At 41.4% G+C, this 144,179-nt stretch overlaps 2 protein-coding genes, 1 non-coding gene and 1 pseudogene across 7 annotated transcripts; 2 read left to right on the forward strand and 2 right to left on the reverse strand.

Annotated features, from left to right (window-relative positions):
• Window positions 1–16,650: 16,650 nt before the first annotated feature.
• Window positions 16,651–64,605, forward strand: Txlng (taxilin gamma). Of its 5 annotated transcripts, XM_034484881.2 has the most exons (11): window positions 16,684–16,846; window positions 35,916–35,975; window positions 36,120–36,216; window positions 41,290–41,381; window positions 47,517–47,687; window positions 50,810–51,004; window positions 53,974–54,093; window positions 55,139–55,213; window positions 58,050–58,142; window positions 60,539–60,634; window positions 61,889–64,605. In XM_034484881.2, exons 1-11 carry the CDS (start codon window positions 16,745–16,747, stop codon window positions 62,222–62,224), a joined length of 1,437 nt encoding a protein of 478 aa, XP_034340772.1. In that variant the 5' UTR covers window positions 16,684–16,744; the 3' UTR covers window positions 62,225–64,605. The 5 variants fall into 5 exon arrangements, with proteins under 5 accessions (XP_034340771.1, XP_034340773.1, XP_034340772.1 ...); XM_034484880.2 differs by having other exon boundaries at window positions 16,651–16,846; window positions 35,916–36,216; XM_076919147.1 differs by lacking the exon at window positions 16,684–16,846 and adding an exon at window positions 18,577–18,596 and having other exon boundaries at window positions 35,916–36,216; window positions 61,889–62,417.
• Window positions 43,775–44,489, forward strand: LOC117694203 (trafficking protein particle complex subunit 1 pseudogene; annotated as a pseudogene).
• A 131-nt stretch (window positions 64,606–64,736) lies between the features above and the next one.
• On the reverse strand, window positions 64,737–82,781 carry Rbbp7 (RB binding protein 7, chromatin remodeling factor). Its single transcript, XM_034484883.2, has 12 exons — window positions 82,479–82,781; window positions 81,441–81,585; window positions 74,125–74,270; window positions 73,415–73,588; window positions 72,185–72,300; window positions 71,177–71,337; window positions 70,351–70,477; window positions 70,155–70,232; window positions 69,194–69,270; window positions 67,675–67,732; window positions 65,757–65,867; window positions 64,737–65,181 (listed from the first exon to the last, which is right to left on the reverse strand). Exons 1-12 carry the CDS (start codon window positions 82,492–82,494, stop codon window positions 65,113–65,115), a joined length of 1,278 nt encoding a protein of 425 aa, XP_034340774.1. The 5' UTR covers window positions 82,495–82,781; the 3' UTR covers window positions 64,737–65,112.
• A 12,113-nt stretch (window positions 82,782–94,894) lies between these two features.
• On the reverse strand, window positions 94,895–95,011 carry LOC117695660 (small nucleolar RNA SNORA76). Its single transcript, XR_004604694.1, has one exon. It is a non-coding gene; the product is annotated as a small nucleolar RNA SNORA76 (small nucleolar RNA).
• Between the last annotated feature and the right edge of the window lie 49,168 nt (window positions 95,012–144,179).

A 144,179-nucleotide genomic window follows, 5' to 3' on the forward strand; every position in this document is an offset into this window, starting at 1 on the left:
CTTCACAGTGCCCAGCCTCAGCTGCTCTCCTCAGCCTTCACACCTTCTAAGCCATCACCACCTAGGTGACTCTTACACTACCAAGTTCAGCTGACAGCACAAGTCACAACCTTGGCCATGTCTGGAACACAGCCTCTGCGCGCTGACTCTCAGGAAACCCTTTCTAGAAGATTTCATCTCAATGACACTGGTCTCTTCTCAATCACCATTAATACCTCAGCTCCAGCAAAGCAAAAGTTTCACTTTAGAAGTTCCGAGATCTTGTCAGCCACAGCTGGGTCTTCAGCCCCAGTTAACCAGAACCACAGATTCTTCAAACAAAAAGCCCAGTGGAGTCTTTGCATCCCTCTGAAACGTCACAAACCAGGCCACCACAGTCTGCACTTCTCTCAATATTCTCATCTTCTAAGCTCCCACAGAACAGCTTCCGAGCTTTTAACACTCAATGACTTTTCTAGCCCAAAGTTCCAAAGTCCTTCCACAATCCTCTCAAAAACACAGTCCTGTTTATCACAGCAGTACCCCACTCTCCTGGTACCACTTGACATAAAGCTATTACAGTACTTGCTAGCTTGCTCAGCTGCATTTCTTATACAGCCCTGGCCTATCTGATCAGGGATGACACCATCCACAAGGCGCTAGGTCCTCCTACATCAATTACCAATTAAGAAAATGCCTTACCAACATGCCCAGAGGCCAGTCTAAAGGAGGCAGTTCTTGAATTGAGGGTTCCTCCTATTAGGTATGTCAAGTTAACAACTAAAACTAAATACAATAGTGCTTTTAAAAAAATAAAAGGAGGGGCTGGGAAGATGATTGGGTGGTTAAGAGCATTGACAGTGTACTCACATGCATAAAATAAACAAATAACTCTTTAAAAAACTAAAATCTCTGCAGAGCCCTGGCTGTACCAGAACCCAGTGACTACAGAGTCCCCACTCTGTCCTTGCTGCATTAAAGCATGTAAATAAAATTTAAAAAATAAAATAAAAGACACAAACACCATGTCTACATCCTACTCCACCCCAAACTTCAGATCCTGGATGTCCTCTTTTCACACAGCAGGGAGGTCCACAGCAGCTCCAGACAGGTTCACCCCCTTCTTGCTGCCAAAGGAGCCACCATTCTCCATCTCTGTCACCAGGTAGTCAGCACCATTCCCCTTCACCTGCAGCGAAATGAGCCCGTCGTCCATGTAGATCTTGCTGCCCACCTCCAACACCATGCAGATGTTCTTATTGTCCAGCCAAAGGATGCTCTCCTCACACTTTTCCACGTGGGCATTGTTGTCCAGGGTGATCTTCAGAGTGGCTCCCTTCATCAGCTCCACCTCTGCAGTGTCGCTGTCCTTGATGAGTCCAGTCTGGCTCTCGGGTCCCTTTGTGTCCAGAGCCACTGCAACCGGACAGTAAAGAATAGGATTGGATGCAAAGCTTTCTGTGGCTGCATGGATAGTCTTGATGGTCTCTGCATTGTGCTCATGGGTTCCATGAAAGAAAATCAGCTGAACCACATTCATTCCAGACTTAATCATCTCCTTCAGCAATTCCACAGACCAGAAAGTAGGGCCAATGGCACAAATGATGCCAGTATTGCTGGCCATGTTCCAAGAAGGTGTCAGCCATGGCTGCATGCTCTGAATTTGGCCATGAATGTTGGCAAGGCCCGAGGCTTCTACAAGAAGAAAGACGTGGTCATTGCGTTGACCAGGTGGCACCCTGGCTCTGGCTTCACAAACACCATGCATATAGTGTCTGTGCCTTACCAGCCCTCTGGTCTTCTAGCCCTAGTTCCATCCCCTGCCCTATCCTATCCATTAGGCCAGCAACGCTTGTATTGCTCACTCTGGGTTATAGTGTGGTGCTGATGGGCTGGGACACCAGGGAAAATTGATGTCTCTGAAACATGCAATAGAGCCCAGCTATTTTTCATGGCCCTACCTGAGCCAGGGGTGAAGGAGGACTGTAGGATTGGAAACCCTCTGACTTTATCACAGAAGGGCAACAGCATCTCTGTGTACTTTGCTCCTATAGGAAGTTGCACAAAGAATTCCCAGCCCTGGCCAGGAGTCAGGAGACAGCAAGAGTAGGGGCTGAGGGCGTAGGGCCCAGGGTTCCAGTGTAGATGACTTTTGGCCCCGGCTCTGACTTGCTTTCCCAACAGCTTTGGCCTCCCCACTCCTCTTTGTGCACTCCACTGCTGTCACTACACTGCAAACACTCCACTCTCCACATTGTCTTCTGCAGAGTCTCCAGGCCTGTTACTATAGTGCCCACCTGAACGTCAATAAATAGCAGCTGAAACATACATACATACATACATACATACATACATACATACATGGAAAGAGGGTTAGGGAAATGGTTCAGTGGGTAAGAAGAGCCTTTGCTGTTTGCTGTTAGAGCAAGTGGACCTGAGTTCAAATCCCCAACCAGGTATAGCCACACACACACACACACACACACACACACACACACACACACAAGTAATTTTTTCAAAATCTACTTTTAATCATCATTAAACACTAAATTCTTAAACACTTTAACCTCCTGTATAGCCCACCGCCCACCAGAGGTAGTGGGAAAGCAAGGATACCGGGTGGGCATGGGGGACCTGTTTAGAAAGGTTCTTTAGAGCAACTCCCATCTGTGTTGTCTGGAAATCAGCAGTTCACAGGTCAGCAGCAGCAGCTCAATCTACTCACTTCACGGATACACCAGCAGTCCACAAATCAACAGCAGTGGCATGACCTAGCAGAGACAGCCAGGCCTCAGCCTCAGCCTCTGCACAAGTCAGCAGGAGGGATCAGGAGGGATGCCAGGAGAAGTTCTCTGTTGTGTCTCTCTCAGGGAAGTGAACATCAGCGAAGACCAACAAGTGTTGTACAAGCCAGCCATATAAGCAAGCCAAGCTCAGTCTCCATCACTGTCCTTCAAGTCCTTTTTATAGTCCCCCTAAACATCACGTGTCCTCCATGGGCCTTGTCTCAGCAGGTATCTTGCCTTAGCAAGTGAGTCTGTCTCAGCTGACATCACTCTGCCCATCAGGCCAAGTCCATGAAAGCAGCAAGAAACTGCAGCACATCACCGGAAAAATTTTGGCGTGTTTCTCTCTATGGAGTCCTGGCAAATGGAGCTCAACTATGCAGTGTAAGATGGACCAATACATGTGTGTCCTTATCGAAGAATCCTTCATCACATGTCCTTTCATGTGCTTGCTTTAGCAGAACATCCTTTCTTCTGTGTCTGCTTCACTTAAACGTTCCTTCATGTGTTTGCCTCAGCAAAACCCTATCAAATACAACTGACTTTCCAAAGAACCCTTAAGTTTCTGCTTAGCCGGGCAGTGGTGGCGCACGCCTGTAATCCCAGCACTTGGGAGGCAGAGGCAGGTGGATTTCTGAGTTCGAGGCCAGCCTGGTCTACAGAGTGAGTTCCAGGACAGCAAAAACTACACAGAGAAACCCTGTCTCGAAAAAACCAAAAAAAAAAAAAGTTTCTGCTTCACACACACACACACACACACACACACACACGCACACTCACACATACATTTACACACACACATGTATATATGAATGATTGATGGGACTGGCAAGATGGTAAACACACTTGCTAAACAAGCCTGATGACTTGAATCCAATCACTGAAACCCATGGTGCAGAGGGAACCAATTCCCATAAGCTGTCCTTTGACCTCCACATATTTGCTGTGACACACACATAGCCACACATACACAATACATCATATAGACACATACTAATGTAAGGATCCATGATCCACTGAAGAATGACACCCCAGACTCAAATAGTATATAAATGCAAAGTGTATTTACTCTCTACAGAAGTGCTTGCAGGCCTTATTTAAAGCACATTAGGGAACCCCAGGGTAGGTGACCTCTATGTTAATCTGTTGGGTGCATCTTATGGATATTCCATTACCAGGGTATGGAGGCTGGAATCTTGCTAGGGAAATCTGGAAACTGTTGCTGAGGAAGTCTGGAAACTGCTGCTGACCCATTGTCCCTGCCTCAGGCCAGGTTGCAGGGCAGCCTCTGAGGCTTGGACTTGCCCAGTTCTTGGAAACAGAGATTTAGTGCTAGTCTCCTTAACTGCCAATTTGAAGCCTGTCATAAAATCAACCTAGCCTTCTCATTCCCTCTGTGATGGTTTGTATATGCCTGGCCCAGGGAGTGGCACTATTAGGAGATGTGGCCTTGTTAGAGTAGGTGTGTCACTGTGGGCGTGAGCTTAAAACCCTCATCCTAGCAGCCTTCAGATGAAGATGTAGAACTCTCAGCTCCTCCTGCACCATGCCTGCCTTGCTGATAATTGACTGAATCTCTGAACCTGTAAGCCAGCCCCAATTAAATGTTCTTTTTAAGAGTTGCTTTGGTCATGGTGTCTGTTCACAGCAGTAAAACCCAAAGAGAAGATACCCCCTTTCAGCAATGGGCTATCTCAAATCCTTACGATGTTTCTGAGGCCCCTACACTAGCCTCTCCAGCCAGTCTTATGTCAAGGAGAGAAACTAGTATCACAGCAGAAATGGTCACCCTTTTAACCTGATTATTTGGAGGTGCTAGCTGGTTGATGACATCCTCTCCAGAATAATAAGTCATTCTAGGTTCAAGCTGTACTAGAATACAAAAATCTTCAGTCATATTTACAACCAGGCCATAAAAGCATGGAGTAAACCCCGAGGTACAAGCCCACCAAGCACTCTCTGGGGGCAGCATGTATCCTGCAACAGTAAGGGTTGCAAAGGTGGGAATAGGCTGAGTGTACCTTATTTCTACTGCAGTGTCCCTGTCCGGTAACCAACAGTTTTGTGTTAAGTCTTGGGAGAGAGGAGTTAAGAACCGGCAGTCCAGTGCCGGGCGGTGGTGGCGCACGCCTTTAATCCCAGCACTTGGGAGGCAGAGGCAGGCGGATTTCTGAGTTCAAGGCCAGCCTGGTCTACAGAGTGAGTTCCAGGACAGCCAGGGCTATACAGAGAAACCCTGTCTCGAAAAACAAAAACAAAACAAAACAAAAGAACCTGCAGTCCAATCAGCCTTCTTGCCAGCCACTATGAACTCGATGACAAGGTTGTTGCATCACCTCCTGGGGTTACCCTCTTGTGGTTACCCAGATAGTAAGGGTGCAGCAAAGAGTAAGCAGCAGGCAAGCAGGATCAGGAGCAAGGGGGTCATAGTAAGGGTGCAGCAAAGAGTAAGCAGCAGGCAAGCAGGATCAGGAGCAAGGGGGTCACAGTTTCAGTGGGTCCACGGTGTGTGAGGTGACTTTCCATCATTCCTGTGAGACCTCAGCTGCTGGATCATCTTTCTCCTGGCAGGCTTAAGGTGGGAGTGGCGTATCTAGGTCCTTATCCCATCCACCTTAACAGCTAGCGTGGTCAGGATCATGGTGTGAGGTTCTTTCCAGCGAAGTTTCAGCGGCTTGTGGAGCCAGGCAAATTAGAAAGCCAAGGTCACCCTTGGGTACTATATTTCTGAGGGTTTCTCTAGAGCAGTGGGTTCTCAACCTTCCTAACGCTGTGACCCTTTAATACAGTTCCTCATGTTGTGGTGACCCCAGTCATAAAATTATTTTCGTTGCTACTTCATAACTGTAAATTTGCTATGGTTATGTGTGTAGTTTTGGAGATAGAGGTTTGCCAGCAGGATGGCAACCCACATGATGAGAGAAGCGCTGCTCTGGAGCAACAGAACGGACAGAATGAGTATATATTCGGGGGCAGTCTGCAGGGATGGTTCAGTGCTTAAGCATCCTAGTTTCAGCACCCACATGGGGCCTTATAACCATCCACAGCTCCAGTGCCAGGAGGTCAGACTCATGGTGCATAGATACACATGCAGGCAAGACACCTATACCCATAAAAAATATTAAAAAAAAAAAAAAAACAGGGGTGGGTATTACATTGGTTTACATAACATGATCTGGGTAGTCCAACACTAGTGGTCTTCACACTGAAGAGACACAATCTACTGCCTTAGCGATTCCAGACTGGTGCTAAGGAAAAGCCACTGGTCTTTAATTCATATTGCAAAGCCAAACAAGCTGAGTTCCAATGACAAGAGAGAGTGGAAGCAACAGAGATAGAAACAGGAACATGTATAGGGTAGTGAAAATGCCAACAGGACAGATGAACTGGGCAGCAAGATGAAAAGGCAAGTAGGCAAAAAAACAGAAAACAAAACACAAAATAACCAAACCAACAACAACAACAACAAAAAAACCCAAAGCATCCTCTGCCTCAGATCATATTACCTGTGGGCTGCTGACAGAAAGCACTCTCCACAATTAAGATAGGTCTTCTCATGTCAATTAAGACAAGAAAATCCCTTTCAGGTGTGCCTAGAAGCTCCCTCATGGATGATTCTAGATCTTGTCATATTGACAATCAATATTGACTATCACAGCTACATTGTGAGCTTGAGGGCAACCTGGGCTACATGATGCCTGGGATATAGGAGGACCCTGTCTAAAAAACAAATCAAGATAACAACTGGGCTACATGAGACCCAGTCTCAATTTAAAAAAAAAAAAAAAGAAAGAATTGTTTAAGAGGAAGGAGACTTACATATGGAAGAGATTAAAAATTGCAGCTTTCATGTGGATATTACTAGGTGTATATTCAAAATGCAGCTCAGTGAATAATTTTGCCCATGCCATTTCCTAGAAACTGACAGCCAGAGTCCAAGGCTTGTTCCAGCTCAAAAATTTTGCCTTTAGGTTTTTCTTTATTTTTTCTATTGGTATGTATTCATTATACATACTCACAGGATATATCTATATCTATATCTATATCTATATCTATATCTATATCTATATCTATATCTATATCTATATCTATATCTATATGCTTAGCAGTTCATGCCTGTAATTCCGGCACTTAGGAGGCTGAGGCAGATGAGTACTACAACTTTGAGGCTGGCCTGAGCTACATAGTGAGTTCCAGGTCAGCCTGAGCTCCTGAGTAAGACCTTGTCTCAGAAGAAGATGAAGGAGATTGGGAGGCTAGTCCCTGGCACCTACATGGTGAGGGAGAGAAGCAACTCCTGAAAGTTTTCTTCTGACTTCCACACATGTGCTTCCCACCCACAAATAAACAGATCAATCAATAAATACATGTAATTATAAAACTATGAATGATACATTTTCATAAGTATGTTCTGCATTTTGAGCATGTTCATCCCTCTTTTTCTTTCCTTTCCTCTTCCATTACTTCTCTTCCCAGAGACCCTGCCTTTCCTTTCCTGCACAAATATATAAATGCACACAATGCATACAAATATATATGTATATATGTACATGTGTGTGTATATATGTGTAATATGCTGACTTTGATGGCTCAAACCTGTAAACTAAGTGTTCAGGAGGTTAAGTGGATCCCTGTAAATTTGAGGCCAACCTGGGCTACATAGTGAGTTAAATACATAAATAAAATATAGGATCAGCATATAGGAGAAAACACAAGAGATCTGTTTAGGTCTAGTTTATTTCTGTTAAGATGAGAATTTCCAGTTCAATACATTTTCCTGCAGACAACACATTTTCATTCTTTTTTAAATGGCTGAGTGATTCTCCATTGTGTGCACATGATTGCTGGGACCTAAACACACACAGGTGGTGGCTGCTTCTCATCAGAACACAGAAAAAGCTTGTAGGTTTCCTCCCCACAGCAACCAGGGGGCTTTTGATGCACATATGTATTCATTTATGGGAGGGAAGGGGGTGCATTGTGAGGTCCTTTTTTCTAAATGGTTAGAATAGTAAATTCTTCAATAAAAAGACATATTCATGCATGTGTGCTATTTGCTGGTGTGTATAAAGGACAAAGAGTAACGATGCAAAGTGTTAATAATGGCTATGTCTTTTGATAAGTGTATAGATGATTGCATCTTCCTGTATCTGCGATTCTTTTACTTATTATAGTTTCATAATAGGGATCAGCAATAAATCAGTTTCATGATGGAGCAAAAAAAAAAGTAGAAAAGAGAAAATTAAAACGATAATAGAAATGCATTAATAAAAATAAGCCAAAATTAGTCTCAATGGGTGAAGGACGGAAAGCTTTATCAGGAAAGCAAAGAGAGATGGCGCGAGCTGGGTTTAATAATATTAGAGATTAGAAAATGTCACAGTTGCTGCTGGCTGCCTTTCCAGTATCATCAATGTTATATCTGTATATCTGAAAAACATTATGCTAAGTGAAAGAAACCAGACACAAAAGGTCACACATTGCATGATTCTATTTCTATGAAATATTCAGACTCTGTAAATCCATAGAGACAGAATGCAGATTGGTGGTTGCCAAGGACTGGGGGGGGGGGGGGAGGGGAGAAACTGCTTAATGGATTTTTATTTTAGAATGATGGAAATGTTTTGGGACTAGTCAGAGGTGGTAGTGACATAAATTCTGGATATACTAGAGGCACTGAATTGTTCCCTAATATGGTTAATTTTGTATTATGTAAATTTCACAACTCAATAAATTAAAAAATGGTTATGAGTCTTCATATGTAAGTACGTAAATATATATATATATAATATATATATTATATAAATATATTCTCTGTATATAAAACACTCTAGATATTCTAGAGACAACAGGTTTGAAAATGGACTGGTTAGTCAGTATTACCAAGAAATTATTGTAACAACATTGATGATGACACTGTAAGTATGTCTCTCTGTCATTTGGGCCACTCAGACCGCTTCTCTGAGATGCCTGACCAGGCTACCACAAGATCCAGTCATTAGGCTTTGATGGCTGAATGAAGGCCTGCCTCTAGGACACCTTGGTAAGTAACCACAAATGGTGGCTACTCCTGGTTCTTAATTAATTTTTTTTTAAATCCAAGACAGAGTTTTAGTTTGCAGCTGAGTCTGGCCTGGCCTGGAACTCACTCTACACAGTCCAAGCTGGCCTGGAACTTTTAATCCTCTTGCCTTAGCCTCTCAAGAACTGGGGTTATGGGAATTTGTCACTTTATCAGGATCCCAACAGCTTCAAAAGCTGCAGCTTCCCTGTGCTACTCTGTAAAGCCAGGCTGGGATTCAGATCTAAGTCTGTCTTACTTGCTGGCTTTTTCCCAGGGAAACTGTAACATCAGGAGACACTAGAGAGAAATGAGAAGGCAAGGAGTTCCTTTCTTGTTTGTTTTTTTTTTTTTTTTTTTTCCCCCGAGCATATGGGCAATGGTCTTCACCTGGCTTTTGTGGGGGTTAATTGCTATTTGCAGCTTTCCCCAGGACAAAGGTTCTGGTGACTCTAGAGATTCAGTATTAACAGCACTTTCTTCAGAGAGGTCTGGGTCTCCATTCCTCCTCCCTACCCAGTGCTAGAGTGAACCAAAGATTCTCAGCATGCTAAGCAAAAACACTACCACAGAGCTCCACTTCATTCCCTAAACTTAGCAGTTTTAATTAGTCCACCCTCTTCTTTCCTCCTACAGTTCCATTGATAACACTTGTTTCTAGAAAATCCTGCACAGGAGCTAATTATTCTTTTTGTTTCTTTGCTTTGAGTTTTGAGACAGTTATTACTATGTAGATCAGGTTGGCCTAAAGCTTGTGGCATTCTAGCTGTCTTTGCTTCCTGAGTGCTGGGATTAGAGGTGTGTGGTAACACACACTCAGAGCTGTATATACTGATTTTCATTCAAACCTAAGTCCATTAGCAGTTCGTGGTAATATTTTCCCATTGTGTGTGTGTGTGTGTGTTTTTTTTTTTTTAAATGAAGCTCAGGCTGGCCTTTTCTGATCCTCCTGACTCCACCTTCCAACTGCTGGGGTTATAGTATACTAGCCTTTTCCACTCTCTTTTCATTTCTTGCCTCTCCCCCATCTCTCTTTCAGAACAGGATCTCTTTATAGAACCCAGGCTCACTTTGAACTCAAGACAATCCTGCGTAAATCTCCCCAGTACTGGAATTACAAGCTTAGTGAGAGATTATTACATTGTGTGTGTGTGTGTGTGTGTGTGTGTGTGTGTGTGTGTGTGTGTAAGTACAGGTGGGCATGTGCCACTATGCAAATATGGAGGTTAGAGGGCAATGTTTAGAAGTCAGTTCAGTTATTCCATCACGAGTTCCAGGGATAGATTTTAGGTCACCAAGCTGGCATGGCAGGACTTTTTACCAGCTGGGCTATCTCACTGTTATTCTTTTTAAAGGCAGAGTCCCACAAAGGTCTAGTGGGTTTTGAACTTGAGTTACAGAAGAGTATAAACTTGAACTCCTGATCCTCCTCTCTCTTTCTTTTCCCAACCTCCAGTGCTAGGATTACAGGTAGGCACCTTCATGCCTTGTTTGAGGACTCCTTATTCTAAAGAAGGCCTTGCCCAGTGCCCACTCAGTCACTCAGATGTGAGAGGTGCTCAGTGGGTGTTCAGTTGATGAATGTAAATACAATGCTGCTACCAGCATCATCCTATGGTGAACTTGGAACTCTGGCTGCCTGAGGTCTTCCTGGTGATGCAGAGGAACATCACTGCCCCAAACAATCCAAGAAGTCCAGGGAAAGGGACTTGAGGAACTGATGTTCTGTCCCTCATCTGAACAGATTTAGATAATGTATTACCATTGAATCTTACTGATTTATGGAATCTATCTCTCTTTCCCATATGTGTGAGGGGCATGTACATGTGTACCAGACGACACATGCTGTAGACCAGAGGACAACTTTGGGGTGCCATTCCTCCTTAGGCACCCTCATCTTGTTGTTTGAGTCAGGATCTCTCACCAGAAGCTGGGAGTCACTGATAAGGTTAGGCTGGGCTGCTTAGCCAGCAAGCTCCAGGATTCAGCAGTCTCTTCCTCTACTTTACTGGCACGTGTTGTAAAGCCTGGCTTGCTTTATTTAGATTTAGTTTATATATTCACGAGTGTTTTGCCTGTGTGTATGCATGTGTACCACATGAGTGGCTGGTGCCCTTGAAGGTCAGGAGAGAGCATCAGGTCCCCTGGAACTGAAGTTATGGATGACTGTGAGCTGGCAGCCCAACACAATTCCTCTATAAATAACATCAGCAAATGTTTTCAGTAGGTAAATCATCTCTCCAGACCAAGCCTGGTTCTTCATGTGGATGTTGGGATCAAACTCGGGTCTTTGGGTTTGTGTGTTTGCATAGCAAGCACTTTATCCACTGAGCCATCTCCTCAGTTCCTTCTTCCCACCTGTTCCTCCTCCTCTTCTTTGTCTTTTTTGCCTTTTTCCCCTTCCTCCCCATTCCCCCCCATCTTCCTCCTCTTATTCTTATTCTTCAAGACAGAGTCTTACTCTTCAAGACCAGACTGCCCTCAAATTTTGGGCAATGCTCTTGCTTCTGCCTCCAGAGTACTAGTAGTAAAGACATGAATCACCATGCCTGAGTACAGGGGATCTCCACTCCCTTTTTCTCAGCAAGTATATATTGAGAGCTTTCTCTGTGCCTGGCATTTTGTAGGTATTGAGGATACATACATCCCATGCCCCATCATTGCTCTCACTATCACACAAGTACAGAATTTGTAACACAAGCACCTACGATACTCTGCCTAGGATTTGAGCTTCCTGGAGGGGGAAATCCAAATTGCCCATTTTCTCTGGGCAGATACCAACTAACCGAGCCCTCAGATCTGACATATAAAGTAAACAAAAACAAAAAATGGTTCCTTATTACCAACATGTCTCACAGAATAGAAATCTCTCTCTCTCTCTCTCTCTCTCTCTCTCTCTCTCTCTCTCTCTCTGGTCAAACCCACACAGCTAGCCTGATGCAATTTGATGAGAAGTTTAAAACTAGCTTCGTATAGAGGTGCATGCCTTTAAAACCAGTGCTTGGGAGGCAGAGGCAAGTTGATCTCTATGAGTTTGAGGCCAGCCTGATTTACATGTTGAGTTCCAGGCTAGCCAGCCAGGACTGCATAGGAAGATCCTGTCTTTAGAAAGAAAGAAAAAGAGAAAGAGAGAAAGAGAGAAAGAGAGAAAGAAAGAAAGAAAGAAAGAAAGAAAGAAAGAGGAGAGTGAGAGAAAGAAAGAAAACCAAAACAAATGGTAGGTATTGTAGAGTGAAAAATTATAAAGGCCATTTTATGAAATATGTGTAAAATTTTCGCCTTAGACCTTGGGCAGAAAAGCACCTGCCAGCAGGTTTGGGTCCATCTAATTAGTTACAGAGGAAGGAGAGTTACAGGACAAAGGCCTGTTAAGAACATCCCAGAAGCTGACTGGCCAAGGGAGGAACTACACCCTGCCCCCATGGTACGGCCTGCTAGTGTTCAAAAAAAAAAAAAAAAAAAAAAAGTAAAACAACCAATCCTGTGCACCCGTGCGAAAGTTCGCTTTTTCCCCACCCCACCCATATATAAGCGCTAGACCCCTGAGCCACGAGGTCAGTCCCTCTATCCCCTATGTGAGATATGGGGATATGGGCTGGCCCAGAGCTCTGATTTAATAAACCACCTCATGTGCTTTACAGCAAGACGGTCTCTCGTGTGTCCTTTGGGTGCGTGCTATCCTGTGACTTAAGTGGACCTCCTTTCTGGGGAGTCCCGGACCTTTCAGTATGGAGGTGTGGTGTGGCTCACGGCTATAATCATAGCACTTGGGAGGGGGAGATAGGAATATTGTTGCCAGTTCAAGCTATCCTGAATTATAGAGCGAGATGCTATGTATTCAAAAATATCCTCAAAAGTTAACAATTTAAACAAAACCAACCGAAGAAGAATATCATAGGCTAAATCTCTTAATAGTCTTGCCTCCAGCTATGAGTTCTGAGGGTTTCCACTTCCTAGATATTTGCTGCGATAGCAGCAGGATGCTCCCTCTGCAGTAGTTGGAAGTCTGTCTAGAACACTTCATGATTCACAAAAATGATGGCTGGAACACCTGAAAGCTCAGAACTGGGCTTCTAGTCGCACGAACAGTTTTGTGCTACATGTTCAAGACTGTAATGAGTTTCTGAATGGGCCTGGAACGTGGCTCAGTGGTAAGAGCCCTTGCTGGCATGCAGAAGTCCTTCCTTCTGGGTTCCATCCTCACCACTGGGGGCGGGGGGGGGGAAGAAAAATTCCAGATTTATTTTTATCATGATTAAGACGTTTCTATGTGTACTTAAGTATGTTTGTATATGTGCCTGTAGTTAACATGTGCACATGCATGCAGATGCCCTTGGAGGCCAAAAGAGGATGTGTGATGCCCTAGAAGTTTAGTTACAGGGAGTTGGGAGCGGCAGGATGTAGGTGCTGGAACCTCCAGTCCTCTCTCTACAAGAGCCTCAAAGCACTCTCAACTGTGGAGCCACATCTTCAGCTCCCTCCCCCAAAGAAAAACAATACTAATAATAAATAAGGTCCTTGGAATAAATGGACCATTTACCAAGGTCAGAGCTCAGCCCTCAGTGAGCTCTAAGTGAATTTCGGTAAGCTGGGAGCTGAGGTTTGCATGGCCTTTACCCTATTGTCAAGCAAATTTACAGGCTCAGTGCTTTAAACAGATACTTCCTGGAACAAAGGTGAAAACAATCAACGAAGACAGTAAGGAGCACCCCTTAAAGACTCAGAAACAAAGACCGGAATACGTTAGGCCAGGAATCTGAGCTCTCAATAGAATTCCAGCTTACGTGAGTGGGGAGGAAAAATCCTCAAGAATTTGGAGGAGAGCAACATGGGGTATATGGGAAGGTCTGAAGGAAGAAAAGGGAAGGGAGATATTTTGTAATCAAATTATAATTTCAAAAAATTAAAAAAAAAAAAAAAAGGAGTCAAGAAGCAAATGCCTTCAATCTCAGCACTTAGGTGGCAGAGGAAGGCAGATCTTTTGTGAGGTCTAGGTCGGCCTCATCTAGGGAGTTCCGAGACAGCCAGAGCTACATGTCTCAAACAAACCCCTGTCTCAAACAAACAAACAAAAATATCAAAACAAGTTGGTTTGATTCAGGAAAGGTGTGTGTGTGTGCACGTGTACCTGACAAAAGCTATCTTTCTGTATAGTTTTATAAGTTACATTATCATTTCTGCTACAGTGAATTTTTTTTTTTTTTTTGAGCCCAGGTCTCAAGAAGTTACTTTTTCATTTCTTCGACAGCGTATCCTCTCACTTTTGAGGCCAGGTCTCAAGTTACTTTATCATTTCAGCAACAGCGCATTCTTTTTTTTAGTGTGTGTGAGTGTGTGTGTTTCAGACAGGGTCTCACTGTTATAGCTCTGGAACTTGTTATGTAGATATTAGACATGGCTAGTCTTGAATGCACGACCCTGCCTGACTTTGTTGTAACTTTTTATCAAGGATGAGCCATGAATCTCTGATTCTCCTTTCTAGTTGCAGTTTTCGATTCCCCAAAGCTGGGATTACAGGCATGCCTAGTTGGCATCCTCAACAATCAGAAGCAACCATACTCTCAAATCTTTTCCTGACTGGTGACTCAAGGAAAAGAATTAACATATTGAGGAGAAATTTTCTTTTCTTTCTTTCTTTCTGTTTTTTCTTTTGTTTTTTGAAATACGATTCCTCTATGTAGTCCAGCTGTCCTGTTGCACACTAATGCCAGGCTTGTGTTCTCTCTCTCTCTCTCTCTCTCTCTCTCTCTCTCTCTCTCTCTCTCTCTCTCTCTCTCTCTCTCTCTTTTGAGCTGGGCCTGGAACTCATTAAGTAGTCCAGGCTAGCTTTAAACTCATAGAGATGCACCTGCTTCCTCGGTCTATTGAGTACTAGCCTTAAAAGCTTGCACCACCACACCCGGTTAAGGAGTAATTTTTTTTTTTTTTTTTTTTTTTTTTTTTTTTTTTTTTTTTTTTTTTTTTTTTGGCTTTTAGAGACAGGGTTTCTCTGTATAGCCCGGGCTGCCCTGGAACTCACTCTGTAGACCAGGCTGGCCTCGAACTCAGAAATCCACCTGCCTCTGCCTCCCAAGTGCTGGGATTAAAGGCGTGCACCACCACAGCCCAGCAAGGAGTAATTTTATGACATCTGTTATAAACATATGAACATGCTGTTCTATGTAAAGGAGATCTTTTTCCTAAGTCAAAAAAAAAAAAAAAAAAAGTTTGGGCTGGAGAGATGGCTCAGCAGTTAAGAGCACTGACTGCTCTTCCAGGGGCCCTGAGTTCAATTCCCAGCAACTACATGGTGGCTCACAACCATCTCTAATGGGATCCGATGCCCTCTTCTAATGTGTCTAAAGACAGCTACAGTGTACTTATATATATGAAATAAATAAGTCTTTAAAAAATGCTTGTAAGTGTGGTAGCTACCTGCTATTTTATTGTACTATAATTTAACTGTGGTGCATTTTGTCACTCAAAGCCATGGAGAATTGCACTACTAAGGTATTTATCCTAAGTCTTGCTGGGATAGTTTTCCTTTTAGAAGATGAGAGATGATTGTATACATAGTCTGGCTGTAGGTTCTTTGTCATGTACCATCTGTGTCTTGAACAATGCTTTTGTTTTGAAATCTCAAACCTTGACTGAGGTGTCTGAATAATGGTACTTTTCCCAAATTAAAAAAAAAATAGTTAAAATTAAGAGTTTCTTCAACTGAACTGAGCTGGAGTGTAGTTCAGTGGTTGAGTCTGGTGTCGTATGCATGAGATCCTTAGTCTAATGACAAGCACTGCACCACAAAACAATAATAAAACAACAATAAATCCTCCAAACAGTCTCAATAACAAAACCAACCCTATTTTCTCCTAAGAATTTGCTCAATTGAAAATTTCTATCATTCAAGTTATTTAAGTTTTGGCTCCTGCTATCATTGTCTTGTGTTCAACTGTAGGAAAAGTATATTTGCACAGGTTTGCATAGTGAATTATTACAATGTCTGGATTTTGTGATAATCTGTGACTTCTAGACACTAGGCCACTGAGGATCTGGTTCCATTAAATAGAAAACGGGATATTTCTATGAGTGACATTCTCCAACATAACAAGAAAAAAAAATAACTGTTTTAGTAAACAGAGTTCAGGATATTTTTAACTAGCAAAACATATGGTGGAAAAAGCAAGAAAACTTCAACACGAATTAATCTTGAACTTAGCGTGGAGAACTGTGTTTGAAGCCAGAGCAGTTGAGCAAAGGTGATTAGGCCTCTAGCCCAAAGGAACTCTGGACAGTTAACCTTGTTGAGAACTCTGATAGAGAGGCTATACTCTGGGCAAGTGTCCAACGTCTCAAATTCTGAGATTGCATCTCCCACCTCGAAAACAGCAAAGTTAGAGTCTCTTATTCCCAAATCATACTTGCAAATTCTGAAGAACAGCAACAAAAGCAAAAACACAAAAAAAAGTGTCTCCGGTTCTATTTCTTCTCAAACTCTGGAAGATTTTAAAACTTTTCTTGTAGGTTAATAATGACTACTTTCCGGTACCGCGACATTGCCCCTCAGAGACTACAAGCCCCAGAAGGCTGCACACTCAGCACAGGGGGTACTCTTGCCCCACCCCCCGACGCTCCTAAACGGATCCATCACTGGACGCCGTGGCCGCACATTCTTCTGGGACTTGTAGTCTATTCCCGTTCCCTGTCCGCGCAGACTCCAGCGGCCTCTGTCTGCCCTTCGGCCCTAACAGAAGCCCAGCCCAAAATTCTACGCTCCCCACCCCCATCAAACGGCCTTTCCTCAGGAGCCAACCTCCTCCGGTCACGTGGGAAGACACTCACGCTACGATTGGTTGGGGTGTAAAGGGGGCGGGGCCGATGCCCCTGAGAGGTTCCGTGCCCCTGGTCCAGCCGCTTGTTTGGCTGCTGCCGTCACCTCATGGCGACTCCGCTTGAGGAGGCAACGCGGGGAAGAGGCGGCGGTACTGAGGAGGCTATTGAGGGCGGACGGGGCGGACGGCGACGCAGCCCCCGGCAGAAGGTCAGTGGAGGGGACGCCTTCGTTGTGGTTGGGTCGTAGGAATGACTGGGTTACCCTTTTTGGGGTTCACTTCTTCACTTAACCCCTTTACCTTTAGCTACCGGACGAACATCCGGCCCTTTCCCCCTTTTCCTTCAGTAGAGTGACGATAGTTGGGAGCAGGTGGGGGGTTTAAGTCTGAAATGGATTCAGTGAGAAGGGACGATGGTTGAGACTTGGGAACACTAGGCTGTAGGGGGCTGAGGGAGGACAGGGTGGACCCCAGGCTGAGAGGGTGAAGGGGTGCTAGGCAGGGGCGCTCCAGGTGTGACAGACACGTGCGGCAGGCGCTGCCCTGGGTCGTCAGGTGTTGTGTCTCAGCCTGTGTGGTCACTGTGCACCGGGACTCCGCTGCCCAAGGAGGTGGCAGTGTGGGGGTGGGGGCTTACCGGGGTACAGGATCGCCTTCTCTGGCGTTGGGCAGGTGCGTAGGGCGCGCTCTGCGGGGTGCTCCCCGGCCTCTGAGCTGAGGCTGTTGCGCAGTAAGATAACAGCGCAGAAGCCGGGGCTGCCTTTCACCCCTTCCCCCCTTCCCCTTGCCCCCCCGCGGCCCCCCGCGACACTGTGCGGGTGACTACGCGGGGGACGCCGCGGGGCTTCCGACACTCACACCAGGGCTTGGGCTCTGGGCATCACCGACCTGCTTTGAGGCTGAGGCTGAGGTGGTGACGCTGGAGAACCAGCATCATCATCTGTTAGCTGTCTTTCCATTCCTGCAACTATCCTCTGTTTCTTTTCTTTCTTTTTTAATGTGGTAAGTGGAAACTTGAGTGCCTCCTGGGCTTTGGTTTTGGTCTTTTTTAACCTAGGAAAGGAGCTGGACCATTTGTTTCCCCTTGCCTTACTTGACTCATATCAAGGAGTTTTCAGTGCCTCCCTGGATACAAGAAAATCGAGATCTCTTTCAGAATGGGAGAAATCCACTTGTTCTGGAGCTCAGTGGGTGGAGTTTTGACAATGATTGCACAACGAGTAGGGTACAGGGCTTTCGGGCCCAGGAACCAAGAACTGGGGTGTATGGTGTTGAAAAGGTATAAATTCAGTCCCTTTGCCTTGCAGGAGAACATACTGAAACCGATTGACTTGTTGGATACCCTGCTTGACCACTGAGAGCTATTTAATATTACTTAATTATGTATTTGACTAATCTTAAAAGCCACTCCTGTATGAAGTTACGAAATAATATTTTTCTAATGCGATTCATGAACTTCAAAAGGGAGAACAAAGGTCTGGTTTACATTTGAGCACTGTGAAGAATTGTTTTTGGGGGGCCTGTCCCTTTTCTCCCTTAATTTTTTTTGAAATGGGTTATCCTGTAGCAGCTGGCCTCATTTGACTGTGTACCCCAGGCTTGTCTTGAACTTACCATTTTCCTTTTGCCTTCGTTTCCTGAGTGCTGAGATTATTGCAATGAGGCACCACTCTGGCCTCTGGTGCTTTTTTTTCTAAGGTTGGGTATTTTTCATGTTATATTCTGTCTCATAAAAGAAGGACCTACTGCTTGGAAGACTGGAAAAGAAGCTGTGGCCCAACAGTTCTTTAGGGATTCAACACTGTCACTTTGGACATTTATTCCCTGAGGGTGGGGAGCCAAACTCAGTGTTTGATTTCATAGGTTCCCCAGGGGAGAACTCTGATAAAAAGCCACTGCAATTGAGGACATAAGTTCCCTTTTATGCCACTGGAATAAGGACAAAAAGTCATTGAATTAGTAAGTAAGGTTTAATCAAACAGTATTTTAAACTATGAGGGTTAAGAGGTAATAACACTTGGAGTTCAGGGCTTTGGTTAATGGCTAGATATGAATAGTCTTGTATATCTATTGTTTTATTTTTACTACCTTTGTATTTCTTTGTTCATGCTCTTTTGGGAATCTTGGTTTCTGACTATAAAACGGAGTAGAAATTAACATTACTTTTTGAATCACCAGTTCAAAATTGGGTGAACATCTTGTATCTGTAAACATTAATTTTTAGTTGCTCATTCATGATCTTCAGTTTATTGATTCTAGGTGAGGAACCTAAGAAAATACTCCTTTTTCTAACTTAACCTCTATATTTTTGTTTTTCAGGAAGCAGAAATGATGTTAAACAATTTCAGTTGTTTTTAAAGTATTGGAGGAATTGAGAGACATGATTTCTTGTTATCATTCATATCATAGGACTTGAAGGGAAGAAAAGTGGAGAGGGCTCTGTTGGTTGCTGGTTCAAATCATCTGCCTAGTCATTTTTATTTTTCTGAGGCAGTGTCTGGTCTGGCCTCACAAGTGCTGTGCAAGTGAGATTACTACACCCACTTTTTAAAAAAGCAACAGAATCTTGCTTTGTTCATCTGGCTGGCCTTGAACTCCTGGGCTTAAGTGCCTAGTCACTCTTGACCTGCTCAGTTAATTATAGCATGGTTTCATAACAATATTCACTTGAACAGGCTCTTGGGGTGACTTTTCTCTTCTAAAGGTAATGTTGCAGTATATTTTTAGGTGTCATTTGAAAAACTGCCTTAAAACTGCTGGTATTATAGGCACTAACCACATGTAGCGATATGATTTGCATATTTTTTAATACTAGGGATCGGGTGGTGGGGATTACAGGTTTGTACCATTGGGCCCCGCTTCAATTTGTTAAAGTTTTAAACTTTCTTTTTCAACTATACTAGCCTAACTTTAACAAGGCAGGCGGATCAAGGCCTGCCTAGTCTACAAAATGAGTTCTAGGATAGTTACACAAGAGAAACTCTGTCTTGAAAAACAAAACAAAACAAGCAAAAAATTAGTTATAAGCATAAAGTACAGAGTTCTCATATTCCTGCTCACAAATACTCCTTCCCTAAATGTTGCAGTAATGTGTTTACAATTTGTTACAGTTGTTCAGACACTACAGATCCATTATTATTGACTAACCCCATCGTTTACAGGATTCAGTGATGTTATATAATGTATAAATTTTGGCAAGTATATAATAACACGTGTCTAGGGTTAGCCTTTGCTCCAACTAGTCATCCTTCCTAACTGCTGGCACCAACTGATTTTTTTCCTTTTACTTCGTTGTTACGTATTTGTGTGTGTGTATGTCAGTGTCAGTCATAATACCTGTATGGTGGTCAGAAGACAACATTTACCATATGTGTCCCCATTAGATCAAGCTCAGGTTGGCAGCAAGTGCCTTTACCCTCAGAGCCATTTTTGCCAGCCAGTGCTGTGTTGTTTTTTGAGATAGTATTTCACCATATAGCCCAGACTGGCCTCAAAATTCTGATCCTCCCACTTTAGCGTTCTGAATGTGGGGATTACAGGCATATGACATGATATCATGTCAAGTTGCCACTGTATTTATGTGTTTATTAGCAGTCTCACTCTGTAGTCCAGAGTGTCTTCCAGACTGGTCATTTAACTGTCTCCATAGTTTAGTCTTTTCTAAAATGTCTCAGTGTTTTTAATTAAAGTTCTGCTTGGGAATGTTAAAAAATAGTTTATCATCATTGAATAAAATTCTTTGGACAGACCTTAGAAAGATGTCTCAGCCATTAAGAGGATGATAACTGCTCTTACAGAGGACTAGAGTTCAATTCCTAGCACGAATATATCAGGTGGCCTACAACTCCAGCTTTAGGGACCTCTTAATGCCTCTGGCCTCCATGGGCACCTGTACATACCCTTATACATACAGATGGTTAAAAATAAAAACCTTGACATATATTTAACTATTACATTTGCTTTTAGGTCTACAAACCATTTTGAAGACTAAAGTATGATACTTGGATTCACTTTAACAAAACCTTACATTTATATAGTGTCCTATCATTTTTATAGCATATTTGCAAATGCATTAATTCTTTTAGCATCACTCAGATGTTGTAGAGAAGGTTGGGCAGCTGACATTGCCCTCATTTACTGATGACACACTGCTAGGTAAGGTCAGGTGATTTGCCCAAGGGATGAAGCTAAGTCTGGAACCCAGTACCCTTTCATCTATACTATGGTAATAAGTAGTATAGCAGTGGGTAAATAGTATGGGTTTTAGAGTCAAGACTCTTGACTCTCTGCCATTTAATAGCTCTGTAACCTTGGGCATATTCTCAGGGTACAAGCTTCAATTGGATTGTTGGGAACATGAGGTTGCTGCTCTCTATGTCATATTAGCATTATTGTAAGGAATGAGTTGATGTGACATTTGGCATAGTGTGGAATATATAAAATTTTATATACTTTGGAAGGGATAACATATGGTAGGTCAGATTGTCTTGCTCTTATGGGTGCTATTAATTTTGTAATCCGTCTTCCAGGCTTTGTATTTTCTCCCATTCCTAGAATCTCTGTAATAAAGCAGTCAGGATTGGGCAAGAGGGAAGTTCAGGAAGGAATCATTTTTGTTAATTTTTTTCTCTATTTGCCAAGTTGATGAATATCTGCTTTTCTGGCATAGATAGTAATAAGTAAAGTAATCTAGTTACATTATTTTAACTATTGCCAAGGTTTAATTTAAAAAATTATTTTAAATTATGTATATGAGTAGGGCTATGTGAATGTAGGTGCTTGTGGAGGCCAGAAGAGGGCATTGAATTCCCTGGAGCTGAAGTATCACCACACCTGGCTTCCTGTAAATTCCTTAACTTAATTTTTATTTAGAGCTGGATAGCATTTCATTTTTAAAAATACCACCAAAATTTCATTGTCAACTCATCTGTTAACTGACAACTAAGTTGATTCTAAGTCTTTGCTATAGTGAATAAAGCAGCAATAAACATATACAAATAATCTTTAAACTGATTTCCACAATGGCTGTATTAATTTTTACCCCACAAAATTTAACATCTACTCACAGTTGATCTGGATGTGATGGCAGAGGCAAGCAGAGCTCTGAATTGGAGGCCAGCCTGGTCTACATAGTGAGATATATAGGACAGCCAGAGCTTCATAGTGAGACCCTGTCTCAAAACAAAACAAACCTACTCATACTTGGACCACTTTTTAATGATTCCTAGTTGAAGTTTTGTTTCCACTTGCAACTAATTAAATTTTATTAGTTGTGAAAAAAGGTACATAAAATGATCAGTGTATCCTATGTTGTCAAAATACTTTTTATTAGGATTTAATTGTTTTGAGTGTTGATTTCTGTTGTATTTCCAAAGTGTCCACAGAATGACCTTTATTATCTCCTATATGAATAATAACAACTTGTAACACTCACACATTTTTATTCTCTTTATTCATAGAAAAGTCAAAGGAGAAAGGAGAGCAAGATAAAGTAGTAGTTTAGAAACACCTTTTCTTTTCCATACCATGCCAACCTCTCCATAGGGTCCCATACTAGTCTAGGCTATCTGAAAACTCAGGATAGGATGTATGTAACCTTCATTGGCCTTAATCTTCTGGCAGTCCTGCTTCAACTTCCCAAGTCCTGGGATTATAGGGTTGAGTGACTATGTTCCATTAACAAGCACATTCCTCTAAGGATTGTTTGGACAGAAGTGTGGCCTTGTTAAAAGTGCTACAAAAACTTATTGTGTGTGTATGGTGTGTACATGTGTACAAGTAATTTTTGTCATGACACAAGCATGGATGTCATAAGCTTGTAGAGTTGGTTCTCTCCGTTTTTATTAGATTCCAGGGATCAAACTCAGATTGTTAGGCTTTGAGGCAAGTGCCTATATCTCTTGGACCATATCACAAAGCCACAGATAATGCTTTTTGTAAAATATCCTTTATTTAAATATTATATTTTAAAAGTTATTTATATTATTTTGATGAGGGTTCAGACAAGGGCTCACTATGTAATCTGGCCTCTTCTAACCTACAGAGATTCATCTGCCTTTGCTCCTCAAGTGCTGGGATCAAAGCATGCACCACCATACCCAGCTTTACTCATTCATCTGTTTATTTTATGTGTGTTAGTGTTTTGCCTTTATGTGTGCACTCATGTATGTGTGGGACAGAAGAGGGCATCAGGCCCCTAGAACTGGAGTTAATGTTATGAGCTGCCATATGGCTCAATAGCCATTGTCTATATTCCGTGTATCTTGGTGTTTTCCCCATTTTTTTTTTTTTTTTTTTTGAGATAGTCATATGGAGCCTAGGTATAGCAGAAGGTAACCTCTTCCTACATTCATTTTCCAGCTACTGAGATTTCAAATGTTGCCATGCCTGGCACTTGTGCTCTCTTAACACATTCTTGAGGATAGTAAGGTTAAAAATAAAAAAAATTAATAAAATGACAAGAGAAAGAAGGAAGACAAAGATTATTTCTCTTTTTTAGTTTGGAAAAGCAGCTGCTTTTTATTTTAAAGGAGGATCATTTGAGCTCAGCAATTTAACAAATTGAGACTAACCTTTATAACACTAAGACTCTGTCAAGAGCGGGCAGAGTGGGAAACTGAAGGAGTGTAACTTCTAGATTACAAGACTGTATTTTCTCTCACATTGGCACTCCTTGGCTCATGCTAAAGAAGCTGGCTATCATGTTTTTAAGAGGCTGATGGAAAGACCTATATGGCAAACAACCAAGGAACGTCTTGGGCCAACTGCTCATGAGGAACTGAGGCCTCAATCCAACAGCCCATATGGAATTGAACCCTGGCAACAACCATAAGAGTAAGCTAGAAAATGCATCCTTCCCAATAAAGTCTTCAGATAGTTTCAGCCTATGGGACCCTGTCAAAGACCCAGTCAAGCTACACCCAGGTTGCCAAACTATGGAAATTGAGATCATAAATAATTTAAGCTACCAAAGTTTTGTGGTAGTTAACACAAAATTTGTTTTCTTTTTGAATAAATTAGCTTTAATTTAAATTTTCTGGCATAATTTATATTATGGTAAATATTAGGTATAGCCCATGGCAACAAAAGTTTCTTGGAATTCCCAATCACCTACTGCCTCTGCTCTCCCAATGCTGGGATTAAAGGCATGCTATACAATGACTCTTTGTTTTTAATTTATGCTGATATATTCATCCTGTACTGGATGTTTGCTTTATTTATGTATTTATTTTCATATTTGGTTAGCCTTGGAGAGCTGGCATGGAATCTAATTCTTTTGGCAGGTGTATTAAAATTATTTCAAAGACTTTTTGTTGGTGGTGGTTTTTCAAGGCAGGGTTTCTCTCCATGTAGCCTTGGCTGACCTGGAACTCCTAGAGATCTGCCTGCCTCTGCCTCCACCTCCCAAGTGCTGGGCTAAAGGTGTGCACCACCACTGCCTGTCTTTCTTTCTATTTTTTTTTTTTCAGAGCTGAGGACCTGCTAGGCAAGTGCTCTCTACCACTGAGCCAAATCCTTAACTCCTTCTTTTTTTTTTTTTAAAGAGAATTTTAAAAAAATGTGTATGTTAGTGGTGTGTGTGTTTGTTTGTATGAATGTGATATAGAAGTCAGAGGACAACTTAGAAGAATTGGTTTTCTTCCACTATGTGTGATCCAGGGATTATCAAAATCAAGTTGTTAAGCTTGGCAACAATGCCTTCACCCACAGAGCTATCTCACTGGCCCTCAAATACTTAGAATATTGATACTCTTTTTGCCATTTATGGATTGTCATTATTTAATTAGCTAGTTTTTAGATTGTTTCCAGATTTGGATAGTACAAAGTAATGGTTTGGTGAATAACATTTTGTATTCAAGTGGATAGTAAATCAAGCAGAATTGCTAGGTGAAAGCAAATATGTGTTCAGATGTTGATAGAGATTGTTTACCTCTGCAAACCTCAGAAATACTAATTTAGATATTTTGATATTTTACTGATTGGCCTATTTGGGCCCTTTGGAGTTTGTTGTGTTGTTTTATTATTTTTTTTAATCTTTAAAATTTGGTAGCTACTAGCTGGGTGTAGTATATGTAGCACACCTTTAATCCCAGAGGCAGGCAGATCTTTGAGTTTGAGTTAATCCTGGTCTATAGAGTGAGTTCCAGGATAGCCAGGACTACACAAAGAGACCCTGTCTCAACAAATATTGGTAGGTAAAAAATGACATCTTACTTCAATTATGATTTAAATTTAAAAATCTTTATTATTGTTCACCCATGTATGAATGTACATGTGTGAGAATCAGAATTTCTGGGAGTTGGCTGTCTCCACCATGGATTCAAAGGATTAAACTCAGGTTGTTAGGCTTATGCAGCAAGTTCTTTTATCCACTGATAGATCTTTCAGGGCCATTCATTGGCATTTAAATATATGTTTATTATTTTTATATGTATGTGTGCACTTATGTGAGTTTGCGTGCCTTCTACTTGTAGGTGCAATTGGAGGCCAGTAGAAGACATTAGTTCTCCTGGAATTACAGGCAGTTGTGAGTTGCCATGTGGGTGTTGGGAACTTCAACCAGGTCTTCCGCAAGAACAGCAAGTGCTCCTAACCATTGAGACATCTCTCCAGGCCAATTGACATTTTTATTCATATTTCTTTTATTATGAGCAAGGTTAAATGTTTATTGGGCATTTTTAGTTCTTTACTTGTGATAATATCTATTCACACCCTTGAAAACTAGGGCTTCCTGTGGCTTTTGTGTTAGTCTGAATTTTTCAGTTACCATTTAGTAACTTGATTGTACACCCCTCCTCCCAGGGGTTGTTTGTGGTTTTCACTTTTCATGGTTCAGTTTTGCTTTACCTGCAGGTGTGCCAACAGCCCTTTGTCTCCTTCTCTCCTTCCTCCGTCCCTCTCCTTCTCAATATGGTTTAGGATATGTCCTAAATCATTTGTTTTCTTTACTAATTTAAAGTGACACCATTTTTAATGTTTGTGTGGTTTATACTTGAACATTGTGCAATATAATTAGGAACTCTCAGATAAGTATTTCATGAGTGAAATATAAATTAAATATCACCTGTTGTTTTATATTTTGAGACATGAATACTTTTTTGTGTCCAGAAGTTAACATCAGGTAACATCTGTGATTATTCTTTAAACTCTGTCTGTCTGTCTGTCTGTCTGTCTGTCTGTCTACCTACCTACCTACCTATGTCTGTATGTATCTGTTCTCTTTATGTAACCCTGCCTGTCCTAGAACTCACTATGTAGACTATGCTGGCCTGTGGGATTAAAGGTATTTGATATTATGCCTGACCCAAACTTTAATTTTTGAGACAGGTCTCTCATTGAATCTGGAGCTCATTAATTCAACTAAGCCATCTGGCCAGTGAGGTCTTAGAGGTTTGCTTTTTTCTACCCACCCCCACTCTCGACTTCTAGTGTCTATCCCTCTTCCTGTTGTATGTGGATGCTGGGATCTGAACACAGGTTCTTCTATTCATGCAGCAGATAATTTACTGACCGAAAACCTCCCTAGTTCCTAATGTGTTGCCTTTTGAATATAGGTATAAGTTGGGCGCCATGGTGCATTATTATAATTCCAACACTTTGAAACCTGAGGCAAAGAGGATTATAACAAATTTAAGGCAACCTGGTATATATAGTGTAACCTTGTCTCAAAAGACAAATACTGACTAAATAAATAAATAAATAAATAAATAAATAAATGGCATAAAAATTGTAGAGCTATATACACCAAAATCTAATATATACTAGTACTTAGTAATTATCATTTTGATGTGTTAAAAGTAAAAGCAGTGGTGCACACCTTTAATCCCAGCACTTGGGAGGCAGGCGGATTTCTGAGTTTGAGGCCAGCCTGGTCTACAGAGTGAGTTCCAGGACAGCCAGGACTATAGAGAAACCCTGTCTCGAAAAACAAAACAAAAAAAAGCAAAAGCCTTTTCATTTCGTTTTATTCTTCTGTTCTAACAGAAAAGCCTGCTATTGTTTAAGGAAGCATTGACGCCAGATGTGGTGGTGTACCCCTGTAATCCCAGTATTTAGGAAGTAGAGACACGTTAATCTCTGTGAGCTCAAGGCCAGGGAAGACTACATAATGAGGCCCTGCCCCACAAAAGAAGACACTTAGTTGAATTATACACTTTTTAAAATATTTGAGTGGGTTTTTTTTCTGGGGGGGGGAATAATATGTGTTTTGTTTGTTCTCTGTGGAAACCAGGTATGCATGTAGAAGGGTGTTTGAGTCCCTAGAACTGGAGTTAGACAGTTGTGAGCCTCCATTTGGTTGCTGGGAATTGAACTCAGGACCTCTGGAAGAAAAATTAGTGCTCTTAACCACTGAGCCATCTCTCCAGCCCCTTGTGATTTTTTTTTTTTTAAATTGTGGTATTAGGATTTGAACCCAAGGCCTTGCACATGGTAAACCAATTGCTCTACCACCAAGCTGTACCTTTTCCATCATTTGTCTTTTAAGTATTAAGTATTATTTTCAGATAATCTCTTTCAATTATTTTTGATTTTTGTTGTTTGTTTTGAGTCAAGGTCTCTTTGTATGCTTCTAAGTGCTGAGATTACAGATATGTGTGCCATCATGTTTGTTCAGTTTCTCCTTATTACTGAGTAGACTGGTAAGACGTCTAGGACACAGAACAAAGATGTTTGTATAGAAGTAGATAGAAGATAATTACAAAGCAGTCAGTTGTTGAGGTTACCAGCATGGACTGAGAAACTTAAATTGTTAGAGTTCAAATCTTTGACCTGCAATATTCAGTGACCTTTGACCATACATACACTTTGCCAGGCCACAGTTTATCTGTGAAAGAAAGTGATAAAACTTTCCTTATGACCTTGTGTAGATGAAGTTAGTTAATAGGAGGTGCTTACCATGGTCCCTGGTTGTAGTATTCACTGTGTTAGCTGCTACAGCTATTGTTCATAGAAAAGACTGTGTGAAAGAAAACACACCTAAAATGCCTAGGAGACAGTAAGAAAGCAAGTTTAAAGATGGGGTCTTAGGTATCCAAGTTGACCTTGAACTTCTGGCCATCCCGCCTTCAACTCCCAAGTGTTAAGTGGCAGGTATGCATCGTACCTTCATGCCAGATTTAAAACTGTTCCGCAACCTAACCCAGGACTTCCTACAAATTTAGCCTCCAGAGTAAGAAAATTCATTGACTGCATGATACAGAATACTCTTGAAAAACAAGAAGGACTAGAAAATCATTCATATGTTGGCATAAAAAATTGTTTCCTATTTAATGGTCCATATAGAAATTGAAGGACATTGGTAAGTAGAAAATGCACTTGCTAGTTCAGTAACATTTGTTGATTTCAACATTAGTGGAACTAGGCTTATTCAAAACCAGAAAGTAAGTCTTTCATTAGTAAATAGAAAAAAACACCACAATCAAAATTAGTTATTAGGAGACAAGGGAAATGTAATCCTGCCTTGTTTAAAGATAAAACAATAATAGTGGCACTTCTTTGAAATGTGACAGGAATTCAGAGGTAGAAGTAGCTACAAAAATTGAAAACTCACCGGGCAGTGGTAGCATACATCTTTAAGCCCAACACTCAGGTGTCAGAGGCAGGTGGACCTCTGAGTTTGAGACCAACCTGGTCTACAGAGTTAAGTTTCAAGATCTGCAGAAAACCCTGTCTCAAAAAAAAACTTGGAAAAAAATCAAAGTATTAAGTACATAGGAAATTAAAAATGAGGTTGGGCGGTAGTGGAGCACGCCTTTAGTCCCAGCACTTGGGAGGCAGAGGCAGGCGGATTTCTGAGTTTGAGGCCAGCCTGGTCTACAGAGTGAGTTCCAGGACAGCCAGGACTATAGAGAAACCCTGTCTGGAAAAACCAAAAAAAAAAAAGAAAGAAATTAAAAATGAAATGAGATGTGATAGTGCACTGTGTGACATTTTTCTGCTGAATGCCACTGGCTGTTTTGAGTTAGGTGATTGTTTTTAGCATTTAAAATTTTTCTTTATTTTTATTATTGTGTTTTCGTATGTATGTATGTATGTATGTAGATATGTCATGTCCATGTAGAGGTGAGAAGACAATGTTGTAGAATTGCTTCTCTCCTTGTGCTTTTACGACATTAAAATCAGATTGTGAGGCTTATGCAACAAGTACTTTTTACCTTCTGAGCTATTCTCATTGGGTCTGTTTGGCCCTTCTTGAGGCTATTTATTTATTTTTAAAAGATTTATTCATTTTATGTGAGTACACTGTCGCTGTCTTCAGACACACCAAAAGAGGGCATCAGATCCCATTACAGATGGTTGTGAACCACCATGTGGTTGCTGGGAATTGAACTCAGGACCTCTGGAAGAACGGTCAGTGCTCTTAACCACTTCGGCCGGCATTTCTCCAGCCTGAGGCTTTTTTATTTTATTTTTTGAGACAGGTCTCACCATGTAGCCTTGGCTGGCCTGGGACTTGCTATCTATACCATGCTGTCCTTAAATTCATAGAAATCTGTCTGCCTCTTGTCTCCTGAGTACCGAGATTACTGGTGTGTGGCACCATACACCGCTTTTCTTAAGTATTATTATTTTTTTAGGTTTTTCAAGACAGGGTTTCTCAGTGTAGCCCTGGCTGTCCTGGACTGGCTTTGTAGACCAGGCTGGCCTTGAACTCACAGAGATCCACCTGCTTCGGCCTCCCGAGTGCTCGGATCATAGGCATGTGACACCACACCCAGCAAAATCTTTAAATTGCCTTTTCTATATGTGGTAAGAGTATCTATACTATAAATCTGAAAGAAAATAGCTGTATGCAGGTATGTATGTGTACATGTTTATGTGCATGCATGTGCTGAGGTGAGGGCCCAATGTTGGATATCTTCCTCAATCACTCAAATGTCCTGGGATTCTTCGATCTCTGCCTTTCCAATGCTGAAATACAGGTAAGCTGTGGCCAGTTCTATTTTGGATGTTTTTAGGTGTGTATGTGTGTGTAGAGGTCAGAGAATATGGGATGTTGTGTTCTATCATCTTCTACCTTATTCCTCTGAGATAGGGTCTCTCATTCAACCTGGAGTTAAACTCCAGTGATTCTTGTCTCTCACAGCTCTGAGATTACTGTCGTGTGTCCATGCCTGACTTTTTTTACATGGCTGCTGGATTCCTAGCTCAGGTCCTCATGCTTTCAGCAAGGACTTTATGTATTCAGTTAGTTTTCAGGTTTACTTTTTTGGTTTTCTGAAACAGAGTTTCTTTATAGCCCTAGCTGTCCTGGAACTCATTCTGTCTACTGACCAGGCTGGAACTCCCAGGGACCCACCTGCCTTTGTCTCCCACTGGGATTAAAGGCATGTATCACCATCACCTGGCTTAGTTTTCAAGTTTTTGAAATAGGGCCTCACTCTGTAGACCAGACTAACCTGGACTTTGCTTTGTAGACCAAGTTGGTCTAGAATTTGTAGCAATCCTGCCCCTGCCTTCTGAGTGCTTGTATTACAGATATGTACCACTACACCTGTCAAAAACAACTTAGATTTTTAAAAATTAGATATGTTTATTTAGTATTTCTCTGTGTGGGCATGGAATGATCATGTGTGGCGGTCAGAGGACAACATTCAGGACTCTCAGTCTTTTCCTTCCGTGCAGGACCTGGAGATTGAACTTGTGTCACCAGGCTTGTGATTGAGACCCTTTACTTGCTGAGGCATCTCACTGGCTCACAGAACATGAATAACTTTTAATTCAATCTCCTTTGGCATTTTGAAATAGCCAAGATTGTACCTTTTGTCCAAATTTGGGCAATGAAAAAAATCAGAAGTGGGTAAAAGTATTTGGCAATCATATATCTGACAAGGGACTTATATCTTTTTATATAAGTTATAATAAAGTAACAGGTAACTAGATTACAAAATGGGCAAAGGATCTGAATAAACTTTTTTCCAAAGAAGGTATACAAATAAGTAGTAGATGTGAAATGTTCTCAGTCCTCAGAGAAAGCAAATCCAAATCATAGTTGGTTACTATTTCATAGCACTCTTGATGGACACAGTCAAAAAGACAAATAATAAGGCAAAGATGTGGAGGAATTAGAACCCTTACACATGGCTGGTGAATTCAAATTTTACAGTGGGCTTGGGGAAACAATTCATCAGTTCCTCAATGATTAACGCTATGCATATAGCAGCCTTTCTGGTTATATATTCTCCATAGATGTAAATGCATGTCCACAAAAATATACATTGGTTTTCATAGCAAAATTGGTCATAATAGACAAATTGGAAGTAATTTAAATGCCCATAAATTGGCAAATGGTTAAATAAAATGTGGTATGTCTCAGTCTGCATCCCAGGGATCCACCTGCTTCTGTCTCCCATTGGGATTAAAGGCATATATCACCATCACCTGGCTTAGTTTTTAAGTTTTTGAGACAGGACCTTACCATTTAATTAGGGCTGGCTTACAGTTCAGTATCATCATCTACTTCCTATTAGAAGTGAAGTTCTAATAGGTGCTGCAAGCGTGGAATACATACATGTTAATTGAAAGAGGTCAGAAAGGCTGCAGACCTAGACTCCACTTAGAGAAAATGTCCAGAACAGACAAATATATAGAAAGTATGTAGGAAAGAGGATTGGTTACTTAGGCCTGGGGTTAAGGGGGAAGATAAAAGACTGATAACTAAAAAGTACAAGGGATTTGTTGTTGTTGCTGCTGCTGTTTGTTTGCTTTTGGTTTTTCTTTGAGGAAGTGGCTCTTATAGCTCAGGGTGGCCTTAAACTCCCAATCCTTCTACTTCCATTTTTCTAATATTGGGATTATACATTTGTGCTACCACACTGGGCTCAATGTTTCTTAAAGTGCCAAAAGTACATCTCACCTACCTGCTACAGATTGAAAAAGAATAACAACACTGCAACATGCTTGTAAAGACACTTTGAATTGTGCTTATATTTCCCTAAGTGCTGTTCCCAAAGGTGCTCAAACCTCCATACAGTTGGAATTGTTGGGAAGAGATAGAACATGGCAAAAAGAAAGGGGCTTCTCAGAGCAAGCCTCTGACTCAAGGCCAGCTTTTGAGCTAGCCTCAGGTGAAGTCAGGATCAGAGGGAGGAGTAGTAATGGAAAGGCAAGGCATCTCATTAAGGTCAAGCAGAGTCAAAGACAGCATTAAGAATATCTGCTGTTGTTGCAGAGGACTAGGTTTGGTTACCAGAAACCACATGACAGCTCATAACCATCTGGTCTGATTTTCTCATCCAACCTGTCAGTGGGACTCTGCCAGCTCAGCTTGTTCCACTCTTCATTCTACATCTTCAATAGTCAGCAGCATATAAGCCACCTCTCCATACTTCATATTTGGCTTTCCTGCAGTGGGCTTACTTTCTTGGGCCAGATTTCCTGAAGTTTCACTGTCTTAGTTAGGGTTTCATTCATGTAAAGAGACACCATGACCAAGGCAACTCTTATAAAGGAAACCATTTAATTGGTGCTGGCTTACAGGTTCCATTATCATGGTGGGAAGCATGGCAGTGTACAGGAAGACATGGTGCTGGAAGAACCGAGAGTTCTATATCTTGATCTGCAGGCAGCAGGAGGAGACTGAAACATTGGGTATAGCTTGAGAATAGGAGACCTCAAAGCCTGCTCCAACAGTGACATATTCCTCAATAAGGCCACACCTCCTAATAGTGCCACTCCCTATGGCGTGCGCCACCACTGCCCTGCTTGTTCCTTATAAGTCTTAAAGTAAGCTGGTCATGGTGACACAGGCCTTTAATCCCAGCACTCAGGTGGCAGAGGCAGGTGGATCTATTGAGTTCAAGGTCAGCCTGGTATATGTATTGAGTTCCAGGACAGCCAGGCTATGTAATGAGACCCTGACTCAAAAAAAGTATTATGTGAATTGTAACTCTCTCTCTCTGTGTGTGTGTGTGTGTTTGTGAGAGAGAGAAAGAGAGAGAGAGAGAGAGAGAGAGAGAGAGAGAGCGCTTTTGAGCAACAGGGTAACAGACCCCTTGTAGGTAGAGTAGCACATAGTTTTGAACTCTGACATGGGTCTGGAGGCAGAACTCCAGTCATTTGAAAGGGCAGTACATATTCAATAATTGCTGAGCCATATCTCCATCTCCCCATTGTGAAACTCCTCTCTCATCCCCAAACAGGATCTCATCTCATTACATAGTCCTCCAGAATGCTGGGATTAAAAGAGTACTACCACACCTAGCATCCTTGTACAACTTTTAACAAACTTTGAAGTTCAGAAAAGTACACAAATTATGAACCTTTGGACTTAATAAATGTTTAGGATGTGAACATCTGTGTTATCCCATCTATATCAAGAAATATTGCTAACACTGTAGGAAGCCCAGTGCCATCTATTCACCTAGCTTCTTTCTATACATAAATTGCTCCCTTCAGTAAATATTGTTATAAAGCCTTCCTCTTGATTTTAGGTCTGTGAATTCCATACTGCTGTGTTTGCATTGTGTTCATTTTCATGGCTCAGTGCTCTGAACATACTGCAATTGATAATTCTTCTGTTGAGTTGATTTAGTTTTAGGACCATTCCCAAGTAGTGCTGCTTAAAACATTTTTTGGCCTTTCAGTGCACCTATGTACACACTTGGGTGAAATCCTAGGAGTGGAATTAAGTGGGTTAGAAGCCAAAGCGGGTTAGATTGCCAAAGAATTGCAGTGCCAATTGGTTCTCCAGAAAGCAGTGTCACTGGCCTGTAATTCCAACACTTGGAACATGGTATCTGGAAGACTGGGAGTTCAAGGCCTTTTTGGGGATACAGTCAATTCTAGGCTAGCTTGGGTTACACATGACCCTATCTTAAAAAGAGGAAAACAACACCCTAAAAGCACAGTAATTGATTTATGTCAACCTTAGATCGTAGGAGATATGTAGTAGTGGCCTTAATAGCTTCATTTCCTTCTACACTGATCCTTCAGTTATTTTTAGCTCTTCAGCTTGGATAGGCTACAGGTGATGAATCCCTCAGAATCTAGAGTTCTAGGCAGGTGTGAGCTGCCTAACACTGCCTAACATGGCTGTTAGGAAGCAAACTTGGGTCCTTTAGAGCAGAAGTATATTCTCAACTGCCGAGGTATCTCTCCAGCCCTGGGATGTTATAAGTGCAAACAACAGGTGGCTCAGGGGGTTAAGGCAGGCCACCAAGCCTGAAAACCCAAGTTCAATCCCTGGAACTCACAAGGTAAAAGGAGAGAACCAACTCCTACAAGTTGTCCTCTAGTAACCTGTCACATGGATTGTGGCATGCTTATACAGACACACACACACATGTGCATGTACGCTTGCACAAATGCACATACAAAAAATAAGTCAGTGTAATGAAAGACTTAGAAAGCAGCTCTGTTGTTAATTGTTGTTCTTGTTGTCCTTGCTCAGGCTGCCCTCAGACTCAGACTGATCTACCTTAGTTTTCTAATTGTCTGACTCCCACTAATTTGTTTTATTTTGAGTTATGGTTTTACTCTGTAGCTCAGGCTGGCTGAAACTCAGTATATAGTCTAGTCTGGACTTGAATTTGCTTCAATCTTCTGCTTTAATGTTGTATTTATTTTAACTTTTTCAGAAAGGAAAACAATTTTTATATATAGTATATTTTGACCATGTTTTTGCCTCTCCTCGGATTCCCCCCCCCCATCTGCTATATCACTTTAAGTGCTAGGAGTATAGGTGGGAGCCACCATGCTGAGCAACTGTAATTTTAAAAGAAGTATTGGTTTTTTTTGTTTTTTGCTTTTTCAGTGCTAGTGCTTAAACCCAGGGCCTTGCACATGTTAGGCATCATCCTTCCCCAGAGCTACAGCCCTAATCCATTAATTTTCAAAAGTATCTTTTCTCTAACTATGGTAAGAGATCTATACTAGATAGAGACTTTGTACCTCAGTTGTAATCAGAAAGGAAGAAACCTTTTCTTTGTTTTTTGGGGGGTGGTGGAGTGGGGTTTGAGACAGGGTTTCTCTTTGTAGCACTGCCTGTCCTGCTACTCATTATGCAGATCAGGCTGGCCTCAAACTCAAAGAGATTTGCCAGCCTCTGCTTTCCTAATGCTTGGACTAAAGGTGTGCACCACCGCCATCCAGCTAAAAAATCCCCCCCCCCCCTTTTTGAGACAGGGTTTAGAAATCCCCTTTTTAACCAGAAAGGGAATGTAGAGTTTGCAGTTGTGACATGTCATGTGACCAAATGATATTAATAATTAGGACACAGAGAAGACAAATAGGGCTAGGCAGTTGTGGTGATGCTCACCTGTAATCTCAAAATCCAGGAGGCCCAGGCAGAAGGGTAGTGGGTTTTAGGCCAACCGGAGCTATGCATAGCAAGACCCTGCCATGAACAAAGATATGACAAAAGAGAATAAGGTAAAAACAATGATTCAAGGGAGAAGAAAACCAGAGTAAATACTTTTTTGGTTTCTTTTTGTTTTTGTATGGATACCTTCCATATTAGTGATAGAACTGTTTAACATACTAGTCTCAATTCACCTACCTAATGTTCCAGTATATGTTTTCTTTGCAGGTAGAGGGTCTTTCCTGTGTGTACATGGAATTTGGGCCAGGCTACTTTTGTCCTCTGACCCTGCCATCTTAGAGCATCTTGGTGACCTCTGTATTTAACCAGAGTGGGGAAGAGATGCAGGAAAAAAAACCCATGTCCTTCTAAAACTAAAAATCTGGTTGCTAAAGTGACATGGGGGTCAACGGACTGGAAAATATAGTGTGATACTACTGGATGCTGCCACTTGTCCCTCAGTTCCTACTACATTAAATACTTTGGGAGATAGTTTTTGGTAGATAGCCACCTAGCTAGCTATCTGCACTGTCCTATCATCCTTAAGATAACAACAGGATCATTAACATTTATCAACTTGGGACAGTTTACTGTTTAAAAGATAGTAATTATTTTTAAATCATGAATTTTTATAGGGATATAAGTTTAGACTTATCACTAACCGGCATTCTTGCCTCCTTTGGTAGCATATAATTAGGTTTTGTTTTAATTTTATCTTTTTTTTTTTTTTGGCAGTGCTATGAGGGCCCTTCAAGGGCCCTTGAAGCAAAGCACTGCTACCTCAGAGCTATACTACAGCTGTTTTACTTTAATAGTCTTATGTTTAGATCATGTCTCAGTGAAACCTAAAAGCTACCTTGTTTACATCGAACACACAAACCACTAAGTAAAAGAACTGTTAAGCTATGACATACCATTAGTTATAAATATTGATTCCATTCGATTTAACTCTTTCTTTTTAATTTCTCCCCTTCTAGTGTGAAATTGGCACAATGGAAGAAGCTAGAATTTGTGGGTTAGGAGTAAAAGCAGACATGGTATGTAATTCTCAAGCAAATGATATTCTTCAACATCAAGACTCCAGTTGTGGTGGCACAACTAAGAAGCATTCACTGGATGGGGATGAAGGCAGTGACTTTATAACAAACAGAAATTTGGTGAGCTCAGTATTCTGTACACAGGAGACAAGAGAAGAAATTCCTGGACGAGAAGCTCGAACAGGTCCTCCTGATGGCCAGCAAGATTCAGAGTGTAGCAGGAACAAAGAGAAGACCTTAGGTAATAAGCTCTGTACATTAGTTGCATGTTTTCATCTATTGCTCATTTTATTCACATTGTGTCCAACACAGGTGACCATGAACACTGCTAAGTTGGATATGCTTAACTAAAACGCCTGTTATGGGCCAGTCAGGTGGCTCCGTGCATACTTGGCGCTAAGCTGAGTCTGATAGTTGGGACCCACAATTTTCAAACTTGGAGCACAACTGGTACAAGTTTTCTTCTAACATCCACACATGTACTGTGGCATACACACACACACACACACACACACACACACACACACACCCCAACACCAAAATCAGTATAAAATAAATACTTGTTACCTCAGATTAGTCAGCTTGTTTGCTGCAGTTATGTACAGGAGGTGGAAAGAATAGAAGGAAGCTTAGGTATTTCTCTCTATATAATCAAGAATTAATTCTTGATAAAATTTGAGGATAGAGTGGTAGTTGACTTGCATTATTTGCATCTTTACTAGGCTGATCAAAAAGTATGTGAAAACTATATATTTAATCAGTTTAAGACTGGACATTCTAGTTCAGGAGACAGAGGCAGGTAGATCTCTTGAGTTTGAGACAGCCTGATCTACAGAGTTCCAGGTCAGCCAGGGTTACACTAAGAAAACAACAAGAAAAGACTGGGCATAAAATTCTATAAATAGTATGTTAACTGTACTTCAGAAAGTGAATTAACCAGGATTCAAAGGTATTTTTTGCTTTCTTCTACATAGCTTGCAATTTAGATTTAAAAAAAATGTGATATGCTTAATCTTTTTTTTTTTTTTTTTGAGACAAGGTCTCATATAGTTTGGGCTGACTTTAAACTTCTTGTATCACTGAGGTTGGCCTTTAACTCCTGATCCTCTTGACTTCCCAAGTGCATCAAGGCATACATGCCTGGCCAAACCATTAAACTGTGTGTTGTTTATTGTGTCATTGTCCTCCATGCCAAGGATTGAACCTGTGGCCTCATGCATGCTAAGCAGTATCTTGTGATATGCTGAATCTCATGAAGAAGATTGAAATCTCCTTTGAGTCTCACTGGTTGCCCCTTAATTTTTTTTTTGAAGGTCTATGTAGACCTGGCTGGTCTATAACTTGCTTTGTAGACCTGGCTGGTCTATAACTTGCTTTGTAGACCAGGCTGCCTCAAAATTATAGATAACCACCTATCTCTGCTACAGTTAAATTTACCACCACATAATTTACATCTACAATTAATAAGGGTTTTTTTTTCTTTGTTTGTTTTTGTTTTGAGATGGCCTCAGTATGTAGCCCTGTATGAAAACTAAGCTGGCCTTGTTCCTACCTAGGATTAAAAATGTTTGCCACCACACCCAGCTCTATAGGTGTTATATATATGTTTAGAGTCACTTTTCTTTTGGGAAGGGGTTTTCTTTTTTGTTTTGTTCCTTTGAAACAAGGTCTTGTATGTAGCCCAAGGCTGACTTTGAACTCAGTATGTAACCAAAGATGACTTTGACCTAAACCTTTTGTCTTCACCTCCCAAGTCAAATTAGGGCTATAAGTGCATACCACCATGGCTTGCCTGAGTTACCTTTCTTATTAACATAATCTCCTCTTTAAAATGTAAAAGTTAAAAAGTTAAGGAATATGAAAAGTAATTTTTTAAAAAAGATTTATTTATTTTACTTATATGAGTACATTGTAGCTGTCTTCAGACACACCAGAAGAGGGCATCAGATCACATTACAGATGGTTGTGAGCCACCATGTGGTTGCTAAGAATTAAACCCAGGACCTCTGGAAGAGCAATCAGTGTTCTTAACTGCTGAGCCATCTCTCCTTGTATTTATACTATATATATAATATACAGCAATTCTATTTCTAGGCATATATACCCAAGAAGATTAAAAACTTGTATACATAGAAGTTTGTAGAAAATGTTTATAACATTATTATTTTTAATAGTTCAAAAGTAGAAAAAGCATGAATATTCATTAGGTGATGACGAGTAAACAAAGTATATTGGATCCATAGGATACAATACTACTTAGCTTAGGAAGGAAGAGAGTGTTGGTACAGTCTTCATGAAGGAAGCTAGCAAACTATTTTGCAATGTAAAAGAAGCCAGACACAAAAGGCTCTGCATTGTATACTTTTTCTTTTGTATGAAATAGCCAGAATTGTAAAATTTGTATCTCGAAAGTAGATTAGTGGGGCTGGAGAGATGGCTCAGTGGTTAAGAGCACTGACTGTTCTTCCAGAGGTCCTGAGTTCAATTCCTAGCAACCACATGGATCATAACTGTCTGTAATAGGATCCGATGCCCTCTTCTGGTGTGTCTTCAGACCAGAAGAGATAATGTACTCAGATATAAAATAAGTAAATCTTAAAAAGAAAAAAGAAAGTAGGTTTGTGGTTGCCAGAGCTGGGGTATATGGAAGTGCAAGAAGTAACTCTCATAGGGTATGATTTGTTTTAGGGGATAATAAAAACATTCCCCAATTAGATAGTTGTCATGATTGTACAACATTGTGACTATACTAAATTGTGTATTTTTTCCTTTTCTTGGCTTTTCTCTAGACAAAAATTATGAATTTTAAGAGTTAATTTTATTCAAGTGAATAGTACATATTTATCATCCCAGCTACTCGGGAGGCTAAGGCAAGAGGATTTTTTGAACCTAGGAAATTCAAGGCCAATCTGGGCAGTTTCTCTAAAAACAACAACAACAAAAAATAATTAAAAATAAATTTAAAAAGTCCTAGCACTGAAAACAAACATACAACAACAAAAATGTTTGAGTTTACAAATTTTCATAATGTTAGAAATAGTTTTCGGTCAAATGGCTTTTGGTTTTTTTTTTTTTTTTGGTTTTTTTTTTTTTGGTTTTTCGAGACAGGGTTTCTCTGTATAGCCCTGGCTGTCCTGGAACTCACTCTGTAGACCAGGCTGGCCTCGAACTCAGAAATCCGCCTGTCTCTGCCTCCCAAGTGCTGGGATTAAAGGCGTGCGCCACCACCGCCCGGCCTTTTGGGTTTTACTAATAAAATTTTATGTGAATAGAAAAGGTTCTTTCATTTTTTGGAGGTGGAAGAAGGCATCTTACTCTTTTGGGATCTTTACTAGGCTCAAGCCACTACTGTGCTTACATTAAAAAGTATTCAGTTTTGAAGTCATTCTGGTTTCTTCTTCCCATAGCAATCTGTATACCAGTCGTTGTTACACACACACTAATGAGATAGCTCACTTGTAAGAATGAATCTTTTTTAAAATAAAAATGGTGTCTTGGGGCTGGTGAAATGGCTAAGCAGTTAGAACTAATGCAGATGATTCAGGTTTAGTTCCCAGCACTCAAATGGTAGTTCCATGGAATCAGACACACTCTTATGGCTTCTGTGGGCATTAGGCACACATGTGGTGCACATATATATAAAGATAGATAGATAGATAGATAGATAGATAGATAGATAGATAGATAGATAGATAGATAGATAGGCAAAACACATACACAAAAGCAAATCTCAAAGAAAGAAAATGGTGATTTTTTTTTTTAAAGCCAAGCATAGTGGCATACACCTTTAGTATCAGCACTCAGGAGGCAGAGGAAGGTAAGTTCAGGGCCAACCCGCTTGATCTACTACATAATAAGTTCCAGGACAACCAGGGGTACTGAGAAACCATCTCCCAAAAAGTAAAAATAAAAAAACCACCTATTTTGAAACATAGTCCCTACCTGATTTTTTATGTCAAAGTCCTTAAAGTACTGTTATGCCTTCCCTCCACCCCACCTCAGGGAAGAATTGTCTTGGTGTTCTTTTGCTTTTGATAGCATTGGCTAACACAGTAATAACAAAGTAAATCACCAGAAAGAAAGTTACTTCATTGCTCATAGGAAAAGTATGTACATTTGAGATAGGCAAAGCATATGTCCAGCTGAAACTAACTGAAAGTCTGTCTATATTTATACTTGCTCAGACTGAAGTTTTTAAAAAATATTCTTTGTCATTTTTAATTTGCCATTTGTATTAACATAGACACCTAATGGTTAGACAAGGGAATATTTACCTCTCCATAAGAATTCTTAGTTAGCGCCGGGCGGTGGTGGCGCACGCCTTTAATCCCAGCACTTGGGAGGCAGAGGCAGGCGGATTTCTGAGTTCGAGGCCAGCCTGGTCTACAGAGTGAGTTCCAGGACAGCCCGGGCTATACAGAGAAACCCTATCTCGAAAAACAAAAAAACAAAAACAAACAAACAAACAAACAAAAAAGAATTCTTAGTTAGCAGTGTTACTGAGTGTAGAAATCTAAGATGGGGGGCTGGAGAGGTGGCTCAGTGGTTAGGAGCTCTAGCTGCTCTTCCAGAGGTCTTGGGTTCAATTCCCAGAACCCACATGATAGCCCACAGCTGTGTAACTTCAATTCCAGGGGATCTAACATCCTCACATAGACACGAATTCGAGGAATACACAGAAAATAAACAAATAAATGTTTCAAAAAAAAAAGAGAAAGAAATCTAAGATGGGAATGGATGAGGAAGAGGAGGTTCTGTTGATCCAGAATGTCAAAATAGTTCCTCATCTTCCTGAGAATCAAGCCCAGGACATGATAACCAAATGTTCTTCCACTTAGCTGTATCACTAAATAGTTTGTTTGATTTGGCTATTGTTTTCTTCTTCTTTTTTTTTTTTTTTTTTTTTTTTTTTTTGTTTTTTCGAGACAGGGTTTCTCTGTGTATCCCTGGCTGTCCTGGAACTCACTCTGTAGACCAGGCTGGCCTCGAACTCAAAAATCCGCCTGCCTCTGCCTCCCAAGTGCTGGGATTAAAGGCGTGCGCCACCACCGCCCGGCTACTATTGTTTTCTGATACAGGGTCTCATTCTGTGCCCAGGATGGTCTTGAACTTGATCTTTTTAATGTGACAAGTGGTTTGAGATAATACACTGAACTCAAAATACTTACAAAATTGAATTGGAGAATACCATATTTCTTGTCATAGGTAGAAATTATTTTGTTCTGAGATTGGAACATGGGAAGTATTGATACACTTCACAGGTCGTATTTGATATTATTATTCAGGACTTATTTCTCACCTTGTTAATCATTAGGAAAAGAAGTTTTATTACTGATGCAAGCGTTAAACACCCTTTCAACCCCAGAGGAGAAGCTGGCAGCTCTCTGTAAGAAATATGCTGATCTCGTGAGTATTCAATCGCAACCATGAGGGCCATGAAATATAACAATATTTTCTTTTATTGATTGAGTGAATGTTTGATTGGTTTTTAGAGGTAAATTCTTGGTATGTATTTTTGGCAGGACTAGAACTTGCTATGTAGATCAGGTTAGGATTAAATAACTCCTAGAAGTTAGCCTGTCTCTGCCTCTGCCTATCCAGTGCTGGGATTAAAGGTATATGCCAGCATACCCAGCTGCTTTTTCTAGCACATAGAGAACACCATAGTGCTGAACTGTGGTATCGACTGTTTTCTTTCCTTTGTATTTGAAACAGGGTCTGGTTTTATTGTGGATGCAGTCTTCAGCTTCTTGGCTCAAGTGATCCTTCTGCCTGAGTCCTTATAGTTCATACCCAGCTCAATAGATTTTCTAAAATTTGGTGTTAGGAGTTATTTATTTAATTTATGTTTGGGGGGGATGTGTATGTTTGTGTATGCATACGTGTGTACATGTGTGTGCCATGTGCCTACAGTGCACCTGTATGCATGAAGCTCTGGGTTTCATTCCCAGCACTGCATAAAACAATGTTGTGGTGCACGCCTATAATCCCAGGACTTGAGGGGTAGAGGCAGGATTAGCAGTTCAGTGTCATAGTGTCATAGGCAGTTTGAGACCAGCCAGCCAGCCTGGGATATAAGACCTTGTTTCAAAAAAAAATCTTTTGAGATAATATTTAGATTTGTTAATAGTTAAATATTTTCCTAACTTTAGAAGAAAAGATCTGGTTTTCTTTTGTTTTTGTTTGAGATAAAGTTTTATGTAGCCTTGGTTATTGTGGAACTTGCTATATGGACTAAGCTGGCCTTGGACAACTTCTGTGACCCATTTGTTGAGATAGCAAGTGGTAAAGCTCTTGCTTCCCCCCCCCATATGTGGGGGTGGGGATGGGGGATGATACAAACATGACAAAAGTTAGTGGAAGGACATTGGGTCTTTCCATCTCACTGTTGAGACTTTTTTTTTACTAAAGCTGGAACTAGTGATCCTCATAAAACACACACATCCCTCCCCCAAATGACACAGGGATAACAGGTATTTATATAACTATGCCTGGCTTTTATTATATGGGTATTGGGGATTTGAACTCATATACTCAAACTTGTCTAGAGAGCAATCTTACCCCACTTAGTACCTTTGGGATGGGTTTCTTAACACCATAAAGGTGTATAGAGGTATTAACTTCATGTAGTGGTCAGAGAGGGAAATCACAATGAAATGCCATTTTTCCTCCCTCTCTCTTAAAGACAGTCTCACTATGTAGCCCTGGCTGGCCTGGGATTCAGCAAAGATCACCAGTGTTTACCACTGCCTCCTGAGTGTGTTGTTGTTGTTTTGTTTCTGTGTAGCCCTGGCTTTCCTGGGTTTCACTGTATAGAGCAAGCTGGCCATGAACTCAGAGTTTCACCTCCCTCTGCCTCCCGAGTGAGTGCTGGGATGAAAGGCTCACACCACCATCACCAGGCTGGCTCAGAAGGTAGCACTTTTACAACTGCAAAACTTTTTTGAAAATTTATTTATTTAAATATAGGAATGCTCCGTCTGTATATACATCTACATGCCAGAAGAGGGCATCAGATCCCTTTATAGATAGATGGTCATGAGCCACTGTCTAGTTGCTGGGAATTTAACTCAGGACCTCTAGAAGAGTAGCCAGTGTTCTTAACCGCTGAGTCACCTGACCACCCAACATGCCTGGTCTAATCTTCAGATACTTAAAGAGGATAGATTTGCATGGTCTCTTGTCTTTGTTTCCCACTTGTTTAAGAAATTACTGTTAATTACATATGTATGTGTGAGTCTTTGCACATTCATGCTCAGAAGCCAGAAGATGGTTTCAGATCCCCTGGAGCTGAGGTTATAGGCAGTTTTAAGCTTCCCTACATGGGTGTTGGGAACAGAACTTGGGTCTTCTGCAAGAGCAGTATGCACTCTTAACCACTGAGCCACCTCAACAGCCCCTAAATGATCTTTAGTATAGTGCTATGTGATATACAGATTTGCCAGCAACTCTGGAAGAAATTTAGTAATGTCATATGAATTGAACATCTAGGAGCCAGCACCCTGGAGAATTTCATTTATGTTTATACCAGGAAAATTTGTGTATTATGTAGATCCAACTAAAACCTGTTTTTTCTGAACTGTCCACAAGTGAGAGTGGGTTTCTTTCTCTATTTTTTCTTCTTCTTCTGTGTAGCCATGGCTATCCTGGAACTCATTTTATAGGCCAGGCTGGCCTCAAACTCAGTGCTTTGTCTCCATCTGCCTCCTGAGTGCTGGGACTAAAGGCTACACCACCACACCTGCTGAGAGTGGTTTTTCTAATGCATTTAAAAAGTACATGATGGCTGGTGTGATGGCATATACCTTTAAGCCCAGCACTTGGTAGGCAGGTGGGTCTCTATGAGTTTGAGGTCAGCCTGAGCTACATACCCAAGACTCTGCTCAAAAAAAAAAAAAATAATAATAATAATACACGGCAAGCTTTGAACATGGGAAGTGGCTTGTCATTGGAACTCAGCAATTCTGATACTCTCCGAAACCTGTATGTATTTGACCAGACATGGAGCATGTCTCTTATATGGTGAGTACAAGAAGCAATCAAGGATCTCCACAGAGGGGGAATACAAGCTGATGTATGGGATGCACTTTTGATTCATTTGTCAGTGTCTCTACTAGACATAGCATGGCTTTCTGTCTTTCCAAACTAGCAGTTACAATCTCCATTGCTATGACATGGTCATGAACACTGCTGACTTGGATGTGGGTTCCATCTGAGATGTGCTGTACCACATCTACAGTGTGCTTGCTGTATGTGGAGCTGTTCCTGAAGAATCCTCTGTGCCTGCTGGGACTAACTGCAAAGTGAGCTCTTTTTTTCCTGGCTAGCTTCTTTTGTCTGCTCTTTGCCCTTCTCAGTTGGAGCCAGTTGAAACAACTACATCACTTCCAGAAGAATCTCTGTCTGTCTGGGCCCTTCTTGGCTTGTGGCATTATGATACTTACCTGCCTCCCCAAATTTTCAACCTGAAGGTCCCTACTTCTTATCTGCAAGTCATTAGAATGAAGCCCATAGGACCTGCCCTTTCCAATTTTATCCCCATCTAACTCTGAAAGAAACATAGAATAACCTTTTTTATATGACAGAGCCTGTGGCCCACAGTGACCTCAATAATCCCCAATAAGTAGGTATATACCAACAATTTCATGAGTTGTAGCAATATAATCCAGAATTTGACATTCTGGAGTCACCATGTGTAGCTGCCTAATTAATGTAGTGTAAATTAATGGAAATTATTAAAGCAAACATACCAGTTCTTTGGTTGTACTAGTACATCCTAAAATCACAACAATGAAAAACAAAGAGTATTTGCTTTTTAAAAATGTATTTAGGACTATCCAGATGAAATAACATAAAAGGGGCAGCAAAGGATTAGTGAGCACAGGGTTATGGAAATCCTGGAGCAGGGCTAGTTGTAGTAGTTCAGTCTACTTGTCAGCCTCTGAAGTTCTATTGCCATGCCTAGTCCATACATGGGCAACTTCATATATGCAAGAGCAGCAATTCTTCCCATAGGAATTTCTAGAGAAGTATCTGTAATTAGATGGTTTGGAAAGTTTTTGTTTGGTTGGTTTGGTCTTTTACCGACAGCCTTATTTGTCTCAGGTCAGTCTGTAACTCATGTTGTCAAGTATGACCAGGACCTCCTGATCTTGCCTTCATTATCTTCCCAAGAACTGGGATTGCAGACGATGTCTACCATATCCTACAATGATGCTTTTGGTGTGTTTTAATGGGCCACAAGGTGGCACTCTTGTTCTGTGACTCAGCATCAGTTTCTTTAGTAAAAGCTGTTCAGAAAGGTTGGTAAGGTGGCCATCTTATCTGTTAGTATAGATGTTACCTTGAAAGGGATTCATTTGCTTCTAACCTAAAATTGCAGAATCCTTGAGTCCTAGTTAGTTTTTAAAAAAACTTCTAAATTTAGTTCAGTAGCCTGTGAGTCTGTGAGTGTTTTAAAAAGACAAAGTTCAATATTAATTTCTAAATAACACACACATTAATTCCAGTTTTTATATGTATGCATGTATTTGTCTGTGAGAAAGGGTACTGACACTTGAGCCCCACAGTGTGCATGTAGATGTCAGAGGACAGGACAACTTTTCCGAGTGAGTTCTGGGGATTGAACGCAGGCCATAAAGTTTGCATGTCAAGCCTCCCACGAAGCCATCTTATCTTGTCAACACAACATCAGCTTCTTTTATAATAAAAATAAAGACCAAAGCACAGCAATCCTGTTTTTAATTAAAGGTTTTTTTTAATTTTATGTATGTGGGTATTTTTGTCTACATGTATGCCTGTGTACCATGTGTGTGCTAATGCTGTCGCAGACCAGAAGCAGGTCCCCTGGGACTGGATAGAGTTATAGACTGTTGTAAGCTGCTTCTACATGCTCAAAATTGAACCAGGGAGTTACAGATGGTTATGAGAATCATGTGGGTGCTAAGAATTGCACCCAGGTCCCCTAGAAGAATAGCCAGTGATCTTAACCACTGAGCCATCTCTTCAATCCCAATAATCCTGTATTTTATGTTTAGATTTCAGCAAATCTTAATAGCTACGAAATAGTCTATAGACAGCTAACCAACAAACACAAATTCAAGAGATGCTGGCCTTACCAGCTGAATTCGTTCTGGCCACAATAGGGGTTAGCTCATTTTACAAGGAGTTAAGCCCAAAAGAGAAAACTTTGGGAGAAGAAATATCAAGTATACCATCTGTTCAAAACACAGGATTACAGCTGGAAAATGAGGAGCCTAAATTGCCCATGAATCACCGACTTAAAACCAGGAAGAGCTAGAATTAGTCTCCGAAGTCAGACAGAGGTACAAATCAAGGTCCCCAGGTCAATTTGGAAGGTTTCAAGATTCTAGTCTCCATCTTGCTCTGTACTCTTGGGCAACTCTTGGCCTGATAATAGTTGTGCAAAATTTGGATAATAAAGTAGAACTTGAATAATTAAAAGTTGTTCTGAAGATGTGTATCTAGGGGGCTGAAGAAAGATTAAGATAAAGTCTTCCATGCATAATAAATTGCTTACTTTCCTTACAACTAGAACAGGGAGGAGGTTGGTGGTTTCACATAGCATGAAACAGTTTGAATAAAATTATACAATGCAGTATTGGGCGCTCCCTGCCGTCCTTTTGTCCTGCTGAGGATGGATCCTCCCCTCAAGTGTTACTTGTGGAAGGCAAGTACTCTACTGCTGGGTTGGAGGTAGTGTGCACATATATGCATTTTACCTGAGGAGACTAGAAGAGGGCATCAGATCTCCTGGAGCTGGAGTTCCAGACTTGTGCTGGGACCTGAACTCTTTGGTTCTCAGCTTAAGTACTGCTTAAGCCTGCTCTCTAGCCTAAGGGTTGGCTTGTTTTGTTTTGTATTTAAAGACAGGGGCTCATATTGTAAACCTGGCTGAGCTGGTACTCAGATAGCTGTAGGTTGACCTTGAAATCATGACAGTCCTCCTGCCTTAGCCTCCTGTGTACTGTGATTACAGGCTGAGGCTATGACATCTGAATATTCATCTTGATTGAATGAAATGTTCCTGATGCTCACATTTTTCCAGGTTCCTCTCTCTAAGTGATGAGTCTGGTTTTTTTAAGACTTAAAAAATATTGGGGGGGGCGGCTGTTGGGGAGAGAGAGAGAGAGAGAGAGAGAGAGAGAGAGAGAGAGAGAGAGAGAGAGAGAGAGAGGAGGGTACTGGATATTGGATCCTTTGAAACTGGAGTTACAGACAGTTGTAAGCTACCTGATATGGGTGCTGGAACCCAAAATGGTCCCCTGGAAGATTAGTAAGTACTCCAAACTGCCTAGCCATTCCTCTAGCCACAGCTCTTAGCTGGCTTTGGTGCATATGCCTGTAATTCCAGATCTCAGGTTGAGGCTGGATTGAGAGTTGTAGGCCAACCATGCTACATAGCAAGACTGTCTTTAAAAAAAAAAAATCACATAGCTGGTAACTGATTGTTCTAGCCTTCACTGAGGGAATGGGGGCTTTTGCTATGTTTTCTGAATATAAAGTGCTTGCTAATTTTAGCTGGAGGAAAGCAGGAATGTTCAGAAACAAATGAAGATTCTGCAGAAGAAGCAAGCCCAGATCGTGAAAGAGAAAGTTCACCTTCAGAGTGAACACAGCAAGGCCATCTTGGCAAGAAGCAAACTGGAGTCTCTTTGCAGAGAACTTCAGCGTCATAATAAGACCTTAAAGGTTAGTTGATTTACTATTTTAAAGTGTTGTCACAAAAGGTCATCTTGTATATATTTGAAATCTGTGCCTATCTAGAGACCAGATATGACCTTGTTTCTGGTTTGCTTGGGCTGATGCTGTGAATGAGGCAATATAATGTGAGACTGATAGAACACTGTCCCCCCCCTTTTTTTTAATTATCAAATTATAATTTTTACTTTTTAACACAGGGGTTATAAACACAAAAATGCAGGATGTGGAGAAGGGGATGACACAGGGGCATAGGTATTCAGGGGGAGTACAGATATCTTTCAGAACAGGGTATCAGCTGGGTGAAGGTTCAGGGGACAGTTCACTATGACTCTGCCTATGCTTCACTTGTCCTTATCTAAGTTGGCACTATCTGCCAAGGCTGCCTGTCTACAAGGTCTGTGACTACTCAGGCTGGTAGATTTCAACAAAAGCTGCCTGTTTACAATAGTTTATAGCCCCCCCCCCTTCAGTGTTTTTTACTTTGTGTTAGCAGGCATGTATGTCAGACCTATTGCTGATTTTAGGCTTATGGCTGATTTTAGGCCTTCAGTGTATAAGCATAAGTATACTTCTCCAAGTATAGAAGGACCATGGTGATTAGAACACTGTCTTTTAAGTTTGGGTTTCCTGTTCCAAAAAAGGAATTCCCTCATATTTGGTCACAAGGAGTAAACATGGAACTCCTACCTAACTTTCTTTTGAAAAGATTTTCTTTATTTGTATCATGTGCATGTCTAGTGCTGGAGGGGCCAGAAGAGGATATCAGGTCTCCTGGAATTGAAGTTACTGAGCCACCAACTGCTGGGTGCTGGGAACTGAACATGGGTTCTCTACAAGAATAGCAGTGCTCCTAACTACTGACCTCTTTCCAATCCTCCCTTTCTCCATCCCTCCCTCCCTCCCTCCCCCACCTCTCAAAGCCATGGTTTAAAAAAGCTCAGAGTTGCCAGTTTTTGTTTTGTTTTTTGTTTGCAGAGCACTAAAGTAGCTGCCATGAAATGAGAAACTAGTACATTTAGAGTCAGTGATAAAGGAGCAGTGCTGAGCACTCGGCCCTGCACTATCCAAGTTTTCTGCCTCACTCCTAGCTCTTGGTTACTGAGTACTTTTAGCAGTAGCATTTAGATCTTGGCAGATTTATGTAGGAAAAGTAAGCATGTATGACTTGGTATCCATGGAGGAAGAGCGAAAAAAGCCATGAAAAGAATCTGCCTCTTAACATTGTAACTGGCCTGTCCATCTGTATAATAGGGCACTGAGCTAGAACTCTGAGCAAATGCCCTCTATCTCATCTATATCCCAAAGACCTAGGTCCAACAGCATTTAACTTACGACATGGATTCTTCACTAGATGGGAGTTATCATTTGCTTCCTTTGAAAGAAACAAAATGATTTATTTATTTATTGTATGTATATGAGTACACTGTAGCTGTCTTCAGACACACCAGAAGAGGGCATCAGATCCCATTGCAGATGGTTGTGAGCCACCATGTGGTTGCTGGGACTTGAACTTAGGACCTCTGGAAGAGGAGTAGGTGCTCTTGACCTCTGAGCCATCTTTCCAGCCCCCTTGCTTCCTTTTTTTTTTTTTTTTCAAAAAAGATTTCATTTATGGTATGTGTGTGATTGCATGCTCTTGATGGGAACCTCAATTCCTTGGAGTTACAGGTGGTTCTGAGCCAACTGATTTGGATGCTGGGAACTGAACTTGGGTCCTATGGAAAAACATTAAATACTCTTAACCCCTGAACCATCTCCTCAGTTCCTTCTTTACTATTGATCATTCATATTTATTAATGTAAAGAGGTATTTCTGTGTATAAATGTTTTACGTGCATATATATCTGTGCACTAACATAGAGCTGCTGACTGTAGAGGTCAGAAGCATGCATCAGAAATTGGAATTACCCTGAACTTGGAGTTAATGAATGGTTATGAGCTACTATGTGGATGCTGGCAGTCAAACCTAGGTCCTTTGCAAGAATAAGTAAACCACTGAGGCATCTTTCCAGCCCTGATTATAATTAAGATCTTAAAGTAGATGGTACCTAGGTTAGGGGCACAGGCCTATAACCACAGCTAGTTGGAAGACAGGAGTATTGCAAGTTCAAGACCTGCCTACACTATAGAGCAAGTTCATTGTCTTCCTGGACAACTTAATGAGATCTCATCTCAAAATGAAAACTGAAAACTGGGCTGAGGATATAGCCTTTTAGGGAAAGCACATGTCTAGTGTGCTCAAGGCCACTTCAATCCCACTTAACTTATTCCCATCCCACTCCCCAAATAAAAAGTTAGATGGTATTCCTCCCTCCCCCCACAGCTAGTCATTTTGAATGGAGTAATAAAATGTACTTGAAGGTAAGCTTTTTAAAATAAGGATGCTATTGGTCTCTTGATCTCTCAGGAGTGAGAGGTTTGACCTAGAACGTAAACTGAAAGAGAGGCTGTTTGCTCAGACTGATCTGATTCTTTGTGTGGTTATCAAGAAGCCTGTTCTAGTGGACAGTCATATATATTATCCTCAATTGATAAAATTTAGTGCTCTCTATGGGAAAAAAGAAAAGTAGTAGTATGCTTTTAAGTAAGCTTTCTAGTCCTAAGTATGGGGGACAAAGTGTCCCTTAGACGTGGTGTTTCAGGGCAGTGCTGTAGTAAACATATATCACAGCAGCTTTTTTGTTTTCCCCACATGCTAGGCAAACATTTTACTTGAGCTACATCTCCAACCTTTTTTTAAAATTTGGCGTGTGTGTCCATTTGTGTGTTGGGGGTGATAGTGTATGTGTGCGTGTGGAATCCACCCAGAGCTAGGATTATAGGCACAGACTGCCATGCTCTACTTTTTATGTGGCTATTAATTTGAAGCCAGGTCTGTAGGCTTGGGCAGCAAGCACTTTACCAATTTAACCATTTCTCCTGCATTTTCTTTTTGCTTGAGACAGGGTCTCACTAAGTTGCCCAGACTGTTCTTTAACTCATTCTGTAAGCCCAGGCAGGCCTTGAACTTGGGTTCTTCTTCTCAGTCTCCTGAGTAGCCTGGCCACAGCATCTTTTTTTGAGCATTTGTCCATAGATCTCCTATTAACAGAAATTCTTTTGACTACTAAGGAGGAAAATATACAGCAGGCACGAGAGGAGGAAGAACGACGTAAAGAAGCAACAGCACATTTCCAGTTAACTCTAAATGAAATCCAAGCTCAGTTGGAAGAACATGACATACACAATGCCAAACTGCGACAGGAGAACATTGAACTGGGAGAGAAGCTGAAGAAGCTTATTGAGCAGTATGCGCTAAGGGAAGAGGTAATAGCACTAGATTGTTTTATACTGCTTCTCACTGTTAGTAGCAACTTTTTACTACTGTAGTAAAAGTATTGCTGCAGGATGTTTCAGAACTTCTGTCCATGTTTAGCAGAAGTGGATTTATTGACTAGGGAAAGAATCAAAACATTGCGTAACCAGGATTGAGAATCTATCTGCACAAATAGGTAAGATAATTTCCAGGAGTCTTATTAAATACTAGTTTCATGTAATACTAACTAAAAGCTGACAGTTCTCACAACTGTTTTCTTATCTTGACTAATAACGACTAAATATTTGGCCCCAGAATACCCTGCATCTCAGACATTTGTGATTATATAGTATCTATAGCCATTTCATTATATCTTGTTCAAGGTTTGGTTTAGTTTGTTCATTTAGATTTTTTTTGTTATTCAGATTGGGTTTTGCTTATCACCCTAGGTGGCTTAAATAGACCATGTTTGACTCTCCCAGGTAGCTTACCACAGGCATGTATAAAATATGCTCAGCTTTACATTTAAAAACCTAATTTCTTTTTACTTAGGTTTTTAGTTAATTGTGCTATTGGTTAAATCCAGGGCCTTGGCTATACTCTGAAGGCTTTCTGCTACTGACCTGGCTACCCTCAACCATATTTTTTAATTTATCTCTTAGTGATAAAATCAACCCCAGGGACCTTGTTTATGCTGTTATGTTTTATCATTTAACTTAAACTTCAGGCCTCATTCTTTTGTGAGTTTTTTGTTGTTGTTGTTTTGTGAGGGTAGGGGGTGTTTTGAGACAGGGTTTCTGTGTGTAGCCTTGTCCTGGAACTCATTCTGTAGACCAGGCTGACCTCGAACTCAGATCTGCTTGCCTCTGCCTGGGATCAAAGGCATGTACCACCATGCCTGGCCTTTTTTGAGTTTTCTGTTGTTTTATCTGTGGCCTAGGCTGACTTGAAACTCACTGTATTCTTGGCTGGCCTTGAACTCATGGCAGATGTAGTGTTTGCTTCCTGAGTGCTAAGATGTCAGGTGTTTTGTTTTGTTTTTCCCCGTGTTTCACTATGGCCTTGAACATTTTTTAAGTTTTTCAAATCTATTTTAAATTATATGTATATATGTTTGTCTTTGTCTGGGTATGGATTTGCACACAAGTGCAGTGGCTACAGAGGCCCAAAGAGGATATTAGATCCCTTGCAACTGAAATTACAGGTAAGTGAGAGATGTCCAAGGTGGTTGATGGGAACCAAGCTCAGAACAGTACTTGCATTTAATTGCTAAGCCATGTCCATAGCTCCTGTGTTGAACTCATTGAAAAAAATTTAAATTATCTTATGTGTATGGATATTCTGTTCAAATGTGTCTGGTGCCCAAGGAGGCTAGAAGGGTGTCAGATCCCCTGGAGTCAACACATGGTTTCAAGCCACCATGTGAGTGCTGGAATCCAACCCAAATTCTCTGGAAGAGCAGCCATCTCTCTAGTCCCATTTGTAGTGAGTGTATAAATCAGAAAGTTCTTTTTGACCATATCATTTTCACATCTAAAAAGTGGTTATTCACTGCTAGAATATATCTGCTTTTCTTTTAAAATTTTATGTGTGGGTGCTCCAAGAGGTCAGAAGAGGATATTGGAGTCCCTGGAGCTGGAATAACACGCAGTTGTGAGCTGCCCATTGTTGGGTCTTCTGCAAGAGCAACAACAAGAGCAGCAAGAGCTCTTAACCAGTCCTGTTTTTCTGCTATTAAAAACAAAAGTCTGAATTTAGAACCAAATAAAGTGTATCTGTTTTACTAGTTTATGTCTCACCTTCAAAATATAAGATTTCTTTGTCCTGTTTTATTATTGAAGAACTTATAGTTTTGTGGTTTTGTTGTCATACAGGCTAAAATTTATTAAATTATTAAAGCCCGGATTTTCTTTCTTTTTGGTTTTCTCTGTAATCCTGGCTGTCCTGGAGCTCGCCATATAGACTAGGCTGTCCTTGAGTTTATAAAGATCCTCTTGCTGGCATTAAAAGGCATGGGCCTAGCCCTAAATTTCTTTCTTTCTTTTTTTTTTTTTTTCATTGCATGTGTCTCTGTGAGGGTGTCAGAACCTCTGGAACTGGAGTTACAGTTGTAAGCTGCCATGTGGGTACTGGGAATTGAATTCCTCTGGAAGAGCAGCCCTGTGCTCTTAACTGCAAGCCAGCTGTCTAGCGCCCTTTAGTTTTATTAATGGGCTTTCTGTTTCCTCATAGATGTAGCATATTAGAAAACCCTATTTGAATCCTGTTATTTATGATTATTACCATGGCATGTTCATATTCATAAGTGAAGAAATCATCTGCCATGTTAATACCTAGGCTACCTCATTATCTACCATTAGTATTCTCCCTGTCACATATCATTGTGTGTAGAATCCGAATTCTCCAGCTCCAAGAAGACATGCATGTTTTGATGGCTTCAGTTATATAGCTAGCCACTTACCAGTTCTTAGAAATGAGGGCTTTTGCCAAATGTCTGCATGGCACCAAGCACCTTACATGGTTCAACTACTTACAGCTCAGCAAATCTGGGTATGATTATATCAGATACTGGTATTGAGATTTAGCAGGACAGAAATTTGCTTAGTGTCACACATTAGCTTAGCTTTGATTCCTATCATTCAAGTTGTCAGATGCTGCCTTCAGCTGACAAATTTAGCAAATTTTAATGGGTAGGGAAAAAAGGAATGGGAAGAAAAAGCACTGTGTGTGTATAGATCTATTAGTTTGATCTCTTCTTTGTCTTGTGATGATGCCTAGCTCCAACAGGGCTGACCAAAGGGCAGTACTCTTGCAGGTGATGTCAAACACTACTTTAGGTGTAGAGACAGAAAGACCTAGTATTCTTAGCTATGTAGTATTAATAGGAAAGCAGGATAAGCAGAGTGTTGTAACATCTTATATTTCCTCCCCATTGTGTTCCTGTCTTCATGAAGTGATGGAAGGAATTCTTTTTCCATAGCATATTGATAAAGTATTCAAACACAAGGAATTGCAACAACAGCTTGTGGATGCCAAACTTCAGCAAACAACACAGCTGATAAAAGAAGCTGATGAAAAACATCAGAGAGAGAGAGAGTTTGTAAGTTTTGTTCCTTAAAAAAAAAAAAAAAGGAAAAGGTATTGCCAGTACTTTAACTTAAATATTCAATGTCACTCTTGGGGTATGATTAAAAGCACTAGAAGGCTTTTCCTACTTATTTCTGTTAATCGATCCACATCTGTCTTTTGAATGCTAGGATTAATAAGGGACGCATTACTATTCCTTGCCCTTGTCTTGTTTTTGAACAAGTTAACACTAGGGAAATTTATTTATTTTTGTTGGTGTAATTTTAATTTTATTGAGTCAGGGTCTCCAACAAGAACATACCCCTTTATTTTATATTTGTTGAGTCAGGGTCTCTCCTTGATCCACCATACTGAATTTAGGAAGTCCTGAGGATTGAACCCAAGGCTTTCTGTCTATAAAGCAAGTGCATCTCCAGTCTTCCACCCATTCTATTTTATTTGTTCTCTAAACTTTTACTGTTCTCCATCCCCTTTTACCCAATCTTATCTTTCTTTTTTCTTTTTTCTTTTTTTATTTTTTGGTTTTTTCGAGACAGGGTTTCTCTGTGTAGGTCTGGCTGTCCTGGAACTCACTCTGTAGACCAGGATGGCCTCGAACTCAGAAATCCACCTGCCTCTGCCTCCCAAGTGCTGTGATTAAAGGCGCGAGCCACCACTGCCCGGCTACCCAATCTTATCTTGTTCCTCAGGTAGCAGACAAGCTTGCTCAGCCATGTTTGAGGGGGTGCCTAGCCATGTTTTTTCTGCTAATATCAGACATGTGATTATTTTCACCCATAACACCATCGTTTAAAACCTCAAGTTTGTAAACTGTTTTAGGCCTCCACTGTACCTTTTTCTACTTAAGCAGTACAAATGAAGTATTCAACCATGTCTGCTTCCTAATGATGGCAGTTGTATATAAATGGTAACTGGTGGAAAGAAGGTATTCCATTAGTAGCATAGTCATTCTTGCTAAAATAGTGAGCTGAAGGATGTGGAGTACCTATACTATTTGACATTATATTCATATTCCTAATTGCTATTAGTACTTTTGCAAGGATGTTTCTGTTTTTTAGTTATTAAAAGAAGCAACAGAATCCAGGCACAAATATGAACAAATGAAACAGCAAGAAGTACAACTAAAACAGCAGGTAACTTGATAGTTGGGGATAGCAGAATTTGTTAAAAAAAAAAAAAAAAAAAAAAAAAGTCATTTAATACATACCTGGAAACTCCCCTAGTGTGGTTTTGCTTGTTCTCAGCAAGAGCTGATGCAATGCTGAGGGAGCAGTCTTGAATGTCTCTTACCCGTGTCTTTTCATTTAGGGTAGCCATCCAAATTTGAATGTCCCTGGTTTTAGTACTAAAAGACCTATGACTTTCCTACTCTCAAATCTCAACCAAACTGGGATGGTTAGTTATCCATCTTTAATGGTTCTCATTTTCAAGGTCCCAGACCCTTTCTGCCTCCATACCCTTTTACCCAATCTTATCTTGTTCCTCAGGTAGCAGGCAAGCTTGCTTGGCCATGTTTGAGGAGGTGCTTAGCCATGTTTTCTGCTAATATCAGACATGTGATTATTTTCACCCAAAACACCATCCTTAAAAACCTCAAGTTTGTAAACTGTTTTAGCAGTACAAATGAAGTATTCAACTATGTCTGCTTCCTAATGATGGCAGGTGTGTGTAAATGGTAACTGGGACTGACAAGTATATTCTGTTTCAGTATATTCTGAAGTGTCTTACCTCATATCCCACACTAAGGGAAACCGGTAAGCTTCCAGATTTAAAGAATGTTAGACAGTTTCACATACCTTAACCTAGTTAACCAAAGCTGTTTTAATACTGCTTGTAATCACAGTTCCACTTAAAGGTAGTTTTGTGAAATACTTTTAGCCACGTCTTTCCCTCCCTTTTCATTCCATCATGTGCAGGTGTTCTGGTAGAATCTGTTTAGAATACATGTAGTGTGTACCACCCATATCCTTACTTGAGGAGAAGGTATAAGAAAGATTCCCTGTAGTAAGTAAATTTAAGTGCTTTTTAACTCGCTAGGTTCTACTGAAAGAAATTACCAAGTACCACTTCTGGATACTATTTTTGGGGGTAGGGTGGGACATTTTACTGTATTGGTGATACTAACTTCCTACAAAGCCTTACTTAAGAGTACAAGTTTTAACAGGTGTTTATCAAAAGTCTCTGGAACTTTCAATGTGGGTTACGATCATTGGCAGGCTAGGAAATTCAAATCCATTACTTGTCAGTCCTATACATTCAGTTGTCCAAGTTAATGGAGACGAGACTCAATGTGGATAAGGTATAGTCTGTATTTAAGTGGCTTTCTGCAGGTGCTGTCTGGGACCTGTACTATCTTACTGTTTCCTTTGCTGTCATTTCTTTTTCTGTTACCTGAATATTACCATCCTTTCCAAGAGTTGACTTTATTTGCTGCTCTGATATTTCATAGTAGTTGCCAGTACACTTGTCTTACTGGTGTGCTTTGGTCCAAGTGGGTAGTTGGCATCTATCTACTCACTGCTGTGGGCCAGCATTGGTCTCTAATGATAGGGGCTTTATATGGATGTCAATGCTCAGTTAGAGTAGACCTCACTGAAACTACTGTAGTATCTTATTATGAGTACAAAAGTAGTCTAATTATTTGAGTACTACCATTGCCCAACTTCAGGCCATCAGCCTCACTTTTTGCTCAACCCTGCATTCTATTGCAGCTTCCGTTCGTTCTTGCTACACTTTTCTGCAGGCCTATCTCCCAGTGATTACTTCTAGCCTGATGAACTGTCTGCTGCTGCTTCCCTCACAGTAGCACCTGCTTCAAGTGATTCCCATGTGACACTTACCCAGGAACTGTGTGTGTGTGGGTGGGCCATCTTCCATGATATCCTACCCCAGCCTTCCACATTTTGTTCGATGTTTTATCCTATAATATTCCTATCATATCACTGATTAAATGGTTTTTGTGTCTGATGATTGTATTCACTCCCCTTATTCGGTTCATTACTGAGGATTGAACTTTACATTTCTGTTTGCGTGCTAAGCAAACATTCTTCTGCTGAGCTGTAGAACAATCCCTCTACTTCCTAAGATTAAAGTTTTTAATGTGTAGGAGTGTTTTGCCTGCCTTTATGTGCCTGTTGCAGAGATCAGGAGGAGTTACAGATACTTGTGAGCTTCCATTCATGCTCTGGGAATGAAAACCCAGGTTGTCTGCAAGAACATTAAGCACTCTTTCCAGCCAGCCTGTCCCTTTGTGCTCTTAGGAGAAAAAAAAATCCTTTGAACTTGTTTCCCTGTAATGAATAACATTAGACCATTTCTGAAGGGTTCCCTCCTGGAACTTTTCTCAGTCTTCTCTTTGGATGCTTTTTCTACTGGTGGAATGTGTGAGACTTTTTTATATTGTTATTTTAAAACTCATCTTGAATACAAATTCCTTTAAGTTAAAAGAAAAACTGCCATTTCCTAGTTTGGTTTTTTTCCTGGTTTTTCAGACAGGGTTTCTCTGTGTAGCCCTGGCTGTCCTGGAACTCACTCTGTAGACCAGGCTGGCCTTGAACTCAGAAATCCGCCTGCCTTTGCTTCCCAAGTGCTGGGATTAAAGGCGTGCGCCACCACTACCCGCCATTTTGTCCCTTCTTTGAGCATCTCACTGTCAACAACTACTTCCAGGCCTTTACTCAGAAGATATCCTCAATAGTAAGCTTAAGAGCTGGTCTTTTACAGTTCATATGTAAGTAGGGGTGAGATTCAAAACATTAGCTAGCAGGTGTGTGAAATTTCTAACTACCATATGCATTGGATTTTAATTAATGAAGTTATAATTAATACTGTTTCTGCATTATAGTAACAGCAATAAGCTTCCCAAGTACTAGCTCTCTTTGAGTTATTAGAACATTTTGCCCTCATCATGTAGAGTTTGAATTGTTTACCCAGAACTCAGAATAACTGACTTTCTATTTTGTTCTGTAGCTTTCTCTTTATATGGATAAATTTGAAGAATTCCAGACTACTATGGCAAAAAGCAATGAACTTTTTACAACCTTCAGGCAGGAAATGGAAAAGGTATTTATATATTTTAGTAGACTGAAATATAGGATCTTATGAGTTCTTTTTTAGTACTTGGATGAGTTTATATTGTTAATGAGACTGTCATTCTATGTATCTTTCCAAATATAGGTCTCTATTTGGTCACTTTATTCCTTAATGTATCCCCAAATAGCTAATCTTAATACTTTTAGGATTCTGCCTTAGTTACTGTAGTTTTTTATTTTTAGAAATATGCTTTTTAAATTACTTTACAGGCTTACTTCCATTCCTTTTACAAAATCCTTTTCTTGCCTGCATTTAAAAAAAAAAAAAAAAAAAAAAAAGACATATCTTGGGGGTGGGGAAATGGGTCAGCAGGTAAGAGCACTGACTGCTCTTCCAGGACTTCTGGAGTTTCTCACCAACCACATGGTGGCTCACAACCATCTAATGGGATCTGATGCCCTCTTCTGGCGTGTCTGAAAACAGTGACAGCATACTCACATATATAAAATAAATAAATCTTTAAAAAACAAAAACAGACCTTGTAGCCCAGACTGGAGTAGCTTGACATGACCTTGAACATCTGATGCTCTACAAGCTTGCAGCACGTGCACTTTTTTTTTCTCCCACTATGATGCCAAGGTTGGTCTCGTATTATAGGACTCAAAAAGCCTTCTTGCCTCAATCCTTAGCCTTTCCAGCTCAGATAACTGGGCTACAAGTACATATCAGTTAGACTACAATGGAGACTCTTTTAAAGTGGTGTTGAAAAGTACCATAATATGGTGTAAGCCATGACCATTATTCCACCAAGAATGCCTGCTCTTGGTCATCTCCATTACATCAGCACACTGGTTGTTGTTGCAGAGGCACTCATGTTGTTGGGTGGCTCACAACCATCTGTAACTCTAGGTGATCTGATGCCTGATATGGTGTCTGTGGGCATTATGTTCCTGTGTACATGTGCCACCCACATGAATATACACTAATAAATCTATATGGTAAGGAGATGGCTCAGTGGTTAAGAGCGCCTGCTACTCTTCCAGAGGGTTCAGTTCAGTTCCATTACCCATGTCAAGTTGCTCATAAATACCTGTTATTCCAGCTCCAGGAAATCTGTTGCCCTCTTCTGGTCTGCATGAACACCCATGGCCACGTGCACACAGACATACACATAAATAAAATATAAATCTTTTTAAAAAGTGTGATTGTAGTCAAGTTGCTGACTTTGTGCGACCCACCCACCCCCATTTAATTACTGTGTTGTACAGGTAAGTACAGGATAGAGGACTACTTCTGTGAATAGGTTCTCTCCTTACAAGATGCAGGTTCTAGGGATCAAACTAAGGTTTATCAGGCTTGACTAGCCTCACTGTCTGACTAGCCCTCTGTCCCTTTAAAATAGTGAAGAAGACCCACCAATATCTGGCAGTGTTTGGCATGTTAAGCATGTACTCCATTACTATGAATTAAACAGTGCTCATATTACCACCTTGAGGGATTTTTGTTTTGCCTACCAGCTCTTTGAGTTGATAATCTGATCGAGGGGTAATTGTTAGGCACAGTAAGTATTAGCTGAATTCCAGCACATGCTCACTGTTGAAGTGGAACACAAGACAGGGGCTCCCCAAATTTGCTATTCTTCTGGAGGATCCTGTAGGATGGAAAAATACAGATCACTGTAGGTCAGTATTCAACTCCGTTCTATGAGTTCTTTCCACAGCCTTTGTCCTAGTTTGTGTTAGCCAAGCCTAGGTAGTGTCTGGTCTGTCTTGTTCTGTTTCCCTTAACAGTACCTGTGACTTCAATCATAGCTGGTGTGAACTCAGTAGACAAAGGAATACTGAAAATGTCTAATTGATAGGCATAAATCAATTCATTCTCAACTTCTAAAAATTGAGTTCTCATAACAAAGGGTTAAGAACGTTCCTTTGCACAGGCATGATGTTACATACCAACACTTAAGACACACAGGCAGGCAGATCTTTGAATTCTAAGTCAGCCTGGCCATAACAAGTTCCAAAACATAGCTTTAATTTCTCCCAAAGTGCTAACTAAATTCTACTACCTCTAGTCCTCAAATGATTGGATGTTGTGGTGGGACATCAATATTTAGTCTTGGAAGGCAGAGACAAATGCAGTGATAGAGAAAAGAGCAACATTAATCCTTTTTGGTGATTGGACAGCTCATAGAACTAGGATGGAATTCAGGGGCCAGAGGAGAGATGGTTCAGCAGAGGACTGGAGTTCAGTTCCCAGCACCCACACAATGGCTCAGCCATTTGTAATCTGATGGTCTCAGCTCCTGAAGGCACCAGACACATGTTCTATGCACACATACATCCAAGCCAAAACATTCACTCACAGGTATAATGAAAATTTTAACTGTTAACTTAGGATTTTAAAGTTGTAATTATGTTCATTCACAGATGACAAAGAAAATTAAAAAACTGGAAAAAGAAACAATAGTATGGCGTACCAAATGGGAAAACAATAATAAAGCACTTCTACAGATGGCCGAAGAGGTAAGATTAGGGTCTGTCATTAGTTATGCTTAGAGTATGGAAGTTACTGAATAGATAGATAGCCTTTTCTTGTAGCTGGATAGAGGTAGAAGGCCTTGAATAAGGGTCAGGCATTTTTCTTACCCAGTTAATTTAAACATCTTCTGATGTCTCTTCTCAAACTTGAAATCTATAACAGATTCTCTTCTATAAGATGCCAGCCAGAGATGTTGAGTTAGGTCAAGTGCCTGCATCTAAAATATGGCTGCTCTTGGGCTTGGTGGTGCATGTCTTAACAACACCCTCAAGTGGCAGAAACAGGACTTCTAGTTCGAGACTGGTCTGAGCTACATAGTTTCATTCCAGCTAAGGCTACATGGTGAGGCTTTTCCTTTAAACAACCAAGCAAGAAATGCTAGAGTTGAGTCCGGGCCTAGGAATGTACATTCATTAGACTTCCTAATGTGACTACCAGCAAACAACCCCAATAGCTTTTACCTGAAAAAAGGTAAGAAAAAACATGTTGGCCATGTTACAAAGGAAAATGTATTGCTTGCATCACTACACATCTTAACTAATTTGACATGTTGGAACACACATGCATAAAAATCTTGTTACACCCAGTAATGGTAGTGTACACCCCCAAACCCCAGTACTTGGGAGGCAGAGGCAGGTGGATTTGTGAATTTCAGGGCAGCCAGAGCTACATAGAGAAACCCTGTCACAAAAAAAAAAAGCCGAAAGAAAAAACAAGTATCTCTCTCTCTTTTTTGGTTTTTCAAGACAGGGTTTCTCTTTATAGCCCTGGCTGCCCTGGAACTTACTCTGTAGACCAGGCTGGCTTCGAACTCAGAAATCCGCCTGCCTCTGCCTCCCAAGTGTTGGGATTAAAGGTGTGCACCACCACTGCCTGGTAAGAAAAAAACAAGTCTTTCAAACTGTCAAGTTTTGCAAGCCTTTGGACAACCTTTAATTTCTTTAACATGAAATTTTTTATCAACTTTAAGGGGATTTTACCTATTTTTAAGAAACGGGGGATTTAAAACATTATGTTAAATAGCAATCCTATATTTTAAATGCATATATAGTCAAGGTAAACTCGATTGGGAGCTAGGTTTCTGAGGAAACTAAACATGTATAGTATAGTAGACAATAACAGCTTTCAAATATGGTTCAGCTCAGTTTTTTGTTTACAAACAATACCTGATTTGTATTTAATGAGGTTATGGAACTCTCGACTGGTTTTGTTTTTCATTTTAAAAAAACACACAACAGAAAACTGTCCGTGATAAAGAGTACAAGGCCTTTCAAATAAAACTGGAACGGTTAGAGAAGCTGTGCAGGGCTCTTCAGACAGAGAGAAATGAGCTCAACGAGAAGGTCGAAGTCCTGAAAGAGCAGGTCTCTATCAAAGCAGCAGATGGGGACTTGGTGTCACCTGCAAAGCAGCCCAGTGCGGTCCCGGATTCCTTCAAAGAGATGAACACTTCAAGAGCCCTGGGAATGCACTTGGAGGCTAGGGCCAAGGCTAAGTCAGTGAGTGAGAGAAGTGCTGCACAAAAGCCCTCCTCTTCAGGTTCTGCTGCTCAAGGCATTGAGTCTGTTGACTAGGGTGAAGTATGATCACTGTATTGAGAGATATATTTTGTGTATAACTTCCTCTGTTAGTAGTAACTATTGGTTTTGTGGTGAAAATTTTCTTACTTTTTCTACCATATCTGTATTTTCTTAGAACTACTGGACTTATGTGGTACAGGAGGCTGCTTAGCAGTTGGAATAGTTTTACTCTATAAATTGCCCTCAACTAAGTTGCACATCTGCCTCATTTTCCCCCTTTGTTGGAGTGCATGCCTTCAATGCTTTGTTCTCTCTTTCTGCTCCCTGCACATAATTTTCCTAAATATCATTTAAAACAAGGCCATGAGAGAAACTATATTCTCCTTGATGTGAAAACAATTTTAAGTATCTTGGCCCATTAATATTAGTCAAAGGAAAATCCCTTTAATAACTCATTTAAATACAGGAGAACTGGTCAGAAACAAGTTTAGCATTTTTCAGCTAAAAAGCATAAATCCCCTTTTCTTGATTCACTTGACAAACTGAAATGACCACATAACCTTAAGTTCTAACAAAACATGCTACTTGTAAACTAGTCCTATTATGCTGATTTAAGGGCAGAATTATAACATGAAATTTGGACTACTTGATGGTGGTTAATTCTCCATTTCCCACAAAAAGATGACTATTTTTTTCTCAGTGCTTTGTGACTTCCCCACCATACAGTTTGGCTGTGTAAAAGTTGGGTGTTAATTTGCTTTAACTCGCCAAGTAGGGTCTGTACATGCAGCTCAGCACTTGCCTATCTTAAGAGGCCCTGCGATGACAAGTTCCATCAGCAAAGAACACTAGAGATGGGCACTAATTAGTTTTCAAAGTAAAAATACTGGAAGAGCATTTTTTTTTACTCTCGGGAAAACTTGACAGATTGTTTACATAGTCAAAAAGATGTCTAGCTTTCTGGTCTATTTCTCCTTTCTTTGATGCTATCACTTAAAACAAAAACCAGTATTATTAATGTTTCTATACTTTGAATTGGCATTTAAGAAGTCTTAGTTATGGCTAAGCCATGCAAATTAAGTCTTTGGTATATATCTCTGGTATAATTTACGTGGAAACACTTTACATTTTTTTTAAAGGTTCAAGCAAAGCTGATGCACCATATTCTACTGAGCAAAACTATTAGACTGATACTTGTTGTATTGGCTACTGGACTGAATTAAATTCCATTTCTCTTCTAAATATTTTATTTGTAAACTCCTGGTACATGTTATGGTCAAAACTGGGTTCAAAGAATTGAAAAATAGAGAAGTATATCTTTAAACTTTTATCATTGGTCATGTTAATCAAGGGGTCAGAAGTGGAGGAAGATAAATTCATAAAGTAGGTTGTAATCTATTACTGTCAAAGTGAAGTCAGAAACAAAAAAACATACCTTTAATAGCCTCTATAAATACCCTCCCGCCTTCAACTACTAAATGAAATACTAGACTCATTTCCCATGAACGTGTATCAGAAATATAATCTACATTGAAATTAATACTAATGATCACATTTCATAAGTCTGCTGGATACACAGCTCTTAACATTTTATTAAGCCATGTGTGTAGCCTGCCACATTTTTTTTTGTGGTGCTTGTCCTGTGTGGAAGATTGTAAATCTTCGACCTGTTGCATATTTTCAAGGGCTTTATAAAGCAATGTGATTAACAGTCCTGGCCTGCTGCTTTCAGCTTACATGCATTTTTAGCTAGATCTTTAAAGGATAGGGATTCTGTATGAGATGCATGCAGAATCTCTCCTCCCATTACCCTGTGAATAAAAACAGATAGGACCTCAGAGAAGGATACCCTCCCCTAAAGTGATCACCTCACCAGCCCAGTGTTGTGGCTTTGTAGCACGCCCTGTATCTACCGTATTCTAGAACACTGTAATGCTATGCTGGCTCAGAAAAGGTTTAAATGTTAAATTCACTTACTGCATATGGTGCACTACCATGCAATGTTGATGTATATTTTTAGTGGCAGTAGACCCCAAAATGTAGCGAAAACTTGGGTCTTCAGTATCAGGCCATTTCATCCTCAGACTTGTAGTACATCTGGTCTCAAGACCTGTATTTTTTAGTTATGTATGCAACTGCCTTTATTACACACCTGGTTATCACAATTCAATTCTCAGGTGTTGCAGGAAAAAAAATCTACCTCTTTCAGACTGTAGATGGAAATAACTGTGAAAAAATGATGCAGATATCTTCTAGTTTGTGCTAAACACACTGCTTTATTTTTACAGCCCACGTCTTTCATGAGGATATGAATTGTTAAGAGGCAGTCTTGTTTTGCTTTTCAGAGACATTTTGTAGAGATTTTTCACTAACGTGAATCTGATTTTATCTACTCAATTCTGTAGAAATTAAGTAAATATGTATGATGAATTTAACAGCTTCTGTGTATTCTTTGGTTGCCCATGTGGCCTTAATTGCGCACAAATCCTATCTTTCTACCCAATAAAGGAGATAGGGGAGCATGCACACCCACCCCTTCCCCATCTTCTAAAAGAACAAAACAAACTTTATTTTAAAACTTTATTTCTGCAAAGCCAATCAAGAAGTGTTGGAAGGAAAAAGTGTAAAAGTTATCCTCGCATATTTGGGAACTTGAGCAAGCACTTAAAAGTTTGAGAAAATGACAGTTGAATCAAAGGCAGTACCCAGCAATGTGTTTTAAAACAATGATGTCCGTTCTTAAGCAACATTCCTTTTTTTTCCCTAATAGCTACAATATGATACAGTACGCAACAGCTCACTTGAAAGTGCTAGAATCAGAGGGTAAAGAATGCCAGAAGCCGTCCCACTTACATTTCCTACTATACAATGCCTTTTTGGCGCTTGACAAATCAAGCATTCATGTAGCAATACATTCAATAGAAACAACTCATACTTTGGGTTTAAGATCCTTGCCCCTCCAGTTCCGATGTCGTGACATCTGACTCTTCATCATTGTAAATATTTTCAGCCTGGAGATAACCAAATAAAACCAGGTAAAAACAGAATTTACTATCAGTCAGTGTCTTTCAGTGACCTTTTAAATTATTTGCCAGCATATAGTTAGTTGCCTGTTCAGAAAAGGCTTCTTGAAAGCACTTCAAGCATCAATGACAGCAATGGTTAACTAAGAACCTTGGAAATGTCAAATATTTAGTGTTCCTCAGAGAACTTAGCATCATTTGAACACCTCAATATTTCCCTCCCTTGATAACACAATATCAAGACAAACAAGTGTTTATATGAGTGTGAATAAAACATTACTGAGCTAAATCTTACATGGTGTATAATACATATGTGTGGAGGTCAGAAGACAGCTTTGGTAAGATGGTTCTCTATCACTTTTCCATGGGTTCCAGGCATATTGAACTCACATCATATAATGGTTTATAAAAGAAGTTCTTTACCTGCATCTTGCATGCTCAGAATAGGTTTCCTTAAACTGTTCCCACCCTACTATTGTCACCTAAATTATGAGATATTTCTATTATATCCTATCACCAGTGAAATGGTTTTACAGGACTTATGAAAAAATATTTCAACTTACCATCTGCCATATTTGCATGATGTTATCTTCAGACACAGAGCAAATGACCCAAGGTTCATTGGGGTTCCAACTGAAGTCAGAAATCTTGGCAGTGTGTCCTCCATGAATAAACTTAATAGTGAAAAAAAAAAAAGGTCTTGATTTCATATCCTTTCCTACTCTAAGACTTCCAAGATTTTAAAATAGTTTCTAAAATAGTCTTCTCAGCCTGCCCCACTATTCTGAAAGTTCCAGGTAGGATATTTCATCCCTAAGTTCTCGGGATAACTATACTACTACTTCCAAACTGAGTACAAGGAATAATAACCAAGCATTTCCAACATGTCTGGTCGTATGCTCTTTCATGGACCTAACTGAGGAATCTTCCTGGTTCTTCTCTAGCGGCCTTTCATGTAGCTTCTTCTCAATATTCCCAAGGCAAAATATAGTGACAGGGTTGCTAAAAATTGAAGGTCCAGAGTTGCAGCACAGGCCAATAAAATTTAAAAGAATGGGATCTTATTTTCAACAAGACACTACCTCATAAGAAAGCGCTGTGCCTAACAAACCTCGTAGTACAACTTAGAGGGAATATAAATGCCAAATAAAATGCCCTGACCATGTTAACAGTTAAAAAACCATGAGATGAGCAGACTAAGATATGGGGGTCACACATGTAATCTTAGCAGTTTAGAGTAGGTCCTGGTTATAGAGACCATCTCCAAAAGGGAAAAACTAAGACAAAACAATTCCCACATAAGTGACAGCAGCTTTACAAATAAACAATTTATAGGCCAGGTTTAAACCTATGACCCCCACCCCTTAGCTTCTATCAGTTGAACCACCTCTCTTCGCTGATAATTTACTACTCTTACATGTCCTCTGATTTCAAGCTTTCTTATGAATATACCAAAACCATAATAGATTTTTTAAAAGTTTCCCTCAGAATCCAGATATGTCTGATCTCTCTGGAGCTAGGGTTATAGACTGTGTATGCCACCTGGCTTGAGTACTGGGAACTGAATTCTGGTCCTCTGCCAAGAACAGTAGGTGTTTTTAACTAAGCTACTTCACTAGCCCCATAATAGTTTTCCTGAAGAACTATACAACTATTGCAAATTTGTATTATATATACAGAGAAAACTAGCTGTAGACAAAGGCCTTTGTAAGAAGTACTTTAACATTATGAAGGCTTAAAAGTCATGCAAAATATTTAGATGCTGCCATCTGGTTATGGTAGTTTATTGAGGGTAACACACATTCACTCACTCCCACCCCTGCCGTGGCCTTGTTGATATAAATACCAAACCTATCAAAATGCTGGTCTGTCTAAATCTCTTATCCTTCTCTTCCTCATTTCTGTCTGGAGCTGCTAGGCACAGAAGCCAAAGGGGATAAGGAGCTTACACAAAGTGGGCATCAGTGACTACCTTCTGTGTCTTGGACTTACTCTTAAAGAGTTTCTTTATACCTTAAAAATTCATGTACCAAAAATTAAATCACCTAAGTGCTAAAACTTATGTTTGGAGACAATGACCAAATGGTTGGAGGAGACAAATGGTTAACAATTCAGGAAAGGAGCAAAGAACCACTACTAAGCCTGATCAGTATTTCATAGAAAAATGGTAACTTCCATGTTAAGTGCTGGTAATCAAATAGCAGTGAACTACTTCCCTCTCCCCCAAGCAAAAACAAAACAAAACATCATACCTGTCTGAAATTAGTAAGAGCTCAAGTTACCCTCACTGAAACATTTCCAAAAACTTCTGGGACTCCATTTACTATTTGTGATAAATCTCAGAGCCTAATCACAAAACCTTCCTGGACTTCCTTTTTTGAAATCATTGGCAAACTAAAACTTGAAGCTCTGACTAACCCATTCCCAAGACAGGCTAGTAAAGAGTAATCAAGTGTTCATGACATTTAATCTAATGCATACCAGGAGCTCTGGAGGCCCATCTTCTGCATCTTCTGCTGATTGTTCTTCTCCAATTTTACTATTAAGAAGGAAAATAAAGCTTTCATTACTGCAAAGTCTTACAGCATGAATGTATGTTGTATCAACCCATAAAGTATTTCTCTATGAGAAGCACTTAAGACAGTGGTTCTCAACCTATGGGTTGCAACCCTTTGCGGGTTAAGCGACATTTTCAGAGGCTGCCTAAGACTATGTGAAAACGCATATTTACATTATGATTCATAACAGTAGCAAAATTACAGTTCTGAAATAGCCACAAAAATAAGTTTATGGTTAGGGGTTACCACAACATGAGGAACTATACTTTAAAGGGTTGCAGCATTAAGAATGTTGAGAACAGACTTAGTATTTTTATTATAGTGAGTTGTTTATTTCCTGGAAATGGGTAGGAACCCCTCATAATTAAAGCTGCAGAATGAAGAAATATTCCCCATAATAAACATTAGCTCAATTTCTTTTTAACTGTGGTATAAGCCAAGGGAAGGTATGTTATGAATTTTGGAATGGGGTGTGGAAGGGGGCTAGGTTTAAACCCATGGTCCCATATATGGCAGGCGAAGTCTTATTGACCTAAGTGTCTCCTTGTCTGCCCCAAAGAAATAAAATTTTGTTGGTTTGAGAAGATAGCTTTGAATTTATGTTTGTCCGCTGTAGCCCCAGTTGGCATGTCAGTACAGGCCTGTGATCCTAGCACTTGGAAAAGGCAAGAATATCAGGAGTTTGAGGCCAGTCTGATCTGAGCTATACAAAGCTCTGTGTCACAAAAAATGAAAAAGAAAACACTCGCCAGGCACACTTTTAATCCCAGCCAGCCTGGTCTACAGAGTGAGTTCCAGGACAGCCAGGGCTACACAGAGAAACCCTGTCTCAAAAAGAGAAAGAGACAGAGACAGAGAGACAGAGAGAGAGAGAGAGAACGAACTGTTATCTATGCTATTCCAAGGAGACACCAACAGTATTTTAATGCCTGTGGTGCTAGAGACTGAACCCACAGCCTTGTGTGTATGCTAGCTCTATCACTGAGCTATATCCCTAGTCAATTGTAGCAAAAAGGTATTTTAATTTGCTAAGCACACATAAGAATTTAACACTTGAGCAACAACAAAACTCAGACCTGGAGTGGTAGCTCAGCAGTTAAGACCACTTATTGCTGATACAGAACAGGGGTTTATGTCCCAGCCCTCACACTGTACTATCCATATAAAACTATCTGTAGTCCGTTCTGGGGTTGTGATGTAAGCACCTGACACACGTGTGTTGCATACACACACAAGCAAGCACTCATACAAAATACATGACCAAATTTATGTTATTTACTGATTTACTTTTATATTTTAGAATAGAAACTCTAGTTATATTTTAGAATAGAAACAGTTTATTGAAGTTGGCTTGGCAAATTGCTTTTGTGGTTTGAGTTCTATTATGTAATCTGTTAGATTGGCATATTTATGCAGTTCCTGGTCACTAGATCCTAAATTACCTTAAATCCCACACATTCAGGCGGCGATCAGTTCCACTTGAAGCCAGAATAGTTTCATTATGTGGAGACCAGTGGACCTAGGAATAAATATTTTGAAAACTTATTTAAGAGTCCTCTGTACCTTGGTTTGTAAGTATCATTCTAATACGTATTTCCTTACCTCATATTCTGTATCCACTTAGCCTAGAGACCTCACTGTCCAAGTCTTCAGAGTGACTCCTACCAATCCACCTTGATGGCACTGAATCCAACACTTTATGCTTGCTCTACCACTGATACATTCCCCAAGTCCTTAAGTATTCCCAGCTCCCTGAGCCTGCAGGCAGGAAGTCATGTTCTCTAGTACTGAAGAACTCAGGAACCCCAGAAAACTTTAGGCCCATAACCATCCACAAAACCTTTAAAAGTAGCCTGTCCAAACCTATAATCTCTATTCTAAAACTAAGCATTAGACCTTTTTTGCAGTGCACCCACCATACTGGCACTCTAAACTGAAAAATCCTTGAAAATATATTTCAAACTGATTCTGTTTTAGAAGAATTTTTCTTACTTCTGGATCCTCAGAGGGGCCTCTAAAAACAATGGCAGCAACAACAACAACAAAAAATCCAGCATCCTGATAAGATTTATATAATAGAATCAAAAGAAGCTTGCTAAAAAAAAATTCATGACTGAATCCCACCAAATAAAATAACTTCAAATATTCTCCCCTCTCATGAAGTCCTTGACATAAAGATATCTGAAAACTGGGCCAGCAAGACAGCTTAATGAATAAAACTGCTGGCTGTAACAAAACCTGACAATTTGAGTTCAGCCACTGTTACCCCCAAGGTTAGCAGGATAAAACTTATTCCCAGAAAGTATCCTCCAACCTCCCGCCACATGCCTGTTTCAGCATGCATATGCCCATACATATACACACAATTATAAATAAGACACCCTCAAACTGTCACTCACATACCTGGAAAATTTCATCCTTATGCGATTCGAAGGTGTGGAGTTTTAGTTTCAGATTACGCAGGTCCCATAAAGCTACAGTCTAAAGAAAACAAATGAAAATGGCTTCTATATTTGATGTATGATCTTTAAAATACCTATTAAAGTACAAAACAGGACTTGGTAAACAATAGCTAGAAAAGAAAACAAAACTATGAAACCTTATCTGCAGAGCCAGTTGCCAGAATGAACTCGCTGTAAGGATTGAATGAGAGGCAGTTGACCTCAGCAGTGTGTGCATCCACCAAATGGCTTGGCTTAGAAGTAGTATTGGATCTGGTGTCCCATCTGAAACACAAAAAAGGACAAGGCATACAATACCTACAGCTCCCAAATGCTTGGCTCAGTGGCGATTTCTTTTTGTACGAAGCTCTGATATACTTACCCATTCACAAATACGCAAACCACATACAGCCAGCAATTTGGGCTTTTGCCTATTAAATGACATATTTTTAAACCTCCATAACTAGGATTATTATTCTAATTCCTTTTTATTGGATTTCTATCTCAATTCTATCTTAATTACATACCATCTTAAATGTACACAAAATACAGACTACAGGATACCTAACATTTTTTTTTACCTATCATCAGCTTTGCCAAATTTCAGTATATTGTTCCCTAGTCTCAATATTACAAGCTACTTATGGAATGAGTTATTTGTTCTGTGATTTTAATGCAGCTCCATGGCCACACCCTGATAGAAACACTTTCTTCCTCCCTGACCTCTAATCAGTTAACTCTGGATCATAAATTTAGAATTTATCGTTATTCAAGCCCTTTTCTTCACATTTATATAACAATTTTTCTTCATTTTTTATAAACTGTTCACTACACACATGTAGCTAATTATGTATCAATTATAACTCACAGGAAGGTATTTCTCATTTTTAAACTACAATATAACTTTTAAGAAACAGAACTCAATCAGTCTACCAGTCACTGATAGTCATCCAGATTACCCATCAATGTTCCAGTAAACCTTACATCATAAGTTTCTGATCATCAGCAACAGATCCAAACAAGGACTCGTGCAGCAGATGCCAGGCCACATCCTCTACAACAGCTGAGTGGCCAGTAAAGATTGCTTTAGCATCCACAATTTTGCCTTCCTTTGGTCCTGCATTTATATCCCACAGGCAGACAGTCTAAGGAAGAACAAAAAAACAACAAAAGCTGTGAAAATGCCAGATTTAAAAGGTAACATCTTATTTAGGAACATACTCATCTTCCTAAAGCAAAATAGACAATTGCTATTGTGGTTGTCAATCAGAACTAGGTCGTTAGGATCCTACTGGTGAAGACAATACATCCTATGGTTGCAGGAACAGAAAAAAAAAAATTACACATTATTACTACTTGGTGGATAGCCCTCCTGGTGCCAGAAGGTGCAATGCTGGTATAGAGGTCATTAACAATTTATTCAGCTCTAAACTCTACACACCAAGGCAAGACGTACACACTGGTGCAATAGTGGCAGGACTGTTACAGAAAAGACTGATCCCTTTCTTATTTGGATGTAAGAGGCACAACCAAAGAAGAGAATTTGGTGGTGTAAACCTGTGTAAGCCCAGTTTAGGATGCCATAGGCCATACAGCTATTGTTAGCAGAAGGAAAGCAAAGTGTGATTGCTTAACATCTATGGAATTTCATTTTCAGACACCTAATGAAAATAATCTAAAATTAGTGGCAACAGATGTACAACATTGGAAAATAGAACCTGTTGAATTTTACACAAATAATAAATGAAAAGGTAAATCTGGCAGTCTTCTTTTAAATGATGGTAACCTTCCAATCTTCAAAAGAGCTTTGTGAAATCCTAAGGCTCTAACAGAGTAGTCTAAAACCATTGTTTTAAAACATAGGAAAATGTTAACGCAACAATTTGAGGTTATCTTAGAAAAATGTCAATCTAGAGATCCTGTAGCTTATATGTAGGACACTTTCACCCTCAGTGTAAGACACAGCACAGATTAAGAAAAACACACTCTTACATGGTCATCAGATGCACTCAGGAGATGTCCACTCAAATTAGAATTCCAGGAAAGACCATAGCCTTCCTTTTGGTGACCTCTTAATCTAAGATCAGGATTGCATTCTCCACTTGGATCTAAGAGGAAAAAGAAACACATTAACCACTAAGTTATCTGTTTATCAGAATTGGCAAAAGCCAAGCTTCAGACTCCTTTCAATGAGTGAACCATACAAGAACAAAGACTACTGGTTTTGGAAAACTCAATGCTATCACTAATACAGAAATATTGACAACTACAGCTATTCCATTAATCTGTGTAGTATCTACTCCATCATCTCATCCCAAGGCAATTTTTAGAAATATATCTAACATGTCCAGTCCTTCATTTAGTCCTTGCATACCAGGGTAGCCTGAAACCACGAATGACCCTTGGCCAACCTTTCAGAATGTGACGTTCTCAGAGCAGTGAAAGCATACTGCAGCAACTTGTACAGTAGATCAAGGATTCATCTAACTTCACTGTTGAAGCTGTTAGTTTTCATTACCATGAGTACACATGGAGCCTGTGACCAGATTTCCATTAGAAATTTCAGACCTTGGGCCTCAAACAGGCTTTTCTGGACAGTCACTTAGCAAAAATTCAGAGTTTTCTGCTACAGAAAAAGCATTTCCTGTTTGACCCCAGAAAGGAAGTACTCAGAAGCCTGTATGCATCCTCTCTGGTGAACTACTGCATCCTCTCTGGTGAACTACTGCCTATCTAACCAGATTGACAGCTTTTTTTCCTCGGCTTTTGCTCTGGATCCTTTGTTGAAGTAAACCACACTTGCAAGTATAATCTTCTATCAGGTTCTAGTGAATCACCAAACTTGCAGGTGGTTATGAGATCCCTCACTTTGTAAAGTTTTAAAAGTTATACAGTATACTACTTTATATTTTACAAATTTATTGAGTAAATGACTTCCATACTTTCCATACAAACACATACAATTGTTTGACCTGCATGTATGTCTGTTCACCACATACATACATGGTGCCCAGAGGCCCAAAGAATTGGAACTAGAGTTATAGAGGCCTGTGAACTGCCATGTGAGTACGGGGAATTGAATGGACATCTGGAAGAGCAGCCAGTTTCTAACTGCTATTGAGCCATCTCTCCAGCCCCCACAGTACAGTACTTTAAGTTATTTTTAAAATATTATCTCAAATCAACAAAGATGTGTCATGGCCTGGCTTTATTATTACATACCTGGCTTTGCAGGGTGTTTTGTATAGTCAAAAACCAAAACATCAGAGGATGGTGTTTTTGTGGCAATGATGTGAGGATTCTGTGGCATATAACGAGCACGATTTACTTCTCCTTCATGATTAATTTTAATTTCACATTCAATTTTTCCTGTTACAGAACCAAAGCCACCAAATTCTAATGTAAAGAGACATAAACAAAACATATACATTCAGGATTAAAACTCACAAGACATTTAGTTCAATCAACCCAACCGATTTTACCCTGTCAGAATATAACACAAACTAAGGAAAAGAAAATCTCCATAATACAAGCTATCTGCTATATGAAATTTATTCTCAAAGCCCATCTGCATTATATGGATTGCTACCTCATGTTAAGTTAATTCAGTTAGTTCTACACCTTGGATATAAAAAAATTTAAAACTAGCCTTTTTAGTTAAGATTTGATTATTAACAAAATTCTCACCACCTTCCATACCGGTGCATATAGTTTTTCTTCTCACTCTTAATTGCTGAGTAATACTTTAAACACACTATAAAGTGCTTAACCAATTCCCTATGAACCTATTTTGCTAGACTGATCCTAATTTGTTGGTATTGTAAATGTTATTGTGAAAACCTCACACATGTTGTGTGACCAGTTCTTTAAAAGTTACATGCTAAGATGAATACTCTCTTTGCCATTAATATTGAAATATGTAGTATACCCACCTCCCTTGTCACTGTCACAATGGGAAGCATCAAACTGTGCATCATCATTGGGAATATGAACTCGAGCAACCACCAGATGATTCTGCTCATCAGATGTATGAGTACCCAGCACTAGCCAATGAAGGGCATAATCCTTTCCTTCTGGTCTGTTTAGGAGGGAAAAAAAGTCAAACTAATCCTATAGGAATTTTCAGTTGCTAACAAATTCAGTCTGGTTCCCTCAAAATTAACATGAACATTTCTTTAGCAAATATATACTGAACACCATCTACAAACCTGCTTCCCATCTAATTACCAACTTCATTATTCTCATACTTTCAAATGTAAGAAAACAGTCTATATGAAGATTGGTTTCTTTCCTCCCTCAAGGGTCATCTTCCTTGCCCTCAATTACCACTGTGAATGTTACCTTTCCTACAACAGCATTAAGGACAATAGATCCAACTCACCAAACACCAACATCTATCTCCATAGAAGTTCATCACTGATCTTATCCTCATATTTCTAGACTTCTCACTCAAATTGTACCTTCAGCCTCTAGCCTACGTTTATTGCTAGATGTTTCTGTTTTTCCAGTAAGAGGCAATGAGGTAAAATGGAATGAGTGAAGTATTAAGTAAGGGAAAAAAATGGTTTATATTCTGGTTCAAACTAAAACTAGCTATATACAACTATATGCACAACCTCTCTCCATCCAGTCTCATTTTTTTTCACCTAAAAAACAGGTTAAGTGAAATGACACGATATAAAATCATTTATTTTTGTTTATGACACCTATGCAACGAACATTCTCAATTTAAGTGTTTGTTACCTTGCTCTACAGAAATTCACCTTGAAGCTGAAGAACTTACCAGTGCCTCTTGGCACCATGGTCCAAACAGCAATTTTTAAAAGATTTATTTATTTTAAGCATGAGTATCACCATTGCTCTCTTCAAACACACCAGAAGAGGGCATCAGATCCCATTACAGATGGTTGTGAGTCACCATATGGTTACTGGGAATTGAACTCAGGACCTCTGGAAGAGCAGTCAATGCTCTTAACTGTTGAGCCAGCTCTCCCACCCCAAGACAGCAATTTTTGCACTGCTAAGTATCAACAATGCTTTCCCACTGTCTTATCTATAACAATTTTCAGGTGTGCTTCACTGTCCACAGAGAAGTAGGACTCAAAGTCCCAACACCAGACAGGTTAAGTCATATATCTGCTTGGTCCTAAATTTCATCTGTACAAAGGAATCAGTGATTTTTTAAAATAACAACCAAAGGAGTTGGACATTATGTCCATGCATGTCATTTAGTAATAACTTACAAAATTAAGTTCTATCAAGTTAAAAGTTTGGCTGATGGTAAAACAGAACATACACAACTCCTGAAAAGAATAGGTAGGAGTGGCTAAGCAATAGTAAGTTTAGGGGGTAGGAATTAATTGATGCATTCACAGTAAGCCAAAAATATAATATGGTTTGGGGTGAGGGCATGCATATGTATATTTATAATTAACTTGGAAATTTTAGGCTTTGGCTGGGTGGCCTACATCTACAATCCCAACTATTCAGGCTGCTAAAGCAGTAAAATCACAAACTAAGGCCTGTCAACCATGCAGTGAGCTCAAGGCCAGTGTGTACAACTAAGCAGAGACCCTGACTCAAAAAAAAAAAAAAAAAAAAAAAAAAGCATTGGGAATATAGCTTGGTAGTATAGCATCCAACTCTCATGAATGAAATTCTGGGTTCAATTTCTAGTGTTAAGAGAGGAGGAAAGTCCTTAAATAATGCACTTTAGAACATGGACAAAGTAAAACCTTTACAGGGATCTCAAATATATCAAGAGACCTACTATGCGGGAGAAAACAACAAAAAGTGACATTTTTAGTGGGATTAAGCAGGAAAATGAAGACTAGTAAGTAAAATAAAAACAGATAGGTAGACAATTTAGTTTATCATAGGACCTTTTTAAGAACTGTACCAGCTAAACTGGGGGAATCTTAAAAATTCTGCAACTCAAATTCAAATATTTCAGTTTCACATGACTTGTTTCTTACGTATACACCTTTAACCAGAGCACTTGGGAGGCAGAGGTAGGTGGATCTCTTAAGTTTGAGGCCAGCCTGGTCTATAACATGAGTTCTAAGACACCTAAGGCTACACAGAAAAACCCTATCTCAAAAAACAAAACAAACAAACAACCCACTTTTCTAAACTGGTGATGTTATTTGCCTCAATATTGGACACACTCAAAGGCACTGATGACAAAGCAATCTAAGCTAGGCATGATGATACACACCTTTAATTCCAGTACTCTAGGGTTAAAGCAGGTGGTGGATCTCTGGGGATAGACCCCATCCCTGGTCCCTAAGTCTACACAATGAGGTACATGTCAGCCATAGCTAGTGAGATAGACCCTATCTCAAATTTATCAAAACCACATCTATCTTTATTACCAAAATGCTTTTACTATGTAACTGCAATGCTAAGAAACTGATCCAACAATCACAAAAATATGCTGTATTTATTACAAGACTATTTCCAGTAGCACTATTTGTAGCAGCAAAGGAGCAAAAACAACCTAAATACCAAACAAGTTTAAATGTGACATGAACTGTATTCATAAAGTAGAATTCTGTGGCATCTTCATAAAAAATGGATGTGTCAGCATACTGATAATAGAGTCTCCATTATATTCCTTTTTGTTTTGTGAGACAAAAGCCCTAGCTGTCCTAGAACTTTGTATGTAGACCAGGCCCTGCTGTCTCTGTCTCCCAAGTACTGAGATTAAAGTTATATGCCATCACGATTGGCTTTCCAATGCATTCTTAATTAAAAAATAAATAAAAAATAAAAAAATAAATCCCAGAAATGAAGGCAGAAGTTGGTCTCAAACAAACAAACAAACAAACAAACAACCAAAAACAACCAAACAAAAAAACCTAAGGAACCCAGGTCTGGTGGTGCAGCCTTGTGATCCTAGCTACTCATAAGGCAGGAAGATTCTTGTTCAAGGCCACTCCCAGCAACTGAGACTTTATTTCAAATAAAAAGTGTTCATTTAAGTTTTGGAATAATACTTGGTGGTAGGAATGCTTGATCAGCCATCGTGAGGCCCAGGATTTCATCTTCAGGACAAAAAATAATAATAACATGTTTCTACATTCTCTCAAGACGGCCAAAAATGTAAATAAAGCAACTGCCTTCACTAGGGCAGAGGGAATTAGGAGTACTGGCATGGAAGAGAACTTATTCTTCGTAACATATGCTTCTGTACTGACTGTCACTCAAATTATTTAATAAGGAACAGGAATATAATCCAGTGGTAAGAGTGCATGCCTTGAATGCAACTGGGTTCACTTTCCAGTTTCTAAAAACTTTTCAAAATCAATTGTTCAGACAAGTCCAAGTCATCATTAGAAAGTATATTATAGGCAGGAGGGCATGAGGATGAGTCACTCCATACCCTCAAAATGAAACCCAACAAAGCACCACACAGCAGTCCTTAAGAGTCAATTATTTCATGTGCTTTCTTTTCTTATAATCTCCAAACCTCTGAACACCCCACAATTATCTCACAATTTCTTTGCACCTGGGAAGCAGAGGCAGGCAGATTTCTGAGTTCGAGGCCAGTCTGGTCTACAGAGTGAGTTCCAGGACAGCCAGGGCTACAGAGAAACTCTGTCTTGAAAAAACAAAAAAAAAAAGTTAACACTTATAAGGTAGAGAGCACTTGGGAGGCAGAGGCCTCAAAGTAAGGCCAGCTTAGTCTGCATAGCAAGTTTTAGGCCGAACAATAACTGTGTTTCAAAAAAATCAAAACATGTAATTTATTTATCTTTGGTTAAGCTAAGTGTTAGTCCTCACATCTTGAGTCTGAACCCCGGAACTCACATGGTAGAAGCAAGAACTGACTCCTCAAAGTTGTCCTCTGACCTACAAAACATACCATGGTGTATCCATCCCCATATAAATGTAAAAGTAAATGCTGAAGGTAACACACAGAATTACAGGTTGAGCATCCCTAATACAAAATGTTCCAATTATCTGATATTTGTTAAATACAAAGATACTGATGGAAAATTCCACACCTGACCTCATATGACTATTTAATCAAAGCACAGGCAAATTGAAAATACAGAATAAAGTTATTTTTAGGGTATATATATAAAAGACTTAGGACCCATCCCCAAGGTAACACATTCAATAGATGCAAATAAAACTCTCCAAAATGCATATTCTGCTCCCAAGCATGTCATAAGGGATACTCAAGTCTGTATTATTTAAAAAAAAAAAAAAAACCTTTAAGTAAAATTTATCAGAGGTAACATTAAAAATAGTTTTTACTGGGTATGATTAACATAAGTCTTTCAGAAGGCAGAGACAGGCAGATCTCTGAGTTTTAGGCTAGACAAGAAAGATACATAAGGAGACCATATCTAAAGAAAAAGGCTTTCATTGGTCTAAAAAACATGGGATTTCTTAAAATGACTTCTGAACAGGCCTGGCATGATGGCACACACTTTAATCCCAGTGCTTTAGAAGCTGAGGCAGCAGTGTGAAAGTTTTAGGCTAGCTTTATGTACACAGTGAGCTCCAGGCCAGCCAGGGCTATATAGTGAGACCTTGTCTTTAAAATAAATAAGGGCTGGAGAGATGACTCAGATGTTAAGAGCACTGGCTTGTCCTCAGAGGTCCTGAGTTCTATTCCCAGCAACCACATGGTGGCTCACAACCATCTATAATGTGATCAGGTGCCCTCTTCTGGCCTAAAGGCATATATCCAGGCAGAACACTGTATACATAATAAAGCCTTGTGTTTTAGATAGGTAGGTGGATTAAAATCAGGGTGAGGTAAGAAATCAATGTCATCACTTAACTGTGTTTTTACTCTACACAAGACACTTACCATGCAGGAGCTTATTTCCCCAAATGTATTTAAGACAGTACTAACATCTTCAGTTATCTGTAAATGAGACAACTAAGAAAGACAAGAGTCTAAACAACCTGCCTTAGTACACAAAGCTAATAAGCAAAGGCAAGACTCAAACCCAGGTCTCTGACAAAGTCCCCACTCTTCTATTATGCTTCAGTTAAGTAAAAAAAAAAAAAAAAAAAACCCATAAACTGTTCATTTTAAGTTCTGATTAACAGAAAAACAAAAAGACAAATGCAGCAAAATTCAAAAGAACTTGAATACTCTTAATAGATAGGTTCATGTTTTTGTTAAATTAAAAAATAACAACAAGATTTCAAGATTTATTTAAAGCACAGCAGTATTTTCCCTGCATGTATGTCTTAACACATGAATGTGTCATGCCTATGTAAGTAAGAAAAGAGCATCATATCTCTTAGGACCTGAATTACAGAAGGTTGTGAAACACCCAGGTGAGTGCTGGGAATCAAAAACCCAGGTACTCTGTAAGAGCAACCAGTGCTCTTAACCACTGAACTTTTTTTCTTGCCCTTTGGATTGTTTATCCCCCACCCCCACCCCCTGAAACAGGGTTTTGCTAGGTGGTAGCAGGGCATATCTTTAATACTAGCACTTGGGAGGCAGGTGAATCTTTTGAGTTAGTGGACAACCTTGTCTATGCATCCAGTTCCAGGGCAGCCAGAGCTACACAAAGAAACCCTGTCTCAAAACAAAACCCCTCTCAAAAAAAAGAGGAAAAAAAGAAACAGGGTCTTAAGAGTATACCTCAGGCAGACCTGTAACTTAAGAATTACAGCCATGTGCCACCATACCCAGCTCAATCTAATTTTTGCACTATTTACTTATTTATTTACTGTGTATGGATATGTATGTCTACAACAGTGTATATGTGTAGATTAGAAGACAACTTACAGAAGTCAATTCTTCCTACCATGTGGGTTCTGGAGACTGAACTCAAGTTCTTAGGCTTGGAGGTAAGTGCTTTTACCATGCTGGGCCACCTTGCCAACCCTCAGTCTATTTTAGAGTCTGTTCAAAAAACAGCTTAGCCACAGAGCACACGCCTACCATGCTGAGGTCCTGGGTTTGAACCACCTCCAGTGCTGAAAAGAAATAAAATCAATGCCTATAAGGCCCCATTATTTAGCCATTCAAGACTCTTCTCACTGGACATTTAGATTTTTTAAATGGAATTTTAATATAAAAAACCTGCAAATAAAAAACATCCAATTTGCCAGGCGGTGGTGGCACACACCTTTAGTTCCAGCACTTGGGAGGTAGAGGCAGTCGGATTTCTGAGTTCGAGGCCAGCCTGGTCTACAGAGTGAGTTCCAGGACAGCCAGGGCTACACAGAGAAACCCTGTCTCAAAAAACCAAAAAAATCCAATTTATGAGACAAAAAGTCCACATCTGGAAAGTCAAAGTTCATATATGGAATCTAGCCCTTACAAGTGATTTTATAATTGGCTTAAAATTGGCTTTCTTTTACCACTGGTCACAAAATCTTCCTTGTATATTAGTTTTATTTAACCCTAATTATAGGCTCACAATACAAAAATTCAATATACTTTTAAGGTATGTGCCCCTACTCCTATAGAAAAGGCACATGCCTAGATGATAAAGGTAGTGAAATGAAGGAGGTGCCTTGATTCTGGAGCCAACCGGTTTGGGTTGGTTGAGCTCTAGTTTGTAAGCTATGAGATCACCAGTAGTGTGCGCTTGAGCACAGTGCTTACAATTCTCAGCACTTTTCATCACGGGTAAATCTCTCAACACCCGCAACTGCTGTTGTTATGAGGTTTGTTATGAGGCGTAAACTCTTCAGATGTGTCAGGACCTATTCTAAGTGCTCCTCTGGAAATATCAGCAATTACACCAAATTTTACAAATATTCAAGAAAATCACTTAAGAATCTCAACCTGAATTCTATATTGAAACCAAATGACTCTTTTTCTTTGGTTAACTACTGCCATATTCTTTTTCCTTTTGCTAGTAAGTAAATATATGCTTAAGTGCATTCACATTGTATTCAGTTACCAAAAATGCATCAAGCCAAAATAGTTTTTTATTTGTTACGTATGTAATCTTTCCTATTATGTTTGAAAATAATGTATTGACCTGGAGTCCAGAGATGCTGGCCTAATACAGTCCATACAGTTCACAGAATGGAAAATATTCAGCATTTGCTATACACACACCATTAGTATCACAATATTCTCTCCTCAACACCCCTCTAGGCTAGAAACCATCTTAAGTTTTGAACATAACCACTTGCCGCCTCACCCTGATTACACATTTATGTTCTGTGTAAAATAACATCATCATCAACAATACCTAGAAATTTAAATCGGTACTTAAATCTACACAAAATAAAAGTTGCCAGAAACCCTTACTTAGTCACTTCAGGAAGCCACTGAACCGTAAGACTGGGCCACTGAAGAGCATGGGTCATAACCAGGTCATACAGAAACGGCGTATTCTTCTTCCAGATTTTATATTCTTCGTTGATGACACGCTCCTCCACAGTATCTTCAAACACTGAAATTTGGAGAAAGCCCACAATTAAGTGGCCAAGAAGGGTTGGAGTCAAAGCATGGATACGGATACCGGAGGTCACCTCGAAACGGCCACACCTTATCTATTCTTTCCCTTTTTTAACCTATCATGCGCACACGAACTGCTCTCCCAAAAAAGTGAGAAGCCTAAACATCAGGAAGCGTTTTCACCTCCACTTTCAAGATCAGGATCTCCTGCGCTTACCGAACTGGGTCATCAATTGCACTAACATCGAGATTTTCAGCCTTTTTATAGCTGTTCGCACCTGTTCCAAGATGACCTGCATTGTAAACGGGCGCCACGACCCACTCGGAGAGACAAAATCCACGTGTAGCAGCAGCAGCCCATAGGCCTGCTTCCTCCACCCCCACCTCAGAGAAGGCCCCAGCTCCCACCTCGCCAACCAACAGCGGCAGCCATAGTCCGGCGGGCTCCAGATCCTCCCCACCACCCCCACCCTCCCAACACGGACAAGGGCCGCGACCCCGAGCCGGACGACGAACACGCGCACGGAAGAATCCGCTGCACTCACTTCACCGCGACCGCCTGCGCCCCCGAGCCAAGGGCGTCGGAGGGAGCTAGGCCGCGGGGAGGCGGGTGGGGGGGGCGGGTGGGGGAGGGGGCCTATCCCTCGGCCCCGCGCCCGGCTCCGGAAGTGCTCACAGCCCTCGGCAAGCAGGCCCCTGTCCCGCGGAGGCCCCCCTCCAGGCGCGCGGCTAGCCTCGCGCCCAGCCCCGCCCCCTGCTCCTCAAGCCAATTCGCGCCTTTCGTCGGCGCGTGCCGAGGCCTCGCGCGCCCGCCGCCCCCCGTAGCCCTGGCGCGCGCCCGCCGCCCCCCGTAGCCCTGGCGCGCGCCGCCCCGCAGGGCCTCCTTACTCTCTTTACTCGCCATCTTGCGTCGGGTCGTTCTCCCCCCCTTTGCCTCCTCGGACTTCTCTCGCTAGTCAAGAGCAGCCCGATCGCAGGCGCTCCTGCCTTTCCCAGGCACGTCACGCACTCCAAGCTCGGAAAGCCTGAGCTCGGTCTGGCTGTCTGGGTGCTCCCCAGACGCCGCGATCGTCTCTTCTGCCTCCTCCCCGCTTGCGGGTAGCGAGGTCTGAGACGCTCTCCTCTCTCTCCCTCTCTCCAAACTTGGAACGAGACTTTTCAACCCGCGCCTCTCAGCCCGCCCAGGCAGCTGAGCGCAGGCGCATCCGCCCTGGGAAACTGGAGAGGCGGAGGAAAGGCGGGCCTGGGAGCCAACGCTCGGCGGCCCGGACCAATAGCGTGCAATGGGTGGGTCTTACGCGCTCTTCGGAGGCGGGCTTCTCGGGAGTGGGTGGGGCGTTCCGCGGCAGGAAGTTCGTGAGGCGCAGGCGCAAGGCGTCACTAAGCTCTCCCCAGGCTGGCCGCGGGGGCGGATGGGCCCGCGCGGGGGTGGGGCGTATGAGAGCGCGGTGTGCAGGCTGCGCGGGGGCTGCGCGCCCCAGGGCCAAGAAGCCTGGGGCCCGCGGGGCGTGGTTGCTTAAAGCAGCAGCGGCGGCGGGGGGGTGCGAGGGGGGCAGGGAAGCTACAGCCGCCTCAGCAAAGCAAAATCTCAGAGCTAGCGAGGAAAATGGTTTCCTGTTCTCGAGAGATTACAGTGCCCTCAAAGTCTCCCAGATAATCACGGACACGCAGTTTTCTGCACCCCCTCAAAGGCTCCCACCCCAACGTTTCGAGGGCCCAGTGGAGCCGTGGTGACATTTGTCATAAGCGAAAGGGACCTTTCGGAGAGACCTTGGGCGGATTTTTTTTTTTTTTTTTCTGCCAGAAGCTGGGCAGGCCTTTATTTCAGGCCTGCGATGGCGCAGGCCTTCAGTCCGCCCATGGCCTAAAGTTGACTTAAATTACTTTTTGTTTGTTCACCTATTAGCGTCCTTAACGTACCGGTTTGTTAGCTTCCTGCTGCAGCGGGGGATTTTGTGCCTGCCAGTGCTTCCCTATCTCAGTTCCTGCCTAGGCCCCTGCTGAGTCATTCTTGTCACCTGAAGGGGTCCCATTTAGACCCAGCAGCTGGCTGGAGAACTGGAGAGAGCTGGGCTGGGCTAATCTAGGCCTGCATACCTGAGCTCTGATTTTCTCTGGAGGCTTTTTCGCCTGGAGTGTGTGTGTGTGTGTGTGTGTGTGTGTGTGTGTGTAGGGTGGGGTTGAAGAGAAAGAGAGCCACATGATCCCAGGGAGAAAAAATGAGGGCCAGAGCAGAGGGGCCCAAGCGCCTACGCTTAAAAGGAACCACAGTCTACAGCTAAACTCAGAGGCTCTCCTTGCAAAAACACCCCCGGAACATTTGTTCCCTTGATAGCTTTCCAAGTGCCTTCATGCTTCAAGGCAACCATGCAGAGGCCGCGATGATGCCCTCTTTTCGGATCGGGAAACAAACTCAGACGTTACTCTAGTATGCGACAGAAACAGTCATATTCCCTTATATAGAAATTTACTGTCTTGGGTCTCTGTTTTCCCATGTGGTACAATTCAGTATTATAACGCCCTCTCTCCATGTCAGCTCCAAGAATCTTGCTGGTGACTAACGCTGAAGGGGTGGCTGGAGGCGGGAGGGGGGCGGTTAGAAGGGAGTTTGTAGCATGGGTCCTCTGTGTTCTAGAACACCCGTGGTCAAACATTTTCTTTGAAAGGGGACAGACAGCAACAGCGATAGAAAATATGGATAAACCTGGCCATCTTCCAGTAAAACTATAGACACTGAAATTTGAACCCTGTGTACTTTTCACAGGTCACAAAATATTCTCTTTTTTTTCAATCACTTAGAAATGGAAAAATCATTCTCCACTTCAGGGCCATGCAAAAGCCGGTTGGTGGGTGAGATTTAAAGGACTGTAGCTTGTCCACGTTGTTCTAGAATAATTGTGTCCTACAGCTCTGCTTCAGTGGGAACTGCGTGTGCTCAGAGAAGACTTGAGATGTGATTTCCTGTCTCTAATGTAATTTGCTCATTTTGATGAGTAGTTATGATTTCCAAAATAAACGTGTAAAGGACCGAGCGAGCCTGATGTGGTGGTACATGCCTGTAATCCCGGTACATGGAGGTTGGAGGTAGGAGGATCGTTGTTCAAAAGCCAGCCTGGAATGCCTAGGGACCTTGTCTCAAAAAACAAGTAAATCTTCCCAGACAATATGAATTTAGTTAGGCTGTGTACACACGGGGAGGGGGGAAGGAGTGAGTGTGTGTGTGTCTGTGTGTGTGTGTGTGTGTGTGAATCCTGGATATCTGATCCAAGGCCTTGCACATGGCAGGCAAATGTGCTTCACCTGAACGTCTCAGCTAAGTAAATTCTTTATACTGTTTATTTTACCTTCAAGACAATGAGAAGGAAGCTTGGAGCAGCAGACCGTCTTTCAGGAATTTTGAGATTATTCACATGCTATTGTACACTTAATCTGAAAGGTTCATATAAGCCATGTTTCATTAACTTTAAGGTTTGGGGTTTTTTGCCTGTTTTTTAGGACAGGTTGTCCACAAACTTCCTTTGTAGAGAAAGCTAGCCTTGAACTCCTAAATCTGCTGTTTCTGTCCCCTAAATGCTGCAATTACAAGTGTGCATCACCACTTCCTGCTTGAACTTTTTTGTTACTGTTTTTGTTAAATTGAATTCATTGATGCTAATCTATTTTTTGTGTGCTTTTTCCCCCCATAAAATTCTAACACCAGTCTTCTCTTTTGAGTTGCTTAACTGTTTGGTTTTGTTTTGCCTGTCTCCCCAAGATCTTAGCTGTGGTCTCGGTCTTCCTTGGCAATTTTTCTGTGGTTATTTCCTTGTTTCTCCTGCGTATGGTTAAGTCCTACTGGAAAGAAAGCACAGCTAGTTTCGTGCATGAGACACGAGTTATCTTAACTAAGAAAAGTCCTGTTTACGGAGCTTTGAAGATGCCTCAGTGGATAAGAGTGTTTGCTGTGCAAGAGGACTTTGAGTTTTAGTCCCCAGCACTCAGCGGGACATGTCTTCACTTGCCCTGTCACAACAATGCGGGGTGGGGGACTGCAGTGACAGATAAATCCTGGGAGCTCCCTAGCCAGCAAGCCAGCTTAGCTGAAACAGCAAGCTTCAGTTCGGTGAAGAGTCCCTGCATTAAAAAACAAAACAGAAAAACAGTGGAGAGCCATAGAGAAAGACACCAACAGTCGTCTGACCTCTGTGAGCACGTTTGTGCATGAGTGCATACATGTGTTTAGGTACCAGTCTTCAGTACTCAAAGTTGCTCTAGCATTCACCCCATTTTCTTCAAGCTTGACTGACAGTAAATTTTGTAGACTGGTCCATGTGTATGTAAACCAAAACAACTGACAGGAAACAAGTGCTGAGCTTTCATATTGTGATGCACTCTGGTATTTTATTTCTTTTTTTTTTTTTTAAGCAGCTCACCTTCTACATTGATTCTGCCACTGCATTGAGTCATTGAGTCAGAACTTGAAGGTTGAAAGACATTCCTGTAGGTTTTGAACTTTCACTGTCCCTGATTACCCTCTATAAAACAGCAACAAAGCCTAATGTGTCTCCACAGGGAATTGTTTTCTATCCAGTTTAGCGGTTTGTTTTGTTTCTCACCACCTGAGAAATGTTGGCTCATGTTTGTGTTCTACGCAGGACCATAAATTTGAGAACTTGGTTCTGTTAAAGCCCTAGCTCCTGGATGAGAGCTTACCAGATCAAGAAGGCGAAGCAGAGGGAGCATTAAGTTTTTGGGTTTTTTTTGTTTGTTTGTTTGTTTTTTTTGTTTTTTTTTTTTGGAGGGGGGGTGTTGGTGTTTGGTTTTGGTTTGCTACATTTACAGTAATAGCTCTCGAGGGTAGGACTTGTGATTTGAATTTGGGATCAGTCTTCCATGAAAACAACATGTATGTTAGGATGACGTCCTTACTGGAAACACGAGAGAGCAATAATAGCAGAAGATAGCTTCAGAGTGATTTTATGTTAACAACACTGTCTCACTAGCTGAGGGCATAATTATTAGGCATGCAGAAATTACTTTGGAATCCCTACTGTGTGCCAAACTTTGCTGTAGGAATTGGAGACAAGAAGAAAGGGAAATCCTGAGATCTGACTCTTTGTTCTGTTGGTTAGTGTTTGTTTTTCTGGGACTGTAACCCTGCAGGGGAGCAATTACTTAGCATGTGAAAGGCTCTGGGTTACATCCCCAGCACCGAGGAACAATAGCAACACAAATAAGCAAAGTTCCTTTGCTGAAAAGTCTACAGAGCACAAAAACAGAAGAACAGCATTAAAGAACACCTATTTTGATTCAAGCTAAATTGTTTTCATTGGGTTTCAATGGTTAAGCTGTTCTTCCAGAGGACCCAGGTGTGATTCCCAGCGACAATAGGGTGTGACTCACAACTGTCTGTAGCTCCAGGGAACCTAGCCTCCAAAAACATCCAGCATGCTTGTGCTGCACATACAAATACAAGCAGGCAAAACACCCATGCACATTGTAATGGCTCTTCCTGGGTGTCAATTTGACTATATCTGGAATGAACTACAATCCAGAATTGGAGGGCTCACCTGTGATCCAAATCTTGAGACTGGAAGACACAGGTTTCTGACCTGGATCCTGGCATGGAGATCTTGAGACATAGTGGCTATGAAAAGCTTAGGCCCAGGCAAGGTAGTACACACCTTTAATCCCAGGAGACCGAGGCAAGGAGATCTCCGAGTTCAAGGCTAGCCTGGGATTAAAGCAAGTCCCAGATCCAGACATGGTAGTATATATCTTTCTTTAATCTGGCCACACCTTCTGCTGAAGACCTACATAAAAACATTGGAAGAAAGAAGATCTGCTCTTCTTCGCCTGTTTGCATTTACTTGCCAGCACATCTGTTGGAACCTACTTCTACAGAAGACCAGCTGAAACAACTAGCCTCGTGGGACTGAGTAACTACTAGATTCTTGGACTTCCCATCCACAACTGTCCATTGTTGGGTTAGCTGGACTACAGACTTTAAGTCATCAACAAATTCCCTTAATATATAGAGACTAGCCATAAGTTCTGTGACTCTAGAGAACCCTGACTAGTACACACATAAAAAATTTTAAACTTTAAGAGGTAAGAGGGATTTATTTAAAAAAAAAAAAACAGTTCTCAAGCTGGGCATAGTGATGCACACCTTTAGCTCCCAGCACTTGGGAAGGAGAGGTAGGCAGAGCTCTGTGAATTCTAGGCCAGCCTAGACTACATAGTGATTTTCTGGACAGCCAGGGCAACATAGAGAAACCTTGCATTGGAACAAACAAACAAGAACACCCCCCCCCCCAACTCAGTTTTTATCCAATCCTTAGGATCAAATAAAAACTAAGTAATATATGAAGTCTCTTCATTCATTCTCAGATGAAGGTTATTTTTGTTTGTTTGTTTTGTTGTTGCTTGTTGGTTTTGTTTTATTTTGCAGTACCAGGAATTGAACTCAGGATCCCACACATGCTAGGCAAGAACTTCACCACTGAGCTACATTTGTAGCCCAGGATGATTATTATTTTATCCTTCATATATATTGACCTGTTTTCAAATTTCCTCCAGTGGACACATTGTGCTTCTGAAAGCAGAAAAATAATGCCATGCCCTTTTGAAAAACTGTCGAAGGGAATGGCAGAGAAGTAATACAAATGAGAAGAGTTTGTCTTTGTGTGACAGAATTCCATGTAATTATCTTCAATATTGTTTAATGTAATTATGCAAGAGAGTTGAAGGAAAATGATTATGATTGAAAATACATTGTGCTTGTTTGAACTTTATACTCTTTCATTTACTGTTATGATCTTAAAGTAATTGTTTTCTATGCATACATGCATTAATATTTAACTTGTGGGGCTTCCTTGTGGGTTCTAAAAGGCCAGCTTATCCCTTTGTGCTAGCTGTTAATGTTAAGCAACCCAGAGCTTCAGACTGGTTCACTGGTGACAGCAAATAAAGGAAATGACCTAGATGGCAATTACTGGGCCTTACACTTAGAATCATTGGGGCGTAGTAAATAAATATTTGTCAAACGAAAAATAATGAATAAGAAACTCCTTCTGGGTTTGTCCCATCCAGTATGCAATGATAAGAAGGAATCACATGAGAAATGGTTTGGGGCCGGGCGGTGGTGGCGCACGCCTTTAATCCCAGCACTTGGGAGGCAGAGACAGGCGGATTTCTGAGTTCGAGGCCAGCCTGGTCTACAGAGTGAGTTCCAGGACAGCCAGGGCTACACAGAGAAACCCTGTCTAAAAAAAAAAAAAAAAAAAAAAGAGAGAGAGAGAGAGAAATGGTTTGGGTTTATTTTATTTTTGAGATAGGGCTGGCTGTGTGGCCCTGGCTAGCCTGCCACCCATATAGACCTGGCTAGCCTCAGACTTTTGGCACTCTTCCAGCCTTACCTCCCAGTGTGGGATCATAGCCATGAGCCACCATGTCCAACTCCATCCTTATGTATTTATTTATGTATTTACTTATTTAATTAATTAATTCAGAAAAGGTCTCACTATAGCCTAGGCTGGCCTTTGAGTTTGTGATTCTCCTGCCTTAACCTCCTGAGTGCTGCTGGGATTACAGGCCTATACCACCAGTCCCAGATAAAACTTAATTTTCCTTTTTATTTTAATTGACAGATGATAATTGTGTATATTTATGGGATATAATGTGATGTTTTGATATATTTATGTTATGGGATGATTAAATCAAACCAATGAACAAATCCGTTGCATCAGATAACATTTTTGTGATGAAAACATTAAACATCTATTCTTTTTGAAATTTTGAAATTCACAATGAATTATTGGGGTTTTTTTAGTTTAGATTTTCTGTGCCATTTAGATTACTGCAGTTTATTTCTCCCATTCAACTATAGAATGTTTTAAAGCATGACTCTGAACTTTCTAACATAAGCAGACTGTATACAACACATTTTTTTTCCAGTGCTGGGAATTGAACTCAGCCTTATACATAGCAGGCAAGTGTTTTATTACTGAGCTATATCCTCAACAAAAAAGCATTCTTTACAACTGAAGACCTCTCCTAAAGTTCACTGAAGGGAAAGCTTATTGTTGCCAGCCATCATTCAGTTCTTCCTACATGATATATTTCTTTTAGGTGAAGTACTCTTCTAGAAGCAGTTACAGTGTAAGAGGACTTGTCTATCAAGATGTCCAGCTCTTCACCAGCCAAGATGTAGGCATCTGCCCAGCAGGTCCCACCCTACCTGGAATGTATATTTGATGGATGTGAAAAAGAAGAGGGCCCTCCAGGCTATGGAGCCCTCTTTCTAGGTCTCTGGAATGGCTCTGTTTCCCACCTTTGCCAGATCAACACTTTCAATTCTGTGAGCTGCTCATCCCCTTCCAGAGATTCCTTCTTTTCCTGAAGTTAGCCCGAGTCTCCATTTCTTGCTTATTGACAAAAAGAACTCCAGTATTTGCCCAGACTTGTCTCTTTCTGAATTCAAGCACATAGCATCCCGCATAAGGATGGTGACCCTGCTAGTTAAAGATATAGATAAGATATGGAGGCAAAAGTTGCAGCTAGGCATGGTGGTTGTGCTGGCTTGTTTTATGTCAACTTGACAGAAACTAGAGTCCTTGGAGAGGAGGGAGCCTCAAATGAGAAAATGTCTCCATAAGATCAGGCTGCAGGCAAGTCTATAGAGCATTTTCTTAATTGCTGATTGAAGGGGAAGAGCCCAGTTTACTGTGTGTGGGGCCATTCCTGGAACGGTGGTCCTGGATTTTGTAAGAAAGTAGACCGGGCAAGCCATGGGGAACAAGCCAGTAAGCAGCATCCCTCCATGCCCTCTGCATCAACTCCAGCTTCCAGGTTCCTGTTCTATATGAGTTCCTGTCCTAACTTCCTTTAGTGCTGGACTATGATGTGAACATGTAAGCCAAGTAAACCCTGCCCTGTCCACCTTGATTTTGATCATGGTGTTTCATCATAGCAATAGTAATCTTAACTAAGACAGTGGTGGCAAACCCATTATCCCAGAACTTGGGAGATGGAGTAAGTAAGGAGGATCAGGAGTTTAAGCTACATAGTGAGTTTAAGACCAGCCTGGGCTACCTGTGTGAAAAATATCATTTTATAAAAGAGACATTTGTAAATTTTGTTTGTAATTGTGTAAAACAGTTAATATTATGGAAAAACAAAAGTCATGTTGAATATTTCAAATGGTGCCGATTTTGTACAGACAGTTGGGGGTACACAGCCTTCTTATAAAGGCTCAAAGCAGGAACAGAAAGGCCACGCAGCTATTTACCACCATTTTCAATTCCCCTAGGGCTGATATTACGTTCAGGAAGCGCTACCTTGCCTGGCTGTCTGCTGCAAGGCCTCATTGGAGACACTCCCACGGTCATACCTCAGATGTCTATAGCAGCTAGCACTCAGCTCAGGTTCTAAGCACAAAAGGCAATGGGTGCTGCTAGCTCGATGGTGCCATGGCATGGGGAAAACAACGGGAAGCTGTCTGAGTCTTGAGCCATGAAGATTGGGAACCTGGCAAGGAGAAGTGCTTTTTTCTTCTCTCCAGTATCTCAACAAAACCTTGTGCTAATGGCATCTAATGAGAGGACAAACTGCATGGGAATTTGGAGAAAGCAATTCACAGTACCAACATCTCTGAGTGAAATAAATGGTTAATCTGTGAGCTGACAGGAGAGAGTCAAAAAACTACCACAAAAGCTCACCTCATTTTTAGGAGGATCAGCTAATTGGAAAATTTCAATGTACCCCTGGCTGGATGTAAATTACGCTATTATTGGACATTCTCTAGCATTTAGTAACTAACGGCATATGGACATATCAGTTGGGAAAACTGTCTCTCCATTGTACATCTGAGGTGCAAGAGGTTCAGGGGAAACTTACTATATTTGTGATAAAACAGAACATTGGATGAAAAGAAATGTCTCTATAGGGTCTGTGAGACAACGTGTTGCTCAAGCATTATGACCTGATTTCAATCTCTGGAACCCATGGTTAAAGCAGAAATCCAACTTTTGAAAGTTGTCCTCTGACTTCCATACACATATTATGATATGCACATGTCAGCATGCACACGCACATGCAAACACACACACACACACACAATAAAAAATTTAAAAAATAAAAGAAAAGTGCATCTGTGAATGTTCACAGTAGCTTTATTTATAATAAAGCCCCAAATTGAAATTGGCTTATCATTGAACTGGTGAATAGTTACCATTGAACTGGTGAACAGTTAAACTAAATGTGACACATGGCCGGACAGTGGTGGCGCACGCCTTTAATCCCAGCACTTGGGAGGCAGAAGCAGGCAGATCTCTGAGTTCGAGGCCAGCCTGGTCTGCTGGTCTACAGAGTGAGTTCCAGGACAGCCAGGGATACACAGAGAAATCCGTCTCAAAAAACCAACCCCCCCCCCCAAAAAAAACCCCAAACAAAAAACAAACAAACAAACAAAAAAAACCGTGACACATGCACACCGTGTATGCTACTCAGCAAGAACCAGGAGAAAACTGTGCTGGAGATGTGACTCGGTTGGTAGAGTGCCTACCTATTAAATCAGAATCAGGTAAGTGCATTTTGTAATTTTGTTTGGTTTTTCCACTGTATATGCCAGGCTAGCCTAGGCTCTCCAGCTTCAGCAAATATCTTGTTCCCATTCCCATCTCCCAGGAGTGCCAAGACTAAGGGTGTTCCCTGAGTTCTAGAAGTTCAAACTCAGGCCCTCATGTTTTCATGCCAAGTGCCTTACTCCCAGCCCTACATACCTATTTAAAAAATTACAAGCCAGGTGGTGATGACGCATGCCTTTCACCTCAGCTCTTGGCAGGAAGAGGCAGGCAGATTTCAAGGTCAGTCGTGTATACAAAAGTGAGTTCCAGGCCAGCCAGGGCTACACAGAGAAACCCTGCCTTGAAAAACAACAACAAAACAAACAAGCAAAAACCCAAACCCAGCTCCAAACAGTAAAAATATCAGCACTGACCTGGATGTGATTGTATGTACCCGTGACCGCCTGCACTGGAGATGTTTAGGGCAAGAGGACCAAGTTTTCAACACTAGCCAGGGCTACACAGCAAGATCCTGTTTAAACAAATATATAAGAGCAGAAGCAATGCTTGCCAGAAATCCAGGAAAAGAAAGAGGGTTGAATGGATGACTCATGGAGGGCTTGGGGAGGCAGTAAAACTATTTTGCGTACTCTTGTAATTAATGATGGATACATGGCACGCATTTACCAAAAGCTATATAATACATATCCCAAAGACTGAGCCTTAATACAATGAATAGTCTTTAGTTAATGTAGCCTTACTGGCTCACTGGTTATAACCACTGTGTCAAATAAATGCAAGCTTTTGTTTTGTTTTGTTTTTTTTGTTTTTGTTTTTGTTTTTTGAGACAGGGTTTCTCCCTGTATCCCTGGCTGTTCTGGAACTCACTCTGTAGACCAGGCTGGCCTCAAGCTCAGAGATCCGCCTGCCTCTGCCTCCCAAGTGCTGAGACTAAAGGCAAGGCGTGCGCCACCAGTGCCCGGCAAATGCAAGCTTTACACAAGTATAATTGAATTATTAAAGCGATTAACATGCGAATTAACATGTGCACCATTTTTGGGATGAGGGACAATTTAAGGACTTCATTTTCCACTTAACTTGCTCTGTAAACCTAAAACATCTATCCCATTAAAGACTATTAAAAATGTTTTGGGCTAGAGAGATGGCTCAGTGGTTAAGAGTACTGACTGCTCTTCCAGAGGTCCTGAGTTCAATTCCCAGCAACCACATGGTGGTTCACAACCATCTGTAATGGGATCCAATGCTCTCTTTTGGTGTGTCTGAAGACAGCTACAATGTACTCATATACATACAATAAATAATTTTTAAAAAAAAAGTCTTAGTCTTTCCAGGTCTTAGTTTTTTCATCTCTGAAATGGGTACTTGAACCTGGTTTCAGGTTGCCTTTGAACTCCCATCTCAGTCTTCTGACTGCTAGAATTACAAGCGAGGGCCACTATGCCTGGATGAATTTTGTGTGTGTGCTGGGGCCTTGTGCATAGTAGACAAGAACTTTACCGCTGGGCTTCTCTCTTAACTGAGTCAATTTTTTTTTTTCAATTTCTGTGTCTCTGAAAGCTTTCCCTCTGTTATGTTTCTCTTTGCCTTGTGGCCTTCTATCACTGCATTGTAGATCAGCTGAGCTGGTATCTCTTGGCTATGACTGTTCTGGCAATGACAGGCTCACAGAAGAGATTAAGCAACATTTCCCTTATGGAGGAGTCTTTTTTTTTTTTTTAAGGGAGAAAGGACTTACTGTAATTCATAGTTTGGTACAGCCCATCATGGTGGGATGCGGCTTCCTGCCTCAGTCAAACCTCTCTGATAATGTCCTTGTATGAAGCCTATCCTAGAACTAGCTCTGTAGACTAGGCTGGAGTCAAACTCACAGAGCTCCTCCTGCCTTTGGCTCCCAAGTCCTGAGATGGAAAGGATGCATCAGCACCCCCAGCTTCTGCTACCTTTTCTTTGAATTTTCAAAACAGTTTTATTCAGAGATTTGGCACTCTACGAAGACAGTGACCTAACCTCCTGCAAATCTGTCTTTTATCTTATCACCTATCTTATACAGGGAGGAAAGAGGTGGGGAGCAGGGGCAGGCAATCAATCATTCTCCAGCTCTGTTTTGTCCCTCTGGTTAGGTGGTCAGTCACGTAGCCAGAACTTGTGATGCCTGTGCCTTTTCTGTTATCAACCCTTGTACTCTTCCCCCGGGCTCTTGAAACTTCAGTTTCTGCTGCTATCAGCCTTGCTGAGCCGGGAGAGGAGATAGCACAGAACAAACAAACCATTAACGGTGTTTACTGCTAAGCTAAGGAATAACTTGTACGGGCTGATTCTTTTCTACAATATGGAGTACAAATACGTCTTTATAATAGAGAATATAATAGTGTTCCCGTTCATTCTGTCCTCTATCAAAGGGAAAAAGGACTCTGGAGCTCAGAGAGCAAATGAGTTCTGGGAAGTATCCTCTGTGATTTGCAGCACTGACAGGCAGGCTTCCTGGAATGGGGGTAGCAACGACCGGGCTGTGGAGGCAAGAAAGGGAAGCAAGGCCCTCATCTGAACTATGGAATCCCAGCAATGTGGATTCACTGGAGAGTGTTGAAGGAACTGTGGGTCTTGGGTAGCCAGGGCATGGCCTGGCAGATGTGTGCTGGGAGAGAAATCCAACGTTAGTTCACCAAGGATGGAGCATAGCATGATAAAGCCGTTTTTGTTGTTGCTGGTAGTGGTGGTGTTTTTTTTTTTTTCTTAGCCTGTAGCTACCGGTTAAAAGGGCCGCCCGCGAAGGCCAGGCGGCCCCTGTTATGCGCTAGCAAAGTGCTCTGGCGCCTGAGCTTAATCCTAGCCACTACAGGGGCTCAAAGGCAGAGAGGTTTGTTGTTGTTGTTGTTGTTTTTAAAGACAAGGTCTCACTGTGTATCCCTGGATGGCCTGGAACTTAGTACGTAGAGCAGGCTGGCCTCTTCCTCTAACCAATACTGGGTTTGAAGGGCACACACTACCATATCTGGTAGTAAGAGGGCACTTTTGATTGATCCAGACCCACAAATGCTAATGTCCCAGAGCTAAGCAGACTAGTTGGCAGTTGGCAAGGGTAGGCTATAAACATTCTCAACAAAGTCCCCCAGAAACCTCTCTCTCTCTCTCTCTCTCTCTCTCTCTCTCTCTCTCTCTCTCTCTCTCTCTCAAGCTTTCTTGGAAAGATTCCCAAGATCAATATCACCTGCCCCAATGTGGGAGCTGCTTTATAAAGTCAGAATCGGGTGCTAATCCTGCTCTCCACTTGGGGAAATGGTTTAACCCCTTAGCCTCAGTTTCTCATATCTATAATGTGAGGCTAGGGGCACGTTCTTTGGGTACCAGTATTTCTTTAGGTAATCTTTTTTTATTAGCTATTTATTTATTTATTTATTTATTTATTTATTTGGTTTTTCGAGACAGGGTTTCTCTGTGTATCCCTGGCTGTCCTGGAACTCACTCTGTAGATGAGGCTGGCCTCAAACTCAGAAATCCGCCTGCCTCTGCCTCCCATGTGCTCGGATTAAAGGCCTGTGCCACCACTGCTTGGTTATTAGCTATTTACTTAAAAAAATTTTTTTTTATGTATACACGTATAAAATGCAACGTGCGCCGGGCAGTGGTGGCGCACGCCTTTAATCCCAGCACTTGGGAGGCAGAGGCAGGCGGATTTCTGAGTTCGAGGCCAGCCTGGTCTACCGAGTGAGTTCCAGGACAGCCAGGGCTACACAGAGAAACCCTGTCTTGAAAAACCAAAAAATAAAAAAATAAAAAAAAAATAAAATGCAACGTGATCATCAATATCCCGCCCCTCCCCCATTTCCTTCCCATACACTCTCCAACATTCCTCCTCCCCCTACTGCCATAGCTAGGGCTGTCTGCTAGGATGTTAGCTGCTTTTGATGGCTTGATCTTACAGTGAGTTCCTGAGTACAATAGCCATGTTTAGTCCAGACGGCAGCATTTCACCTCAGCTCCTACACTCTTTCCGCCCCTTCTACAGTGTCTCCAGAGCCTTTGGGGAAGGAGAAGGGGAAGTTGATGTCAATGTCTCAATTAGGGCTGAAGGTGTTAACAGTCACTTAGGTACAAACAAAGGTTTAGAAGGCAATTTGACAAGCCCCTGTAGTGAAGCAACAGTAGTAGGTTCCCCTAGGGCCATGATCTCCCAAGCTAAGAGCTTCTGACCAGGTTTAAGATACCAAACATGAATTCCCCCCTGTGGAGCAGGCCTCAAGTAGCCTCAGCAGGTAGTTGGCTACACTAAAAACACTCACAGCCACTAATTCACCAGTGGTAACAGCTTGCCTGGCGGGCCAGCATTGTAACTTTCAGGGGTCATTGCTGTGTCCTACTGTCACACTATAGATGTCGCTTCTTCCCCAGCAGCCTACAGGTGCTAGGGGGCCGTTGAGCTGAGTGGAAGTTCTCAGGCCAGTGCCAGCAATCAAGGACAATGGCAATGCCTGTGTTATTTTGAGATCCCCCTGATAACTTTGAAAAGAAAACCTTGACAGCTCAGTGAATAAAGGTGCTTGCTACCAAGCCTGAAGACCCGACTGTGATTCCTGGGACTCACCTGGTAGAAGGAGCAAACCAACTCCTGCAAGTCATCCTCTGACCTCTGCACCCGTGCTGCAGGACACATGGGCGCATGTGTGCACATGCACACGCGCACACACACACACACACACACGTGCGCATACAGGCATGCTAAATAAATAAATGTAAAAGTATTTTTAAAAATCTTTTCAGAAAATTTGAGAAAAATCTTGTTTCTTATGTGTATTGGATGTTTTCTGTTTATATTTTAGTTTGAAAGTCATTTTGTGTATTCTTCCTTAATTTTGGCTTCACTGGTCTGGAAAAAAAGTATGATTTCAAGTCAAAGTAAATATTGTAAATTCTCTTAGATTACAATTTCAATGAAGTCCTCTATTAACTGTGTCTAATAGCCAATTATCTTAGTAGCTGAATCTTCTGTGAACATACAGACTCACATAAGAAGTCAGGCACCCACAGGCTATGGTGGTGCACCACTTTGATCTCAGCACCCAGAAGGCAGAGTTCTTTGGGTACACAGGCAGATCGCACAGGCAGATCTCTGCGAGTTCCTGGTCAGTCAGGTCTATATAGTGAAGCATTGCCAAAAAAAAAAAAAAAAAAAAAAGCACAGTGGTACATATTTAAAAATGCCTGAAATCCTGGCACTCAGGACTGTGAGACAGGAAGATTATGAGTTCAAGGATAGCCTGGGCTACATAGAGAGTTCCAAGACTTTATTTCAACCAAACAACAAAAAGATTATATAGTAATGTAAAATTATATTATTCTGACATGAAATAAAGACAATCAAGAGTGCCATTGCTGTATATATATATATATATATATATATATATATATATATATATATATATATATATATATTTTGGTTTTTCGAGACAGGGTTTCTCTGTGTAGCCCTGGCTGTCCTGGAACTCACTCTGTAGACCAGGCTGGCCTCGAACTCAGAAATCCACCTGCCTCTGCCTCCCAAGTGCTGGGATTAAAGGCGTGCGCCACCACCGCCCGGCCATTGCTGTATATATTGGGCTATGTTAACTCCTTGCTGAGGAGGTACAACACTTATGAACGACTGTGTCCTGTTTTCCTTGTAGGCAGTAATCATGATTCAGCTTTTAGGGAATGCTGAGGATTGAGCCCAGGGTCTTATACATGTCATACATGTTTAGTGACAATTTTAATGAGTGAAGCTGACTGAAGAAAGAGATACACGAGAGTTAGATTCAGAGCTATCAAGAATCACTATAATGTATACATAAGGTTTAAGTTGTGAATGTAGAAAGTGTTGTAATTTATTTTCCTGTCCTTCCTTCCCTTCTTCCCTCATTCCCTCCTTCCTTCCTTTTTTTTTTTTTTTTTTTTTTTGAGACAGGGTTTCTCTGTGTAGCCTTGGCTGTCCTAGAACGAGCTCTAGGCTGGCCTTGAACTCAGCAGTCTACTTGCCTCTGTGTCTTCAGTGATGGGATTAAAGGCATATGTCACCACTGCTTGGCTTTATTCCTTATTAAACTCTTTAATTCTTAAGGAGTCAGGATAAATTGAAGTAGAGCCCTGACGTTAAATTTACATTAAATACTATTTTGTACAGTATAGTCTTGCCTTGGCAGGGAGTGACTCTTTAACACCAGGTATTTTTTGATTAGAGTATGTGTTTGTCTGTATGTGATTTTATGTTTTTGAGTCAAGGCCTTACCGTGTAGCTCCAGATGGCCTTTGAACTCAGTGATCCTCCTTTCTTGGCTTTTCAAATGTTGGGATTGCAGCCATGGGCCACCGTGACTCTTTTGCGTAGGTTATATCAATTTCTCTATTTTAAGAAAAAAAGAGGGGGTGGGGGAGAAAAAAAGACAAGACTTGGTCACTTCATCCATTAAAAAAAGGAATGTTAAGTATATATATTTAGGTTGCCTACAGCACTGGCTTTGAAGTGTTTCTTGACTGTAGCCTACTACAGTACACACAATTATTGTCATTCTTCCTGCTCAGCTCCACCCCCCCTTCCCTGGTAGTGAAATACATCTTTTGCAAAATACTTCATCCTACTATATACAAAATGCTCTAATCAGGTCTATTTTGTTCTATTTCAATTAAAAATAAGTCATGAACTAGGTGTGCTGGTACACACTTGTAATTTCACTGCTTAGAGGATCCTGTTCAATCAAGCCTGGCATCAGCTACAGCATGAATTAGAAGCCAGCCTGTGCTACTCAACAACATGCCAAAAAAAAAAAAAAAAAAGAAAAGAAAAGAAAAGAAAAAGAAAAAGAAAGAAAAATCTCCCCAATCGGAGATTAGAGTGCTCAAGTAGTAATTGTTGACAAAAAACATTATGGACCCAACAATTAGACACTTGGATACATACCCTTGGTGTTGGTCTTCACCAACTATCCCAAGTGGTATTTTTTGCAGCTTGAGTACATTTCATCCACAAGAAATACACCTGCAGCTCCAATGGGGCCTTCTAACTCCAATGAGAGGACACTCTGCACATATATCTCCCAAAAGACGCATGACTTCCACAAGGACCCATTGTTAAGATTGTTAAAAGTTGCCGGGTGGTGGTGGCGCACACCTTTAGTCCCAGCACTTGGGAGGCAGAGACAGGCGGATTTCTGAGTTCAAGGCCAGCCTGGTCTACAGAGTGAGTTCCAGGACAGCCAGGACCACACAGAGAAACCCTGTCTCGAAAAACCAAAAAAAAAAAAAAAAAAAAAAGTAAACGATCTAACTGGATGCCTCTCCTGAAGTTATTCTTAGGACAAAAAGAAGAACCCTAACCATATTAAGCCTCACTTGTATTGAGAATTTATATGGCTATAGTCTCTGGGACCATTAGGAACTCATTACTATGTATTTGTGCAGAAAGAATACCTCCTGATGATATGTGGCTAATTGTTATTGAGAAAGGGGCCCTATATATTTATGGCCAACAGAGTGACCTACCTTTATTTGGGGAATCTACAACTTGGTAATTCTTGGGACCAATATTATCATCTTGGATAATATATAATGTTGGGGATTTTTCAATATGCTGTCAGGGTTTTCCACCCTAGGACCCTGACAGCTCCAAGCACACGGTGGTTCTCAACTAGAGGCAATTTCACAATGTTTAGCAACATTTTTGGTTGATGTAACTGGGGTGGAAGGACAACTGGTAGTCAATGGATAGAGGCAAAGGATGTTGTTTTTCTTCAACGTTCAAGACAGTTCCTCACAACAAATGGTCCTTAAGTATTAATGGTGATTTAATTTAATCCTTAAGTATTAAAGGCTAAGAAATCACCATTTTCCTGAGTGGTTATATCAATGTGGAAACCTTTGCTTTATTCTTTTGTTTGTTTGTTTGTTTTTGCATTTTATGTATTCACCATTGCTCTTTTCAGACACACCAGAAGAGGGCATCAGATCCCATTTCAGATGGTTGTGAGCCACCATGTGGTTGCTGGGAATTGAACTTGGGACCTCTGGAAGAGCAGTCAGTGCTCTTTACCACTGAGCCATCCTCCAGCTTCATTCTTTATAAAGAGTCACTTTTTTGTTTGATTGATTTTAGGTGGATTTATTTATTTATTTATTTATTTCTTTTTGAGACAGGTTTTTTCTCTGTAGCCTTGGCTATCCTGGAGCTCACTATGTAAGCCAAGCTGGCCTCAAACTCATGGTGGTCTGCTTGCCTCTTCAGCTTGAATGTTGGAATTAAAAGCATATGTCCGGCTTTATTTATCTGTCAGGTTGTCCACCATGACCTTACTATCCTTGTGAAAGCTGGGGGTTATTAGCTTTGTTTTGGTTTTGGTAGTTCTAAGAATCCAACTGAAAGCCTTTTATGTAAAAGGCAAATGTTCATTTAATAAGCAATATTCCTAGTCCTTGTTTGAGACCGAGTTTCATTACGTAGGCTAGGCTGCCCTTGACTTGTGATCCTCCTGGTTCAACCACCTAAGCACTGGTATTACAAATGTGGAACACCACATCCAGCTGAAAGCTCTTTATTATAGTTGGAATACTTACAGGATTCATCTTGGTATCTAAGCAACCAGAGTATCTTGTGTCTTACAATTGTTGAGTTATTTTACATAAGAGAAATGGTAGACTTTGTGGCTATTGAAATAGAAACTTGTTTATAATATGTTTAACTGAAAAGAAAGCCACTTATGAAATGATATGAATAATTATATCATATAAAATTACTGGTGACAAAGCCAGTAATTCTAGCATTCATGAAGATGAGGCAGGAGGATTACAAGAACTATGCCAACCTGAGTTACCTCAAAAACAGACAAAGCAAGAGGTTGGAGAGTTGTCTAAGCATTAAGAGCAAGTACTGCTCTGGTCTTTTACAGACTTTGTCAACCTCTGTCCTCAGATACGAAGACCTGTAATTTCCTTCTACCTACAGGCGCTTTATGAGTCATCCGGTTGGAGTTGGGGAAAGGTGGTGGTTGAGAGAGAATTCAGCTTGACTTCTGCAGTGATACAGGAATCCTTCAGATTACATCTGAAAAGACTGGAGAAAGACCCTGGTATGGAAGGTGGGAGGGGGGACTCATCAGACTCCCTTACTTCCTGAGGATTTATACACCATTAAAGGGGAAACATTTTCTTCAGCAGTGTAGCCATTGGTAAGTTGCCGGCACTCCTGTAAATGACTCCTCACCTATAACCCTGTAAGCAACTCCACTGAATCTCATCAGTAAAAACACCATAAAAGGCATGCTGTTAGAAGGCCTTGTCGGGAAGAGGAAGTGGGTCAGGGGGAGTGGAAGAAGGACAAGAAAACGTGAGGGGAGTGAATATGATCGACATGCTTTATGTACACATGTGAAAATGTCACAATGAAACCCATTATTGAAATGGGCCTCTCAGTGGTTAATATCTAGGTATTCCTCTTGAAGACAACCAGAATTCATTTCTTAGCACCCGTGTTGAGTGGCTCACAACTGTCTGTAACTCCAGCTACAGGAGATCTGATACCATTTTCTGGACTCTGCAGGGCCCTGCCCTCTACTTCTGTGTGCATAATCCCATGTGTACATCCAGTTTAAAATAAAAAAATATATAAAAGTAGCCCGGTCTACTTAGTACTAAGATCTGGTCAGCCTACTGTAAACAGCACATAAACAAAACCAAATCAACCAAACCCCCACACCCTAAAAACAGTACCAGTGGCCTACAGAGTCCATCAAATCCCGATCAGAACCCAGACCACCATCTTGGTGGAAGTAACAAGCAGCACGTCAGGTTCATATGGAAAGTCAAAAAGACTTTGAAAAGTTACAATCATCTTGAACAAAGCTGGAGAGCTTAAACCCCTATATCAAGACCAACAACAAAGTCATGACTCTCAAGCAGTACAGTACAAGCATGTCTTAATATGACAGAGTGGCAGTTTGAAAATAAGACAGTGTATTTGTGGTCAGTTGACTTTTGACAGGATTGCTAAGATAATTTAATGAGAGAGAGGAGTCTTTTCAACAAATACCATCATAAAGTTGTATCCTCAACACCACATAGGAAAATTAACTCAAAATAGATCAGGGACCTATATGTAACATACATGTAACCTAGACAAAACACTCAGGGTAAATTTTAGGAGGCACTAAACATGGTGGTGCGAGCCAGATTACAGCAAGTTGGGAGGCCAGCCTGGTCTGCTTAGTAGTAAGTTCCGGTCAGCCTACGGTACACAGCACTGTCTCAAAAACAAAAACAAACAAAAAAGGTTTAGAGAAAAACGTCATGACCTTGAATTTCTTAGATACATAGTAGGGGATATTATGCAATACAAAGAAATGGAGTACTGATACATGCAACAACAGGGATGAAGCCTGAAAGCATTATACTAAATTAAGACAGCCAGATATAAAAAGGACATAGGTATATTCCATTCATTTGAAATGGCCAGAGTAGGCACATCTATAGGGACACAAAATAGTGCTTGCCTAGGTTTGAGGGAAAATAGGTTCCTTTGGATTTCCTTCTTTTCTGTATAGGTTTGTAAAATGCAGTGGTAGTGCACGCCTTTAATCCCAGTACTTGGGTGGCAGAGATAGGTAGATCTCTAAGTTCAAGGTCAGCCTGGTCCACAGAGTGAGTTCCAGGACGGTCAAGGATGTTCCACAGAGAAACTCTGTCTCAGAACCAAAAAAATTTGTAAGATGTTAAAAATTATATTTTATCTTTGTGCAAGAAGTGTGGAGGCCAGGTACTGTGTGACACTGTGTCCCTCTATGCTGTCCCTCACCTTATTTGAGACAGGGTCTCTCACTGAATGTTGAACAAACTGAGTTTTGTCTAGATTGGCTGGCCAGCAAGTCCTATGGATCAGCCTGTCTCTGCTCCCCAGAACTGGAAATACAGTTACACTGCCTGGAACCAAGCTTTTGTTGTTGGTTTGTTTGCTTTTCGAGACAGAATCTCTGTATGTACGTTGGCTGTCCTGGAACTTGCTATGTAAATAGGCTGGCCTTAAACTCACAGAGGTCAACTTACTTTGCTTCCCAAGTGCTTCCATAAAAGGGGTGCACCACTCTGCCTCATTAGAGTATTTTTAAATGGATATGTGTGTTTTGTCTGCATGTATGTCTGTATACAATTTCCATACCTGGTACCCAAGGAGGTTGAAGTTGGAATAAGATCTCCTGAAGTCACAGATGAGCTGCAATGTAGGTGTTACAAAGGGAATTGAACCCAGGGCCTCTGGAAGAGCAGCCAGAGCTTTTAACCACTGAGCCATCTTTCCAGTCCCCTGTATTGTATTGTCACAACTGCGACTGACATATACTTCCCTATGTAGCCCAGGTTGGATTTGAACTCCTGGTTCTTGTGCCTCTACCTCCAGAATCCTGGGATGACAGGCATGTGCTACTACACTTGGTTTGTCTGGTCTCTTTTTAGGTCAATGAATTTGTTCTATTACATTGTGAATACCAAAAGCTAGCCACTTGTACATTTTTTTACACTTTAAAACTGACCTCAGCCGGGCAGTGGTGGCGCACGCCTTTAATCCCAGCACTTGGGAGGCAGAGGCAGGCGGATTTCTGAGTTCGAGGCCAGGCTGTTCTACTGTTCTACAGAGTGAGTTCCAGGACAGCCAGGGCTACACAGAGAAACCCTGTCTTGAAAAACCAAAAAAAAAAAAAGAAAAAAGAAAAAAGAAAAAAGAAAAACTGACCTCTATTTTTAAATTTACTGCGTTCATTACAGAAAACAAGAACACAAGAATAACCTCTCTTTTTAAAGTTGAAATAAACCCAAGAAATGAAAAGCCATTGATCTGTACATTTTAAATGGGTGAATGGTATAGTCTGTGAATTATATAGCTCAGTTAGCTTTTTAAAAAAAAAAAAAAAAAAAAAAAAAAAAAAAAAAAAGAACAGCAACATTATCTGTTCCCTGGAATGCAGTGAGCTCAGATAAATCTGGAATGTTAGCAGTTCAGCTTGTACCTGGCTTACAAAAACATCCATTGTGACCTTCCCCCTCCCCAGTTGATGGATTGCAGCTGCTATAGGAGGGCTATGACTTGGCATTTTCTCCTGGACAGGGACAGTGTACTGAGTATAGTACACACGTGCTGCACGCAGGAGACGGCTTTGTGTCTGGTGCAACCCAGCTGTTGTACTGAGCACGCCCTGCCTGGGGTTGGGGCGGGGGAGATCTGGAAAGGTCTGGAAGCTGCACCTGGCCAAGGGTCCAGTCCTCAGGGGGTGGTTGCTTTTCAGCTGAGTGAATTGAGTGCTTCATGTCTTTTAAAGGCTGAGTAAACTAGCTCTGGAAGGCGGAGCTAGATATCACTCTATGTAATGCAGTATTTTTTTTCTTTCTTTGAGACAGGGTCTCACTATGTAAAATATGCTTCCGTTGAACTCTCACCTCAATCTGCCTGCCTCTGCCTCCCTAGTGCTGGGACTAAAGGTGTATGCCATTATGCCTTGCTGTAATGCAGTCTTATATTTAGGTATATTAGTTATGTGGTTCTTCTTGGCTGATGGGATTATGGGTGATGTCTATGTTGTATTTCTGTTTTCAGGTTTGTGTGTGTATTGATACTCCATTCAGGAAAAAAAAAATCTTTACTAAAAGGGCTGGCATCTCCCACCCTCACCAATACCAGAGGATCATTGGCGAAGCTGTCACCTTTGGCAGAGTAGCAAGAGCCCCACCAGACACCCTAACTTCCCACTCTAAGCTTGCTGTGTTGCTTGTTTCTCTGCAACAGCAGCTTTCAGGCGCCAACTGTTCCAGGGGAAGCCCCGCCCAGCGCCATTGGCCTCCATGTTTTATTGCGCAAGCATGAGAACAGCTTTGCACAAAGAGTCAGGGAGCGGGATATAAATTTTGGGTTTGGATATCTGGAGAACTGAGCTTAGATGCCAGCTGTGAGAGGAAGCGATGGGACCGGCCAGGTGGCGGGCACCCCAGAATCAGGCGTCTCCTTTATTCTGTGGGAGGTGGAGTTTCGGTCTAACCTTCCTATTGGCCCACAGGGTGAGCTTCCTGCGTGCTTGTTGCTAGGTTCCACTGAGAGATCCCCTGCCGTGTTCTTCCAGTAATCCTGCTTCTCTCGCTACAGTTTTAAGTTTCATGTTCCAGCGACTGAGCTAGCGGGACGCTGGTATTCTACACTTTAAACAGCCATGTGGTACCATCCTTTGTTTAAATGAAGAGTGTCATTCTCACAAATGAAGGTAGTTCAGAAAGTGCTGAGATTTGGGATAATGTGATTTCGTGGTCAACCAAAGGGATTTTCCCTAGTAGTCGCCAGAGTGTTCAGTCTACGTCCACACCATTGTTACCATTCTTTCTCATGATCAGATTTGAAACGTCCAAGCGATCCTGTTTGTGTCTGGTTCCACAGAGCGTAGAATGGGCAGACCAGTTTCCAACTCCAGCCACAGGAGGGCGCATAGAGACATTAACAAATGAGGGTTGGCATTACAGATTGGGGTGTCCTGAGTTAAGAAAAAGACCTTGGGCACTGTTGTACTATTGTTACTATGGAGTAGCAGTGTCCAGTGGACCTTTCTATGGCGGTGGAAGTCCTGCATCTGTATTGGCCACCACACCAGCCATTAGTGACATGTGACTACCAAACCGTTGAACCGTTCATACAACTGAAGAAATGAACTCTTTGTTTTGAGACAGGGTCTCATTTACCCCAGCCTGACCTTGAATTCCATAGGTAGCTGAACTTGAATTTCTGATCCGCTTACTTCTCTCTTTAGTGCTGGGAGGTGTCGTGATGCCCAGCCTGGAAATGAATGTGTGTGTGTGTGTACATGTGTACGAATATGTGTATGTGCAGGTAAGAGTACTTGTGCATGTGTGTGTGTAGGTATGTGGACACAGAGTATCTTCCTTTATTTCTCTACACCTTATTCAGTGAGGCAGGGCCTTTCACTGAACCTAGTTGTTTAGCCTAGCTGGCTCCCAGGATCTTTCTGACTCTGCCTCCTGACTCTTGAGATTACAGGCATGCTTCCATGCCTTGCCTGTTATGTGAGTGCTGGAGACCCGAACTGAGGTTCCTATGTTTGCGCATTAAGCACTTTAAGATCCACTGAGCCATCATCTCCTTAGCCTCAGGAATGAATTTTAAAGTTTACTTAGTGTAATTAGAACTTTCGCCACAAGGACTGGTGACCACATTGGATTCAACAAATCTAGAACCTTAGACTCTATAAGAAGATTGACTTTTCTGAAAGACAGCATGGATTTGTAATCATTTATAAATAATTAACAGTTTAGGAGGTAAGGGAAATTCACATTGCTATTCCTACCATTGGACAGCTTTTGTTCCAAGCATGCTTATATACCTAACTCAGTTAACCTTCTTTATTGAAAGATGATTGTTAATGTGCTCCCTTTGCAGACAAGTTAGAGAGACGAAGCAACCGGCCTCAAATCATTAAGAAAGTCATTGAGTTTAATAGTACCCACCTAAAGTTTATTACAAATAAATACTGCTGATAAAGATATAAGAATGGCACTGGGAATTTAGAATAGAAACCACTGCTTGGGGGCCGGACACTGTCTCAGTACTTAAGAACGCTTGCTGCTCTTCCAGAGGACCCAGGTTTGGTTCTTAGCACCCACATGGTAGTTCATGACCATGCACACTCAGGTTTCAGGGGAACTTGTAGTGTCTGTGGGCACCAGGCCCATATGTGTTGTGCATATATATACATACACGCAGGCAAAACACTCATACTCATAAAATAAAATAAACAAGGAAACTAATACTTGATTTTATGTGGGTACTAGAGATCTGAACTCCAATGGGAACTTTTTTGAAAAAAGCAGTTATCATTCTAGCCTGTGTAGCATATTTTACATTTATTGCTTGTTTTTGAAATTGTAATTAAATCATGCCCTTCTTCCTTTTAATCCCTCCAACCACTCCCATGTACCCTACCTTGTTATCTTTCAAATTTACAGCACCCTTTTCTTTAATTGTTGTGAGATCATATATATAGTCTATGTCTAATGTATCAATATGAGATTCTTAGTCTGTACAGTCTTACTTGCATGTATATGTTTTTTGGTGCTGAAAATTTGGTATTGGATTATCAGTTGGGGATCTCTTTCCTGGGGAAGACTGTTAGTTGTTAGAAAAAGTCCAACCGCAGTTCAGAACAGACCACTCCAGACCACACGGTTCCAAGGGGGAGGAGGTTTATTCAGGAGATAGGGCAAAGGTGGGGAGAAGGTAGAAGGATAAGAGAGAAGAGAAGTAGAGGCCGGCCATGACCACGTGGACAGAGAGGAAGGTGGGGGAGGGGACAGAGAGGCAAGAGGGTAAGAGAGAGCGTAAGAGAGTAAGAGGATAAGAGAGAGAGGAGGGGGCACGCAGCCCCTTTTATAGTGGATCAGGCCTACCTGGCGGTTGCCAGGTAACTGTGGGGAGAAGCATACCTGGCTGTTGCCAGGTAACTGTGAAGGTGGAGTTTAGACAGAATACTAACAAAGACTATTCCCCTCACCCTTAGCACTCCTGAGTTGCCTATAATTCCTTGTCTAGGATTGAGGCCTTGTGGGCTTTCTTTCCCCTTTCTTGTTAGCATGGCCATTGGTATTGTCTTTGTTCAGATGTCATTTAGACAGCCATGCTGATGAGACTTCATGGGTGTAGCTTCTCTGATGTTTCTAGGAGACACAGTATTACAGCAAACTTCCTGATCCTTTGGCTTTTACAGTCCCTTCTGCCTCCTTTTCTGTAATGGTCCTTGAGTCTTAGGTGTAGGAATTGTGTTATAGATGCATCAGTTGAGACCGATCCCCTTTTGATCAGTTGTGGTATTCTGTAATGGTATCTGTCTGTGGCAAAGAAAAGCTTCTTCAATGAGAGGTGAGAATGCATTTACCTATGAATATGAGATAAATATAGAATGTAGTTAGGGATTATGCTGGTCTAGTAAAGTGATGGCTGTGGGTTCTCCTCCAAGACCCATGGTTTCACTAATCCAAGCAGTTGGTTATATTTCCAGTGGTAGACATCTTTTCCCTCTTATCAAGTGGATCTTAAGTCCAATTAGAGAGCTGTTGGTTACCTCTAAGTTATTTGTGCAAATACTATAGGTATAGTATTCTTGTGGCTCATGGGTATCAGAGCTGGATAGGACTTTTAGTTGCTTTCTCCTTTGGAAGCGTTCATGGTGCCTTCTGGTACCACAGAAGCTAGTCCTCAGGGAGGAGGCTTTCAGATCAGATCCAGCTTATGTCCTCTGGGCCCTGCGTCCAAAGTGCATGGTATCTTAAGCAATAGGAATTTACCTTTCACCTCTCAGAGGGAACCGAGGGCCACCGCATAGCCTATTATGTTTTGCGAGTCTCTCGGATGTCCCTGACCAGTACCTCAAAAGGGGGCTTCTTATGCCTGATGTTGGGGTTTTTACTAGACAGTATATGGCTTTGGGAGGGCTATGTAACGTTTTGGAATCTGAGGATAACTACATTTTATTTTTATTATTTATTTATTTATTTATTTATTTATTTATTTGGTTTTTTGAGACAGGATTTCTCTATGTAGCCCTGGCTGTCCTGGAACTCACTCTGTAGACCAGGCTGGCCTCAAACTCAGAAATCCACCTGCCTCTGCCTCCCAAGTGCTGGGACTAAAGGCGTGCGCCACCACTGCCCGGCCCTACATTTTATTTTTATTTAATTAATTATTTTATTTATTTACATTCTATCCATTGCCCCCTCCTGGTCCCCCCTCCCACAGTTCCACATTCCATTCCCCTTCCTCCTTGCCTTTGAGAGGGTGCTCCCCTCCCCTCGCTTGAACATCCCCCTTCCTTGGAGCTTCAAGTCTCTCCAGGATTAGGCACATCTTCTTCCACTGAGGCCAGACAAGGCAGTCCTGTGCTGTATATGTGCCAGGGACCTTAGACCAGCCTGTGTATGCTGTCTTGTTGGTGGCTCAGTCTCTGGGAGCTTCCAGGGGTCTAGGTTAGCTGAGACTGCTGGTCTTCCTATGGGGTTGACCTCCCCTTCAGCTCCTTCAGTCTTTTCTCTAATTCTTCCATAGGAGTCCCTGACTTCAGTCCAATGGTTGGCTGTAAGTATCTGTATCTGTCTCAGTCAGCTGTTGGTAGGGCCTCTCAGAGGACAGCCATGCCAGATTCCTGTCTGTAAGCACATCATAGCATCAGTAATAGTGTCAGGCCTTAGTGGCCCCCACCCCCATGAGATGAATCCTAAGTTGGGCCAATCACCGGACTACCTTTCCTTCAGTCTCTTCTCCATTTTCGTCCTTGCAGTTCTTTTAGACAGGAACAACTCTAGGTCAGAAATTTTGACTGTGGTTTGGTAACCCCATCCCTCCACTTGGTCTATCTACTGGAAGTGGATTCTTCAAGATTCCCTCTCCCCAGTGTAGGGCATTTTGGCTAAGGACACCCCCATTGAGTCCTGGGAATCTCTCACATCCTGAGTGAGATTACCCAGACCCAAAAGGACATGCATGGTATGCACTCACTAATAAGTGGTTGTTAAACAAAATGTACAGAGTACCCAGGACACACTCCACAGACCATAAGAAGCTTAACAAGAAGGAAGGCCCAAGTGAGCATGCTTCAATCCCACTTAGAAGGGAGAAGAAAATAATCATGAGAGGCAGAGAGAGGAAAGGGCCTGGGTGGGAGAGGGGAGAGGGAGGGGAAAAGAGGAACAGGAGCAGGTATGGGGGCGGGGGGGAAGGAGAGAAACCCAGGCCAGGAGAATGAATGGAAATATGCAGCTTCTGGGGGTGGGAGGTTGGGGCGACCTTCTAGAAAGATAACTACATTTTAGCCCATCCTGTTTTCAAGGAGGGAAGAACCACTTGAAAGGCTGCCTCAGATCCATAGAATTTTCTAGCTGACTTGAGCTCTGATCTAAGGCGGGATACTAGGGCACAATGTCCACACAGGTCACTAATTAGGCCTCTGCCTTAAATAGACGGTTTGTCTTTCCAGACCTGTGCTTCCTCACGTCACAAACAGTGCTTTAAGGCCCAGGCATTCCAAGCGATAGTTCTTATCTTACCGATTACCTTTACCATTTCCTGTGTGTCTCATTTGTGAACCTGGGGTTCATCTGATAACAGATAGCACTCCACGGTATAGTTGGCAATAGTTTTCTTAGCTTTTTGTCTTTAAATTCATTTTATTATTTTATGTGTAATAAGTGTCGGTTGGTGCTCACAGAGTGCCAGAAGAGGGTATCAGATCTTCTGGAACTGGGATTAAAGATAGTTGTGAGCCACCATGTAGGTGCTGGGAAAAAAACCTGGGTCCTCTGGAAGAGCAGCCAGCACTCTTGTCTGCTAAGCCATCTCTCCAGCCCATTTTGGTTTTTTTAAATATAAAATATGTCTTAAAATCATGACATCTTATATTAGAGAGCATACTCAGTATACAACAAGGCCTTGGGTTTGATTTCTAGTGAACAAAATAAAAGGAGAAGCAGGCAGTGAAAATACATTTAAAAAGTACTTATTTTTGTGTATGTATGTTCGTGGGTGTGGTATTTATATGTGTATGGCATATGCACATGTGTGTGGGGGTGTTTGGGGGGGTGGGTTTTTTTGTGCAAGTGTGAAGGCTGCCTTATTCTCTTAACACAGGGTCACTCACTGAATCTGGAGCTAGGCTGGGGTAGGTTTTTTTTTTTTTTTTTTTTTTTTTCAAAAGACGGGGTCTCATTATGCAGCTCTGGCTAGTCCAGAGCTTTCTATGTAAACTAGGCTGGCCTGGACCTCACAGAGCTCTCCCTGCCTCTATCTTCCGAATGCTGGAATCTAGGGTGTGCTACCATGTCCACCTCCATGCTGTTTTTTTTTTTTTTTTTTTTTTTTTTTTTTTTTTTTTTTTTTTTGACTTGGGTTCTGGAGGTTTGAACTCAGACCCGCTTACCTGCTAAGCCCCAACCTCTGTCTTAGTATTTGTTTTGAAATTCCTCTTAAGGCAAGGCCAGTGACCTTTTAAGGTAATTCCAACCCGAAGTAGAAGATTGAATTACACACGTCATAATCAGTGCTTCCCCAAGTAGCCAAAAACATGGCACACGACATGCTAACTCAAACTTCGTTTTCAGTGTCTCGGGTTGCCACATGAATACTAGGCGAGTGCTCTACCACTGAACCTCAGGGCTTCAACCTTAATGTCACTGTGGAAGCTGGGGAAGAGTGAGTGTGTGTAGCCTGTTCCAAAGGGAGATGCGGTGGGAGCTGTAGGGACTGGAGAACTGAGTATCGCCCAGGGCCACGTAAATGAGGGATCAGATCACTGACACAGTGACACTGTGGGAGCTGCTCCAGTGCCTGAAATTAAGCTTCAAGAGTTAATACACACACACACACACACACACACACACACACACACACACACACACACACACACCACACCTATTGGGGTAGCTTTTCCTTCTGGTTTGCCTACAGAATGCTTGTAAAAGCCAGAAGCACACACTGGGCGGGGAATTCTGGGAAACAGCATTCAGCTTAGCTAAACAAACACAGCACAAAGCAACTACAGCGTGTGTGCACCAAAGGTCGAGCTGGAAATGGAAGGAGACAATGCTTGTAGCTGACCACGGCTTGAGTGGTTTAGCTTGGCAAATTTCAACTGATTGCTAGGGCTCTTCCTGAAGCCTCATTAACTTAATGGCAAATCCTTGTCACAGAGTCAACAGAATCTAGCTCCAACCTGTCTCCCCACTTTATCTGACCTACCCTCCTCTTCTGTCTCTGTGTTGTCCACTCTTTCCGCTTCTGTTTCTGAGTATGTCTCCTCCACACCTCTCTGCCTCTCTGCCTCTGTCTCTGTCTCTCTTTTGGTGTCTCTGTCTCTCTCTTTCTGTGTCCCTGTCTGTCTCTGCCTCTTTCTCTCTCTCCCTTCTCCGTCTCTCTGTCTCTGTCTCTGTCTCTGTCTCTGTCTCTGTCTCTGTCTCTCTCTCTCTCTCTCTCTCTCTCTCTCTCTCTCTCTCTGCCTCTTGAGTCTTACATACCTTCTGGTTCTGAGGCTCTAGTGACAAAAATGTCCACCTGAGGCTGAGCCTGAAACTCGGTGCAAGGCTCCGGCTTCCATCCTCATATACAAAACATTTTAAGAAATGTCCACCCGATGGGGTTTACGTGCTAATAAGGTGGAGCAGACAAAGCAGAGAAGTTCGTTCTGTGGTAGACCCTTGTAAGGACCCTGGAGAAAAGTAAAATGGAAAAGTGACATCACAGGACAGAGAGATGGGCTGTGTACTGGTGAATTCCTGTAGTTCTAGCCCTAAGATCAAGGTCAGCTTGGGCTACAAGAGATGGGGTTTCAAAAAAAAAAAAAAAAAAAAAAAAAGACCGAGTGGGAGGACGAGTGAACAGAGGACGCTTTGTGGGTGATCTGACTGGGAGGTCAAGTAGACCTCTGCAGAAGGGAAGGAGAGCCCCTTGATTGTGTGGAACACGGTGTCCTAGGCCACCGCCAAGCAAAGTAGCTTAATGATCACCAAGGCATGCAAGGCAAGGCTGGGAAGAGCTTGCTTTGTTCTCCCAGGGTACAAACAAAAAGAGCAGAGCTGCCTGGTGAGCTCAGTGAGCTATGGCGGTGGTGGGTGAGAGGTCGGCGAGGTGGGTGGGAGCAGCTGCTGGGCCCCAGCTAAGCTCTTATCTCTTTACTCTGAGGGCAGCGGGGCGTAATTGCACAATGGCATTTTCTCCACAGGAGTTTCTGTGTTGAGACAGACCAAAGGAGGACAAGATGAAACTAAAAGGGGCCAGTGAAACTCTTCTAGTCATCTTAGCCAGCCAGCCCCCTCTGCTCGGGGTGGAGGGAGCTTTTGCTCATTTTTCTCTGCCTGTACGGTTTGATTTTTGCTACGGAACTGCATCCACCTGCATTCTCTCTCCCTACTCCATGATCCTTCTTCTTCTTCTCAGTTAGACTAAATTGACACTGTAATTTCATTTTACATTAAAAAAACCTTGATGGCATAATTTTAGGTGCTAAAAATAAAGTTAATCTTCTAACTTCAAGACAATAGCAAAAGAGGAAAGGGTGTATATTCTTTGATGTAGATTTTACTTTAATTTAAAAAAAAATGTGTGTGTGTTTTGAGACAGTCTCTCTGTGTATCCCCGGCTGGCCCGAAACTTGCTATGGAGATGGGGATGGCCTTGAACTTTTGATGAAAATTTTAAAGTACCTAAATTCCGCCTGCCTCTACCTCCCAAGTGCTGGGATCAAAGGTGTGCGCCACCATTGCCCGGCTCAAGTACCTAAATTCTAAATCACACCTACAGTAATGATATAAATACATATTTTCTGAGGCATAAACAAAATTATAGTTAAATGTCAAGATTATCTTCTATTTTAAACCTGTTTCTCTCTCTCTCTCTCTCTCTCTCTCTCTCTCTCTCTCTCTCTCTCTCTCTCTCTCTCTCTCTCTCTCTCAGAGAAATAGTCTTTCTTCGTAGCCCTGGCTGTCCTGGAGCTCATTATTAGATCAGGCTGGCCTCGAACTCACAGAAATCTGCTTGCTTTTGCCTCCCAAGTGCTGGAATTAAAGGCATGTGCAACCACACCCAGCCCCTGTTAAACATTAAAATAAACAAATTAAAGTAAAAAACATTTTGAATATATGTTATAAAATAATTCAGTAACACGAAGAGAAAATAAATATTAAAAATACTCTGTGAACATGGTTTTTTAAAAGTATAATTGAACTTAAAATTTTACTTATTTTTTTTAGTTTTAAAATTACATTTATTTCTTTTAGTGTGTGTGTGTGTGTGTGTGTCTGTGTCTGTGTCTGTGTGGTATATGGGGGTAGAGGTGGTCCCATGTGTGCTTCTGTAAGTCAGAGACCAGCTTTCTCTTTTTCTACTGTGTGGGCTCTGGAAATCTAACTCATATCCACAGACCTGGCAACAAATGCCTTCTTTATCCTCCTTGAGCCCTCTTGCTAACGCATGCTCCATTATTTTTATTTATTGCTTTACCAAGTAGCTCACTGAAATTATCAGGTAAACTAGAAATTATACCAGCTAAAATATATCCATCAGGACCTAAAGAAATAAAATGTAAGCAAATACATATTTTAAAACATCGATAGTATAATTATATTTTTGAAAGCTTTCCTCCCAAACCTGGCAAGAGATGGCAGGTGAATTGCTTCTGTGGTTTTATTTGTTTTGAAGTGCTAGGAGTTGAATTGAATTTCTCCTGCCACTACAGCGCCACATCCCCCTGCACTTTCGATTTTGAGAGGGTCTGGCTAAGTTACTGAGAATTGCTTTGAATTTACAGCCTTCTTGCCTCAGGCTCCCAAATAGCTGAGAAAACAGGTCTGTGCTATTGGGCTAGGCTTGCTTATACCTTAGGTGCTCTCCACCTTGTCAGAAGTGTTGCTGAGACAGGAGCTCTCTCTTACTGGACCTGGAGCTCACTGATTTGCCTAGAGTGGTTGACTATTGAGCTCCAGGGATTTGATGTTTCCCTGGTGCTGTCTGCCAATCTAGCCTTTTTATGTGGGTGTTGAGAATCCAGATTCAGATCCTTATGTTTGTGCATTAAGCACTTTACCAACTGAGCCATCTCCCCATCCAATGAAATGTTTTTTGAGACAAGGTTTCTCTATGTAATCTATGTAGTTTTTGGCTGTCTTGGAACTTGCTCTATAGACCAAGCTGGCCTCAAATGCATAGATTTCTGCCTGCCTCTGCCTTTGGAGGGCTGGGATTAAAGGTGTGCACCATCACTGCCTGGTGCTGACATGTTTTTAGAAGGAGAGAAGTTAACATCTCTCATGAAGGATTAGGTCAGCAGTTCTCAACCTGTGGGTTGTGACCCCTTTGGCAAATAATAGTAGTAAAATTGCAGTTAAGAAGTAGCAACGGGGGTTGGGGGGAGGGGATGGCATCTGAAATGTAAATAAAATATCCAATAAAAAAAGAAAATTAAAAAAAAAAGAAGTAGCAACGGAAATAATTTTGTGGTTGGGGTCAGTGCTATATGAAGAACTGTATCAAAGGGCCGCAGCATTCAGAAGGTTGAAAAGACTATGGATTAGACTATGCTAAGAATTTCATGTCCTCAGCTTAGACCTGGCACCACAAATTCCTACAAAATGGCACAACAAAGAGAAGTTAGTAATGTTAGCAGAAACCTGGAGAAAAACCGATATTATTTTAATCAAATGCTCAAAAGCTAGGCATGGTGGTACATGCCTATCATCCCAGCACTAGGGAGGGTAACTTTGAGTTTCAGACCAGTCTGGACTTCATAATAAGACCTTGTCTTCAAAAAAAAAAAAACAAAAACAAAAACAACTCCCCAAGTGATAAAATGATTAGGTCAAACTAACATCATGAAAGTTTTGATGTCATACTCCAAGAACAATACACCATTTGTGTGTCTTCCCATGAAAATGTCCTATGGACTCTTGTACTAGGACCTGGAATGGAAATAATTTTAAAAAAAGATTTTGTTGGTCTAGGTGGAAAAATTTGAATATGAAACCTGATAGAGGCTTGCCTAACATGTACAAGGCCTGGGTTTAACCTCCAGCAAAACACACACACATACACACACACACACAGAGAGAGAGAGAGAGAGAGAGAGAGAGAGAGAGAGAGAGAGAGAGAGACAGAGAGAGAGAGAGAGAGAGAGAGAGAGAGAGAGAGAGAGAGAAATACACAGTGGCCCACACCTCTAATCCCAGTACTTGAGATGTTAAAGGCAGAATTCCTGAGGATGAAGCTACACGAGAGACCCTGTCTCCACCCCCACCCCCCAAAAAAACTTAAAAAATGTAGTTATCATTTCAGATTTCTTCATGAAAGGACTGGAGTTTGGAATCACTGTTTATAACAGATAGCTATCTCCTGTGCTTTCAAAACAAGGACTAGGGTTATCGAAGCCATCGTTCTAAAACAACGGAAGAAGCCAAACCATTAACTTTCTGATTGCTTTCAACTTACAGTTTCCATTTGCATCTCAAGCCCATGCGCTCTAGTGGAGGGGGCAGTAATAATTTACAGACAGATAGGAGTTCAAATGACTAACCAACCTGTTTGTCTTTAGTTGCTTGAACAGACAGAAATGTCCAAGGAAAAATGACTTTGTGTAGCCTGGAAATAGCATACTATTAATCAGTAAAGCACAGCTATGCTCTTTGTGTGTGTGTTTTTTATACCTTAAGGCTTCTGATACAATGCTTTTCTGTTGACTTTAAACTTTGGAATCACCTAGGGGAATCTTTCCAAGTGCTGATGCTTATGGGTCATTCTCCCTGAATTTTGACTTAAATGCTCTGCATCCCAGTCTGAGGCCTTGAAAAAAAAGCAGTCTACATGATTCTAATATGTGGTCAAGATCCTAGAGACTTTCTTTGCTTTGATTTGGCTAATTGTAGTGCCAACAACCTCCTGTTTCCCTTCCTCCCCTTCTCCCCCTCTTCTTCGTCTTCTTCTTCTTCTTCTTCTTCTTCTTCTTCTTCTTCTTCTTCTTCTTCTTCTTCTTCTTCTTCTTATTCTTATTCTTCTCCACCTCTTCTTCGTCGTCTTCTTCTTCTTCTTCTTCTTCTTCTTCTTCTTCTTCTTCTTCTTCTTCTTCTTCTTCTTCTTCTTCTTCTTCTTCTGTTTTTAGATAGAGTTGTATTTAGTAGGCTAGACTGGCCTCAGACTTACCGTGCAGCCTATCCAGCCTTAAACCAGGAGTGATCTTACTGCATTAACCTCCTCATTTCTAGACTTACAGCTTTGCATTACCAACTGTGGGGACTAGAGAAGTGGCTTAGTTGTTAAGAGCACTGGCTGCTGTTCTAGAAAACACGGGTTCAAATCCCAGAACCCACATTGTAACTCCTAACCATGTGTAATTCCAGCTCCAGGAGATCTGAGCCCTCTTCTGGCCTCCTCAGGCATTGGGTATGCACACAGCATACTTATGTACGTGCAGGCAAAACACACACACATATTTTTTTTTTCAGAGATAGGGTCTGACTGTGTAGCCTTGGGTGACCTGAACTCATTGTGTAGTCAGTCACCTGCCTCTGACTACCAAGTCCTGGGATTAAAGGTGTGTGCCATCATATACACTTTGAAAATGTATATCTCTCTGAGTGTTTGTGTTTGTGCATGTGGGTTCAGATGCCTGAGGAAACTACTGGCATATATGTAGGCTAGAGGCACCACAGAGGTTACAGCTTAACACTGGAGTTTGGAATCTCTGGAGTTTGTGAACTGTCTAAAGTGGTTGCTGGACACTGAACTCAGGCCTTAGGCAAGGATAGTGCCTTCTTAGCCACCGAGTCATGTCTGCAGCCCCTCACAGAAACATTTTAAGAGATGCCACAGATAGAGATGACTCAGCCTGGGTAGGCAGAATCTTGAAAAGGCAACACGAGTCATAAAAATGAGCTTACCTGTTTTATAGATTCTTTTTTTTTTTTTTTTTTTTTTGGTATTTCTTATTTTTTACCTTCATTAAAATTTTGCTTGTGTGTGTGTGCGCGCGTGTTCATACCACCTCCGCCACTCAACTACAGGCTCCTTGGACCACAGGATTCAGGGCAAAATGATTGGATGGTTTTTGTAAAGTGAGCTAACAGGGGCCCTAGTCTCAGCGAGGCCTCTGAGTTCTTTCTTCAAAGCATCTTTTAGATTTTTCTACCGCCTGTGGTAATTGTTCGGATATGTAGTGAAGAAATGATGAAAAATGTTCAGGATCCAGTATGTTCTTACCCAATAAAATCATATGCATAGATAAAAGCTTCGGATCTCTGGCACATATGACTACACTGCAGGTGGACATTTTTCTTTGTAGTATGTTATATAAGTAGATATTGAAAATAGAACTTAAACACACCGAAATATACTTTAGTCAGACACACCAGAAGAGGACATCAGATTCCATTACAGATGGTTGTGAGCCACCATGTGGTTGCTGGGAATTGAACGCTGGACCTCTGGAAGAGCAGTGGGTGCTCTTAACTGCTGAGCCATCTCTCCAGCTCAACCTAGTTTTTGTTTATTTCCCTCCAAAGCTGGCAGGCAGTATGTGTGAGCCTGTCCCTGTAATCCCAGCACTTAGGAGGTAGAGACAAGAGGATTAAGGTCATACCTCACTGCTTAGTAAGTTGTAGGCCAGCCCGGGCTACATGAGCCTGTCTCAGAAAACCGAACCTAGGGGCTGAAGAGATGGCTCAACAGGTGAGACCTGCTCTGTCAAAGGAACCAGGTTTGGTTCCTAGAACCCAAACCAGGCCGTTTACAACTTCCAACCACCTGATTACAACCACTGGACAACTCAAGTTCTAGGGAATATGATGCCATCTTCCAGCTCTGTGAGCACTACACACATGTGCACATACATGAAAATAAAAAGCTGCTAAGTACAGAGAAGAATCATTAATCTAGGTCATTAATCTGGGTCATTGTTGTCGCTGTGATCTTCTTCTCCTTCTCCTTCTCCTTCTTCTTCTTCTTCTTCCCCCTCCTCCTCTTCCTCTTCTTCTTCCTCCTCTTCCTCTCCTTCCTCCTCCTCCTCCTGCTCCTCCTCTTCCTCTTCCACATCTTTGATTTTTTGAGACAGGGCTTTTATGTGTAGCTCTGGCTGTCCTGGAACTAGTTCTATAAATCAGGCAGGCTGGCCTCAATTGAACTTAGAGATCCTCCTGCCTCTGCCTCCCAAGTGCTGGATTAAAGATCTTAATAGCACATTTTGTCTAACCACACAATTGGCAGGTATTTTAGTTGTTTTTTAAGCTTGGAGCGATCATGAATAATGGTGCTATGGATATACTTTTAACGTTTTTTTTAATTATTTACTTATTGACTTCACATCCTAATATCAGTCCCCCATTTCCTTCCAGTCTCCCTTCATGAAGATCCTCCCCCATTTCCTTCTCCCCTTCTTCTTTGAGAAGAGGGAGCCCCCTTGGGTACTCCCCACCACCTGCACATCAAACCACTGCAAGACTAGGCAATTCCTCTCCCACTGAGCAAAGGAAAGCGGCCCAGTTAGGGGAACTGGATCCACTGGCAGGCAACAGATTCAGGGACAGTCCCAGCTTCAGGTGTTAGGAGACCCACAAGAAGACCAAGCTGCAGATCTGCTCCATATGAGTGGGGGTGCCTAGGTCTAGCCTGTGTATGCTGTTTGGTTGGTGATTCAGTAGCTGAGAGACCTCAAAGGTCTAGGTTAGTTGACTCTGATGGTCTTCCTGTGGAGTCCATGCCCTCTTTCAGTCCCTCACTCCTTTACTAAACTCTTCCACAGGACTCGCTGAGCTCCATCTAATGTCTGGCTGTGGGTCTTTGCATTTCTTTCCATTGGCTGCTGGGTGGAGCCTCTCAGAGGACAGTTATGACATTTTATTTTAATAAGTCCCTGTGTGGCTATATTTTATTTTGTTTCCCTTACTTAGAATCACTAGGTCAAATGAAAATTTTGGTTTAATTTTTGACACAGGTTTCAGTCTGTAGCCCAGGCCGTTTTAGAACTTATGATTTCTTCTTTTCCATTACGTTTCCAATAGTCTTGGTACCATTTGTTATAGAAGATATGCTTTGTCAACTTATTGGTGTTGGCCCCATTGTCAAAAATTACCTGGCCATGGGGCTGGGGAGATGGCTCAGCAGTTAAGAACACTTGCTGCTTTTCCAGAGGACTGGGTTTGAGTTCTAGCACTCACACGGTGACCCACAATCATTCGTAACTCCATTCCTGGGGATCTGATGCCGCCATCTTCTGGCTTCTGTGGGTACTGCAATACTATGTTTGGGCTGACATTCAGGCAAACATATAACATATATGTTTATAAGTAAACAAGATCTAAAAAAAAAGTCAGCCACAGATAGGTGGTCTCAATTTTGTTCCATTTGTCTTCTATATATGTTAGTATACCAGTATCCTGCTGTCTCGGTTTACTGAAGATTTAAGTAAAATTAAAATTTGTTAACACATCACACAGTGACTTGGTGCTCTGCCTAGTTCTTCTGCCTTATTTCCCAGGTCCCTCATCTTTTGCTCTCTCAGCTCTTGTTAAACTAGCTCTGGATTTCTCTTACTATCTATGCTCCCTCCCAGCAAATGACTTCTTTCATGAGTCCTTACTTTTCCTCATGTAGAAAGATATATATGTATACTTCTGCATGTCCATTTTGTCTGGATAGTCCAGGTCGAGGCTACAGGCTGTACCTTAACTGTCTTGATGCTGAGATGATTAAAATTTGATTTAGGGTTTCACTTCTACATTCATAAATGGCATCTGTTGATATTTGGTATTTTTTTTTCAAGCCTGTATTAGCTAGGGTTCTAATGAGGCAGAAACCACATTAGTCACATAATTTTGTAAGTTATTTATTGTTTATTTAATGTGTCTGTGTGTGTGTGTGCAAGCATGTGCCACAGTGCGTGTGTGGAGATCAGAGAAATAGATTTGTGGATTAGGTTCTCTCCTCCCACCTTTTTTGTTTGTTTGTTCTTGAGATAGGATCTTTGTATGTAGCCTTGACTGTTCTAGAACTTACTATGTAGACCAGGCTGGACTCTCCTGAGTGGTGGGAGAAAAGATGTACACCATCACTCCTGGCTATTTTTGCGTTTATTCTATAGGATTCAGGGAGCAGAATCAGATCCTCAGCTTTGGCAGCAAGCTCCTTTACTTGCTGAGACATTTTGCCAGTCTAGGCACACATCATTTAATGTAGAAGAGTTTTAAGTAGGATAGGGTAAAATGAGAATTCTAAGGTGTCATTGTTGAGTGAATAGGAGGAAGATACTGGAATTATTAAAGCTTAGAAACTTAGGAGTGGAGGGTTTTGGACCCCGCCCCCAGGGATGCATGCTCTCCTCCTAAGGAAGGAACCACTTAGACCAAGGTAGAGAAGCACAAGGTCAGAAGCAAGTCTCTTAGTGTCCAGGTTTATAATCTCCCTTTAGCGCCCCCTCCTGGCAGAGCGTAGTGATGACGCTCTGACAAAACAAACATTTGTCATTTGTCAGAGAACACAGGCTTGGAACTGGGAGAACATGTCATAAAAAAATAAGGTAATCTTCTATATTTATCACAAGTTACTACAGTTTATGTGATACTAGCTTCTGTTTTTATCATCTCTGTAGTTTTAGATGACGTTCCCCCCACTTTAGTCCTGAAGATCAAACCCAGGGTGCTGTGCATATTGAGCAAGTTCCCTGCCACTGGGGTTGCATCTCCAACTCCTCTCTCCATTTTGGAGTCCAGGTCCTATGTAGCTGAGGCTGGCTTTGAGCTCACTAGGTAGCCAATGATGATTTGAACTGTTGAACCTCTTGCCTCTCTCTGCCTTCTGAGTCCTGGCCTTAGAAGCATGTGCCATTATGCCTGTCTATTTTTAGAGGTTTAATTTCCCTTTAAAATATATATTTTTTAATTTTTTCTTTTCTAAAATTTATTTTTAACCACGAGTTTGGAATTTATTTTGTTTTATTTATTTTATTTTTGAGAAAGTCCTATGTATACCATGTTGACTTCTAACTCACAGAGATCCTCCTGCCTCTGCTTCCCAAGTACTAGGATTAAAGGTTTGTGCCACTACATCTGGCTCATTTTGTTATTTATTGTCTTAGTGTAACTGCTTGCCTCCTCTGTCTTTGATAGGTTTTACAAATTATTTTTATTCTTCGGCAGTTTTACACATCCATATAATGGATTTCAGTTCCTTTACCTCCTACTGCCCCATCTCATTTCCACTGTTTCTCCCACTCAATTCTTTTTTCCTCTCAACTAGTCTTCCTTCAATTTTCATCTCTCTCTCTCTCTCTGTGTGTAAGCCACTGAGTTTAAATGAGGTTATCATCAGGAACATGACTGAGAGGATATTTCCTGGAGCGGGGAGCACCTTAGCAGAGGCTATTTCACTAAGGCAAGTGCCCTGCCCCAAGTCACCATTAATTTGAAGTTGTTTTGTTTTTGTTTTGACACAGAGTTTCTTTGTGTAGCTCTGGCTGTCTTGGAACTCACTCTGTAGACTGGGCTGGCCTCAAACTCAGAAATCTGCCTGCCTCTGCCTCCCGAGTGCTGGAGTTAAAGGCCTGCACCTCCGCTGCCTGGATGCATATTCTTTTTCTTCCCTCATCTTCTGCCATCCAATCTAGAACTGAGTCCTTAATACTTCCATAGAACCATCACCTCGAATCTTGCTCAGTTGTCATTATCCCTTCATGGGGGAGTGTCAATCAACAAATTGTTCAGCTGCAACACTGGAGACGTCCGTGACTCTACTGTGTACTTTGAACCCATAAGCTATTTCTCTTTTAAAAAGTTATTTTTAGAGATCAGATATTATGAGTTTAATCTTGTTATCAGCCATCCCATTATAACTATCTGCTTCATCTAACACACCTTCAGAGTAATTACTAGAAATTTAAATTACCACTGGCAGTATAACATCCTTTCTTTCTAGAATACATGCACCTATCCTTTTACCATTTTCATATAGTGATAGTGATTATTTTTACTATTAAAAAACAAATAAATCTGATTATGGTGACATATGCTTGTAATTCTGCACTCAGGAAGTAGAGGCAAGAGGATCAGAAGTCCAAAGTCATCCTTAGTTCCAGGCCAGCCTCATATACATAGCTCCCTATATCAAAAATCAAGCAAAGTAAAAAAAAAAAAAAAAAAAAAAAACCACTCAAACCAAACTAAACCAAATGGAAACAGTGAGCCAGGCCTGGTGAGCAGAATCTGTAATATCAGTACTTGGAAGGCAGAGAGGCGGGAGAATTGCCACAAATTCAAGGCTAGCCTGATCTATATAGTTAGTCAAGGCCTACCAGGGCTACACAGTGAGACCCTGTCTCAAACACACAAACAAAAGAGCCTATTACTATTTGGTGAAAGTGGATTTTTAAAAGCAGTTTCTTTTTTGTTTTGTTTACTTGTTTGTTTAGAAAAGGTCTCATATAGCCCAGACTGGCTTTGTACTCACTGTGTATTCAAGGCTGACATGGACCTTCCAGCCTCCATCTTCTAAGTGCTGAGATTTCAGGAGTGTGCTATTGTGCAAGTGTTTCAAAAAAGAATCAAGCCACATGGTAGTGCCACATGGCTTTAATCCCAGCACTTGGGAGGCAGAGGCATGTGGATCTACAGAGTGAGTTCCAGGACAGCCAGAACCACACAGTAAGACCCTGTCTGCTATCATGGATTTTGTAGGCAAATGGATGGAACTTGAGAATATCATCCTGAGTGAGGTAACCCAGACCCAAAAGGACACACATGGTCTGTACTCAATTATAAGTGGATATTAGCCATAAAATACAGGTACCATGTTATACTCTACAGATCCAAATAAACTGAACAAGAAGGGAGACCCAAGAAGGGTGAATAAAACAGTCTCTGTTATGCTGGCCTTAAGATCTCCACTTCCACCTTTTTTCTTTTGTTTTTCAGTGCTGGGGCTAAAAGACTGGGCCACACGCATGCTAGGGAAGTGCTCTATTGTTGAAGAGAAGAGCCTCAGCTCTTCTTTCCATCTTCATCAGCTCTAGCCTGGTCCCAACCACCTTTATCTTTTGATTGAGGAGAATTCTATTTTTCTGGAACTATTATCCTTGACCCTTCTAATCCACTCTCCACAAAGCACCAAGGAACATTTGAGAATTTCTCTTCCCTCTCCTAACACGGATGCTTTCTTCTTCATTGTGAAGAAATTGCAAACTCTCATGTGGAGTCTCTAGGGCACAAGTGATTGGACACGTCCGTGCATGTTAGGTACATTTTATGCTGAATTTCTCCTTGCTTCAGAACCAAGAACACTTTGGTCTTTTAGTTTACTGAACTTGCCAATTATTTGTTCTACCTCAGAAACTATGAATTGATTTTTCTCTTTCAGCTTCTCCGTAGCCTTAACCCTTCAGTTCTTTTCCTTCAAGTATCAGCTTAAACATCGCTTTCCTAGTTAGACCTTGATCAATGCCCAATCTAAGTTGGCATTCCTTCCTATTACTCTCTAGTCCAACACAACCCTCTGCTTTCTTTCAGGTAACTGACCACAATGGGAAGAATTTCTTTTTGTTAATGTTTATTCTTGACAGTATCCTTTGATAGAATGTGTCCAAAATTTGGGCCTTCTTTACAACCTGGTACCCATGGTATGTATTCCCTAGCAGATAGTAAAGATTTAGGGAATGAAAAAAGAATGAAAAAAGAAAGAAAGAAAGAAAGAAAGAAAGCAAGCCCCCCTTCCCCCCCCCCCGTTTGAGTTAGTGTTTCTATTGCTGTGAAGAGACACCATGACCAAGGCAAGTCTGATAAAGGAAAAGACTTAATTGGGGCTGGCTTACAGGTTCAGAGGTTTAGTCCATTATCATCATGGTGGGAAGCATGGCACAGTACAAGCAGACGTGGTGCTGGAGGAGCTGAGAGTTCTATATCTTGATCTGCAGATTAGCAGAAGGAGACTGCCACACTGGGTATAGCTTGAGAATAGAAGACCTCAAAGCCCATCCTTACAGTGATACACTTCCTCTAACAAGGCCACACCTATCCAACAAGGTCACACCTCCAAACAGTGCCATGCCTCATGGGCCAAACATTCAAACACAGGAGGTAGGGGCCATTCCTATTCAAACCACCACAGAGTAATAGCAGTGGAGATGTGGAAAATGGTTGTATTAGAGAAATACCTTTTAAGAGGACTTTTTTTCACTTGTGTGTAGTGGCGCATGACTGTAATCTCAGCACTTGGGAGGCTGAAGCAGGAGGATTGCCACGAGTTTGAGGCCAGTGTGGGTTATACAGTGAATTCAAGCAGCCTGGACTTATAAAAAAGAAGCTGAAGAGATGGCTTAGTGGTTACGAACATGCATCATTCTCCCAGAGAAGCCAGAGTTTGGTTCCCAGCATGCCAGGTGGCTCACAATTGCCCATGGCTCTTGCTTTAGGGAATCAGATGTCCCCTCCTGGCCTCCACAACACTCACAAGTACACACACCCATATATACACCAAATTAAAAACAAAAGAAATCTTTAACAAATCAAAAAGAGCCCTATAAAAGTACCATTTATTAATATTAAGTGATTACAAATTTCTGATATTCACATAACTGATTAACATGTTACACATTAAAGCTATATCTAAAGAGATATAAACTGCATAGTCTGTCTTATATTAGCGTATATAAAATGATGGATTTAATTCAGACATGTTTATAAAAAGAGGGATTTTTTTTTCTCAAGACAGGGTCTCTGTGTAGCCCTGGCTGACCTATAATTCACTATATACTCCAGGCTGGCCTCAAACTCATAGAGATCCCAATGCCCAGTGTGTGTCATCATGCCCAATGAAGAAGAATCTCTTAATGACTCCTTCCTCCTCCTTTTCTTTTTTGTTGTCCTCTGAGTCAGGGTTTCTCTGTGTAGCTCTGGCAGTTCTGAAACTTACTCTGTAGACCAGGCTAGCCTCCAACTCAGAGATCTGTCTGAATCTGCCTCTTGAGTACTAGGATTAAAGGTATATTGGCACCATGCCCAGAGACATTTTATCCTTCTTGTACTTCATTTGCTATTTTGTTCTATGAACAGAAGCTGCCATTCAGTTAGCCTGATAGTCTATTTACATTCTCTGATGTGGGATCTTACGCTGCTGAGAACTGAACCCAGGGCCTTGTGCATGCTAGGAAAATATTCTACCACAGAGGTGTGTTCTCCGAGCCCCAACTCTAAATTATTTTTTTAGGTAAATATCTGAACCATTTAAGGAAATTATCTGTAAATCAGGGCAATATTGTGATGTGAATTTCCTGGTCAGGACTAGTGGAGGGGAGAGGTTAGGGCTCAACCAGTAATCTTCATGTCGACAGGTCTTTGAGAAATGGACAACTGGAATTCTTCCAGTGTTTGCACATAGCTGTGCAAGCAGAGATTTAAACAGATAGCTATTTCCAGACACTTCCTATATAGGAACAAGTTTGGAAGCAGCTATTGTGTGAATCATATGAAGAAAATTATTTTAAGAAATCAAGTCAAAAAAAAGGCAATGAGTTTGAGAGAGAAGAAGGAGGGGTACATAAGAGGGGTTGTGGGGAGAAAAGGAAGGGCAAAATGATGTAACTGTATTTTAATTTCAAAAATACAAAACTTATTTACAAAAAAGAAACCCGCTGGGCAGTGGGCTAGATCCCAGCACTCAGGAGGCAGAGGCAGTTGGATGTCTGTGAGTTTGAGGCCAAAGTGGTCTGCACAGTGAGTTCCAGGACAGCCAGGGATATACAGAGAAACCCTGTCTTGAAACAAAACAAAATGAAACCAACAAACAAGTCTTGGAAAGATCAGGAATTCAAGGCCCATACCTAAACATAGTAAAAGCAATATACAGCAAGCCAGTAGCCAACATCAAACTAAATGGAGAGAAACTTGAAGCAATCCCACTAAGATCAGGGACTAGACAAGGCTACCCACTCTCACCTTACCTATTCAATATAGTGCTGGAAGTCCTAGACAGAGCAGATGCTGGTGAGGATGTGGAGAAAGAGGAACACTCCTCCATTGTTGGTGGGATTGTAAGCTGGTACAGCCACTCTGGAAATGGCAGTTCCTCAGAAAATTGGACATAGAACTACCTGAGGACCCAGCTATGCCACTCCTGGGCACATATCCAAAAGATGGTTCAACATATAGCAAGGACACATGCTCCACTATGTTCATAGCAGCCTTATTTATAATAGTCAGAAGCTGGAAAGAACCCAGATGTCCTTCAACGGAGGAAGGGATACAGAAAATGTACATTTACACAATGGAGTACTACTCAGATATTAAAAACAATGACTTCATGAAATTCTTAGGCAAATGGATGGAACTTGAAAATATCATCCTGAGTGAGGTAACCCAATCACAAAAGAACACACATGGTATGCACTCACTGATAAATGGATACTAGCCCCAAAGCTCAGAATATCCAAGATACAACTTACAGACCACATGAGGCTTAAGAAGGAAGATCAAAGTGTGGGTGCTTTTGGTCCTTCTTAGAAGGAGTAACAAAATACTTATGAGAGCAAATACGGAGACAAAGTGTGAAGCAGAGACTGAGGAAAGGCCATCCAGAGACTGCCCTACCTGGGGATCCATCCCATATACAGTCACCAAACCCAGACACTATTGTGGATGCCAAGAGGTGCTTGTTGACAGGAGCCTGATATAGCTGTCTCCTGAGAGGCTCTGCCAGAGCCTGACAAATATAGAGGCAGATGCTCGAAGCCAACCATTGGACTGAGCACGGGGTCCCCAATGGAGGAGTTAGAGAAAGGACTGAAGGAGCTGAAGGCGGTTTGCAACCCCATAGGAAGAATAACAATATCAACCAAACAGACCCCCCAGAGCTCCCAGGGACTAAACCACCAACCAAAGAGTACACATGGAGGGACCCATGGCTCCAGCTGCATATGTAGCAGAGGATGGCCTTGTCTGGCATCAATGGGAGGAGAGGCCCTTGGTCCTGTGAAGGCTAGATGCCCTAGTGTAGGGGAATTTGAGGGTGGGGAGGTGAGGGTGGGGGGGGATAACACCCTCATAGAAGCAGGGGGAGGGGGATGGAATAGGGGGTTTCTGGAGGGGAAACAGGAAAGCAGATAACATTTGAAATGTAAATAAAGAAAATATCCAATAAAAGAAAAGAAAAGGGAAAAAGAAAAGGAAAGAAAGGAAAGAAAGCAGAAAGAGCATTCAGACCGTGGTATGTAGATTGTTGTTATAGGTATGTAAATTAATATGAAATTCTTTATTGTTTTTATACATATATATTGGCCCAAATGAGATTTTATTTTTCGAGGCAGGGTGTCTCTGTATAGCCCTGGCTGTCCTGGAACTCACTCTGTGGACCAGGCTGGCCTTGAACTCAGAAATCCACCTGCCTCTGCCTCCCAAGTGCTGGGATTAAAGGCGTGCACCACCACCTCAGGGCTCCAAGAGAGATTTGTTATCATTTGAATCTGAAATGTGTCTCACAAGCTCATCTTTTGAATGCTTGTCTTCCCAGTTGGTGGTGCTGTTTTGAGAGGTTCTGGAAATGTTGGGAGCTGTGGCCTAGCTGCAGGGAGTAGGTCACTAAGAGTGGGACTCTGACTTGTATGCCCAGCCACTGGTTCGAGCCTCACTCTTCTCTTCTTGGTTTCCTGTGATGTGAGTAACTGTCTTCTGTCACAGGATTCTACTACCTTCATCCAAGTTATTTCTGTCAGGGCACTGTGGTCAGAGGGATGCAAAAGTAACTAATAGGAAATGCTTATGGTTTGTCATCCAAATGTTGTGCTCAGTGAGACCCTTCTGAAGAGAGAATCCTAATTTTGGAAGGACCTTTATGTATATGAAAGTTTATTATATCATATACCTAACTGCTCAACAACTGTGGAGAAATAGTTCGTTTTCACCAGGTGGACTATTATTTGTGCATGAAATGTGGACTATTTGAAGAGTAGTTTAGGAGAAACACACTTGATTAGTACAAATTAAAAATCATTAGTATAAATTAAAAATTATCTATATAGAATGGCTATAGGCTTGCGACATGACTCAGTGGGTAAGGGTGCTCACTGCTGAACCTGACAACCTGAGTTTGATCCCCAAGACCCACATAAAAGTGGAAGGAGAGAACTGACTCCCACGAGTTGTCTTCTTACCTCCACATGTGTACAGCATGATGCCTAAAGGGCCCACACACAAAATAAATAAATAAAATGCAATAAAGTAATTACAACCATAAAGAAAATAATATGTTCAGAGAAAAAGGTTAGGAATCAAGAAACCAATAAAATGCACACTGGCTATCTTATATCATGATCAGAGCAGTATTTCCTTATTTCTGTTTTTCTGCTTTTCTCTAGTGAGTATGCATTCATAGAACCTATTGGTCTTGCCAGGCATGGTGGTGTACCCTTTAATGCCAGCACTTGAGAGGCAGAGGCAGGTGGATCTCTACGAGTCTAAGGCTAGTCTTATCAATATAGGGAGTTCCAAGCCAGCTTGGGTTACATAGTAAGACTCTGTCTCAAAACAACAACAATAATAACAACAGCAACATCTATTGATCTCACGAACATTAGTTACACACCTGGGAAACATGTTGGACTTTTGGGTAGAGTGATGAGTGCCTGAGTCACGTGTCTCTGACAGGCTACCCTGGCCTTCTTATATGGTGATAGCTGTGTGGGTTCCAGGTACTACTCTAATATTCAAGTCCTTTTCAAATCTCATGTTTGTTATTATCATATTGTCTAGAGTAAAGAACAAGACAGTGAAGAGAATTCATGAAGGTATGGATACAGGGAGAGGAATGATGGAAACCATCTTGGGAAATAATCGAGTACATGAATTATTGATCATAATAGCTGCTCTGAATCAGAATTATTTAGAAAAGAAAGAAATAGAATAGAATAGGATGGCCGAGCCCCTATGAGATAAAGCTCCAAATCCTTCCTTCTGATGCATGGCAAACTACCACACATTCTCTCACTGAATCATTGTTCCCATTGTTTCAGTGTACGATTAGCCACCCCTCCCAATAAATACCATGGGTTAACCCACTATTGGTTTCTGAACATCTAACAAGATTAAGGAAGCTCAATCTCTCCTTTGGAGAGAATTAACATTCCCCCCCCCCACCCCCTGAGACGGGTTCTCACTGTGTTGTGTATCACTGGCTGGCTTAGACCTCACTATGTAGACCAGGCTAGCCTTGAGTTTACAGAAATCTGCCTGCCTCTGTTTCCTGAGTACAATATTCCCTTCTTTAGAGCCTAGAGTCTCCTCACAGATGCCTAAATACCTAAATAGCTTCTAGTACTCACATAACATTCTCAGTCTTCCTTTTTGTAGATGCTGAAATCTGCCAAAGAAGAGAGTATATCTTTCTTCTCTTTTTTGGTATATGTGCCTGTGAGAGAAAGTTTGCTTCTATGGACCAGTCTGGTCTCCAATCACAGTCCCTCTGCTTCACTCTCCTGATGCTGTATGTGTGTACTAGCACTCCTGTCTGGGAGTATATCTTTTTTATGATATCAAGCGGGCATTTTCAGAATGTATTTATTTGCTATTTCTTTTCTTTTTTTTGAGATGGGGTCTCCCTATGTAGTGATGGCTGACTTAGACCTTGATATGTAGATCAAGATAACTTTGAACATTTGATAACAATTCTGCTTCTGTCTCTCAAGTGCTGGGATTATAGGAGAATGCCACTATGTTATTTTTGGTTGTTTGTTTTTTAAACTTTTTTTTTTGAGACAGGGTCTCACTGTGTAGTCCTAGTTAATCTGGAACTCACTATGTAGACCAGGCTGGCTTCAAAATCACAGGCTTGCTCAGCCTGCTTCCTTTTAGCACCCAGGACCACCAGCCCAGGGATGGCACCACCCACAATGGGCTGGGCCCTCCCCCATCAACCTCTAATTAAGAAAATATCCTATAGGGTCTTTCTTACAGCCAGATCTTATGGAGGCATTTTCTCAGTTGAGGTTCCCTCCTCTCAGATGACTGTGTCAAGTTGGCATAAAAACTAGCCAGCACATAGCCAGGCATGGTAGTGTGCATTTATCTCTAATGCCAGCACTTGGGAGGCAGAGATAGGAGGATCTCTATGAGTTCAAGGTCAGCCTGGGCTACATAGTGAGTTCCAGGACAGCCAGGACTACATAGTAAGACTCTGTCTCTTGAAAAAACAAAACAAAAAACTAGCCACGACAGTTGACTTAGGCATTTTTCTCCTATGTGTTTGTATCTGAATCTTTCTCATGGAATCAAAGTTTACTCGAAAGTTATACATAATTGTCTGACTGTTTATATGAACCAAGTAACTCAAGCACTCTCAAAGCATATATAATTTGTGAGGTTTTTATGTTGTTTTCTTCTTCCTTTTTCTCTTCCCTAGAGTCAGCATCTCATATAACCTAGGCTGGCCTTGAATTTGTTGTGTAGCCAAGAATGATCTTGAACTTCTGATCCTCCTGCCTCCATCTCCTGAGTTATGGAATTATATATGGCTCTATTTCATTTTATTGACTTTGCAAATAAATCCTAAAGACCCCTGGAATCCTAGAAATTCCATAGGAGATTTTATGGAAGAAAAGTCCTGCTATTGATTATACTGCCAGCAGGAGCATATAGCCTTAGCAGAAGCCAACCAAGCTTAATCTGACACATAGAAACCACATGTTAAGAGGAAAAAAGGAAGACTTGAGCAATTTCCTTTGAAATGGGTACCCTTTAGGACTTATAACAGCAGGGCCTGAAGAGATGACTCAGAGGTTAGGAGCACCTGTTCTTGCAGAGGACCAGGATTCAATTCCCAGCACCCACATGGTGGCTCACAATCATCCATAACTCAAGTTCCAGGGTGCATATGCCACAGCCATACATGTGGGCAAAACACTCATGCAGATAAAATAAACAAAAATCTAAAAATCCAAGTTTGATCCCCAGGAATCACATGGTATAAGGAAAAAGTACTTCCACAAATTCACAATGTTGTAGCACGTCCTCCTTCCAAAAATAATAAAAAAGTAATAAAATTTAAGGAAAGAGCAGCCAGACATAGTGGTGTATACTTTTGACCTCACTAATGGGAGGCAGAGGCAGGCAGATCTCTGTGAGTTTGAAGGCAGCCTGGTGTAGGTAATGAGCTCCAGGCAAGCTAGGCTCTAAAGAGAGACCCTATCTCAAATCAACTAAAACATTCTTATAACATTTGACATGACAAAAATCAATTATTTAAGGAAATTGTAATAGTGTTTCTGAGAGAAATGAATACGAAGCACCAGGATGCAGGGTGGAACTGTTACTATTTGGAATGCCTATTTTTAACACCACAAATGGCTTAGTTCTCATTTCTTTTTGTTTGACAGCTTGTGGTTAGCTTTGCAAGACTAGCATTTTCTCTAATGGGAGTTTTAAAATTATAAGCACAAGAATTTGGCCAGGAGCTTCCCCATTTCGTAGAATATTTGAGAGCTTCAAAATGGCATTTAAATTGGGCCAAGAGGTAAGCATGGTAGCTCATACCTGTCATGAGAGTGATTCGATAGAAAGAGACAGAGGGTCAGAACTCTGAGGCCTCTTGGCTACATAGTGAGTTTAAGACCATCTTGGACTATACAGTTGCATCCTATTTTTAAAAAAGTTAAAAAAAAAAAAGAGACCAAATCAAACCAAAACACATCACCACCACCACCACCACCAAAACAAACAAACAAACAAACAAACAACCCCCTCCAAACCTCAGGAAAGTTCCCTCAAGCCCCATTAATCACCACTACTACCACCGCTATCATGCACAGTAATCCCAAACTTGAGAGGCTGAAGCAGAAAGATCATGAGGTCAGGGCCAGCCTGGACTATAGAATGAGACTCTATCTCAAAACAAACAAACAAACAAACAAAATAAATTAACTGTACTGAGAGGGAAAAAGTAATGATATTTTAGTGCTTTTTTTTTTCTTTTTTTCTTTTTTGAGCCAAGGTCTCACTATGTAGCCCTGGCTGGCCTGGAACTATCAGACATTCACTTGCTCCTGCCTCCCAAACTGCTGGGATTACAGATTCATGCCACTGTGTCTGGACTATATAGTTGCATCCTATTTATAAAAAATTCTAAATTCTAGTCTTTTAAGCTCCAAAGAGATATGAAGGCATTTTTGTTTTGTTCATCTTCTTAAAGGAATAGGAAGTTCATGGGAGAATTGTTTTTTTAATAACTTTGCCAAAATAAGTCTCTCTTTTAGATAAGGTCTTAACACGTAACTCTGGCTGGCCTGGAGCTCATTATATAGATTGGACTGGCCTTGAACTCACAGGGTTCTATCTGGAGTGCAGGGACTATGGGGTGTATGCTATCCTGCTGGGCTAAGTCTTTTTGAAACAAAAGAATAAACTGCAAGATCTCAAGCACCCAGGCTGCCCCTGACCTCACTGTGAAGCTGAGGATGACCTTAAATCTCTTATCCTTCTGCCCATCCCCCAACCCCCAAGTACTGGGATTACAACCCTACAGCCCCATTCCCAGCTTTTAAGTCTTCCTTAGTTTACATCAGTATGTACATTAATGGGAGCTCATTTATTCCGTTGCTTCTCCCCTCTATTCCTTTCCTCAACCTTCCCTTAATATCTTCTTTCCCTCTAATGGCCCTCTTTTCTTTTTCCTGACATATACCTCCCACCTCTTATTTATATACATGTATAGGAAAATTAAAATCTAGGATCTTCACATAAGGGATGGATATGGTATTTCTCTTTCTGAAGTTGAGATATTTTGCTTAAGATAATAGTTTACAGTTTCAGGGTTGAAGAGATTTCTCAGCAGTTAAGAGCATTGACTGGTTACCAACCAGAGCAACCAGGGTCTAATCCCCCAGCCTGGGAGCACATAGGGAGAAATCCATGGCTCCAGTTATATGTGTAGGGGAGGATGGCCTTGTTGGGTGTAGGTGGGAGAGGAGGTCCTTGGTCCCGTGAAGGCTGGACACCCAGTGTGGGGAATTTGAGGGTGGGGAGGTGGGAGTGGGGGGTGGGTGGGGGCACATTCTCATAGAAGCAGGAGGAGGGGAGGTGGGATAAGGGGTTCCTGGGCAGGGGGAGAATGGGGTAAGGGGATAAAATCTGAAATGTAAATATAATATCCAATAAAAAAAAAAAAAAGAGCACTGACTGTTCTTCCAGAGGTCCTGAGTTCAATTCCCAGCAACCACATGGTGGCTCACAGCCATCTGTAAGGGGATCTGATGCTCTTTTCTGGCGTGTCTGAATAGTGGCAGTGTACTCACATACATAAAATAATTTACAGTTTCATCCATTTCCTGTGAAATTCATGTCTTCATTTTTTTATGGCCACACAAAATCCCATTCTGTATACACACTCCATTTTTGTTGTTCGTTCATGCTGTTTCCACTTCCTGGCTTTTTGTGAAAAGAGCAGCGAGCGATGAGCATACACTGAGCAAGTGTCTCTGTGACAGGATACAGTCATTTGAGAACATGGCCTGGAGTGGTATAGCTGGGTCACATGCTCATTCTCATTCTACTGTAGTTGTGTGTGTGTGCACACGAGCTCATGCATTAATTTTCATGCATGTGTGGGTGCATGTGTGCATATGTGTGTGTATGAGGTATGTGCTTTCATATTCACGTGCCCATATATGTATTTGTCTGTGGGTGTGCATGAGACCAGAGGTTGATGTTGACTGTCTTCCTCAGGCATCGTCCACCTTATTTTTGAGGCAGGGTCACTCACTGAACCCCATAGCTCATCAAGTTTGGTAGGTTGGCTGGCCTCTGAGCTCTAGGGATTTACTTCTCTCTGCTGCCTCAGTGCTACGATTGCAAGTATGTGCACGGCTGCTGCACCCAGCTTTTTGTTTGTTTGTTTGTTTATTTGTTTTTCTATTCAGGGTTTCTCTGAGTAGCCTTTGCTGCCCTGGAACTCACTTATTGTAGACCAGGCTGACCTCCAATCCAGAGAGCTCTGCCTGCCTCAAGCCTCTTGAGTGCTGGGATTATAGGAGTGTGCCACCACCATCCTGGTAGGTACCTCCTGGTTTTTATGTGGATACTGAGGATCAAAACTAAGGTCTTCAGGTTTGGGCAACAAGCAGTTTACTGACTGAGCCATCTCCCCGGCCGAAATGTAGACTTCTGATCACCCTGCTTCTGCCTCCTGAGTGCTGGGGTTATAGGCGTGCTCTGCCATAGTCAGGGTACTGGGGACTGAGCCCAGAGCTTTGTGCTCTACCCACCGAGCTATGCTTTCAGCCTTGTGGTTTTTATTTTTTATTGGATTTATTGGATTTTTTAATTGGATATTTTATTTACATTTCAGATGTTATCTCCCTTCCCCATCTTCCCCCACACCCAGGAACCCCCTATCCGATTCCCCTCCTCCTGCTTCCATGAGGATGTACACCCACCTACCCACCCTCTCACCTACTCCCTCAGAATGGCTATGATAAAAAACCTCAGGTGACAGCACCTGCTGGCAAGGATGTGGAGAAAGAAGAACACTCTTCCATTGTTGGTGGGATTGCAACCACTCTGGAAATCAGTCTGGCGGTTCCTCAGAAAATTGGACATAGCACTACCTGAGGACCCAGCTATACCACTCCTGGGCATATACCCAGAAGATGCCCCAACATATAACAAAGACATATGCTTCACTATGTTCATAGGAGCCTTATTTATAATAGCCAGAAGCTGGAAAGAATCCAGATGTCCTTCAACATAGGAATGCATACAGAAAATGTACATTTACACAATGGAGTATTACTCAGCTATTAAAAACAATGAATTCATCCTTGTGGTTTTTAAAAATAGATTCCCACTACATAGTCCTGGATGGCCTGTGACTCACTATATATACACCAAGCTGGTCTTGAATTTGTGGCAGTCTTGTTGCCCCTGCCTCCAGAAAGCTAGAATCACAGGCTTGTGATTAATTAGACTTGATTAATAGAAAGCTCTTACAGTAAGAGCATCCCATATTAGGTAGGCTCTAAACCTAAAGGCAGAGAAAAGGAGCAGACAGAGAAAAGAGAGCAGATAGAGAATTGTGGAGAAGGCCTTATGAGGTTGAAGACAGAGACTGGAATGATGTATCTCTATCAATTAAGCAGTGTCAGGGACTCTCTCCGACACCAAAAACTCAGGGACAGGAACCAACTCTGGCAGTGCACTGCTTTCAGGTTACTGGATTCCAGAACTGTGAGAGAAGGGGACTGATCCTGTAGCTCAGTTGGTAGAGTACTTGTCTATCACTCACAAAGCCCTGGGTTCCATTCCCAGAACCATATAGACCAGGCAATGTGGTATACATGTGATCCTAGTACCTGGGAGGTAGAGGCAGAAGGATTGAGGCTTCATGGTCATCTTGGCTACATAGTGAGCTCAAGGTCAGCCTGAAATACATGAGACTCTGTCTTCAAAAGGACTGAATATACTGAATAAAGATGATAAAACTTTGAGTTGTTGTAACACGAACACAATGCAGTGGATACACAAGAAGGCAAGGAACTAGTTGTAAGTGAGGTTTAAATGGCATGATGTCCATCATACTGCACACTAACATTACATTTGCAATCACATCCAGTGATAGAGAATCCCGAATAGCACATTAAATACTGGGTAACAAATCTTCTTCTGCAAAGATGTGATAACCAAACTTTCAAATGTTCAATGTGAGGAAGAATCCAGTGAAACCAGTGAGATCCAATTTAAAGGCAAATGGGTTGCTTCAAACCTTCCTCAGAAATCTAATATAATCTCTATACAAAATTTTCCATTTTCTTTTTCTTTATTCTTCCCTCCCTCTCTCCATCCCTCCCTCCCTTCCTTTCTTCCTTCCTTCCTTCCTTCCTCACATTCTGATGGTTCTACTCTCACCTCCTAAATGTTGACATCACAGACTCGAGACACCATACTAGGCTTCTGCAGTGCTAAGTCTTGAACCCAGGGCTTCATGCACGCTAGCAAAGGACTCTACCTAGACCCCAGGCTCTCCCACTCCCTCTTTTGGTTTTTCTTTGAGACAAGATCTCATTATATATTTCAGGCTAACCTTGAATTTAGAATTCTCTTGCCTCTGCTTCCTGAGTGCTAGGATTACAGCTATAACACACCTTATTTGGTTAAAATTTTGATTCTTTCCTTCTTTCTTTCTTTCATGTTGCTGTTTCAGATGGGTCTTCTTTTTATTTAAATTTATTATTATTATTTTACTTATTTACTTTACATCCTGCTTACTGCCCCCCTTCTGGTCACTCCCTCCCACAATCCTCCCCCTATCCCTACTCCCCTTCTCTTCTGAGCAGGGGAGGGTCCCCTGGGTATCTCCCCATCCTGGCACTTCAAGTCTCTGTGAGGCTAGGCACTTTCTCTCCCACTGAGACCAGACAAGGGAGCCCAGTTGGAAGAACATATCCCAAGTACAGGCAACAGCTTTAGGGATAGCCTCCATTTGAGCCAAGCTGTACATCTGCTACATATGAGTGGGGAGGCCTAAGTTCAGCCCGTGTATATTCTTTGGTTGGTGGTTCAGACCCTGAGAGCCCCAAGGGTCCAGGTTAGTTGACTGTGTTGTTCTTCCTGTGGAGTTCCTATCCCCTTCGGGGCCCTCAATCCTTCCTCCTTTTTTTCCATAAGAGTCCCCAAGCTCCATCTACTGTTTGGCTGTGGGTGTCTATATCTGTCTGAGTCAGCTGCTGGGTGGAGCCTCTCAGAGGACAACATGCTCCTGTCTGCCAGCATAAGAGTATCATCATTAATAGTGTCAGAAATTGTTGCTTGCCCATGGGATGGATATCAAGTTGGGCTGGTTATTTGTTGGCCATTCTGTCAGTTTCTGCTCCATCCCCTGTCCCTGCATTACTTGTAGTCAGGATAAATTTTAGGTTGAAAGCTTTGTGTATGGTTGGTGTCTATCTTGCTCCACTGGGGTTCTTGTCTGGCTACAGGAGGTGGCCTCTTCAGGTTCCATATCCCCAATGCTGTGAGTCACAGCTAAGGTGACCCCCATTGATTCTTGGGTGCCTCCCTTATCCCAGGTCTCTGTCTCTTCCTGGAGATGCTGTCTGCCTCCTCACCTTGTAAGCTGCAGATTTCCATTCATTTTCATGGCCATCTATCCAGATCTCCTGTCCTTCCCCACAGCTGACCCTGAATCCTCCATTCCCTCCATCCTCCCTCCTTCCCAGTCCCCCACCTCCATCTGTTTCTTGTGACTATTTTAGTCCCCCTTCTAGGTGATATACAAGCATCCTTGCTTGGGTCTCCCTTCTTGTTTAGCTTATTTGGATCTGTAGAGTATAACATGGTACCTGTATTTTATGGCTAATATCCACTTATCAGTGAGTACATACCATGTGTGTCCTTTTGGGTCTGGGTTACCTCACTCAGGATGATATTCTCAAGTTCCATCCATTTGCCTGCAAAATTCATGATGCCAGACAGGGTCTTACTATGTGGTTCTGGTTGTTCTAGAACTCACTCTGTAGACCAGGCTGACCTTGAACTCAGAGATCCACCTGCCTCTGCTTCCCAAGTGCTGAGATTCAAGGCATGTGACACTACCATATGGCTTGATTCTTTTTTTAAACACTTGCTTTTTGTTTTGTTTTGAGACAGGGTTTCTCTATGTAACCCTGTTTGGCCTGGAACTCACTATGTAGACCAGGATGGCTTTGAACTCACAGAGATTCACTTGCCTCTAAACTGCTGAGACTGAAAGCATTCATTATTACTCCCAGCTTGAAATATTGTTTCTTGATAGTGAACAAAATGGATTTTTTCCAAGCATCCTTTAACAAAATCTGAAAGTTTCTTTCCCCACCCCAATCTTTCTAAAGCCTTGTAAGACTCATGGATGTGTGTGTGTGTCTGTGAGTGTGTGCACGTGCGTGCACGTGCTTGTTACAGGGTTGTAGCTCTTGTGTAGCATATTCAAGGCCTTGGGTTACAGCCTCATCACAGTCAAAATTTAATGTATATATTCTTGTTCTTTCAGCCTCACCTTGTAGGAATAGAAATTGTTATGATTTGCAATGTTTCCCCAGGTCCCGCTTCGTTTAAAATCCGATAGGTTGTTTTTGAGAAACATAATTTATTTATAATAGATCATAGCCTCCAGCTGTCATGCTTGTGGTAAAACTGCTTATACCCTAATTTGGAAATAAAACACCACAGTCAGCACTTTACTTTGGGAAAGTTCCATGGAGTTATTTGAGGAGTTTTGCCTTTTTTTCATTTCTTTTTGATTTCTTTGAAGACTTCAGACATGAGTACACTATATTTACATTATTCCTCTTTTTCCTCAAACGACTCCCTTGCTTCCCCAGCTACCCCTTCTCAAATTCATGAGAGAAAGAGAGAGAGGCAGGGAGAGGGAAGATCTCATTGTATACCCTAGGCTAGCCAGAAGTAGCCCAAGGCTAGCGCAAGATGACTGGTCTCAAACTCACAGCAAAGTGTCTGCCTCAGTTTCCAGAGTGCAGGAATTATAGGTATGCACCTCAAATGAATCTGTTTCATCGTGGGCATCTTTTAGACCACAGGCTCAAATATCGACTACTCCTCTTCCTCCTCCTTCCTCCTCTTCCTCTTCTTTTTTTCCTCCTTTTCGAATAGTGTCTTGCTATGGAGCAGGCTGGCCTGTAATTCACTATGTAGCCACGTTGGCCCTGAACTCATGTTAATTCCTTCCCCTCCCCCTTTTTAGCCTTCTGGTGCTGGGATTACAGGGACAAGACCTCATGCCTGGCTCTGTTTTCTCACTCTTTAAAAATTTTATTAGTTTTGTGATATTTGCAACAGAGTATCAGTCTGTAGTCTAGACTGGCCTGTAACTCACTATGTAACCCAACTGACTTTGGATTTGGGGCAGTTATCCTGCTGAAACCTTCCAAGTACTGGGGTTAGAGATAGGAGTCACTATATCCATCAGAAAACTGCTTCTTTGTTGTTGGGAGATAGGGTCTCTTCTATCCCAGGCTGCTTCAAATTCCCCATGTAGTCAAGGATGATCTTGAACTTCTAATCTTTCTACCTCCACTTACTCCACTGAGTACTGAGGTCACATGCCTGCACCTATGCCTGCATACCATGTGCATGCCTGGTGCTCACATAGGGTAGAAGAGGGTGTTGGATCCCCTGGAACTTAAGTTACAGACAGTTGTGAGCTGCCATGTGGGTGCTGGGAACCAAACTTGGGCCTTCAGGAAGAGGAGCCATTGCTTTTAATGGGAGAGCCATCTTTCCAGCCCTGGTGGAATTCTAGAACTGTTGGTAGGAGTGTAAAATCGTATGGCTTGGGAGAACTTTTTGTAAGTTCTTGATCCTAACTTGACCTATATCTTGAAGACACACAAACTTTATATCTAGGTATTTTCTTAAGAGTCACAAAAACAGGTTCTGGAGATGGTTCAGCAGTTAAACGAGCTTGCTGATCTCATGGAAGACTGAGTTTGGTTCCTAACATTCACACCAGGTGGCTCACAATCCCTTATAACTCCAGCTCCCTAGGCACTGCCATCATGTGTACAACTCCCAATGCAAGCACACACATATTCATATAATTTAAGAAAATGTTTAAAAAGAGCCATAAAAACATTTGCTCCCCTCCCTGCAACCATATACAATAGGAGCTAGGGAGATGGCTCCGTGGGCTAAATGTTTGCTGTATAAACATGAAGACCTGGATCTGGATTCCCAGCATGCACATCAAAAGCTAGGCAAGACAAGAGACAAGTGGATCCCTGTAGCTCAATGACCAACCAGTCTGGCCAAATCAGTAAGAACTAGATTCAGTTAGAGGCCCCGTCTCAACAACACCAACAGCAGCAGCAGCAGCAACAACAATGAAGACCTGAGTTTTATGCCCAGAGTCCATGTAAAAAGCCAGGTGTGGTGGCATACATTTGTATTTCCAACAATAGGGAAGCCGAGACAAGCAGATCCCTGGGGTTCACTTACCGTCCAGCCTAGTTTATTCAACAGGTTCCAGTCCTCAGTGAGAAACTGTCAAAAAAAAAAAAAAAAAAAAAAAAACCCAAAAACCAAAAAACCAAAAAAAAAACCAAAAAACCAAAAAAACCCAAAAAACAAGCGGGCTAATTCTTGAGGAATGACATCCAAAGTTGAACTCTGGCCTCCATATACACATACACATGTGTGTTCCTGAACTCCCACACACATTTTTCAAATACACACACACATGAACAAGCACACCACACCTACACATGCATAAACAAAACAGCTATTAAAATATTCATTAGCAACTCTCTTCAGAAAATCTCTGGTTGGAATCAACTCAAATATCCATCAGCAGGAGAGTGGACAAGCAAATAGTGCTATCATTATCCAGTGGGGTATTACTGAATGATAAAAAAGAATTGGTAAATAGGACACATGTGACAACCTTGTGAAGGGGTGTGCTTGCTACTACAACACTTGGGAGACTGAGGCAGGAAATTACTGAAAGTCTGAGGCCACTACATGGTGAGATCCTATCTCAAAAAGACCCTTCCCCCAAAAGGGGGAGACACCAGGAGGCAAAAGGAAGAAAGCAGAAAGCAGCTCTACTAAATCAGGAGTGAGAAAGTATGCCTTGTCACCACGACCAAGGCATTTATTAGCTATAGGTTTATCATATGTAACCTTTATTAGGTTGAAGTGTATTTGATCTATTTTCATCTATTTCTAGATTCTTCAGGACTTTTATTATAAAAGAATGTCAGACTTTGTCAAAGGCCTTTACTTCCTGTATGGAAATGATGAGCACCACTGCCCCTCAGTCTATTAATGTGATTGAATTACAAATCTGTTCAGACAGGTTTCCCAGCAGTGGGGCTAGGACATCAACTCAACCACAGAACCTTCCACCTACAATATTTCTTGCCTGCAAGATGTGCTGGGGTAATGGTGGCATGAAACTTATGGGAGTAGCCAATCAATGAGTGGTCCAAATTGGGGTCCATGCCTTGAGAAGGAGCCCATGCCTGGCCCTACCTGGATGGCCAGCAACCAGAAGCTGGATAGCTCAGATTAGAGACTCAGTATAGAAAGAACCAAATATGACTGACAAAAAAAAAAAAAAAAACCCAAATGAAATGATTACTAATGCTATTCTGCTATACTTATAGATTGGTGCCTAGTCCAATTGTCATCAGAGAGTAACTGATGAGAAGAGATGCAGAGACTCATAGCTTAATACTAGGCAGAGCTTGGTGAACCTACAGAAGAGGGGAAAGAAGAATTGTAGGAGCCAGAGGGGTTGAGGACAAAACCCACAGAATCAACTAAATAGGGTTTATGGAGACTCACAGGAACTGAAGTAATAACCAAGGAGCCTGCCTGGATCTGAGCTAGATCCTCTGTGTATATATTATGGTTGCCTAGGTTGATGTACTTTCGGGAACCCCTAACAGCGGGAGTAGGGGTTGTCTCTGGCTCTTTTGTTTGAGTGTGTGACCCTCATCAAGCCTTGTTTTGAGGGTTTGGGCCTAGTCTCATTGTAATTTGTTTTTTTCATTAATTAGTTTTCTTATTCACCCCCTCCTCTCTCTTATCCCAGTCCTTGTTATACCATGCTTAGTTGATATTCCTGGGAGGCCTGATTTCTGATCTCTCTCTCTCTCTCTCTCTCTCTCTCTCTCTCTCTCTCTCTCTCTGAAACAGAGGAGTGGATCTAGGGGAAAGGGGAGGCGGTGGAGAGTCAGTGGAGTGGAGGTAGGTGAAAACTGCAGTCAAGACGTTATGTATGTAAAGAAAAACGAATATCGATTTGTATATGTTGAAGCATCTCTGGATGCCTGGAATGAAATCTACATGATCATGGTAACAATCTTTTGGATGTGTAGTTTAATTCAGTTTGTATTTTATTGAGAAAATTTACATCCATATTCAGCAGAGTGATTGGCCTTTAAGTTCTTTTTCTGTTGTTTTCTGTCTGGCTTCGGTAAGAATGTGATGCTGGCTTTGTCAAATGGATTTGGCACGGTCCTTTTCTTCTTTATTTTATGGAATAGTTTGAGAAGTGTTAGCATTAGTTCTTTTTTAAAGGTCTGGTAGGATTCAGCTGTGAATCCATCTGGGCCTGGGCTTTTAAAAAATGTCATTTATATTTTAATTTGAAAAGTAAGAGCCCTTCCAAGCCTCTCATCCTACCCAAGAGAACATCTTCCCAGGAGGCCTGAAGTACCAAAGCTTTTTAAAGGTAAGAGCTAGCTTTAACAATTTACAGACTTATGCTGTGGCTTTGTCCTACAAAAGCCTGTTAATCCTGTGGATCTCTCTCTCTCTCTCTCTCTCTCTCTCTCTCTCTCTCTCTCTCTCTCTCTCTCTCTCACTCACTCTCTCTCTCTCCTGAGGCAGGGTTTCACTTTATGGCCCTAGGTGACCTGAAACTCATAGATCTGCTTCCCTCTGTCTTCTGAGTCCTGGAATTAAAGTTGTGTGCTACCATGCCTGACTTTTTTCCTTATTTTTTAAACATGTTTTGTGTGTACGATGTGTGTGTATGCATATGCCATAATGTGTGCATGTGTGCATATTCCATGGTGCGTGTGTATGTGTGTTGGAGAACAACATTGTAGAGTCAGTTTTCTCTTTCCATTTTTGTGTGGGACTCAGGTCAACAGACTTGTTCCATAAGCTTCTGTACCCAATCAATAAGCTATCTCACCAACCCTAGTTTTTCTCTCTTTCTAAAAGTATTTCCTTTATTTCTATTTTGTGTATATGGATGTTTTTGTCTTGAGTATGTATGTATACTACATACATGCGGTGTCTGAGGCCAGAAGACAGCATGGCATTTCTTAGGACTGGAATCAGAATGTTTGTGAGCTACTATGTGGGTGCTGGGAACCAAACCTGGGCACTCTCTAGAGCAGCCAATGATCTTAACCACTGAGCCATCCCTCTCCAGTACCCATCTCCCATTGTCTTTTTTTGAGTCATATTCTCTCTCTGTCTCTCTCTCTCTGTCTCTCTCTCTCTCTGTCTCTCTCTCTCTCTGTCTCTCTCTCTCTCTGTCTCTCTCTCTCTCTCTCTCTCTCTCTCTCTCTCTCTCTCTCTCTCTCTCTCTCTCTCTCTCTCTCAGAAAGCACAGTATTTTCTTTACATTTATGTATGTATAGTGTGTGTGTGTCCTTGGAATAGCATGTGCCTGGAAACCCGAGGACAACTTGTGTGACTCAGTTGTTTCCTTCTCCCATGCAGGTTCTGGGGAGTGAGCTCATATTGTCAGCTGTGCAAACCAGTGACTTTACCGGCTGAGCCATCTGGCCAGCCCATGTTTGATTTTTCTAATTGCCAAATCTGATGCTGTGCAACTACTTACTTAGATCACATTACTGTTTCTATCAAAGCCAAATAATGATTAAACTGAAAAAAATAAAGTATAGTAATAGCTCACTGTAAGAGCAGTTACATTCAGCCAGTTCCTGTCTTAACCTGCCCTTGGATG

Source organism: Arvicanthis niloticus, chromosome X (genome assembly GCF_011762505.2).
Source record: "Arvicanthis niloticus isolate mArvNil1 chromosome X, mArvNil1.pat.X, whole genome shotgun sequence".
NCBI lineage: Eukaryota > Metazoa > Chordata > Mammalia > Rodentia > Muridae > Arvicanthis > Arvicanthis niloticus.

Excerpts from the sequence above, each read along its gene's own strand:
- Rbbp7 (XM_034484883.2), bottom strand. Across the intron at positions 73,589-74,124 it reads TTGTGACAGTGACAAGGGAG|AATTTGGTGGCTTTGGTTCT; the intron begins GTGGGTATACTA and ends TCTTTACATTAG. Across the intron at positions 65,182-65,756 it reads TCATGCAAATATGGCAGATG|GCTGAAAATATTTACAATGA; the intron begins GTAAGTTGAAAT and ends GGTTATCTCCAG.
- Txlng (XM_034484880.2), top strand. The coding sequence starts at position 16,745 with ATGGCGACTCCGCTTGAGGAGGCAACGCGGGGAAGAGGCGGCGGTACT. Across the intron at positions 16,847-35,915 it reads GACGCAGCCCCCGGCAGAAG|TGTGAAATTGGCACAATGGA; the intron begins GTCAGTGGAGGG and ends CTCCCCTTCTAG. Across the intron at positions 47,688-50,809 it reads GTCATAATAAGACCTTAAAG|GAGGAAAATATACAGCAGGC; the intron begins GTTAGTTGATTT and ends TTGACTACTAAG.